The sequence below is a fragment of the Gadus morhua genome, chromosome 2, assembly GCF_902167405.1.
Source record: "Gadus morhua chromosome 2, gadMor3.0, whole genome shotgun sequence".
NCBI classification, from domain to species: Eukaryota; Metazoa; Chordata; class Actinopteri; order Gadiformes; family Gadidae; genus Gadus; species Gadus morhua.
Window position 1 is genome coordinate 13,058,018 of NC_044049.1, and position 120,000 is coordinate 13,178,017.

General features: G+C 42.9%; 4 protein-coding genes across 7 annotated transcripts; all 4 read left to right on the plus strand.

Annotated features, from left to right (window-relative positions):
- The first annotated feature begins 1,552 nt into the window (after positions 1–1,552).
- Positions 1,553–16,500, plus strand: itgb3a (integrin beta 3a). The gene is made up of 15 exons (XM_030377681.1): positions 1,553–1,898; positions 2,478–2,563; positions 2,884–3,088; positions 3,647–3,899; positions 6,290–6,452; positions 6,589–6,750; positions 7,971–8,066; positions 8,156–8,245; positions 9,509–9,643; positions 9,758–10,187; positions 13,175–13,397; positions 13,584–13,687; positions 13,945–14,067; positions 15,002–15,168; positions 15,408–16,500. Exons 1-15 carry the CDS (start codon positions 1,832–1,834, stop codon positions 15,471–15,473), a joined length of 2,370 nt encoding a protein of 789 aa, XP_030233541.1. The 5' UTR covers positions 1,553–1,831; the 3' UTR covers positions 15,474–16,500.
- Positions 16,501–16,965: 465 nt separating this feature from the next.
- On the plus strand, positions 16,966–19,904 carry mettl2a (methyltransferase 2A, methylcytidine). The gene is made up of 9 exons (XM_030377733.1): positions 16,966–17,149; positions 17,304–17,392; positions 17,898–18,166; positions 18,453–18,502; positions 18,625–18,685; positions 18,768–18,907; positions 19,010–19,116; positions 19,217–19,282; positions 19,395–19,904. The coding sequence occupies exons 1-9, from the start codon at positions 16,998–17,000 to the stop codon at positions 19,556–19,558; spliced, it is 1,098 nt and encodes a 365-aa protein (XP_030233593.1). The 5' UTR covers positions 16,966–16,997; the 3' UTR covers positions 19,559–19,904.
- Positions 19,905–20,142: 238 nt separating this feature from the next.
- Positions 20,143–35,438, plus strand: tlk2 (tousled-like kinase 2). Of its 4 annotated transcripts, XM_030377720.1 has the most exons (21): positions 20,272–20,882; positions 21,947–22,029; positions 23,397–23,468; positions 23,897–23,966; positions 24,074–24,117; positions 24,281–24,379; positions 24,825–24,926; positions 25,517–25,609; positions 26,479–26,589; positions 27,303–27,439; positions 27,648–27,800; positions 27,927–27,993; positions 28,096–28,193; positions 28,429–28,510; positions 28,982–29,073; positions 29,232–29,321; positions 29,488–29,657; positions 29,898–30,036; positions 33,488–33,599; positions 33,705–33,812; positions 34,069–35,438. In XM_030377720.1, the coding sequence occupies exons 2-21, from the start codon at positions 21,949–21,951 to the stop codon at positions 34,240–34,242; spliced, it is 2,094 nt and encodes a 697-aa protein (XP_030233580.1). In that variant the 5' UTR covers positions 20,272–20,882; positions 21,947–21,948; the 3' UTR covers positions 34,243–35,438. The 4 variants fall into 4 exon arrangements, with proteins under 4 accessions (XP_030233562.1, XP_030233580.1, XP_030233552.1 ...); XM_030377702.1 differs by lacking the exon at positions 20,272–20,882 and adding an exon at positions 20,143–20,265 and having other exon boundaries at positions 27,648–27,993; XM_030377692.1 differs by having other exon boundaries at positions 27,648–27,993.
- Positions 35,439–36,693: 1,255 nt separating this feature from the next.
- On the plus strand, positions 36,694–86,614 carry mrc2 (mannose receptor, C-type 2). Its single transcript, XM_030339050.1, has 29 exons — positions 36,694–37,432; positions 42,547–42,975; positions 44,889–45,062; positions 48,603–48,767; positions 49,280–49,393; positions 49,639–49,782; positions 50,077–50,268; positions 50,793–50,947; positions 51,420–51,524; positions 67,960–68,075; positions 68,638–68,786; positions 69,450–69,688; positions 71,068–71,210; positions 71,761–71,857; positions 72,368–72,497; positions 72,688–72,720; positions 72,948–73,114; positions 74,308–74,473; positions 74,885–75,027; positions 75,874–75,988; positions 76,520–76,686; positions 77,037–77,145; positions 77,390–77,628; positions 78,520–78,685; positions 78,925–79,074; positions 82,623–82,736; positions 83,153–83,329; positions 83,483–83,506; positions 84,144–86,614. The coding sequence occupies exons 1-29, from the start codon at positions 37,309–37,311 to the stop codon at positions 84,362–84,364; spliced, it is 4,467 nt and encodes a 1,488-aa protein (XP_030194910.1). The 5' UTR covers positions 36,694–37,308; the 3' UTR covers positions 84,365–86,614.
- The last annotated feature ends 33,386 nt before the right edge of the window (positions 86,615–120,000 follow it).

A 120,000-nucleotide genomic window follows, 5' to 3' on the forward strand; every position in this document is an offset into this window, starting at 1 on the left:
CTACAGTATAACCAGATATAACCACAGTAAACCCAAATATTACAACCAGGTCACCCTAGTATAACCAGATAGCCACCGTATATAACCAGAGTTAAACCAGATAGTACGGTATAACCAGATAACAACAATATAACAAGATATTATAACCAGAATATAACCAGTATGACAAGATAGTATAATCAGAATAACAACTCTATAACTAGAGAGTAAATCCAGAGTTTTACCAGATCACCACTGTGTAACCAGATAGTATAACTAGATAACCATTTTTAACCGGTATGATACCTCTGCATTGAGACACATAATGGGCGGAGGGCACTAGATGGATTTGAGTGATTGAAACACCTGTTTTCTTAAATCAGGCCACCTAGTCATGAAGAACACGCTGACAACCCATGCAACACCACCTTCCAGCAGACCATTCTGACTACATCAACTTTGTTTGATCGCAATAATTTATGCTTGCTCTCTCTCTCTCTGCTGTCTTTCAGTCTTGCTCACTCTGTGTCTCGGATTTTACGTGTGTGTGTATGTGTGTCTGGAGGGTGTCTGCATGTGTGTGTATGTCTGTTTGTGAGGATGAATTGCTGATAAGCCAACCAATTCATCAATAAACCATCATAAGCAGAGCTCATCAGAGAGATAGAGAGAGAGAGAGAGAGAGGGTCATGGATGAATACGTCTCAGGAACCTAAACACCTTCCCATCCAAACCCTTTTCTACTGCCCACTTCTTCCTCTTCTTCCTTCATCCACACTTTTAATTGTCTGGCTGTTTGACTGGCTCCGCCACTGGTTCCTTCGCCAGCCACTTCATGCACGTGAATGCCATTTTGCTCTCAGAGAGCTCGTGAACCCGAGAAAAAGGCTACAGGCGAAGTCGATGGAAGTAATTATTGCCAACGCCGTCGATGAATCTAGTCTCTCCTTTAACCTCTCCCCCAAGGGCCACGTCAATGAGCAACTGGAGTCTGACGGCACAACGAATTATTCGACTATTTTACAGTGAGATGCCACTGTGTCTGTTTCTGTCACTTTCTCTACTTCCACCACTTGTGTCAGACAGTAGCTTAGCAACCAACGAGAGAGAAGGAGCTAAGGGTAAGGGGGAGAGGGTGAAAGTATTCAATAAATGGACAAGTGCTCCGAGAGATCAGAGGAATTGTCTAATTTACCCCCCCCCCCCTCAACATAACCACTCTATTACAGCTAGACCAGAAGTTGTCATAAGAGTGCTGCATCTTATTCCTGATACTTCTTCCTATGAATATGAATGAATGATTTAAATGTATTTAAAAACAGAAACAATTTATTTTGAAGAGATGTATTTAACATAAGAAATGGCAGCATTGATTTACCCTCTACAACATTAAGGTTGCCTAAGACAGGACAGACTTGTGTGTTTTATAAGAAAAATGCCTCTCTAAAACTTGAAGTTGCACATACATTTTTCTTCCACTAGGGGCCATTGTACGGCAGGTATTCCTAACTCTTCATTTGGAGATGCCTGGAGCAGCACAAATTTATCGTAAGGAACGAAACATTGCAATCTTTTTTCTAAAAATTGATTCATGGACTGGACATAAAAAAGAATACACATGTCGGTTATTTAATTCATGAAACCATCTCGATAATTTTAAAGTTCGAGCCGGCCTATTCATGCAAGCAGAACTAAACTCGGCCCATTTAGTCACTCGTCAACACGTTCGGACGAGCAGAACCGTTTAATGTTATGAGGAAAGACTTTTGAGCAGTGGTGCAATCGAAGGGCTATAGGTTACAGCCAACCGTCAAGCTTGCAACTGAAGTCTTAGGTTAGCGACTTTCCAACCATGGGAACTTCATTACACCGTTTAATAATTGTATTCCTACTCATTATGGCCGTATTGTTTGTTAATGGTAAGTTTTTATTTTATTACATTTATTTTAAATAATATACGACGATATATTCAAACGATCCTGTTTGCATATAGGACACGATTAGTCGTTTTCTATACAACATTCTTACATGCTATACTTTTGTTCAAGGATCTTATCTTATTATCATACAAATAATAACCTGATTTTGTTTAAGTTAATCGTTTACGAGGAAGTTAGGAGGACACTGCCATATAAGGCGATGAAAAAATACGGGATACAATTGTATTCCCCGCGGGACACGCCTGTAATATGAATAAAAACAGAATGGCACTGGAATGCCGTAACTGCTGTTTCTGTTTCTGTTTTAACATAGTTGTAATCTTCCAATTAAACCTAAATAGAAAATTTTTATTTGTATATGCATATTGACATTTATTTTTTATTTTAACATTATCTTTTGTAACGGATGTTACTACTAATTTAAAATATTTGTAGAATGTCGCATCGGATGTTGTAGGGATCAAACTCTCTCAGACTTTCAGGACTGTTGGTGTCATGAATGTCAACAATTTGTATTGTCAAATGGCTTACCGTGACATATTCTGTGTTCTCCTATAGGATCCAACATCTGTACAACGCGAGGAGTCAGTACTTGTCGACAATGTTTGGCTATAAGCCCTAAATGTGCTTGGTGTTTTCAGGAGGTGAGAATACTGTGCTACACACACACACACACACACACACACACACACACACACACACACACACACACACACACACACACACACACACACACACACACATACATACACACATCATCATGGCAGACAGACCTGGACACACACAAATACACACAGTCACTCGACATCCACACACACACCAACAGAGACCAGCGCACATGACATGTGTGCACACTGCACACATACAAGTGCACGCATACACTCTGAATAAGTGCACCCTGATTGAAGAAATCAACCCACAACGCAGCCCTAAAAGCTTATTCTTAGTGGTATTCTTTGGCCAGGGGTTCGGGAGAGGAGGCTCCAGCTTGACCCGCTGTGACCTGAGGGACCTCCTCCTGGCGTCGGGCTGTGATGAGGCGTCCATGGAGTTCCCGTCCAGCTCCCTGACCGTTGTAAAGGACAAGCCCCTCAGCGACAAGGCCTCAGGAGTGGCCGACGATGTCACGCAGATAAAGCCTCAACGAATCCACATGAAGCTGAGACCAGGCGAGGACATGTTTAATGATTCCATATGGTGGTGGTGTTGATAGTGGCGGTGGTGATGGGGATGAGGATAATGTGATGATGGTGGTGGTGGTGGTGATGATGGTGATGATGTGATGGTGGTGGTGGTGATGATGGTGATGTGATCATGTGTTGGTGGTGATGATGTTGATGGGGTTGTGGTGGGGTTGATGATGGTGATGAGGTTATGGTGATGGGATGTTGGTTGTGGTGATGAAGAGACTTTAGATACACTGTATCGACCTAATAATGTTTTAGAATATGCTTTTACTGTTTTTATTACTGTTGCATTTGAACCCACAACCTTTTGCCTTGACCTCTAAAACTATAGTACCAACCTCAAATTGTATATGTTCTTGTAACTTTGTAATTAATATCCAATTCGCTATTAGACCATGATCCAAATAAATACATACATTCTATTTTCTTATCGCTAAGTAACTAATGCCCTTTCTTCTTCTTCCTGCTCTTCCCTTTCCTCTTCATCCTCTCCTCCTCCTCCTCTTCCTCTTCCTCTTCTTCGGCGTTATGACCGGCCAGACGACACCCAGCGCTTCACCGTGTTAGTGAAGCAGGTGGAGGACTATCCCGTGGACCTCTACTACCTCATGGACCTGTCTTACTCCATGATAGACGATTTGGCTACTCTTCGCTCCCTTGGCAACGATCTCGCCACTGCTATTGGCGAAAAGACCAGCAACCTGCGGATGGGCTTTGGGGCCTTCGTGGACAAGCCCATGTCTCCGTACATGTACATCGCCCCGGAGGAGGCTCTAAAGAACCCTTGCTATGGGTAGGTGGAGTTTAGTGCTTAGTAGACTTTACTTTAATTAGGTGAGAGCTGCATGCAGCGTTCAACCATTGTTGAGCGCTTTTCTTCTTTCTTCTTGCTTCTTTATTATTCTCTACAAACTTTGGAACCTATCTCCTTCATACATTTTTCACGTATGGACTCGATTCGGTAACACTTTGTAATAATTTGCCATAAATAGCAAACTAGTCATTACCTAACGCTTTTTTAATATTTGTTAATTGTAACTAAAATATCTATTTGGCACAAGGTAATCGTTTTTTTTCACTGACTACTACTACTACTTCTGCTTCAGCTGCTACTACTACTACTTCTACTTCAGCTACTAATTCTACTTCAGCTACTACTACTACTACTTCAGCTACGACTACTACTACTTCAGATGCTACTACTACTACCTCAGCTACTACTACCAGTCCATTACTACTACTACAGCTAGTACCACTACTACTACTCAGTAGCGTACCGTGGGGTTTAAGACAGGGCCTTCAGTAACGAACTCCACCAACGGCCAACCCCCAAACACTCAGACATGCACACAAATTTCATATTAGGTGCCATTACAGCCAACAGAGCCACAATATGCGCTACTGCATAACATCCACAACAAGACAGTTGATCTTCAGCAACAACAACAGCGCACAAGCACACCACTTTGCATTACCGCAGAGCTAGAGTAATGCAGCATCACCATCAGATCTTTCCATGTGTCACTACGCAACCCATGGCCTGATGTTTTAAAGCTGCCTTGGTGAGGCTGTTAAGACTGCTAAATCCGGCGCTATTCCATGTCCCCTCACTGATGTTGAACAGCAAACACGGCAAGTAGAATAGGTTGTTCTGAACGGTGCTAGCCGTTCGCCAGTTATAGCGGCTGTAGTTGCACTCTGTAAAGTGCCGCACAAAACCATTACCGGCCTGGGTCAGCCCATCAGGGTTCGGTGTAGGTCTTCCTCTTGAAATTAAATCTGTCTTCTTCCCAAACGATCGCCTTGAAAAAGGCAAACGAAGGAGTTCAGAAACAGGATCGCTAGGTGCTGTGAAGGCGGTGGCCATAGTAGTTCACTATCAACTCTGTACCGCCAACGATTCAAAATACGCTGATCACCGGTGGCCAGCACCGGCATATTGCTGGGCCCTGGGGTCGTTCTGTTACTACACATCAACATTTGATTGGCTGATTACACACGTCAGTCAAATTTATTATCCAATGGGAGGTGGCAGCTTCAGCGAAAGGGCAGCAATACTTTTAGTGCTGGCCCCGCCGGTCCATGTAACTGTGATGCGTTATTCAGCTGAGCTCAGCCTTACAAAAAAAAACGTTTTTCCTTCTGGAATTATGTTGTAAGTACTGAAAAAAATATGGAATTAAGATACGTTCAGACACAAATAAATGTAATTTTGAAAAAATAAAAAATATATATATTATTTAGATTTGGACAGGTCCAGCAGAGAAGGCCCTGCTGCCCCTGACGGCCCACCACTGCTACTACTATCTTCAAGCTTTGACAGTATTACAGTTTAGCTTCCAGCTTTTGTAACAATGTACTTCAGCACTTTGCTTCTTCAGGTAATGTAATTCAGCGTCAGTCAGTTTTCGACTACAGCTTCCAGGTGCACTGTGCACGGCAGTACATTTGACCTTTCAGATTTTTCAGCAGTGCAGGGCAATACATTTTACCTTTCAGATTCTTCAGTTCAATTAATTTTACATTTCTGTAAAATTAAGAAGGACAATACAAATAAAATATAATTTAATTTAATTTAATTATTGGTTAAGAACATGCCAAAAACATGATTATGGGGGTTGTCATCAGGGTGAGATGGAGGGCTTCAAAGCCGGATCAAATCTAAATCGCGATGTAATAGAACGCGGTATGCAAATCGCAAAGGCTGATATATATTTTTTGTAATTTGTAACCGTTACTGACTGGAAATCAGTACGATTCATTTATTTATTTATTTTACAATTCAATAGTTAAATAAAGAAGTTTATAATCTAAATGACTCTCAACACATTGGCCTGGCCTAAAGGAAAGAGCAGTTTGTATGTTGACTGCCTCCAATGTTGTGTTGGTCATACTAAAGAATGATTTATTTATATTTTGGTGAATAATACAAAACATAAGGAACATAATTATAAAAATCGCACATTAAATCGCAATCGCAATATTGGTCGAAATAATCGCAATTAGATTATTTCCTCAAATCGTTCAGCCCTAGTGTGTGTGTGTGTGTGTGTGTGTGTGTGTAATAGTCGGGGGGAAATTAAATGGTTACGAATAACAAACCTAACTGTGTGTTCACTAACTCCTCTCCTCCGTTCCCCACATGCCATCGCTCCCCTTCATCGACCTGATTGGTGTGGCCAGGATAAAAAGGAATTGCCTGGCTCAGTTTGGATACAAGAACGTGCTGTCTCTGACGGAGCAGGTGGCTCGGTTCACAGAGGAGGTGGGCAAGCAGCAGGTCTCCAGGAACAGAGACTCCCCTGAGGGGGGCTTCGACGCCATCATGCAGGCAGCCGTCTGCAAGGTATCAAAAAACATACAGTCACGTGCACGCATGCATACACTCACACACACGCGTGTATGTATACACACACCCACACACACATATGACATCCTCATCTCATACCCCCGGGCATCACCCTGCGGTTCATCTTGTGTAGGAGAAAATTGGCTGGCGGCCCGATGCCTCCCACCTCTTGGTGTTCACTACGGACGCCGAGACGCACATCGCTCTGGACGGACGTCTCGCCGGCGTGGTCTCGCCCAACGACGGCCTCTGTCACCTGGACAAGAGTGACGTGTACGACATGTCCACACTGCTGGTAGGGAGGAATAACTGGCCAGGGAGCAGCATAAACTTTAGTGCAGACATTCGAGCGATAAAAGAGTGCTCTAAAATGGAATAAAAGCAGGATAGTACCTACATACATGCTTCGTTTAAACGTCAAATTTATGTCATCCAAGTTATACATTGTCTTTGTTTTCGATTAGTGATCCGGAAAATAGAATGAAGCTGCTGCTACTAAATGTGTTCCCTTTCAAACATTTGCAGGCTGTATCTATTAAAAAAGTCCAGGGTGAGTCAGTTAGATAGCCGTTACTTGGAAATGCCTGCTTCCTTTGTCTCCCCTCCTCCCCGCCTTCCACCAAAAGATAAGGAGCTGTCATATCCGTTTTATTTGAATGGAGAAGGAAACTTTTATGGTTAAGGACATTTTCATCTCAGCCGCCGTTATTATTAGGAACATACACAGAAAATAAGCAACCATCAAAATTTACACAAACAACAAGACTAAACAACAGACATGTCTTCTTAAGCTTCTTACTTACTTACCTCTACTTGCTTGCTGTTATACTCAAGCTGCCACCTGGTTAACTAATCAACAGAAACACACCACCACCAGCGCTACCAGCCAATTAATCCTCACACAAGTACAAAAACAAACACAAAGACCTAGGAAATAAAGAAAAGAAGAGAGAGGCGGGATTGCCTAGTGACCGTTCACCCTAGAACAGCACAATGTGTTTCAAATTAAAAGATAACAGTGAGTGAACCAATAGCCACAGCCTATAGTTTGTATATAACATTTTATGCATTTGAGTCCCTCCAAGTTAGTAGGAAGGGTTCAGAAACAATAGTGTGACCCAAATTTGTGTAGCTTGACTGTGTGGGTGGCATGAGTGGGAGAGGTTTTGGTAGTGTTGATACTAGAATTACTGTAAACAAAGAGAGAGGTACAGGCTGGCAAGGATTTAAATTTGTAGTAGATTATACGGTTATATTATGTGACCTTTTGATAATATTGAATCACTCTCGATCAGTTTTAACGACAGATTTCCTCAGATTCTTTTAAGGTACGAGCTAGTTGCAATGTTACGAATTACATGTTACACATCTTAAGTTGCATTGACACACATTGGAATTTAAATATTTGAGTTGCCAGGAAGTCCAATTTTGGATGTTATTCTTGAGAAATGCATCACTCTTTCCATTTTTGTTTTTAGGAGAAACATTGAGTTTGCTGTTTCCTTTGTGTTTAAGGATTATCCCTCTTTGGCTCTTATGACGGATAAAATGTCAGAAAACAACATCAACCTTGTCTTTGCTGTCACCAATAATGTGCTTCCACTCTACAAGGTGATACCTCTAAACCATTGGTTCTGTAATATCCATTCATTCTAACTTTATTAAACCATTACTTACCAAATCCATCCACCCCCCCTCAGAACTACAGTCAGCTCATTCCAGGCACGACAGTGGGAATCCTGGCTGGTGACTCTAGGAACATTGTTCAACTCATTCTCGAAGCTTATGCGGTGAGATATATCAGTTTACTATTTCATTTATTGTAGAGTAGTACTATCAAAACCTTTTCTACGTTTCTATCATCAATAACATACTGTTCGTCCTCTGGGCAATGTGGTTATATTGTGAAACCTAAGGTCCTTTCTTCTAAAGTGGACTCTAAGGGCGCACTCACATTAGGCAAGTTTGCCTGTTCCGTGCGGCAGGAAGATTCAGCACGATTCCCCCCCTCCCCACTCCCCCCGCTGGCCCGTGGTCACACTGCTCCCAAAGGCCATGGCCTGGGCACGATTGCTCCTTCATACATACGTCATAACGTCGTTATACGATAAATACGTCATCACCAAGCGTGGTGTCCAGCTGCGACTGAATGCTGTCGTCTGCCCAAATTTCAAGTAAACACTCGACTTCACTATCGCACCAACGTAAACCCTCTCGTGAACCGCTTGCCCCCATTGTTTAAAATGATTGTTGTGGGGAAGAAGGGCATGGACCTATAAAGAAAGAAGGGGCGCGCAGGGACTACGTCATCCAGCTCACGTTGCGTATCCGCGCGTGTGTGCGTGTCATCTCATTAGCATCTGTACTTTGGCCACGGCACACCTCTCCCAAGTGTGCCGTGGCCAAGGGGCTGTTCCGTGCCAAACGTTCTAGACTTTAGTATGCAAATGAGCTCGGGCACGGGGCCGCGGCCCTAGTGTGAGTGGCCCCTAAGGTTTCTCGAACCCTTGATCGGAACTAATGTTGTTGCATCTAAAAAATGTGTTACATTAATTATATACTTCCTGTTGAGGATTGTGTGAATTATTAGGCAGTTATATATAGGCCCAATCCCATTTCTACCCCTTACCCCTTCCCCTTACCCCTACCTCTTGTTTGGAAAGGGTAAGGGGTAAGGGGAAGGAGTAAGGGGTAGAAATGGGATTGGGCCTCGCCTCTTGCTGTTTTCCCCCTCCCTGGCCCGAGCCCCGTCTCTGAACCCCACTGTTAGTTGAAGACACCTTTGCCCTGCCCTCACAAACCCTCCCTGCCTCCACGAATCCTCCCCCTGACCCCCAGTTTTAGTTGAGTAGTATTCACCTTCAGCCTATCTTGCGTGAGCCCAAGAATAAAGCATCATCCAAGTATTGACTCCGCAGCCTTTTGGAAGCTTCGGGACTTGGAATCTTGCACTTGAATTTGGAACGAACTTCTACATTCCATCTAAGTGGAACCTCATGTTCTTCCATCTAAGGGGAACCTAACTTCTGTGTGTCCATCTGCTTGTGGAGCAGAATATCCGCTCCAAGGTAGAACTGGAGTTGCTGGACGTTCCGGAGGAGCTGGCTCTGTCCTTCGACGCAACCTGCCTCAACGGGGAGGTCATTCCCGGCTTCAAGTCCTGCAGCGGCCTCAAGATTGGTGACACGGTAACTTTTTGGCTAACTTTTATTTATTTTTGTGACCCACCAGCAGCACCACCACCAGTACCACCATGACACCCAATCAACAGACACACTCCCCCTCTCTCCCCACCCTCACAGGTGTCCTTCAGTGTGGAGGCCCGTCTGCGGGGCTGCCCCAAGGAAAAGAGCCGCACGTTCACCATCAAACCCAGGGGCTTCAAGGACGCCCTGGAGATCAACGTGGACTTTGCCTGCGGATGCGCCTGCGAGGCCCAGGCCGAGCTGGACAGCCCCCTGTGCAACCAGGGCAACGGTACGCACGAGTGCGGCGTGTGCCAGTGCCACCCGGGGCGGCTGGGCCCGAACTGCGAGTGTTCTGAGGGAGACTACAGCCCGACTGATGATGAAAAATGCAGCCCCGATCCCAAGGCCCTGACCTGCAGCGGTCGAGGGGAATGCTTGTGTGGACAGTGCGCCTGTCGCAGAAATGACTATGGGCATGTCTGGGGCCAGTACTGCGAATGTGACGACTTCAGCTGCACACACTTCAAAGGGAAACAGTGCTCTGGTGAGTAGATGGGTTTTTGAATGGTGGCTTTCATGGTTGGAATTCACTTGGTTTTTCATCTTCCCAATGGTACTATAAAATAATAATGTATCTTTATTTATGTAGCACAAATTATCTGTAAAAGGAAGTTCAGAGGGCTAAACAAAAGTGCATTAAACACAAAGTAAATCTAATAAGAAGATATGACAAATTAGTTGTTCAATTGTGATAAAGAAACTAAATTAAAGTAAAAGAGTGAAATCTTAGATATTAAATTCCAACCAGTATTTGTCATTGATAAAAACTTAATTAAAAAGGTGAGCAATTTAAGTGAAGTCACTTCAGTCGTTTTTGTTTGATCGTTCATAGGTAAGGTGTTCGTAGGAAATAATTACTCGTGGAATGCTCTAAAACCCCATGATATTGTAGGACTAACAAGAGCCAGGAGATAACCTGAAATATAACTACAATTGTATTCCTCATTCTTGTAGGCCTGAGCAAACCCTAGTGGAATGCGCGCATGTAAACACATACAATCCGGTTTACTCAATTCCCTTGGACTTTGTGAAAACAAAAAAAGGCGACCCCAGAGTTCCTCAACAGATGTCCTCTTATGGTATCCCAGCTTAGAAGAGAAAATGCGTATTAATCAGGTTGTCACCTGGGTGTAAATTCAGAAAACACAAAGGTTTGTTCAAGACTGATGTATGCGGTTTCTCTGTGCTCATTAAGGCGGCTGATCTATTTTCAAATTTCTTAACTAATACCTAAACGTATTTACCAACGCCTAGACTTGACCATCTCTAAACCAATACCTACATTTAACCACCCCTAACGCTGAACTTAACCGTTTCAAACAGTTTTCCTAAAATTGGAAATCCCTGATTTTAAACCTTCAATTTAATCGTTTGGATTAGCTAACTGTAAACCGAACATAAAAATGGCATTTAAATGATCGCAACCAAGGACAAAAGGTATTTTGTCAGAGATAGGGCTCGACACTAGTCTACAAGAGCCTTGTAGGAGACGACCTGTTTGCACATCTCCATAAAACCAGGTGTGTCCGTTCAGTCACTCCCGTATTATAGGCCGTTACCTTATAATCTGGTGCCTGATATGAGTCAATGCAGTACGCTAGACATGTTGCTCAAACACGGGTGTGTTTGTGTGTGTGTAAGAGGGAGGAGTAATGAGACTTCTCATTCTTACCACGTTAATGGATGCCATGCATCAGTCAGCCAGGATAGGCTGCTCTGAATTTACAGTGAACACAGCTGGTCACCAAAATCTCCATTTTTATTATCCATTGAGGACCTTCTGATAGAAGTTGTTTTTATCCTAAAAAGCTGATGTTTCGGTTTACACACACAAACACACACACACACACACACACACACACACACACACACACACACACACACACGTACACGCACACGCACACGCACACGCACACGCACACACGCACACACACGCACACACGCACACACAGTCACAGTAACAGTGACTGCATAAAATGATCTCCTGTGGGTGTTTATTTCATGCTGTCCGTTGTATGGAGCAGAGCATTGAAGGGCTGGTTACTGCAAGTATCCCCTCAGGGGCCGCATACGTGCTACCCCAGAGAATAGGAGAGTTAGCATTCCTCTGGACTGCTGCCTATTCCTCCTCTCCCGCTCTCTCTCTGTCTCTCTCTCTCTCTTTCTATCTGTCTCACACTGTTTCCTCCATCCCTCCTGACCAGCTCCAACCCCCTACCACATGATACACTTCCCTGTCTGGCTTTTTCTTTTTGCTCAATTGTTCCCTCAGTCGCTCTCTTTCTGAGTTCCTTACACCAACCTCTGGCTTGTCTTCTCCAAAGCACAGATATGGGGTCGGCTTAGCTCAGGAGGTAGAGCAGTTGTCTTGTAACCGAAAGGTTAGTTCGATCCCCAGCTCCTCCTATCTGAGTGTTGATGTGTCCCTGAGCAAGACACTTAACCCTAACTGCTCCTGACGAGCTGGCTGTCGCCTTGCATGGTTGACTCTGCCGTCGGTGTGTCAATGTGTGTATTAACTGATGTAAGTTGCTTTGGATAAAAGCGTCTGCTAAATGCCCTAAATGATATGTGATTAATAGCCAGGATTAATAGCCAAAAGAACATGCCAGACAAGAACAAGACGGCCATTCTGCATGTCACATTCTTACTTAGAAAACAGCAAACACAAGTGCAGCAATGGAAGCAGAAGAACGATAAGGATGTGGTTGAACGTGTCAAGTAGTTAATCATTGATTAAAGCCTGCATGACTACAAAAATAGTAGTCATGACCTGTAGCTCTCAGAACCACTTCCTCTCAAAGTTTATGAAAAAGCGACGGGTGACTTTGTGTAGTACAAGGGACATTTTCCCTGGAGACCTCTGGGGACCTTTGGAACCAGAATGATACTTGAAAGCCACTCTGATAAGCTAGTGACTGGTTTTGACTGACTAGTTCCTGCCTGTCATTATCAAAGCTTGTTCTCTAACCCTGTAAGCGTTTTTTTCTCCTTCAGTTTTACACAGTGTGTCAAGATGCCACCTGGACATGTTATTAGTTCAGTTGCTTGCTGTCAGCACACTGCTTTTTTGCAAGTAGAGAAAAACTGCTGTCAACTGTCAAGGCAAAAGTCTTGTTGTTGTTGTTGTTGCCGTCGTGAACGTAGGTGACCACTGGTTGTCTGGAGACACCAGACAAGCATGACAACATGCTTGGGTCGACTATCATGACCTAATCATGGTTTGTTATGAAGCAAGTCGTACAAATACCTGTCCAGTCATGCAACAAACAAAAGACTAATGCTAAAGTGGCTTAAGTCAGACACGTTGGCCAACTCCCAGACGCAGTCTCACAATCAACCACGGATGTGGTCCGTCTCACATGTCTAAAATGCATCTCATCTTTTAACTACGAACCAGGTCCCTAACAGTATAATTTATAAATTATATTAATTGGAGTTGAACTGAACGGAGAATTCCTCTCTTAACAGGTCACGGGAAATGCGACTGCGGCATCTGCATATGCTATGCGGACTGGAAAGGAAGCAACTGTAACTGCTCTGAACGTGTGGACACCTGCATGTCCACCACCGGCATGCGGTGCAGTGGGCGCGGCCACTGCTTGTGCGGCAAGTGCGAGTGCACGCAGGTCGGGGCCTACGGAACCACCTGTGAGAAATGCCCCACGTGCCCTGACGCGTGCACCATCAAAAAGTAACGTCTTTAGATTACATTAATAGTTATTTTTTCTATTGAGTATGTTTTTAGCATTTGAATCATGTAGAATCAGAATGGTATTAAACCTAACTGATCAGGTTCTCCTTGCTACTTGGATATCGGTTGGGATTTACCATGGTAAGATGTTTGATTTGGACCTGTGTGTTATCATTGCGGTAACAGGGATTGTGTGGAATGCAAGCACTTCTTGCGAGGTCCCCTAAGCGAAGACAGCGAGACCTGCGCAAGAATCTGCAAGGATGAGATCGAGCCGGTGGATAAAATAAGTCAGCAATTGTGTTTGTGAAAGTCGTACATGACATGATGTTTTGGATGCATGCAAAATTGTTGTTAAAGCTGTAATGTAAAAAAGTAATAGAATACTAAGCCTAGCTTGTGATTCCTATATGAATAGCCTTCACTTTAAGTTGTTCATTATTTATTTGTTTCATTTGGGAGGTTGGGTTCACGACACAATACAATGACTTATTATGCTGTGATTACCTTGTTTCATTCACTGTCCATAATCTCTTGTTTGTTACAGTAAATAATTTGAATGCGGTAAACTGTTCGTACAAGGATGAAAAGATGAAAGGATGCGTGGAGTATTTTCAATATTTTGAAGATGCAAGTGGGAAATCCATCTTGTATGTGATGAAAGAGCCAGGTAAGGCAAGGCATGTGTGTGTGTGTGTGTGTGTGTGTGTGTGTGTGTGTGTGTGTGTGTGTGTGTGTGTGTGTGTGTGTGTGTGTGTGTGTGTGTGTGTGTGTGTGTGTGTGTGTGTGTGTGTGTGTGTGTGTGAGTGAGCTTCTATAATAACAATTATATGAATAATAATCATTGCTGGTACACCTGGACAGAACCTGGTAGACAGAAGAAGCTGATAATTAGTATGAAAAACATGGTTGTGTAAAGAGATTAGTGCAATATGATTCCATTATGGAATATTATTATGTAATAAACCTTTTTGGGGCATATGCTTACTTTATTACTATTTTTATCCTCCCTTTAAATATGTTATTTGATAAGTCAGACGTTTCACTGTTTTCAAACGTTGTCACAGTAAATGCTAACATAGGCCTACTTCCTTGCATCTTTGACAGCGTTGTCATGGATACAGAGGGAAAAATGGCAACGGTAGAGGAGGTTGTCATAATGCAATTTGTAAGAAAGAGTTAAAAAGCTGTGGAAGTTTGTGAGGCCTTTAAATACACAAACACTAATATACAAAACTTTTCACTAATATTGCCAATGCGAGAAATGATGACGGACGTCATTTTTTAAGTGTCTTCTTCGTGTCCTATGGTCGTGTCTTGTTTGTACTACACGGCCCAAATATTTTCGATGTTACTGCTGCGGTAGTGCTCCGTTTCGTCCGTAAACGTGAGCTTTCAGAATACGTCCAAAGAATACGGAAGATATGAACACAAAGTACAGAAAAAAGCCCTGCCCGTACCCGTATACATATCGAACGTTGAGCATCAATTTGTCTTTAATTAATGCCTCCTATCACAGATGTTGTCATTGTCCTCTTCATCCATCCTTCCTTCATTTTTTTTTACCCTTACCCCATCGTCTGTCTCCTCCCCCTTGCGTTCAGAATGTCCGCAGGGTACTGCCATCTGGGTCGTCCTGTTGGCAGTGGCCGTGGCAGTTTTGTTTTTAGGCCTAGCCGCCCTCCTCATCTGGAAGCTGTGGGTCACCATCGTTGACCGGAGAGAGTTTGCCAAGTTCAACGACGAAAGGGCAAAGGCCAAGTGGGATACTGTGAGTTCAAATGTTGCCTACTCTATGACACCATGGGATGTCCCATATGGGATCATTTATGGGACATTATTTATTCCTCTAAAAAAATATTGTCTAGGTGTTAGTATAGTATCACTCACCCCTTTTAAAAACACAATATGCTGCGATCTGATGTTAATGATAAAATAATGAATTTTGAAAATCCTAATTTGAGGAAATATCACAAATAACGTTTTTCACTTCTGTGTCCCTTTCTCCAGGCTAACAATCCCTTGTACAAAGGAGCCACCTCCACGTTTACAAACGTGACATACAGAGGGAAATGAGCACAGCGAAGATGTTGAAAAGAGAATAAAAATCTCAGGGGTATTTCTCTGGTCTGCCCAGCATGTGTTGTACTACCATGAGAATGTACAGGGAGGGAGCACCTTTGTTACACTGTTACGTGGCCACCTACTGTCGAATTTAATTGAGGGACTGTTTTCAATATGTTGTCATTGTGCAAAGAAGAATGACATTTATTTAACCGCTCCAAATGCGGTTGTGTTATTCACCCACTAGCTATAGTGAGCAAATAATGTCTGTCCTGTATAGGATGTAGTCTAAAGCTGAGCATGGGATCATACATTAAATATGGACAATAAAACAAAACCAGATGCACAATCATGCAATCATTTGAGTTGTATTGTTTTGTAGGCCTAGCACCAACTGCTCAGAATGTTACCTTTTAATATATGCTGTAAAAACTGTCCTGTATTGTAAATGTGTTTCTATCTTTGTTAAATAGTTTATCAAATTATGCACCTCAGAAAATGAAAAACATCTGTTGAGCTTGAAATTCTAGATTTTCTCCTGACTACCTTTTAAAATAAATAATAGTAATCAAAATAACAATGATGATGATGATAATAATAATAATAATAATAATAATAATAAACGTTATTTGCTTAACTATAACTTCAGCTAAATATAATAATAAACATTGGCCTGTCTCCTGCAAACCACTTTTAGCTGCTTCTATAAGCAAAATGTGTAAACCAACAAATCAACACTCTCACAATGCTTTGCAATTTTTACATTTATTTCAGATTTTGTGACGAATGTAAGCAAATCGATAATATTATGCTTGATATGTAAACTGTTTTCTATTTGTATCTAGTTGTGTGAAAATGTTTAATTGTTACAAATCAAGTTTGATATATTTGTTTTGTATTTTTGCTGTACACTGAAGACCGGATGAAAATGTATATGAATCTAAAATAGTGCTATTAATATTACATCAGTGATCACCATAGGCTACTGCAATACAATCCAATAAAAGTTAATAAACCTGCATCATGATATGCAAAGCATCTTGACTGCAATCCTCTGTTTTGTTCGTAAAGATAATATAGTGAAATGTAAATGTAATTAGAATTGATTGATCGATTTAATTGTTTTCCTCAGTTTACATGCGTTCTATTCAGTTATTGGATATCGAAACAAACCTCACAACAAATAGATTCTGTAACATTATTAAAATACAAATAATGTGGAAAAAATATATATTTAGCAAAACAAAACTGTTACGCTTGTGAGCAGATGAACATAATAATTGTAATATGCCGCCCTCTTTTGTATGACGAGTGAATTACGTCAACTTCAGATTTGATTTTAAACCTAAAATTATCAATATATTTATACCTTCAATGATGCATACGGGAAATTATATGATTTTGTATAATTATTTAGACCGATTTTTTTCATAGCAATGCACTCAATTCATTGTGTATAAGTCCAAAAATTGGATGTGAACTTCTAGGCTACCGTGAGAGTCTACGCTGCGCGTCTTTCCGGCGCGCCAATCCAACATGGCAGCGCCCCATGCTATTGATGTAATGGACAGAGAAGGCATGGAAGCCGGGGAAATTCTCACCGATTCTTCGAATGGGGATGCAAAACGACCTCAGTTTGGCACACGTTTCTTGACAGATCCTCGACAAGTCTTCCAGCACAACGCGTGGTATGTAAAACATTCCCTGAGGCAATGGCAATTTGAATGGTCATCAACGTTTGAGCCATTTACGGTAGCCAACTCATAATAATATTACCAATTATAATTGCCCAAGTGATGGGTATGTAGATACTGCATCTGAGTGCATGTTACATCTTTAAAGGGACAATGTGGAGTGGACAGTGGAACAAGAGGCTGCTGCCAAGAAGAAGGTCCTAGAGAACAGCGAGCCGCTCCCTACAGAAAAGCAAGGTTGACTTTTGCATGTCCCATGATGTTTGTACATTAGAGTAATACAGGAGCCTCCAAAAATATCACCTCCTTGTTTAAATTTGGCAATATATCATAACTTGGAAAGATATACTGTTCTGGAAAAACAACAACTTTGTAACTGTAAGGGCTATACAAATACAATTGAATTGATAAATCGTAGAACGTCATAAAAATATCTGTTAACGCATGTTATTACTCTGGCCAGCTCGGTCTGCCTGGTTTGTCAACATAATACAGTTGTGTTTGACCCGCTCACTATATAAGGAGGTTGGAAAGTAGGGTTTTACACAAGTAATCTGACAGTTGATTTTGATCTCAATGTATCACAAATATTTCAGAGATTCCATATTTTTCCCTCTCCCCTTTTACCCCCCATGTCAATAAATGTTTTTACTAGTGTTATAACTTATTGTATTGGCTTGAGAAAAAGCTATGGTCTTATTTTTAAATCACTTTTTTTTTTTCAATCGTTATCTTTTTGCAGATGAATTTGATTGCCGGGCAAACGAGTACTGGAATGACTTTTACACAATCCACGAGAATCGCTTTTTTAAAGACCGACATTGGCTCTTCACTGAGTTCCCTGAGCTGGCCCCTAAGAGTTACCCCGGCCATGAATCGCTGTCTGAGTCAGCCAACGCTGAAGACATTCAGCAAGGGGTTCCCAAGCAGGAACACAACAATGAAGGCAGCGCTCTCCCTAACATGGATGCTGAATTCCCCGGCTCCTCTGCCTCGTACCGAATATTAGAGGTAGTGATAATATCTTTGAAAAGTACTTAATTCTTAAGCACTTTAGAATTATTACTTGATCCATCTGCCATGCTCAAAATACTTTGATTATTCCATTCATGTACTGTTATCATTCGTGTGTGTGTGTGTGTGTGTGTGTGTGTGTGTGTGTGTGTGTGTGTGTGTGTGTGTGTGTGTGTGTGTGTGTGTGTGTGTGTGTGTGTGTGTGTGTGTGTGTGTGTGTGTGTGATGTCAATATTAAATTGAGATGCCAAATCGTAATGTGAATGTGATGTTTATCTAACAGGTGGGCTGTGGTGTGGGCAACACAGTGTTTCCTATCTTGAAAACCAATAAGTGAGTACAAACAAGAAAATATTTTTGCATTTATAATGCATAACTTACTACTTTTCTCTCAAATTTTTATATCGACTTAAAACATGTGCTATATGTTCTGTACATGATTTATTGTTTTGCAGTGACCCAGAACTCTTTGTTTACTGTTGTGATTTTTCGAGTACTGCGGTAGAGCTAGTCAAGGTAAGAGACATATGGTGATAGAAACCCTTCATACATCTCTGGTCTAAATAACTGAAACAATTCTGACAATCTTGTTCCCAAGGCTAATCCAGATTACGACCCTGACCGCTGTTTTGCATTTGTTCACGACTTGAGCAACGTGGAAGCAGATTTCCCTGTACCTGACGAAAGCCTTAATGTGTTAGTGCTTATATTTGTGCTGTCGGCTTTGCACCCAAACAAGTAAGGAATCCCTTTATTTCCCCCTCTCCATTTCCTTTTCGCTGTCTGATATTAAATCCTGTGCCCCCCCCACCCCCACCATGCACCCTTGTCCCACGTCAGGATGCAGGCCTCTATCAGCAGATTGGCTCGCCTGCTCAAACCCGGAGGGGTGATGCTGCTCCGGGACTACGGCCGCTACGACATGGCACAGCTGCGCTTCAAAAAAGGTTTGCATGGCGAGTTTCGCAAACATCTGTTTTGTCATTCTTGGCTGAAGATTGTTGACTAATGACATAGTGACGAATCTCTGTTCTTGGTTTGTTGTAGGAAGATGTCTATCTGAAAACTTCTATGTAAGGGGTGACGGGACGCGAGTCTATTTCTTTACACAAGGTGATGTTAAGCAGACCTGATTTGAGAGTGTTTATGTCAACATGGTACGGCTGGGTTTATATTATCTTTAAGCGTCTTTTATTATTGCTAAACATGATATTTCTCCCCCCAGATGAGCTCAATGAGATGTTCACATTAGCAGGCCTCGAGAAGGTGCAGAACCTGGTGGACAGGAGGCTGCAGGTGAACCGAGGAAAACAATTGACCATGTACAGGGTGTGGATCCAGTGCAAATACCGCAAGGCTCACAGCCAGCTCCAGGACACGCAGGGTTGAGCCAGAAACAAGAAGGAGACCGTGTTCCCCGAAGAAAAACCGAGAACCAAAGAAATGTCGACAAACAAGCAGATATACACTTGGCAAAAAGGTGTTAGGATTTTTGTAATGAGCATTTGGTTAAACATGAAAAGAAAGAAAACCTCTAAGGTAGCTAGGGTAAGGAGTCTGTCACCAGCGTCATGACTGTGCCTCTTTAAAGTTGCATCTTGTACTTAAAAGTGTTGGTGGTTCGTTGGGACCCTGGAGCCGGGGAATAGTTGATCTGAATATTGTATTAAAAAATGTTCATCAATCTAAAGGTTATTTGTAATGATTAGTATTTGAAATAAAATATTCCCTTTTACAACTCGAGTCTTTATGAGCCTTTAATTGTGGCTAAACTTTAACTTATAACCTCAACAAAAAACAAATAAATGTTAGCCTCATTACTACTTTATCTTCTCATTGATCCAAAAATAACAGAATAGATCAATTATGTGCATTGTTTGGTGTACAAATAGATTGAGCAGCAATTTGATGTAGAAAAATATTTAGCCTCAAACTACTTTTTTCCTCGAATGTATAGAAAAAAGTAAATTGTATGGTCATGCTCATGTCGGCTCTTTTCAAGTGATACATTTGAGGAAAGGTGGGCGCTGTTTGGTTTTCAGGAATGGGCATTACCCTAAACAAGAGATTTGGGGGACAGGCGTGGACAGAATGAGGTGAGGAGGAAATACTTGAATAATCTCACGAGAAATTAGGAGATAGTGATTATTGTTTACATTTCAAAAACATGAGAACCAAACCGAATCGATTCGATTTCATATTAAATGATAACATTGGAACCGCCATAACATTTTTTGCATAGGATGAGGAACGCGCCAGGTATCGAACTTTATTTTGATCGACATTAAATTCGGGACTGAAATCATCTCGCACAAGAGAAAGTGCCTCGCTTGAAGAATTAATTTACAGCAGATAAAAAAAAAAACACGCCGGGGCCAGAGGGTGGCCATTCTTTTGTACAAGATACCCGCTATATGGATGTTGTGGTTCTCGAAGAAAGGAATGTGATTGTGTGGGGATCCCCGCGTACGGAGTACTGAAAGGCGGGTTTGGGATACCCCCAGGTTTTCGAGGCCTCAAAGGGAAACCTCCGCTGTCTGCCGTGAAGCCCTGCTGCTTACCCGCGTCTTGATTTTGTAGAGTCAGTACGCGAGGGACGTGGTGGTGTATGAGGCCTGGCTTGGGAGTGTCTGCCTAGCACTGGGGAGAGACAACGGGGATATTTTTGGGCAGTAATTGGCTCTTCGGAGGACTACAGGCAATATTTATAAGAGTAAGTGTCTTACTGTGCTATTGGTTCCAAAGCAAATGTTGTAAACTGTCTGTGTCCCGAGTTTAAACATCGTGGCACAACACGTATTGAATGACAACACTGTATCTAGAATGTGTTTCTTTTTGACAGTCCAATGTTAGCATTTTAGCCAATTCATGCTAGGTAGCTGTGCAATTTTGCGAAAATGTACACGGCGATTAAAACTATATGTATTGTTCTACACTTCTGGACTATATATATTGCTATTAACAACCACTAAGACTGTTTTTCTTGGTTGATAACATGTCATTATCAATCAGTTAGCTTCCAATCTGTTAGCTTCATAAATGGCATGCTAGCTTTTAGCAAACGTTGCACGTTAGCTAATCTCAGTAGCTATGTCTAATCAATGTACGATATTTTTCTCGTGGTAGATATTCTACATCCCTTATTGCTGGTCATTGTAACTGGCCCAATTTACAATACGCAGAGGCTATCTGTGTTAGGGCAGAAATCAAAACTAATCTCAGAATACAAAGCAACGACATGCATATTATTGTATACCTACTCAAGATTTGTGTGTAATTCAACTCAACATGTCATTGATATAAGGCGTTTATTAAGCTTGACTTTGTGTAATAGTTCCACCATAATGGTCCTCTTACTGTGACTCGAATTGAATAACATGAGTTGTGTTGTGTTATCACATTATACTGTTGTTGCAAGGTATGTTCACATCTTGTTTGGAAACTACAATCTTACTGACAGCACTATACCGATATTGTGATATTATTGATATTGTGTCTTGAATGTTCTGTTCTGTTGTACAATTCTGTTTGGCAAGGTTTTTAAATAATCAATAATAGGGTATCATAAATAAATGCAAATGACACTGGGGGAAATATTTCGCCATGGTATCAGTGTCATAGTTGAGTCAGAGCTGAGTGTACCCTATTCATATAGATGGAACCAGCCATGACTTAACACAGCCAGTACTTTAAAAGTAGTAATCAGTCACGGCAATGTAAATATGACAGCCCTGTCCCTTCTCCATAACCTATAACCTCAATACTTTGTCATTGCAGCCATGATGGAAGAACTGCATAGCCTGGACCCCCGGCGGCAGGAGCTGCTGGAGGCGCGATTTACTGGCGTTGGTGTAGCTAAGGTTTGTGCACAAAGTGTGGGATAGAGTAAGGTAGCCGACTCCTTTTTGTCACTTGTTCTTTGTGTCTACTTTTCTCTCTCTCTTTGTCTCAGTGAATTCACTGTTTGGCATCAGACAAGTTTGGCCCTGGATCCCCCCCCCCCCCCCCCCCCCCTGTCTTTCTGTCTCTCTGGAGAAGGTTCAGCCATGTCTGGTTTCTTTGGCTTGTGTATGGAGTCCCTCTGTTGATCGCAATACGGCTGTATATGTGACTGACTGTAACTGCCAAAAAAGGCCAGAGACGGGACAGGAGCAGTGGGAGGAGGTGGATCGGTGGAGACAGCGGGGGGATGGGTGTGACAGAGATTGGTTGACCAGGTGTGAGTGGAGCCAGCGTTTTAAGGCAGATGAGGCTGCCTCCTGTATGAAAGTGATCTTGGAACAGGGAGAGGAAGTGGGGCATCGGTGCCAGGGGTGGGCACCATGCCAGCCATAGGCAGAACCGATCCGGGAACATGGCATGGCTGCTGCTGCAGAGAAAATGGCGGCTCCCCTCTAAGACATCAGTGGCACAGGCTTCCACTTTGATGGGGCTGTGCTGTCGGTGTTGAGGGATGCAGAGAGTGATGCGTTAGCATAGGGCTTATACAAAGGGAGGGCGGGAGAGAGAGATGTCGGTTATCTAAAAACCCCTGATACTGTTGGAAAAAGGGAGAAGGTTTATTTTTCCTTGACCTTGAATAACACTATCACATGGTGACTTTCCATTGTCAGTAAGTAAGCATAGCAGTAGAATGTGTGTAGGGGTAGAAGTTTGATATCCTGTGAGGCTTAAGAGCCAGCATGACTACGGTTGTAGCATACAATACAATGTAACCATTTTTTTAAAATTTGTTCCAAAGTCCCATTTCCCGTTAACCAAAGCAATGAAAAGGTTCAGAATTGTGTTTGCTGCATATAGCGTGGCATCTGTTTTCCTTCCTTATCGGGAGGGTGAAGAAGCGAACTGTAACAGGGAGGTGTGAAGAGCACACGGCTGGAGGAGGTATCGTAAGGTGACATGCGTATGAAGAAGCACACGGCTGTGCAACCATTTTAGGAAGGTTCAGCGAGGGAGCACTGGTGTGCTATGCTCTGAATGAATAAGTGTCTCTCTCTGATTGGGCAGTGCCTGCTGAATTCTGATGGGATGACTGACAGGCATCACCTTGGGAACCGGCATAAGGACTGATAGGCCTACATGCAGTGGCAAAATAATAGTGCTCTGCGCTGCTTCTTCCTCTTGTTTTATTTTTCCTCTTTATCTCAGATATTCCCTACAATATATTCACTACAAAGTGACACAATATTCTTATACAACCCCTTAACCTCCATGTTTTTCTAAACAGGGTTCTGGACAAAATGAGTCATCGAATCAGAGTCTGTGCAGTGTGGGCTCTCTCAGTGATAGAGAGCTGGAGGTGAGTGTCCCACAGCCACATGCGTCACATGGGTGGTATTTTGATTAATCAATCAATCGTGGAAACTTGAATTGTGTAGCCCACTTTTTGTTGGATTACGGTTTCAAGATGTTTTATAGCATTACCTCTCAACACATAACCTTAGCTCTAATCAGGGGCAAGGAATAGAAAATCTGTCTAAACCATTTGGGTAAAGGAAAATATTTTTGGGAGATACAACACGTACAAGGGATCCTTGATTAATAAGATCGTATTGGGTTGACGGTCCCGATTTTTTTTAATTTATTCATTGTGATAATAATGGCAAAAATAAAGTAGGAATGTTGCGGAATATAATGCAAAATGATGTTGGAATAATGGAAAGGATATTTCTGTATTATGTAATTGTATGCATTGATTTGTCTTGCTTTGTAACGCTATTTCAACAGACTCCAGAAAAGAAAGTGAACGATCAGAGGTCAAGAAAACGGAAAGCAGACCCTTTCGACGGCACACCAGGTGAGATCGACTGTTCTCTGTGCGTGGTTCTCTCTGCCCCATCGTGTTCTCGGCAAGATACAGCGTACAAACCCCCAATCCTTAACTGATTGTTGTCTCTGTTCCAGGCAAAGCAGGCGCAAGGGGACACAAGATTAGTGACTACTTTGAGGTGAGTTTGCTGCAAATTGTCCCCATTTTTCTATGTTTCCTATGTACTCTCTTCAAAAGCCCAGGACGCCGCATAACTTTCAGTCCTCATGTTTTCACGAAAATTTCGTTTTGGCTTCTGATCTCTTCGGCCTTGCTCACTGCACGTCCTCTCTTCCTGTAAGTTTGCGGGAGGCAGTGGCCCTGGTACCAGTCCTGCCAGGGGGGTTCCCCCAGTGGCTCGCTCTTCCCCCCAGCATTCCCACTCCAACCCCCCTGTCACGGTGAGCCTGCTTGCTTTTACCTCTCTGCTTCTGGCCTTCTTAACCTTGCTGCAGCTTCTCATGACACCATGCACTCATGCAGTCTTGAAGGAAAATACTGGTCTGGGTGATAAAACCATTTTAGCCAGTACGACGTCACCGCATACCAATTCTGCAAGACATGATTTAGTGTACACAGCTTGGCCACAGAAAGTACATTTTATTTAGTACTTCATGCATAGAGCGTGTATCAATCGGTTTGGAAGCGTTCATTTATTGAACAATATTGAACGTTTCAGAATAATAAGAATGGTATAACTGATTTAGAGTAATCAATTGTAGTAATTTGACCTAAAGTGAATGTTATCTTGTCATTTTTGGATGTTGTTTTTTTAGTTTACTGACTTGCTACTCAACCAATACCACCTTTTAACAAACCATTTTTATGTGCTTGTGTATCTCTTAGGTGCAGCAAGGAAGTCCCTCATCTATGGGTTCAGCTAACACTGAGCAATTAACGTGTTCTCTGAAATCTGTCACTCTGCAGTTGTTTCACAAAGCCACACAGGTACCTCGAATCTCGCCCGAAAATATCATGCGATATAATACACATATGATAGATTAATATCCAAATGAGGATAATGATTTCATATGAATTCATAGGCCAATATAGTAATACGTATTGCATGTGTCAATTTTATGTGGTTTTTTTATGTGCAGATGTCTTGGAAGCTAATTAACAGTGTAGATGTTACAACTATTTTTGAATAAACAAATCATTGAGAACACAAATCCCCATATGTATGAAAATTGCCAACCCTTCTCTTCCAGGACTAAAAAATAACAACAGTGAATTATGTATCACTCTATCAAGGACAATTGTCCAGACCCATTTGAACTATGATTGAACAATAACAATATCACGACCAGTAGTTTTCAATTTGTCGCCTTCAGTGCTTTTCTGTAGCTTACAAACAAGTTTACATCAATAGTTACTGTGAAGTTGCCAAACTACATCTTAAATGAAAATAAGCAACTGTTGTATCTATATTGTTTTTTTTGTGGGGTATAAATTCAGCAGCATTATGTATTACCTTGCAAAAGTATTTTTGGTTTGTTTCATAACTTCTGTCTGTTCTGTTTTTCTCTGTCTTGTAGTCCGACCTTACGATAGAGAAGCTAACTGCAATGGAGAACAACAAGAACTCTGACCTTGAGAAGAAAGAGGGAAGAATTGATGATCTGTTGCGGGTACTAGTGTTTTCCTACAGTCTCTTAGATGTGCTTTGCCTTATGGGTGAGACTTAAGCTGTGTTCACACCAAAAGCGAAGCGATTTTTCAATTTGAGTTACTCGAAAGAACGTGTGAACCACAAGCATTTACTCGCGTCAAGAACAAGGGCCAACGTTTCTTTCCGCCAGTTCTGGCCGAGATAGCCACTGTACTTGTTGTTGGAAATAAGAGACGTCAGATAACCCAACGCCGAGAGTCTCAATGCAGACGGGCCTTCATGACACAGCTTCAGTACAATTTCACACCAAATTTCATTTTCTTTCTGGAGGCGACACATAAATTAGGTATTTCACGAAATTTTGTTCTTCACGTGAGTATAAGCTCCAAAAAATTGCCAACTTTATCTTATTGACCCACCCCAAAAATCTGCTTTGCTTTTAGGGTGAATACACTTCAAGTGGAGCTGCTAAGCGTGTATCCTGAAGTTTCCTTCTTGACAGTCTATATCATCTTCTTCAAATGCCTCCGGTTGTCACCGATGGGGTTGTCATCGCATGATGTTGTCGTATGGAGATGATAACAAATGTCCTCTCTAACTATATCAACATTCAATGGCGATTGGAATCCCCATTGATTTTCACCAATACCAATAATGACTGGAAACTTTATCATATTTGGAATTAAACCCTCTTACACTGCCGATGTTGATGCCCCGTTCAGCTTCACAAGGCCTTCAAATATCGTGTTCCTTAATCACAGAGCTTGACGTGAAAGTATACAAATTGTACACTCACCAGTAACCAGTGAGTGTACATTTGTTTACTCTGTACATGAACAGAGTACGTTTGATTCTGACCTTCCTGTAATTCCGCGTGTGTTGCGGCAGGCGAACTGTGACCTACGGCGGCAGATAGACGAGCAGCAGCGCATGCTGGAGCGATACAAGGAGCGTCTCAACAAGTGTGTGACTATGTCCAAGAAGCTGCTGATTGAGAAGGTATGTACCACCACCATTCATGCAATTCCCAATTGTGGGACTTTATTTATCAATTGTGTTCAATTGAGAACCCAGACTTGATAGTGTTTCTAAGAAAAATTTAACTGATATTGCCAAACTGACAAACTTGCCAGTCGTGCCCTTAAGGGCAACAAACAGCCTGACCAATTCGCAAATGTCTATTAGTCAGGAGCCTCTCAGACTATTTTTTAAAAAGGCAGTTTTTCATAAGCGCAGTCAAAAATGCCTCTGGACTGGAACACGTGACTAATCCACGTTAGCCATCTTGGTTGTTAATGATGCTTAACAATATACGATGCTTAATACGATGTCATCGTATTAAACCCTCCCCGTATTAGATAAAGAGTTGTGATTGGCCTGACCCCGGCCAGACCTGCTTTAAATCGGTCTGAACAGGAGGGGGGCCTGACTTCTATGCGAGAGCAATCAAACATGAGTTTGCAGATTTGTATGGTTCCAAGGCTAGGCTTCATGATGGGGAGGAGAAACATGCCATTTATTGGTTGAGGGTGCATCGTTTTTTTATATTTCTTATTTAAGCAGCATCTTCAGATGATGGCACATATGCGCAGTTGCATTTGGACAGCCTGGCCCAGAGTGTTGAATATGGGAATAAGAGGATGTCGGATAACATGACTATGTGATGTCTGTGTATTGATTTCTTTTTCTCCTTATTTTTTACATTGTTTCAGTCAAAGCAAGAGAAAATGGCCTGCCGAGACAAGAGCATGCAGGACCGGCTTCGGCTGGGCCACTTCACCACCGTCCGGCACGGGGCCTCCTTCACAGAACAGTGGACGGACGGATACGCCTTCCAGAACCTCATCAAGTGAAAACCTCATTAGCCTCTCTTCGGTCTCCTTCACCCCTTCAACTCTCATCTATTTATCTCCCATCTGCTTCGTCTCTCTGTCCCCCTCTCTTCCTCAATCTTATCCTCACCGACATATCAGCCTGCTCTTGTTGTTCTAGGAATTTAATTGCGGCTATTTCTGACTTGTTTCTCTCTCCCCTTGCCGGACCTTGTGCGTTCACAGGCAGCAGGAGAGGATCAACTCTCAGCGAGAGGACATCGAGAGGCAGCGGAAGCTCCTGGCCAAGCGCAAGCCGCCCTCCATGGCCCAGACTCCACCCCTGAGCCTGGAGCCCAACAAACGCAAGAGCAAGGCCAACGGGGCAGAGAGCGAAGCGTACGGCGCCCTTCTCGCTTCTACTGTGTGTGTGTCTGTGTCTGTGTCTGTGTCTGTGTTTGTGTGTGTTTGTGTGTGTCTGTGTCATCAATGCCAAAAAACACACTGTGTTTTATATCCTCACAGGTTATCACAGGCAGAGTACCACGAACAGGAGGAGATCTTTAAACTGAGATTAGGGCATCTTAAAAAGGTAGGTGTTTTTTGCCTGTTCATTGTTCAAACGTCACGATGATGTCCGAATGTCCTTCTGGACGTGGGGACCTTTGTGTGACACCTGGCCTTCCCCTTGCAGGAGGAGGCTGAGATCCAGGCAGAGCTGGAGAGGCTGGAACGTGTCCGGAACCTGCACATTAGGGAGCTAAAGAGAATCCACAACGAAGACAACTCACAGTGTGTTGCTTTCATTGTCTGCAGTTCACCACCTTGTTTAGACTTAATCTATGTTAATTAGCCGTCTCTTACCGATGTCTATATGATCAGGTGTATATCAAACTTAAACTGTACTAGATCACTCTAATATAAATATAATATCAATCAACACTGGTATGACTGGCACTACACTAGATGGCTGCAGTGATTAGAATGCTATAGTAGGTGGTTATTTTTTCTTACGTTTCCCTTCAAGATTCAAAGATCATCCGACCCTCAACGACCGCTATCTGCTGCTCCACCTTCTCGGGCGAGGTGGCTTCAGTGAAGTTTATAAGGTGCTGTTGCCCTCTCAAAGATACCTTCATTCAGGATAACATGACGTCTGGATGGACATCTCCACTGACATGTTTGTGTAATTGGGCTTTTGATTGGGGGGGGGGAAAGCTGTACTTCTGGATGATTTCCTTTTTGATATAATATAAACGCCTACTGATATGTCAAGAGTTGTATTGTTATTATGTTATATGTTGTATATGTTATTCATAACTTTCCCTTATCACAAGAGATGAGCAACATTGGATGTTTTGTGTGCTAGATTAACAATGAACTTCCCAGCATGGTTAACATTCTGCCTGAGATTCCTACTATTGTGCAATCATGTGAAGATTTCAACTTGTCCAATGTGACCCTTTCTGATAGTTGATGCGTTTCAAAAAAAAGTAGTATCTATGGTCCAGCGGCTCTGGGTTATAAAAAATTCCAAACAAGCTAAGAAACCTTCTAATAATTAAGCATTTGTGTTGCAGGCATTTGACCTGACAGAACAGCGGTACGTCGCGGTCAAAATCCACCAGCTGAACAAGAACTGGAGGGATGAGAAGAAGGAGAACTATCACAAGTGTGTGATTTGTTTTCTATTAATGAGGGGCCATTCTCTGTCAAAAGTTACATTAACACACTGTCGAAGTTACATCAACACAGAAAGTTGTGCTATTCACTCCGTGTTTTAAGATAATCTGGGCAAAAATATATCCTGTATTTTCCTCTCTGTTCCAGACATGCGTGCCGGGAGTATAGAATTCACAAAGAGCTTGATCACCCGCGGATAGTCCGCCTCTACGACTACTTTTCACTTGACACCGACTCGTAAGTCCTTCTCGTCTCTCGCGCTTGCAAAACATCTTCGGCCAGCTCTATCACGCGTTCCTCAACCAATTACATTGGAACGTGGAATGAATATTTCTGAGGCGGTTCCAAACCACCCATGCCTCATCTAACCCTGCATTGTTTTTGTTTCCGCCGTCTGTCCCAGGTTCTGCACGGTTCTGGAGTATTGTGAGGGGAACGACCTTGACTTCTATCTGAAGCAGCACAAGCTCATGTCGGAGAAGGAGGGGCGCTCCATCATAATGCAGATTGTCAACGCCCTCAAGTATCTTAACGAGATCCGACCGCCCATCATCCACTATGACCTCAAACCAGGTCTGCCCCCGACCCAACCCCAACAGCCATACCCAAGCAAAGTCTATCTCCGTTATTGTACATTAACCAGGATTGCAAATGAGACTTTATGACTGTTAAACCAAATCAAATGTTGGTCAAGTAGAATAGGTATGGCATTGTATTTTTGTACAAGGTAGATCCATTGGCCCGGTGCTCAACTGTTGGACATGGTAAGAAAGGAACACAAAATAGCCGTTTGTTGTTGTGATTGTGGTCCAGGTAACATCCTTCTGGTGAACGGAACGGCCTGTGGAGAGATCAAAATCACAGACTTCGGCCTGTCCAAGATCATGGATGATGACAGTTACAACTCTGTTGACGGCATGGAGCTGACGTCCCAAGGAGCAGGCACATACTGGTAAAAGATCCAAATATGTTTATCAAGTTAATTGATTACATTATTTCACATCGCTGATGCACACTTTTTGTTAATTTGCAATATCCCCGAAGTATCATAAGCTTAAAATTTCCGCTGTTTAAGTTGATAAAACAACAATAACGTTATAGATTAAAGTAACTCTCCATTTTTGGTGTTATAAGCACTCAAATTTGGAGTTGTAAGCAGTCGCATTACCACCCCCACCCCCTGATTTACATGATTTTCCAAGTACAAGACACCCCGTCATGGTTTATTACTTGTACTTTGGAAGCTTCATGTTTAGTCATCTAGCAGACACTTTCAGCCAAAGACCCTTAGTATGGGGTCATAACAGTCTCTTTAATAATGAATGCACAGAGAAGGATTCACAAATGTATTTTGTGATTATATAAATGACCCTCCTCTCACAAATGCATTTCAATGCATACACAAATGGATATCGGTATGTAAAATAAATCCATTAAACAAAAATACATTTAACAAACACATTTCTGATTCACATGCAAATCTGTCTTGTTTTGATTAAATGTATTATAAATTCATATTATTTTTTTGCAATTTTCATAGAAAATGTATTTGGCTGTGGTTACATTTATACAAACTGTTCAACTTGAATTTACAAGACGCTTTTCATTTGTGAACTTTGTGTGTGAGAACTGTCAGTATTTATATGTGGATTTTTGAGACTCTCCTGACGTGGCTGGCTTCACAAATGCATTTTTTCAACAAGGAACTCTTAGCCAATCAGTCCCGCCTCCGAGCCTGCCGGTTCCCTCAGTCAAATGTCTATGGGAAATAACATGGGGGTTTTTGAATGATCGTACATAACAAACTCTTAAGGTGGCGAAGAAGTAAAAGCTGCGTCACGGTTTGAACTAAACACTTTTTTCCTTCTAGTTTCTGCCGGGGTTTCGGATTGTCTGTGCCATTAAAGTAATATATGATTATTAATAGTAATTTAACGGCAACGACATCCAAAAAGGTCCAAGTCACTGCAGTCATGTGATAGGCTGAAAACGAGGGAGGCATCTGATTGGCTACAGAGAGTTCCTTGTTGAAAAAAATGCATTTGTGAATCCAGCCACGTCAGGAGAGTCTCAAAAATCCACATATATATACAGACCAGTTCACAAACAAATGCAAATAAATTCACAAATGAAAAGCGTCTTGTAAATTCAAGTTTAACAGTTTGTATATAAATGTAACTGCATCCAAAATACATTTTGTATGAAAATTGTAAATATCTTTTTAATTCCTATATTTATGGATTTATATTACATTTATTTAACACAATACACATTTGTGTGTGCATTGAAATGTATTTGTGAGAAGAGTCATTTATATATAAATCACAAAATACATTTGTGAATCCTTCTCCTTCCCACTAGGGGACTTTTAAAGTTGAGGCCGATTTCAGCAAGTACACATTACAGGATGGGTCTGGACGAGCAGTCTTTGCTTGCTGTCGGGTCGGTGGTTCACACTAGGAGACTCAACATGCAGCGGCACACGCATGAAGACTCCACTGTCCAATTATCTGCTCATTTTCTGAAACTTGCTAAATCTCGCGGGAACACATCCATTCATATTAGTTGTGTTTGACTTCCCTAAACCTTATCTGGCAGCACCGATTTCTAAATCGTGAATATAAACATTGCGGGGGAAAACCCAGAGACATGTACAGTCCATTTTCATGCCGTCTCCATGACTTCGTCCTGAGTTCCATAATGTTCGCCATGTTTGTTTCTACTGATGAAATTTATTGCGAGATAGCAATTGTGATTTGCAAGTGTTTGGGTTTTGAGAATCAAAACTCGGTTGTTTGGGAATTGATTCGGTCAATGTTCTGGGTGGTCTTTGCAAACTTGTTTCCTTCAAACACTAAACTATCAAAAGTTGAATGTTTCTTCATTTTTGTTTAGGTATGTGTGGTCCTTCAGGTATTCAAAAAATGGCCTAGTCTGTGCCATACAATGGGAATGAGTTCCACGAGTGAGATTTGTGTAACAGAGACCCCTCTGCAAGAGCTGGGCGATTAATGGAATTTTTATCGCGATTTTGATTTTAGCGTCAAATGATCACAAAACTTTTGAATGGCTGGATACATATCTGTACATTATTTTACATTTAAACATTTTTCTTGTTGACTGTTATGTGTATTTTTTTAAGGCTACATTTCAAAGTTCTGTTACATGCCTGTTTTTCAGCAGGTTAGACAAAAGGACCGGTTGCTCTGGTAAATAGCTAGGCAGCCATTTAAGCCATTTCTAAAGTAAGAAAACTTGTCAACTGATTATCAGCATTTTAATCTAAGATATCCAAGCAATCCGTTACAAGTAATGGGGAGTTTGTTTCTTCCCAATTGCTACTGCCACCGTAAAAGCAGTTTTCTGTCATAGTCCCTGTAACAATACGCAAGTCAGACCTGATGATGTCAAACCAGTGTGAAAAAATCGTTGCCCTCCCGACTCTACAGGGGGTTGGCAAAATCAGATTTCTCAAGGCCGCCCACACCTCCGTACCATGACGGCACACTATGACGATCATCCTTTATTTTCTACTTCATCATAATATGAAACTCTAAGCAATAATTTTGCTCTGGATAATTTAAGGCTTCAACTAATTGGAACCAATTTCTATTGCTTTACAGTTTTTTGTCTTCTTCTTCCTTTCAATGCAATATCAACTTTGATAATGACGTTAATAGGGGTGTAACGATTTACCGATGCGAATCGGTATCCGATTGGATCAATACTATGCGACTACATTGATAAGTGGGCCCCTGAATTAATGAAAAATGACCAAGAATCAGTCGATGCACCGATTTAAACGTTGCAAATCGGTTGAGCAAAGCTTTAGCCTGATATCAAGACGGCATTTTCATCTCATTTCATTCCGTTTCCAGGAAGGAAACGAATGTGAGGAAGTGGACAGATCAGTTTGGTTATGTTTGCGGGAGCGTCTCCACATCTTGCTGAAAAAATAGCATTAAACAATACAACATGTCTGAAAATGGTGAAACGATTGACAAAAGGGGAATATTGACAAAAGCCTCACTATTTTTAAATTGCAGCAATCAAGTCTATAAATATAATAGACATGTAGTTTTAAATTGATACATTTGTCTTCCATTTCCCCCCCATGCCATAAAGAAACAAATATATAACCCTAAGATTCCATGGTCCCTATACCATATATCTATTTGAAAGTAGGAAATGTCTCTTTTATAGAAGACTTATTTTAATGAATAGAAGATGAATATTAACTGTATCAGATTGAATCATATCTCATCGAAACACATCGAATCGTTCCGTATTAACATGTATCGTCCTTGAATCGTATCGTAGCGCATGTATCTACATGCGTATCAGATCGTCCTATACAGGAGAGATGCACACCCCTAGACGTTATTAATATTTTGCTTTTTCAGGTACCTGCCCCCAGAGTGCTTTGTGGTTGGCAAGGAGCCTCCTAAAATATCCAGCAAGGTGGATGTGTGGTCAGTGGGAGTCATATTCTACCAGTGCTTGTATGGTCGCAAGGTGAGACAAAGCATTAAGATCCCGAGATCCACGTGTGAGCTTATCCTACCCTCTTCACCCCTCGTCTGGGAGCCATATTTGATGCGAGTGTGTTTCTTCCCGCAGCCTTTCGGTCACAACCAGTCCCAGCAGGACATCCTGCAGGAAAACACAATACTGAAGGCAACCGAGGTGCAGTTCCCCCCAAAGCCAGTAGTCACACCTGAAGCAAAGGTAAAGAAATACCTACCTCAGATGGGCCACAGAACTCGCCACAACCCAGCTAATGTTTGTTACCAATGTGTAGAAGGGATATCACCCGATACAGTGTCCGTCAATCAGTGCACAGAATTGTTGTCCATCTTATGTTTTTAAGCTGTGCTCCCTGCGGTTAACTTCTCAACTGCTCCCTCTATATTAAAAGTATTCTCCTATTCACATGTACATCCGACCATCATTGACATTCTGCACTTGTATCCTCCCTGCCCAGGCCTTTATAAAGCGCTGCCTGGTCTATCGCAAAGAGGACCGCATCGACGTGCACCAGCTGGCCAGTGACCCCTTTCTCATGCCCCATATCCGCAAGTCGGTGGCCTCCTCGGGAGGCTCGGGCACCGCCATGGCGTCCACCTCCAGCTCCTCTAACAGCAGTGCTTCAAACTGAGCCCCCGTCTCCATGACGTACTGACCTGAGCCGTGGTGGCGGTGGGGCCGAGAGAGAGAGAGAGAGAGAGAGGGAGGTGGAAGTATCAGCCTCGTCATCCCCTCCTCAGCGGTGTCCCACTTTGCCATGTTGCGATGAAGAGAAACGACCCCGTTACTGGCAAAGGGGAGGGTCACGTGATGCGGGGGTCACGGAGAGGGGGATTGTGCTAGGGGTTGGCCTCTCCAACCCGCAACGCCTCTATCCCATGTGTCCGACCAACCCATCCCCCCTACACCCTCTCTCCCACCCAACAGATCAGGGTGGAGCTGGTCTGGGGGTCAAAGCCCTAGACTACCCGGCAGAGCAGGGGGGGGGACCGGGCGTGATAGCACGTTGGGTGAGAAGTTAGGGGTTCTGCTTTTGAGATTTTATATTGTTATGCTAATTATTTCCGGAGGAGCAAGAGAGCGAAAGAAAATACTTTTTAGAAATGCTTCAGCTTGAAAGAAGTTGACAAAGCCCTCCAATCTACATGTAAAGAGACAAACAGGCAAACCTAATACACACGCGTATGCATGAACTGCTCTGGACCCAGGTCCATTTGAGCCCCCCATTTATTTATTTTTTTCAGTTTCCCAAAAAATGATTTGCTTCCTACACCCCTGAACCCAACCGGGAGTGCCAGTCTATATGCCTGTAAGTGTACCGAACCTAAAGCCTGGTCCTTGTTTTAATTCCAGAACCAGACTGCTTGTTAAGTGGGCCGGCAAAGAAGCTCCACTTCTCCACCCATCCACCCCTTTCGCCCACACACCCCGCTCTCAAGTGTCCTCTCAAAACTCCTGTGACCAAAGTTTGCAACTTCCAGTTGGTGGCAGTGTTCCACTGGATCTTGAATGGTTTAAGAGTTCATGTTGCTTGATGTGAAGTGGAAGATGTTGAATCATCCTTTTTTTTTCGTTTCTTTTTTATTTTAAATCTTCGATTTTACCAGTTTCATGGACCCCATTTTTTTTTTTCAAGTTGCCTTCAATGAGAGCTGTTTTAATTGGTCTCTGTTCCATAAACACACTTATTTATTTAGTTATGTTTTAATTTTTCGCCATTGAAATGCAAGGGACTGGTTTACCTTATAATAGTACTGTTTGGCGGGGGACAGATTGGGCCTTAGCAAAGAATTGCATCAACCATTAAATACTATTGGTTAAAATTTGTATTTTGTGGTCTTTGCTTTTATTTCTTTGCTTTTAATGCTGATTATGGCAACAAATTCTGAGCTAGCCAAAAATAAAAAAGGACGTGTTGCATAAGTTTTATTAAATCTCCAAATGGTAATGATTACTTCAGAGCACACGGACAAATTGCAGCTCGAACCGGGAACTTTTCCATCTGCGTTTAACTGTTACGTTTATTTATTTACATCATGTAGCCTATATAATATTCATCGAATATATTTCTTGTGTTTGATTTCACGTTTTACCTTTTCGTTAGTTTATTACATTTTCAAACCCACCTTCTGGAGAAACAATTCAGGTTTATTATTGCCTGGTGTGTCTTATCGGCTAAAGTGGCGATTATAGGAAAAAGAATAACGTAAGAATTAGATAAGGCCAGTGGCGCAACTGCCTTCTTTCTGGGGGGGTACTTTCTGCACCAGGACAGATATCCGGTGTTTTTTTAGAGGCAGCCTTTCGAAGATGCTCTGCCAGTGTAACATCATGCCGTGCTATGAGATCAAGGATACCCAGAAAACGTCCATTTATAGGATGTCCTAACTGTGCATTTTGTCCCCCTCAGTGGCAGGTTTCTTTCTGCAAGGAAGAGTATGCAGTCGATCACTCTAGTCAACAGGCTCTCTGCAATTCGCTATTTTACCTAGGCATAAGCGGGATGCCAATTCTTTCCACATCAGATAAGCATTTATGTGGTAACCACTTGTTTCATGGTGCTTCGTCAGCAACTCTAGCTTCACGAAAAAGCTTACAAGCAGAACAATAGACTGTTAGAACTGTTGGAGTACAGTAACCAATAGGGGTGGGAAAAATAATCGATCCTTTGATGCATCGCAATACTGTGTAGAACGATTCAGTCTCGATTCAGATACGATAATAATCTTTATTTATTTTTTTGTATTATTAATTTATTAACTTTTGGATTATAAACGGAGTATTAAAGTATCAACTTTATAACTCCGTTTTTACTGGTTATATTGACATAAAACAAAGACTTGCATAGAGATTGAAGTAAAACAAAATAACCACAAACAAGTTCCTATCTTTTTCTTCCTGTGGGGAGGAGGGGGGGAGGGAGGCGAAGGAGCGGGGGGGCGCCTTATCAGTGACATCCCTCTGTTATTGATCATCGCGATATTCCATCGCTTTGGCGCCCCCTCTGGTGCGGCGCCCCTATGCGCCGCATATAGTGCATACCCACTTTTTGCGCCACTGCATAAGGCTTTATTTTAATAGTAACTGTTGAGCTGTATACCTGGGTCAACTTTGGAAGGCGGATAGAACTTTCTTCGCAGCAGAAGATTGAAGTAAAAGGAAAAGGCACGTTCGTGGATTTTGATGACGCAGCGGCCGCTCCATCCATTCGGCATGAGAGCTAGGCGGAGAGAGGATCCTGAATTGCAGCGTTATCCTGGTCTACTGCAAGGCAATTTCCGGTATTTTAATTTATGTTAGCGTTGTACATTATATTGTACGGCAGTTAACATTCCCCAGAAAAATAAGAATAAGGTCAAGAACGAAGTTAATTTCTTCCCGAACAATTTGAAAAAAAGTAATATCCGCAAAAATATAACGAAGATGTCCTTCCTTCTCGATCTCGCCTCTCAGCAGTTAACCCATGCAACTGAAAGTCCCGCCCTCTCTCGCCAATAACAGTAATTTGGAGCATCCCGTTCCAGGCGTTCCATCGGGAGAAGAAAACGCTTGTGAACGAGGTTACCAGGAATTCTACTCATCAGGATCACTGAGCCCTATAAGTAGTCTCAGGCCACTAGTGGTCTGCTCACTGCTCTGCATTCTCGCCGCAATAATCCGTACAGAACATTAAACAAGTTCAAACCGAGTTTTGAGCATGCAACATCACGACCGTCCCCGGAATGAGGTTTCACGCACGACATGGAACAAATACCAACTTTTCTACAAATGCACTTTATATTTATTGATATTTTGTCTGGAGCTCGAGAGGAGCGTGTCAGGTAAGAAAAATAAAGTTACACTTCTTGCTTTATTTACCTACAAATTGTAATTCATGGAACTTAATGCTAGCCGTTTTCTGTGTATTACAAAGGCATGTTTTCTTTCTTTAAATCACGGCAAACTATCGAACTATCCAAAAAGGGGAACTATTGTTACCCCTTTTTGGATGCTCGGTAACTTATGCCACGAACGAAAGTGCAAATTCTAAGTAGAACCAGATGTGAATAAAGGAGGGGGAGGGTCAGGGTCATTTTTATTCATTTATTTAGTGTTTATCTACTTTTATATCAAGTCTGCGGAGTCATATTAAAGTTTATATTTTTGTTTATTTGAGTCGTTTTGACGGATGTTTATAACCTACTCCACATTTTGAAGTGCCGTAGACCGACGCCGTATTTGGCCCCCCACGGGCAGATGTGACCTTTGCATCCTGTTATAGACTGCAATTAGCTTCAGTGTTCCAGACCGTCCATGTCAGCTAAAGCTCACAATAAATATTTGCCCAATTATATACCTGCCTGCAAGTTGTAGCCTGGTGGTTACTTTCTACAAAGATATTCTTAAACTAAACAATTGTGTGTTGGCATAATTTGATCAATGATAATAGATAGACCATATCGTTTTTCATCAGGCTCAGTTTTATTCGGTATCCTTACCTAAATACGTTTTGTTTGGCAAGAATACAATTAAGTAATATTAAAATAGTGGTTGGCTTGTAAATTCCCCTTAGACCTTGTGCAGTACTGCCTGCTGTTGTTGATGTGCACAATAATGTTCTGCCACTCAGTGGAGGGATTATCTGGCCCATCTGTGCTTTGGCAATTATCTCCTAATGAAATAAATTATTGGTGAGATGTGATTTAAGATAGTGAGGCAAGGTGGGGATTTTTTTACGCTGGTATTGGTATTCTTGAAAATGTCGTCCAATGAAACATTGCAAGTCCTATAACGTTTGCGATTAAAAATGTATTTGCATTGTGATGACATCAAAGTAAATCTTTAACTTTCTGATATTAAGCCAAACCCATTCTGCCTTTCACTGGCCTTCCTACCCGATGTAAAACAGCTAGGATAGGATTGTCCTTTCCATTGTTTATTCCGATATGGACCACCAGTCGATATTGATGTGCAGTTCTAGGTCACACTGTCCGCGTTTCAATTGAATCTAAGTAGGCCTATAGCATGCCAAATATCCAACAAAAGTTTCCCCAAGGTAATCTATCAAATGCTATGTCAATTCTGACCAGTTTTAGAAACGTAACAAATCAGCTACAAACCACACACTTTTTGTTATCTCAGAGAGGCTTGACTGGTCTTACTCAGAAGAGTAACAAAGTAAGCCGACTGCAAGGTCCTAGCTGTTTGCTAGTTGCTATTTTTTAAAACCAACTCGTCAAATTACGTCTGTCCAAATAACGAAAGTAGGACAACGTTTTGGGACATACCTTCTAAGTATTTCAGTCAATATGAAGATAAAGAGAGTGAGAGAAATAGAAAGTTGATATGTAGGTATAAAGATAAATGGAAGGATGGATTGATAAGTAAATAGGACTTTTAACAGAATGTGATTGGTCTAATTCTGCAGAGGGGATGAGGGCTTCGGGGAAACTCAGCCCCCTCTTGGCTGCCCACGCTGGTGGTTCTTGGCTGCCGGCGTTAGCCTGAAAAACAGACTTTCGTGCACAAAAAAGAAAAGAAATTCCAGAAAAGAAAGAATAACAAAAAGTGTGACAGGACAAGAAGAAGCAGGAGGGGGCAGAAACAGTTGAGCTCACAGCAAGGGGAGGTTAAGTTTCATACGGTAGACACCAAGGTTTAAAATCTGGATTCTGGAATTCGTACTTTGATGCTCCCGAGAGGCTTTTCCAGCCAGATCAAGGCCAAGCTGTTCCTTTCCTCTCAGGAGTTTCAAGCCACACTCTCCTTGCCTCTTTTTTATTCACCTGGCGGCCATCTTGGTTATATACACAAGCTTGGGGATGGAACTGAAATTAGAATTTAGCATTCAGTTTCCTCACCCTGCTAGCGTTTGGCAAGATTGAACCAAGATGGCCGCTAGGTGAATAACCCTTTCTCTCTTGTTCGACTTTAAAAACAACAAAGTGACAGTAAAAGCTTTATAAAAAAAAACACAGGGTGCAGGAGACTATGGGACTCCGTAATTATGTCTGATTACACCATGGAAGGCTCTGTGTGATGCCTTCCAGCCATTGTCTTCTGCTGCTTCAATTTTAGACCCGAGAAGGCCGGCATGGGTTGTTAGGGACGCACACACACATACTCACCACAGCTGTGGCATGTGTGGCAGTGAAGAGACTAGAGCGGGATTACTGGACATGTAATCACGCAGTAGGAGTTCTATTGCGCTCATTGTTTAAAACTGAAGGAAGCGCCAAATGTCACCAGTTTGAAATGTTAAAGTCGATCAAAGGAGCGTGGACTTCAAGGGCGGAAGGGGGGTTAGGGTGGGGGGACTGTAGTTTGTAGTTCCCACGCCTGTGTGTGGGATTAAAGTGTTCCTATTCATTTTTAAAGTGCTATGCTGTCTGCCAGCTCCAGGGCTTTTGCAGTCGCCCGGGGAGTCATGCATGCAAAGTGTTACCTTTCCAATCTAGTGATGGATTCAATGATTCTTTTCCTTGATTCAGTTTGCGTCGGTCAGTTCGCCAAGAAGAATCGTTCAGAATCGTTTGCTGGAGTTTCCGGTAGCGGTGACTCGAATCAAGGAATGCACGGTCAATCAGACTCAGCTCCAGACTTGATTTAGCAATGATGACTCAGACTTCATTTAGCAATGATGGTGGGGGTCCCGGGTGGAGAACGAACCATGAAAGAGTGAGACAGATTGACGAGATATGCAAATATTTGATTAATCTGGCATGACACACAAAGTGCAAAGACAGCATGCATTTACCATTTCACTGATATTGAATCGTATTATCGTACGCTCGTTCACTAAGCCTCTTCCCTCTTCACCACTCACAGTCAGTGAACGAACAGTGAGTCAGCGACTAGTGGGTCTGGGAGGAGTTGAGTCTGAGAACCAACGAGACGACCGAGAGAGAAGAATCCGTTCGGTTCGTTCTTGTTAAAGATTTGTTAATTCGAACTGATTTGGTCGCAAACGACCCATCACTATTCCATTCTCCGATATCTGACCGCCAGATAGAGACACCAGTACAGGCCTGTGTACATTTTTCCCAGATCGCCTGGCCGGATCTATAGTCCTGTTTTAAGTACTAGTACAAGAACAACACGAGGGAGAGAAAACCACATATTTGAACGGAAGGGTGATGGTTTACTTTTCCCCAAATTCCACTGACTTTGGTGAGGGTCAGAGGTCCCTCTTTGTTATTATTCTGTCAATATTTTCCTTTCATTAATTGTTGTTATTTTTGTTAGCAGCAGCTCATGTTAAAAACAAAATGTTACAGTATATATATAAGATAAGAAATAAAGACAGAAAGAAAAGGAAATAAGAAAAGTGGCACATGAAGTTTCTGGTCTGGGGCCTCATTACAGAAAAAATCCTAACTTCTCATCCTAATTTAAGTTAGGGACTCAAAGATAGGAAAAATCCTAACTTCCTATTACAGAAGCAGCCCCTAGCCTGTTGGCCGTTTACTATCTTATCTCCGCCCTCTATCTTATCTTAACTTAGGTAATCCTAACTGCTCTGTAAATCAGATTTTCGATCTGCAATCGTCAGTTTCTGCACTCAGAATGTGCATGTGATTGATAGAACGAGTTGCTTTTAACATTAACAGAGACTGTTGATAAAGGATCTTTGTTAATAACGGCAAGATAGTTGCACTGGTACGACGTCATGGCGGGTATTGATACAGGGAACAAGAAGAGGAGTTATAAAGTAGTAAAGTAATTCTTCCACCAAATTCAAAATGTAATGTCTTTGCAGGCGATAAAATGAAATTAAAATATGATCAGGAAAATGTAAGAAATCATACGCGGCCTCGGTAGCCTTTCAGACATCACGTTTGTGTTGTGTTGATCCTCATCTTCATTGTCAAGCAGACCTACTAGCAGTGCTGCTGCCATTTTTTTCAGTTAGGCCTAAAAAAAAAATTGTTTGGTTCCGGTTTCCGACCGACCCTGTCAATTTATGTGTGACCCAAAGATTTATTTTTATTTTTATGCAAACTAAAATTACGTTTTGGTACAGCACCTCTTCATTCTGCAAGGATGAGCGAATTTTCTCGTTTTTAAATGAAAACAACCTACCTATCATTCGCTGCCGCTGGAAAAAATACAATAAAAAAATAAAATAAATTCCCTACCTACCCATGACCTCAACTGACAACCAACAGGAACCAAACTTTTTTTTTTTTAGGCCTTATTGACAGTTATTTTTAATTTAGGACAGGGTGTATGGCCACCTAACTTAGGGATCCTAACTTAAGAAATTCCTAACTTAGGATAGTTCTGTAATGGATAAATTCCTATCTTAAGATAAGATAGGATTTCTTCCTAAGTTATGTTAGGAAACCTCCTTCTTTAATACCAAAACCCCTAAATGCCTTCCTATCTCAAGATAGGATAGGATTTCAGAGTTAGGAAGTTTCTGTAATGAGGCCCTGGTCTGGTTCCACAGGTCTTCAGCTCACAGTTGATAACTAACCCTACCTTTCTGATGCAGCACTACTTCTCGCCACCTGTTAAAACGTAAGACACTTTTTACATTTAAAAGATGCTTCTGTTTCCTCCTTAACCGCTAACCACTGCCATCTCCACATTTAACCCTGCTCAACTGTAACCCACACACTGAAGGGTACATTGGGGGAAGACATTAAAGGTCACACTAGAATAGAATAGGCAAGTTAATAAGTCTAGAGTCTGGACTCTGTGCACAGGGGAATTATTCTGTGGTGATTGCCATCCTCAACACAATCAAACTTGTTTCACCGTTTACTTTAAATTAAAGTACAGTCACATAAATTCAGAGTGAGAGAGATTATCAAAACTGATCAACCCGGCTCTCTTCTCAGTCGAGGATCTGTTCATATGAATATTAATTTTGACCCCTGACCCCCCTCCACATTAGCCATCTATAACTGTGTCCTATGTTTTGCTGTTTCCTCCCCTTTCCACTGGGCAGAGAGTGTGGACTCTGATGTGTTTGCCTTCTACCACACGGGGGCCAAGGCCTGCTTAGGAGTGAGGGACCACTCCCTCTTCATGTCGCCATCCTGCGACGATGACACCCATCGCTGGAAGTGGGTGACCCGCCGTCGCCTCTTCAACCTTGGCTCCTCACTGTGCCTGGGCCTGACCACCGGCAATACCAGCGCGGAGGATGGGGTGAACCCCACACTGGGCGTGTACACCTGCAGCCGCGAGCCCCACATGGTGCGCTGGACCTGGCATTGCAGTCATGTGCTTGACCACCTCAACAGTAACCTGTCGATGAAGGTTTTATTGGCTGCGGGTAAAGATTCTGCTCTCACAACCACCGATGTCCCGGAGGTGGGGATGAAATGGCAGCTCCATGGGGAGGAACAGGACCTTTGCACTAAATCGTACCACGGTGAGTTAGCTAACGCATGTTTTTTCCCCATGTTAGGTTATTTGGGTCCTGTAGCATTGTTTGGTACCACGCAGTGTCACAATTTTTGTTGCAATGTGTACGATTGAGCCTCTCCCAATAGTAGGCTGGAGCCCCTCAGAATTCCAATTCTAGTTCTGTCCAGTCAAATTAGCTGTGCAACGGTATGACGCAAACTAGTGCATCTGCTGTATGTGTGGGTTTGGTTTTTCAGAGTTTCGATAGAAAGATTCCTCCTGTCAACAAAATATGTTTTTACACTGCCAAATATGCCCGTCTTATGCACGCCTTTTTTCCCGGCATGGTCTGTGCGTTTACACTACCCGAGGTCAATTGCCGGCTTGAGCTAGCACCCCAATAAACACATAAACCCTAAACACATTGGCGGTTTCAATCTGATGTAAATACAATTACCGGTAGACGGCTCCGCGGGTCCAGGGGCGGGACTTTGGAAGAAGTGTTGCTGCGGTGAGAGGTGTGACAACAATAGGTCCAGGTTATTTTTAGCTATGAGCTAGTTGAACAACGCGGATCATCTGGGATATCTGCTTCAGTGTTGTTAGGTTGGGTGGGCTAGAAGAGGCTAGAAGCTTCTGTCATGAGATGATGCCACAGCTGGATTTGATGTATAAAACCATTGTCTCTGGAGGCATCTTCGAGGACAGCCAGCTGGCTTCCAGCTGCAGATACCAAACATTATATTTCAGAGTTGCTAAATTAACCTAAACATTTAAAGTATTCTTAGCCATCAACATATTTGTTTAGCATTTTCATCCCCAGATGAGTTCTTCTCGCCAATAGCAGTTTACAACAAAGCTTTGTTTTCAAAGTCAATATAATTTATAAAAACACCAATTCAGGGAGGTTGCTGGAGAAATCTAAACTGCGAGGATCGTTCGCTTGTTCCTGAACCCGGGCCTGACTGCAATTAAAAACATGTCAACTGCAACTTTTCGAAACACAAAGATTTCCAACATTCTCAACAAATCCTCAATGCTTTCTTTGCGAATTGGAGGAATATGTCAGAATTTAGCCAGCCATTGGCCTTTCAAAGTAGCTGGTGTATGCCCAGCCAGTGGTGGGGGAGTACAGGGAGGATTGAAAGATGGGGAGGGGCTTTTTATGAGGACTTCAGCCACTTGTTTTACGCGTCTGCTGCCCTACTTTCTGTACTGCCCTCGGGAGGAGGGTCCACCTCTGTATATTTTGATAATGTTGGGTATCGCTCTAGAAAACTCTCTCTCTCTCTGTCTCTCCCTCTCTGTCTCTCTCTTGCTCTGTCTATCTCTGTCTTTATCTGTCTACACACCCGTCTCTCCTTCTAGCTCTGTCTGTCTCTGTCTGTCTCTTTCCCCCTTTGATGCTGTTCCTCTTTCTGCTCCCATCTCTCTCCCTCCCTCTCGCTCTCGCTCTCTCTCTCCCTCTCACTCTCTCTCTCTCGCTCTCTCTTTACTACCCTTTTCTTCACACCCAAGTGGAATGCAGAGAGAAAATTGGCAACCTCTGGGCATTTAGCTCTGCTCACTGAGCCATTGGGAGTTAGTTCACCTCATCTGTGTGTGTGCATGTGGCCTCATGAAATGACCGCAATAGCAACCTTATCTCAGTCTGTAAATTTGTTTTCCTTACTGTTTTACGGGAAAATTATTTACTTTCCTTTAAGGGTTGTTTGAGGCAAATCTACTTTACTTTGTCGCTCATTGTACCTTCTGCTGATCAGAAGAGTCTGCAATTGATGTGGTTGGATTGTTTTTATGCAAAATGTTTTTTTGATTACACAAGGCAGGGAATAAACACATGTGGTCGTACAGTTCAGGAATGTTACGTTTCTGCTGCTAAATGCTGTGATTTGATGTCTTTATGCTGTTTTATTCCTAATTTTGTGTACTTTTCAGAGATGTTCACAATCCAGGGGAACACCCAAGGCCGTCCTTGCTACTTTCCCTTCCTGTACAATGGAGAGTGGTTCCACAGTTGTACTGCCGTTGGTCGGGAGGACGGACATCTTTGGTGCGCCACCACCTACGACTACGGCAAGGACGAACGCTGGGGCTTTTGTCCTGTCAAGTGTGAGTCAACGTTTCCCACCACCTGGTTTTCTACCTCTCTCTTAGCTCCAATCCCAAAAACCTCCCCTCCCTTTTTCTTTTTTTTTTCTTTTGAATGTTCCTACCTACCCAGTGCTCAAGACTGAAGCCCTTTTCACACATGCAGTCCAGGTGTGGAAATGAACACCCGCCACACGCCATTTGCGGGTGGATTTGTATGGTGGCGGGTGAATTGTGTCACTTCACCCGCTACTGTGTCGGGTAATACCAGAGAATGTCTAATATGAGGAGAATAGGCACTCGCTGGTTAGTTCCATTTTTCTGGACTGGTTGCAGTAATAATCTCTGTCCACGCGGGGTGCTCGCAGGCGAGTCCAGAATGAATGGGAGCCTATGGGGTTTTACCCTCAGAATCCACTTGTCTCACAATTTAATTTTTTGTCAAGTAATTTGAAAGTTGCGTTCAAAAGGTGGGGCTTAGATAATAAACTCAGCTGAATATTGCATTTTTTAAGGTTACGTATCTGTTCTAAAAAGGCGTTAAAAAAAACGAAATGTCAGAGGTACTGCTTTACGGCAGTTTCTGAATCACTTCCGCGTCATTCCCTTTTCTCGTGGCATCCGCAACGATAACACCAGCTGTTGGAGGTAAGGCTTTTTTTTGCTTAATACACGAGCAAGAGAGTTTTAGTGAGCTAATGTAAAAAAAAGAAATGCGCAATTTTTTTACATATGTATGTTATTTACAGAGAGTGTTTTTTTTTAATCCTCACTAGTGCCAATGATAAAGCTTTTTTTTTAGTAACGACAACGCTGTTGATTTCTATCTAGTGCTAGCTGCTATCAGCTGGCTGTCGGCTGAATATCTATCTTTCTCCTGAAATAGAAACCTGGATTTGAATCATAATTGTAAGAATGCATAAACTTAGTTTACATCATTAACCAATCTCCTAGAGAGCACAGTGTTCGGTTGTACTCCTCATGCCTCTTCCTTTCTTGATCTCTACAGTTGGACCTTGATGCTGTGATAACGGACAAGCCTTCTTCCTCTGTCCTTTTTCCCTGCCTCTGTTCAGAATGTTCAGTGTTCTTAAATCATTTCAACATGCAATAAACTTGCCTGTTGCTATGTTGGTATAATGTTTGTATAATTACTGTTTCAATGTGACCTAGACCATATTTCTCATTTAACAAACATGTGTAGCTTATAATGTGTTGCAGGGCAGAGAAATTAAATTCAATGGTTGAAAACAAACCCATCTGTAAAGATCAGTGAATGCATAGAAATAAATGACAAGTGGTGTAGATGCCTCTGTGCAAGGTCATTAGACCATGACCTAGTAAGTCCTACAAAAAAAAACTACAGTAATAGCAGATGTTGAAGTTGTTAAATCGTTAACAAACAATTTGTATGGAACAATCGGTTAAGGTAAGTTAAGTGCTTGAGTCTCGACACTTTAGAGAATGTCTAGCGCGCAACTTGAATAAGCCATGTGCGATTTTACCCGGGCTCCAGGGCAACTTTCCCTACCAGGTGCAGCCTCAGGTATAGCCTAGGACCATTCAGACAGGAGCAAGCAATTATTATTGCTTCTGTCCTTGGGAAACGGAAAAAAGGACAATCCGTTTCCACTGTTGGAGCAGTTTATCATTGCACATTTACAAGCCTTATTTATTTTTAAACTATCTTTATTTTCGAAAAATAGACAATGACAGATGAAATGATATTGAGCGAGACATTGACCGTACCATGTATATAACACATTGCACACAAGAAATGGAAGAAATTCCATTTATACCCATGTACTATCACCATACATAACTATATAAAAAATAAAAGTGCCTGCAGGAAAATATAAATACAGTACGCAAAAATTAGCTTTGACGGAAAGTCCTCTGATTGTGCTTTAGCTTCAGATGCCATCAAGAGGAGTCTGGGGTCGTAATCAGTCGCAAGTCTGTCCCTGACCAATCAGCATTCATTAGCAGAATGCTAGCGTGTACGGCCAACAACAGCCCAAAATGTAAGAAATCGAAAGGACATAAGTACTCATTCATTTGACTTTTGAGCTATAATCTATATTGAAATTGCGGAATCTACAATAGAGATATATTTAGCCGTCTAGCCCCATAGACTCCCATTCATCTGGACTCGCCCGCGATCACCCCCAGTGGATGTCTAATGGAACTACAACCAAGATCGGTACAATGGGGCGTATAGGAAGTACCTAGGCTCTTCGTAGACGGGCTCTGGTAATACCAGAGCAGATACCTGTGTATTGTTTATCATATGCGGTAAGAGTGTAACGTTTTAAACTCAGTTCCTTGGTAGAACCCACTTACAGTAAAAATCACTTCTGATGGTAAAAAAGATGCGTATGAAAAACACTTTTCTTATCTATTGTTACTATTATATTGTTTAAAATGTACGCATATATTAAAAATATATATAGCGTATAAAAAGTGGCTGGTAAAAAAGATGAGTGGCTGGTAGATTTTTTAATCTATCTGCCACAGTGGCTGGTGGGCAAAAAAGTTAATTTCCATCCCTGGTGCAGTCTTACCATGCAAAGTTCCAGAAGATTTCCTGCATGGGGTCATGTGCGAATTGGACCAGGAATCCATATTTTGGGAAATCTGCACAGGCAATTTGCTTGCCAAGGACCAAATAATATTTCCAGAACACAGCCTGTACAGCTGTGTTTTGAATGAAAGCAGCACTTAAAGGGTTATGTCCGTCCGACCTGAGGCGCTCACGTAGAGCGAGCAAAGCAATTATAAGACCCCGCTGAGGATGTGCTTCAAATGGTGACTGTTTATCTGGACTCACAAATGCTTTCAGGTGATCCGATAACAATCGAACCTGGACAGGTTCCAAAATAAGCTTGATACTCTCAGTCTGCATGTTTAATTGCATTAATGGCATGGCAAGTGTTGCATGTATGTATATATATATACTAGAGCTGTCAAGCGATTAAAATATTTAATCGTGATTAATCGCATTAATGTCATAGTTAACTCACGATTAATCACAAATTCTTTTTCTATGCTAAATATCCCTTGATTTTTTTGTCCCATAATTCTTCTCATTTTAATTCTCTTATCAACATGGTGAAGTGCATCGGCTTGCCTTGTGCAAATGATTTTTTATTGATAACATTGGCATATACTGATCAAAACAGGACGATACAAAAAAAGAGCCTATAGTGCAATTAAACGACTGCTTTGAACAAATGTCATTTGAACATAGCAGTCAGGCTACTGCTTCTTTGTTTTGAGCCAAAGAAAAAAAAAAAAAAGTATTTATTTTGTAAATAAAATAATTGCGTTAATCGCGCGATAATTTTTTCAACGACGTTAAAATTGGTTTGCGTTAACGCCGTTAATAACGCGTTTAACTGACAGCTCTAATATATACACATACATGAGCCCTTCAACCCTATATCATTTTTATTTTTATGGTTCCCTTCTAACCACCCAAACACATACTTTACTCATATTTCCTCAAAATATAGCTCATGATCTAACCAACATTTTTGATTTTTCTTTTACCAATGTCAGCCAACAACTGCGAGACTTTCTGGGATACAGACCCGTTGACCGACAGCTGCTACCAGTTCAACTTCCAGTCTACGTTGTCTTGGTACGAGGCGCGCGTCAGCTGCCAACAGCAGGGGTCAGACCTGCTGAGCATCACCAAGCTGCATGAGCAGACCTACATCAATGGTAAATGTCAGTGATGTATGATAGGATATTATGTGATATGCACGTTTAAAGGTCAGCTAAAGCCCCTGATCCCACTGGTAAAATAAGGGGTGAAACATGCAGTATCATGTGTTTAACCATTAAACCCTTATTTGGGCATGTTGATCTGAATTAAGCACATGGAGGACAGGCTTGTACGGTTGAACTGCCTGTCCTTCCTAGATGCTAGTATTTCTGTCACATTGTGTGGCTTGTACACTACATTTCACAAATGCAAAACATTATCCGAATACTCCTAATGAAGTATATAAAGAGGTCATTTTGCAGGAAAACAAACAGGCCAAGGCAATGACATTTTCTGGAATGTCTCGAATCATTTCCTGGAATTAATTTAAAAAGAAATCTGTACGACCTTAACCAAGGTTTTTCTAAAGGAATAATATTTCAAAACTTGTCGGTTAACATAAAATAAATCATAATAAAGTCCCTGACATGTACTTATCTCCAAAGATGTTTCATTTTGCCGTTGATAGGTTTACTGACTGGCTACAGCGCCGCTCTGTGGATGGGCCTGAACGACCTCGACACCAACGGAGGCTGGCAGTGGGCTGACTCTTCCCCCCTCAAGTATCTCAACTGGGAGTCTGGTGAGCCAGGCAACACCGCCTGTTTAGCTGTGCAGCTGAAACATAGATAGGTACCGCAACCACAAAGTTCAAAGTTTATCTGTCCACAATGGTTGTAGTCATTATAGGCTTGAAATCCAGGCATTCGCATTTCTGCAACGTTATAAATAACAGTGTCTGTACAATATCCGATAAAACAAGAACAAGGAAAAGTATCAATCAAATTTGAATATAAATGTAAGAGCTACTATGTAATGCTCTCCCAGATCAACCAAACCATGAGGAGGAGGAGAACTGCGCTGCGATCAGAACTGAGTCCTCGGGGCGCTGGCAGAACCGGGACTGTTCCAATGCCCTGCCCTACGTCTGTAAGAAGAAACCCAATGCCACCCTGGATCCTTTCACCACCGGTGAGGAGCAACCATGGAGCAACCAACATCTAACATTCACCTTGTTGTCTTTACTACTATATCTACTATCTCTGTATTAGGTATGTGCAATACATTGACAAAAGGAAGCTACATAGCATATTTCTTTAACGGTACTGAATAACCTCTTCTTTCTTATTCCTATAGCTCCAATCAATTGTTTTTTGAATGTTAAAGATACTGCTAGTGTTGGTCCAAGGGAGTTTTTAACTGTTGAATTGACTTCCAGATTCTAGGGTATTTATATGTTTTTTAATCTCCGCCCCGTCTTTACAGATTCATGGGCCGACGATGAGAAGTATGAGTGTGACGTGGGCTGGCAGGCATTCCAGGCGGGCTGCTACAAGCTAGTCGCAGAAAAGACCAACTGGGACATGGCGCAGAGGACCTGCCAGAAGAAAGAGGCTAACCTGGTCAGCGTTCACACTCTGCCAGAGCTGGAGTTCATCACAAACAACATGAAGAAAGGTCATTCACCATCAGAGTTATATTCACCATTACGGCTGGAAGGAACCCTTTATTAAAGAGGCCGATCATGAAACTAAAATGCTTTTCAAATCACAGCTTCAGTCAAACTATATTTAAGGAAAAGTAGTTGACCACCCGCATTATTAATTGCCATTAAAGCTTGATTCACCACTTAACAAAAGATACTGATCATTAAACAAGAATGCCTTCAAATACTTTTAGTCGTTAGGATTTCAGATGAGTTGCTACTTCAGTTGAACTGTTATTTTTTTGTGATTAACCCATTTGTGCGTTCAGACTCGTTATCACATTTGGGAAGCAAAAGCTTTGTATATTGGGCTTATTAGCGTAAATTCAGACTGACAGACCTCCATGTGTTGGCATACGGTACAGTGGTGTGCATTCCATAACTTCACTGTGTCTCGTGTGGGCGATAGATGGAAAAGGCAACATTACCATAATATTTCCATTTGTGTCTCTAACCACAATCAAACCTCTGCACACCGACGTCCGTCTCCTTCCAGACATAGAGGAGCTCTGGATCGGACTGCACGACACCGACATGCAGATGGACTTCCAGTGGACGGACCACACGCCCGTCATCTTCACCTACTGGCACCCGTTTGAGCCCAACAACTTCCGCAACACCCAGGAAGACTGTGTCACCATCTGGGGGCCGGTGAGCACACCCCTGAACCCCCCCAGTCCGGACCCTGATCGTCTGACTTCATGTAGGGCAGTGGCGCAGCCAGGAATTTATTGAACAGGGATTTGCTTATTTATACATATTTTTGGCTTAGATTTAGCTGTTTTTTTAGTTCCTGTAAGCATTTGTGCAACGTCAGTTTTCAAGGCTTTCATTTAACGGCATTTGTTGCAAATGCAAAACATCAAAATCGTTGTTGAACACAATAATGAAGGTACATTTTGATTTCAATTGATACAGAAAAATCTGCAAAACGAGATACTAATATCAGACTATGTATGATTCATAAGACTATAAGATATTTCTGGGGCTTTGTCACTGGTCTTACGTTATTGAGCTGTCAAAAAATAATAATAATAATCCCAATCTGGGAGTGGTGGTTGTGTTTGTTTCTATTAAGCAGCTGTGCTTTTGCGCCTGTGTTTGCTCATGTGGACGTGTGCAGGAAGGCCGCTGGAACGACAGCCCCTGTAACCTGACCCTGCCCTCCATCTGCAAGAAACCTGGGACCAAGAGCGAAGGGAAGACTCAGCAGAAAATCTGCAAAAAAGTAAGCAACGTTTTTACCTGCTCAAATATTAGTCCTGCTTGTGCAGGTGGTTTTCCTTCTGGCACTAAGTGGGCAGAGCTAGCCAATAGGCAATAGTGGGCCACTCAACCTCCAGACCCCCCCGACCATCAGCTTTCAAACTCACCCCATGACAGGCCTTGCTGTAGTCTTCTTGTTGTTTTGTGTATTGTTGTTTAAAAAAATGATAATGCACTCAGTTGTATTCGCGTAAATCTGCCCCATATGACATCACTAGTGGGCGTGTCCACCAAGATCTATGCTGGATAGATCAGTCTACCTGCCTACCCAGTGGACTGAAGTAAACCTTGCTCATCTATGCAGCACAGATCTAGGTGGACACGCCCCCAAGTGATGTCATATGGGGCTGATATTCGAAACGGCTTGTAAGGCTAATCACACTCACACCTGGTGGTATAATATGTACCCTTTAAGTTTGTACAAACAAAAAGGGATTTACACATACAATCTATTATAATAATAGTAAAACTATTATTTGTAGTAAATTGGATAGACTGGAGAATTCTGAGTTTAAAGTCAGAATACTTACAATAAAGTCACTTTAAAGAACCCATTGGGGACCACCGAGTTAGAGCAACCAATCACATTTAGGAATACAATGGCCATGGCTGGCTCCGCCCACACCGCCCCAAAGGAAAACCACCCACGGAGAAGATATTTTTTTCGATCAAGCAGGAAACACACCTGACACTTGGGAAAACACCCCCAGTGACACTTAACTGACACTTTGTGTGCTACTTCACTTTAAGTGCATGCTCAATGACTGATTTTCTCCTAGCAGGCTTTATTATTGCTCTTTAGAGTCGATAAATACTGCACTGAAGTGCAGTAAAAGTGGTACAATTTGGGTTCACAAATGTTCGTTTTGCATGAGCGCAAAATCATTTATGAGTTTGCAGTGATATGCTGCCATACTTATCATTAATATGATTATATATCATATTAATACGTATATACACCAAAGGAGCATTTCACCAGTGGAAACATCAATCTGTATTGGAAGTGGGTCATATATGTAGTTAAATAGTACCATACATTTCTAATTTTGTGCCTCCTTGATCAAAAAAAGGCAGACAGTCACTTTTTGGCGCTTTTGCATTGAATACAACATCTCCCATAATGCACAGTTCCGCAGGCCTCTCCCACTGACCCAGAACGCCTATCAGTGAGGCCGAACGTACGACTCGACAACAAAAATGGCTGCGCTCGTAAAGAGATTTATTTTCTTTGTATTTGTACCACATTGGTCATTTTAATATAGATTTTAAATGTGTGTGTTTGTTTGTGTGTTCGGTCTGGCTTTTATGCTCATCGTCACACCATAGAGGTAAACTGGAATGGGATTTTGCGTGCGTACGAGCGTGTGTGTGTTTGTTTGGTCTAGCTTTATGCCATGGAAAATCCTAATATCTTACTATTATAATAGCAGGCCTTTTGGACAAGTAACTCCTCCACACTTGGTCAAGTGTGCATGTGCCAAGCAGCCCGCAGCTCACACACACACACACACACACACACACAGAACGCACACACACACCACCGAGCGACGTCAAAAGGCAATTGTACTATCCTCTTCCGCAGAACATCTTTTGCTCAAACTGCCTTTTCAATAAAAGGGTGAAAGTTATGGAATTCACTGCCAGACCACTGGAAATGTATCCCTATATTTTTTCACATTCAAAAGAAACACAAAATTGTGGCTAATTCAGCAAAAATCTTGCTCTCATATTTAGTTTTTACACACTGTGCTCTATCTGTATTTCTTATTTTCTCTCCCATTTCTCTCACTTTAATTTTCGTTGTCCTATTTTTGTTGTCTGTTAATCTCATCTCATCTCATCTTCGTCCGCTTATCCGGGGTCGGGTCGCGGGGGGAGCAGCTCAAGCAGGGGGCCCCAGACTTCCCTTTCCCGTGCCACATTGACCAGCTCTGATGGGGGGATCCCGAGGCGTTCCCAGGCCAGTGTTGAGATATAATCTCTCCACCTAGTCCTGGGTCTTCCCCGAGGTCTCCTCCCCACTGGACGTGCCTGAAACACCTCCCAAGGAAGGCGCCCAGTGGGCATCCTTACCAGATGCCCGAACCACCTCAGCTGACTCCTTTCTAAGTAAAGGAGCAGCGGCTCTAATCCGAGTTCCTCACGGATGGCTGAGCTTCTCACCCTATCCCTAAGGGAGACGCCAGCCACCCTTCTGAGAAAACTCATCTCGGCCGCTTGTACCCGCGATCTCGTCCTTTCGGTCATCACCCAACCCTCAAGACCATAGGTGAGGATAGGAACGAAGATCGACCGGTAGATCGAGAGCTTTGCCTTGCGGCTCACATCTCTTTTCGTAACAACGGTGCAGTAAGGCGAACGCAATACCGCCCCCGCTGCTCCGATTCTCCGGCCAGCACCCACTGAGAACCAGCACCCACTGAGAACGAAACTGACTGGCTGCCGAGGACGCGAACACAGCTCTCACTTTGGGGGTACAGAGATTGGATGGCCCTGAGGAGAGACCCCCTTACCCCATACTCCTGCAGCACCTCCCACAGTTTCTCCCGGGGGACCCGGACATACGCCTTCTCCAGATCCACAAAACACATGTAGACCGGATGGGCATACTCCCAGGCCCCCTCCAGGATCCTTGCGAGAGTGAAGAGCTGGTCCGTAGTTCCACGTCCGGGGCGAAAACCGCATTGTTCCTCTTCAATCTGAGGTTCGACGATCGGCCGAACCCTCCTTTCCAGCACCTTGGAGTAGACTTCACCAGGGAGGCTGAGAAGTGTGATACCCCGGTAATTGGCACACACTCTCTGGTCCCCCTTTTTGAACAGGGGAACTACCACCCCGGTTTGCCACTCCTTTGGCACTGTACCACAGTGCCAAAGCGATGTTGAATAGGCGTGTCACCCATGACAGCCCCTCAACACCCAGAGCCTTTAGCATTTCTGGCTGGATCTCATCAATCCCTGGGGCTTTGCCACTGCGGAGATGTTTGACTACCTCAGTGACCTCCACCAGGGAAATTGACGACAAAGCACCATCAACCTCGAGCTCTGCCTCCAACATAGAGGGCGTGTTATTCGGATTCAGGAGTTCCTCAAAGTGTTCCTTCCAACGTATGTTTTGGACACTCGGGTTAAGAGAGGGGCGGAACTGTCAACCGACCACCATCTGTTGGTGAGTTGGATCAGGGAATGGGGGAAATTTCCGGATAGACCTGGTAAGCCCAAACGAGTAGTGCGGGTGAATTGGGAACGTCTGGAGGAGGCCCCCGTCCTAGGTATCTTCAACTCACACCTCCGGCTGAGTTTTTCTGGCATTCCTGTGGAGGTTGGGGGCATTGAGCCGGAGTGGGCGGTGTTCAAAGCCTCCATTGCTGAAGCCGCGGTGGCTAGCTGTGGTCAGGGAAGCCGTCCGATTGAAGAAGGAGGCCTTCCGGGATATGATATCCTGGAGGACTCCTGACTCGGTTGCAGGGTACCGACAGGCTCGAAGGGCTGCAGCTGCTGCCGTGTCGGAGGCTAAGCAGCAGGTGTGGGAGAAGTTCGGAGAGGCCATGGAGAAGGACTTTTGGTCGGCACCAAAGTGTTTCTGGAAGACTGTGTTAATCATTATTATTATTTTTAACCAAAAGCCCCACTAGGGCCAAGTGTCGTGAATTAGCTTATTCTACAAACACTGATGCATACATCAGATGTTCACCATTATCTATGTTTTTGTATCTGTCCCTATTCAAATAAAACCTAAATAATGCACAGCACGCACACAGCGCATACACACACGCACACGCGTGGGTGTATAAAAACAACTTAAAGGACAGTGTTTTCCGTCCTTTAGTTAACAAAGTATATGAGTTCCAGTAAACATGTTTTGAAGCTGTTTGCTGGAAATAGCTTTCAGTAAAAAGAAACGTGACTACCGCTATTCCTCTCTGTTTGAGTCCCTTCAGAATGTGCTGTTTCTGGTGTCTGTAGCTTTATTGCAAATGAGCTGCTGCCAATTGCATAGAAATGAGCTGTCAGACTGAACCAAAGCACGGAGGACAAGTGATTGTTGTTGTTTGTGGACTCCGGAGCTCTATAGGTATAGTATATAATAGGGAAGAACTGTTCCTACTCACAGGTCCAGACGCGCAGCGCTGATGAACCCATGACCACCTTTGTGTTGTGCAACGGCTGTGGAAACAGGTGGAAGTTCTGCTGAAGAACGGTTTTTCCGGAAGAGACCAGAGCCCTGTTTCAGGTAGCTGGTTTTGAGGCAACCCCGAGTTTGTTCGCTCTGAGTTAACGGAAACTCTGGGTTTTCCGTTTCAGGTAGCAGGTTCAGCGCAACCGAGAGTTAGTTGCTGCGGCAACATACGCCGTGGGTCTAACCTGCTCGGGAGGTGGTTAGACCTACTCAGAGGCGCCGCATCCCATTAGGCATACCAGGCAACTGCCTGGGGCTCCGCAATTGTTTGGGGTCCCCTAGAGCCAAAACAATCGCTCCATACACCCCCCCCCCGTCAACAATCCTCTGCCTAGGGCCCCCACACTACCTAGAATCGCCCCTGGACCTACTCTGAGTTTGTTGTCTATAAGGCTGAAGGCAGCTCTCCGACAGAAGGAAGTGTTAGAAATGGCATGTCCTTTTCTACGAGAGCCTGTGGACGTAGAGGCTGCGATCCTCAGAAGGAATCTCCGTGAGGAACGATTATTAAAGGTTGTATAGGTGATTTGCTTTTTTGGCCATTTTTGCAAAATTACTTGAAATCCTTATCATAACCCGCTTACAGCCACTGAGTTAGAAGTACTGACATGAAAATTAAACAAGTCAATCATCTGTGGAACGGGCAGGGCTCGAAAAACTCCAGCCAATCATTTCCATTGCCACCGAGTTGCATTGGACAGTAAGTACGTCAATCAAACGGTCGTACTGCACTCCCCCTCCCCCGCGCCCCGCGCGCGACCCCTTCGTGCAGTACTCGTGACCCAGAGCTCGTGACCCAGAGCAAGCTCCTGTTTGTTGCAGTAGGGCCGAGCTCTTCGAGTGGCCAACGACGTGCGTCGCGACCTAGGTCGCATTGGTCGCGACGTAGGTCGCATTGGTCGCTGTGTTGGTCGCTCGTCTGGCTGCCGTTTTCTCGTCTGGCTCGGTCGCTCAAAGTCTATGGGCGGTCCTTAATCAGTTAATTTGCATGTTATTAACGTTTTTTTTTGCGACAGTTGAAGTACCAGAAGGCAGGGGCGTTGCTAGACCTAGAGTTTTACTGGGGCACAGGCCCCCAACAGCCAACATTTTTTTTTTTACGTGTGCACTATATGAAATAGATGGATACAGAAGGTTATGTACGAGCTTCAAAATCATTGTCACTGTCATACTGTAGGCTATATTAAAGCACTGGTAAAGGTAAAGACGCAAAGATGGATTCATGAGTACCGTACAGTTATATTTATTTAAACACATACACATCTCAAAGATTTACAAATAAGGTAACTGACAAATAAACAAAAAGTCTCTTTATGACCTTCACCTCTTTATCAGGAGAAGTCTACACATCTATATTTATTTAGAAGCTGTGTGGAAACAGCATAATTTTGCCAGAACGACATGTACTAAAAAGGCAAGAAACAAGGTTTAAAACTAATAGAATTTCTGACTTAAGGTGAGGTGGCTCATTGCCACCAATCAACCTGGAAAATGTTATAGAACCATCAAAGCTCTTAAATTAAACTAAATAAGGCCATACACTACTGCATAGAGCCTTTTTAAATGATAATTTTTTCACTATTAAGCTGTATCGCCGCGCCTTCATGGTGGCAAAGCGGTCAATAACGTGGCTTTGACTCACTTTGCATAGTTGCTCCTTTTCAATGGACAAAAGAGAAAGTTGGTGAAGCCTTCCTTGCCCCATGGTGGACCTAAGCCAGGTGTGGAGCCTTCTCGACACACTGAAAGATCGCTCACAACTACAACTGTTTACAGGAATTGTGAGTGCAATGATCTGAATTATCTGTGTCAGTGTTGGGAACATTGTTGGATCCAGTATGTTAAAAACATCCTGTATATCCATCATTTCCTTTTTTGTGTTAAGGAAGATTTTGTCCACTAAAACTTCAAGTTTTGAATACAGACAATTTTTCATTCATTATTCATTTTCCGCGTGTGTGCGTGCACGCATGGTGTGTGTGTGTGTGTGTGTGTGTGTGTGTGTGTGTGTGTGTGTGTGTGTGTGTGTGTGTGTGTGTGTGTGTGTGTGTGTGTGTGTGTGTGTGTGTGTGTGTGTGTGTGTGTGTGCTATAAAACTACAGGCTACAGACGCTCAGTATTGAAAAACTGGTGCTAATTATATGGGCAACATTCTTTAACGGCAATCAAGTTGTCATTGTTTGTGTCAAACAAGTTGTGAATTTGTTGTAACGTTAAAAAAGGAGATGACTTACTCTGGGCTGTTTCCAGCTCCCGTGGTTTCCAACGAAACATGATCAACAAAAAAACAAGGAATTGAAAGCTACTTACAATATGCCTAGGTTACATTAATTTCCCCTGATGGCAGCAATGTTCCACTTTCAGCTGGAATTCACGGTACATCAAAACCACACGTCTTCTTTAGATTTCAGTTCCCTTTATTTATTCACACAGTTCAGCAGCGGCATTTATTCAGAATCAGAGCCCAAATTAAAGCTGCATTTAGGGCGACTATCACTACCCAGCAGAAAAATAGATGCACTATAAATGGTTTTGTATAGCAGTCACGAACATGAGCATAGTTGTGGAAATGCTGGTGTTAGAAAACAAAGTTGACGGGAATTAAAGTGCTGCACATCGACTGTACAAATGTAGATTTTTCATCACAAGAATTTTAATTCAGAAATCGAATAGGCTAATTAACTCTGAATTGTGAGATAAAATTCAGCATTCTGATAATAAAGTCAGAATACTTGGATAAAATCCGAATTCTGATAATTAAATCCAGCATTAAAGGTTCATTTAAGAAGGTTCTCCCCAGTCATTTGTCGCCTGGTCGCAGTGTCGAGTTTTTTTTTTAAAGTAGTTCACTAGTCGTAGCGTGCAAATAAATTGCAGTGTCAGAATTCTGAGAATTTTGTCAGCATTCAGATTTCTCAGAATTCTCTTACGCTGCAAATTAAAGCGCTACTACTAGCAAACTAGTGTCAGCGTGACTGGAGAGAACTTCCTTAAATTAACCTTTAATGCTAGATTTGCATCAACGCTATTGTGTGAATTAGTATGGTTCTCTTTCATGGAAGCCGGAAGTGGGAGATTCCTTATTTTTTTTACCATTATTGTTTTATTAACAAATTTCTCCTACAGGGGATTGATAAAGTTCTATCTAGACTATTGAACAGAAAGAAACACTTGGTCATACTTGACACACTTTACCACTGAAACATTCAGAAGAGTCACGTGGACGAATCCGTAAATAACTGTTTTTTTTCATTGGTTGTTGCGTTAAATCTTACCCAGATACAGTAGGGGTATTTTCTGATTGGCTTTTATGTAGCCCCTTTCGTTTTTTGATTGGCTGGTAAGAGGCAGGCTCGACTGAAGACTCCAGAGGCAGCAGGAAATGCACTTGATGAATCCTGCCGATTCCATAGCGAGAGCGGCGCTTCTGCAGATGAATTTAATAATGATCAATGGAATTTTACTGGGGCACTGGAGACTTTTACTGGGGCACGTGCCCCAGTAAAAAGGGGCTGACGACGCCTCTGCCAGAAGGCCATGCTCTCTGGCGAAAGCTACCTACAGCTCTTTATTGCTAATATTGTTTTAATATTTTTATATTGAAGTACAGTTTAAAATGATGAAATCGTTGGTCTATCAGTATCAATAAAATACATAAGTTGTAATTTGGGGCGTATCCAAATAATTTATTTAATTGTATTTTATATCTTATATAGCCTATATATTTGTTTTGCTAAATGTCATTGAGCCTAATAAGGTATATTATGCACAAAGTTCTTCGTTATAGAGCGATAGGCTATACTTTAATATAAGAGGAATAGTTTGAAACCAATGCTACAGTGGCGCAAGCTGTGGTACAAGTGGTAGTGAGGCTAAGTTATTGATCCTGAAGGTCGGTGTTCTATTCTCTCCACGGACTGATTCATTTTTGCTCTTTTAGTCAAACTTATTGACGCAATTTTTGTATGATTTAGTACGATGGTATGGTATGATAATTATATGACGGGCTGCGACGCTGGCTGGTATCGGCTGGCTAGCTGCGACGACAGGCCAGTCGCGCTGGCTGCCACTGTCCGCGCTGGCTGCCACTGTCCGCGCTGGCTGCCACTTGCCGGCCGCGCTGGCTGCCACTTGCCGGCCGCGCTGGCTGCCACTGGCTCTGGCAGGCTGACCGACTAGGTCGCGACCATAAAAGCGTCGCGACCCTTTTGGCGTCAAATAGGTCGCAACCAACCAGAGGTATGGCTGAATGAGCGACCTGTGGCAGCCAGCCATAGCCAGCGTCAATAAGTTTGACTAAAAGAGCAAAATTCAATCTGATTGTGAATAAATTCGAACGCACGAACCCTTGATGACCAACCTAGCATCGCTACCACTTACACCACTGTGGCTAACAAGTGAAACATCGTTACACTTATAATCAATGACACCACTGTGGCTTTTATGATAGACACCGTTACACTTTTTATAGAACTATATTACACTATAATTTGCTTCATGGGATATTTTATTAGTCTTTGACATTTAAAAAAGAAAAGGCTATAGGCTACAATAAAATCAATACAAATTCATACGCATCACTGTATTACAAAGTTAATTTAAAATTAATTATAGATGGATAGACCAAAAGGCCTATTTATTTTTATATTATAAAAAGGCATATTGGTCTATCAATATCTAAGCTATATATTATTGCATGTACGTTTTTATTACACTGACGCACGTTATCTATATTTATTCTGTTCAATGAGATGTTAACTGATAACATAGGCTTTTTGTTGTGGTATCAGCCATGGTGACAATGGCTGGCTGCCACAGGTCGCTCATTCAGCCATACCTCTGGTTGGTTGCGACCTATTTGCCGCCAAAAGGGTCGCGACGCTTTTATGGTCGCGACCTAGTCGGTCAGCCTGCCAGAGCCAGTGGCAGCCAGCGCGGCCGGCCAGTGGCAGCCAGCGCGGCCAGTGGCAGCCAGCGCGGCCAGTGGCAGCCAGCGCGGCCAGTGGCAGCCAGCGCGGACAGTGGCAGCCAGCGCGGCTGGCCTGTCGTCGCAGCTAGCCAGCCGATACCAGCCAGGCGTTGCTGCCCGTCATTACGTCGTATGATTATCATACCATCGTACTAAATCATACAAAAATGTTCAAATGAAAGAGACCGATTACGATTACGAGTTTGAGTAAAATGGTAAATATATACCTGATCGTGATGAGTATCGAACAGCCAATGTGATGATTACCTACCTAGGGCCACTACCACTTGTACCACTTTGCCATTGACATTTTGTCGTTGTACTTTTATTAAACTATATAACTCTATAACGAAGAACTTTGTACCTATACTTTATCAGGCTTAATGATATTTAACAAAACAAATAGGCTATGTATAATTTCGAAAATACATTATTTCAATATGCCCCAAATTACAACTAATAGATCACTCTATAACAAAGTGCTTTGTGCATAATATACCTTATTAGGCTTAATGACATTTAACAAAACAAATATATAGGCTATATATAAGATATACAATTCATTATTTGACTGATAGACTGATAGCCCAACGATTTTATCATTTTAAACTGTACTTCAATATAGAAATATTAAAACAATATTAGCAATAAAGAGCTGTAGGTAGCTTTCGCCCTTTCTGGTACTTCAACTGTCGCAAAAAAAACCGTTAATCACATGCAAATTAACTGATTAAGGACCGCCCATAGACTTTGAGCGACCGAGCCAGCCAGCGACCAAAACGGCAGCCAGACGAGAAAACGGCAGCCAGACGTGCGACCAACACAGCGACCAAAGCGACCTACGTCGTGACCAATGCGACCTACGTCGCGACCAATGCGACCTAGGTCGCGACGCACGTCGTTGGCCACTCAGAGAGCTCGGCCCTGCTCGTTTGTTGTTATCCTGCGGTAGCTACTGGAACTAGTTAATCCACATTTGGACCTAGCAGTAGAAGACAATTTCCATGGCAGACAAGACGCCACCATCCCCACCACCACCACCACCACCAGCAAAGAGAAGGAAAACTCTTTTTCAGAGAGTAATTGATAATAAAAACGCTGAAAGAGAAAAACTGAAATCAAGAATAATCCTAGGCGCTGCTTTCGAACGTTGGCGGCAACTGAAGGACGAGAAGGGTCTAAAAACCGATGCTTGTGTGGCGGTTGACCTAGTTTCAAAGTTTATACCGTTTAAACTCGGTAATACCGGTGTGGAGACGAGTGTATTACTCGGTGTGAAAATGTCCACACCGCGGCAACCCTAGTGAAAACCAGGACTTCCAATACAATTATATGAAACAAACATACATTTTCTAAAAATAGTAATGATTTATGTGACCGTTTAATGTTTATAACATCTGGTCCAACCATTGCAGCGAGAACGTATTCTCAGCAGGGGGTGCAGGAAAAAAAAAAAACTCAGCCTGCACTAGACTCGCAACTCGTTACATTGATAAAAAAAGATGTATAGCAGCGCAGCTCAATTACACCAGTGCATGCGCGGACAGTTGAAAATCGATCGTTCACATCCAGCTGCTCACAGAACAAGTTTAGCGCACCACCGCTACCCTCACACTTTTTCATATAACCTTTTTTCAGCACTAGGTCATATGAGCATTAAATAAATGCTGCGTCTCAAAATGCCTTGGACAGCAGCGAGGATGACTCGCTTTGCCACGGGCCGAAACAGTTCGGAGCGACCACAGCCAGAGCGAACACAGCGGGGCAGAGGAGTGTCAGGAATAGTCTTTGGTGTACACATCAGTACGGCCTATTTGCACTACTGTTTAGTGGCAATGCAGTGTTTTATTCGATGCCTTTTTATTTTCGTATATTATTTCAATGAATACAATTTATTTATTCATAAAAAACGGATCTGGTCTTCAAATCTTTTTTCCAAATATAGGTCGTCTTACAATGGGGTTTGTGTTTATATTCGGACCAATACGGTACAGCGGGCGCTCACATGACGTTAAGCATTTCCTGGTGCATAATGTGACGCTTCAGAACCTAAAATCCCGTTTCTCCCCGTTGACACGACAACACATAACCGGCGTTTTCAGAAATCTCCACTTTGGCCGGAGTTTTTAGAAATGATCGTTTTCTGTGATAAGACAGGGCCTCGGACAGGGGGTGTTGCAGCACCCCCAGCACTCCTACTTCCCGCTGTACTGGGTGCAACTTACAGCTGAATGTAGTGCCATGTTGTTAAACGAAAACCTACGCTAGCCTGGCTCGCTCTCGCGCATCTCTGTTCGCGCTCGTGCATGATTGCGCGTCCAGGTACTTGGAATGGGTGGAGTCAGAGTCAGCGTTGAAGGAGAGGGGGTAGGACCATTTGAGTTGTGTATTTTCAAAATCTGCTGGCGTTTCGCAAATCACCTACCCAACCTTTAAGACCCCGGTTGGATATACTTTATTCTCCTGATAATTTTCTTCACGAGCGCTATCGTTTTTCAGCGCAATCTATCATTTATTTAGACCACCTTCTCAGCCCCCATGTTAACGGTCAAACGCACCGGGGGCATGCTTTAAGTTTTTTTTTTTTTTTTTTATCGCAATTGACGCATGTGCAGAATGATCCGCCCCGTGCATCCCACCCGCTCTGTACTACAGTCACTTCAACGTTGTGGCTTTCCCATGATCAGAGTAGCTGACTAACCACGGACCTATAACTGCTGCAAGTCAAGAAACTCATTTTAAGAATGCAAGGCAGAAAAGACCCTGGTACTGCTTTTAACCAGATGCTGTTCTTACATGCACATGCTCATCATAATCGTCTGCATTGTTCACTGAAGTAAAACCCTTTGAGTAAACTGTTCAACAAAATAACTTGTCCCACCACAGCCCGTGTTCTAATAAAGACAATCTACTTATTATGAGGATTTTTTTATTTCCTGAAAGCACAAAAAAAAAAGGCATTTATATTGGGTATGTTTTTAGAGCAGGGAACAGTAGCCTATCCCAGTTTGCACCTCACCCACCTATAACTTATGTTCCAAAATTTGGATCTCCAAAGCATCCTTTTGCATCTTTTGAATTGTTACAATTGCATGGAGGTTGGTGAGGGCATCTGGTTCAAGTAGGGCGATGACGCCATCAGTAACTGGAAGAAGATGATTAGACAGTGCAATTATTACTTGAGCCAGAATATTGCCCCATCTAATTTGCAACGCGCTGGGTTGCGTGTACATATTTAATTATTTTGAATAACCAACCTCTTATACTGTAAAGGCACTTCTATCCTGGGGGGTGGGGGGGATCAGAGGAGCTCCCCCCAGGGATGCCCTCAGCCACAGGACGCATACTCTGTTGGCTGAGGGCCATCTCCTCAGCCTCTGTGAGGGCTGCATGGTGGTGGACCCCCTCCAGTCTGCTGGGCCTCTGCATTTTTTCGATTTGCTAACATGGAGGAAAATGTTACCCTAATATTCAGTAAAGCGCTATTTTGAAGACACATATATATTTATAATGCATTTTGCCTAGGTGTAGCCTTCTAATATATCTAAATCCTATTAAATATTGGCAGTGTTGGGGTGGCTGGGAAATGTAGGCTACTACTTACATTTACTGCTTAAATATAGTATACAAATATATAATACATGTTGAACATAGCTGTTAAATTAGGTAGAGCAGGCAAAACAGCACAATTGATTTGATTTCAATTAAACATTAGTTTACCTGTTTAAACTATATTTTTGTACTTCATTTGCTGCCAAGTCCTCGTGGGGCAACTCGGGGTTGCGTAAATTGACAAACACACACACACACACACACACACACACACACACACACACACACACACACACAATTTACATATTGAATAAGTGGAAGATATTAAACTTTCCTCTTATTTTATTTTATTTTACTAATTTATTTGACTCACGCATTGACTTGTTCAGCTATTTCCTGCCAAGCTCTCTCTCGCGCTCTCGCTGCCGCGGCGGTATTGCTTTTTTTTGTTAAAATGGGTAACTGCTCGGCATACACGTTCATTAGAATTTCCAATTCTGTGGGGGAAAAGTAAGTGGATCTACGCTTTTGGTCCATGTTTGATCATGTTATCAGAGATCCATTGATGATGGCTCTTCATAGTCAACAGGCACGCCCTCAACCCAGAGTGAACATACTCAGAGTTGATTAACCCAACGCTGATCACCTGTTCTGAAACCGAAAACCCAGAGTTGCTTTTCAACCCTGAACTCTGAGTCAACCAACTCAGAGCGCAGGATTAAACTCAGAGTATGTTAAACCATCTACCTGAAACAGGCCTCTGGATTGTACATTTAGTTATAATAATAATAATAATAATAATATAATATATAGGTATCTATATGATATAACATCTAATATCACAGCAAAAAGCTATGTGCAGCTCGGATGATATTATGAATCATAAAGACTGCGTCTGACGTCTCTGGTACTTCCACCGGAACTAAAGAATCGTAGTGGGGGTTATCTCGGCCATGGTTGAGAAGAATTGGGGGAAAGGAACTTTGGCTTTGACTCTCTGAAGTCCAGATTGTACGGCGACATGAACATGACATGACATGAAGCTCCCCCGCCAGAGCTCCGCCGGACTCCCTGTCACATGGCAAACTGACAAATTAGTCATCTTTTTTGTATGGAATCTCCCTGCTTCTGAAATCCCCGAACATATCCACCCAGTGCTCGTCCGCTGGTCCACACAATCGGATCTATGCTCTGATTAGAGTGGGGTGGGGAAGTGGTGGCAAATGTGCCCCTTTCCTACGTAGGAGGGGGCGCTGAAACTGACTCCCTAGTTCTGTAACTGTAGGCGGGGTACTCAGAATTGCAAATCTCACTCAAAAAATCATGTACAGACATATTTCAAAGTTTGTATGCGTGTGGGAGCACCAGAGACCCAAAACAACTTCAGGTAGTCATAATATGTCACTTCAGGTAGCCAATGTACAATCTGCAATCTTGCCCTCGCAACCCGCTCCTCCCTCTCCCCCTCCTCCACACAAGCCCGTGCTTGATTTGACTATAGTTAGGTAGGTTGCTGCCTTAACTGTTGTTACACTTTTTTTTATTTTATATTTATTTCACTAAGGTGCTTCTGTAAATGAACACAATTTTCAGTTTCAGAAGAAGCTGTTTGTTATTATTATTTTCAACTAACCAATAGTAGTTGCCATGTCGCTTGCCAGTCGCGTGTATGCATGTCATTGAGTAGCCCACTAAATTACAAAAAAAGCCTGTTGCCTTTTGTTTGTTAAATGGTCAAAAAATATTTAAAGGGGACATATTATGAAAACAGCACTTTTCCTGGGATTTGGGGTGTTTTTGTGGGTAGATGTTGCTCCCACACGCATACAAACTTTGAAATAAGTCTGTACATGTTTTTTGAGTGAGATACGCATTTCTGGAAGCAGCCCGCCTCCAGCTACCAAACGAGCGAGTCAGTTTCGGCGCCCCCTCCTACGTAGGAAGGGGGCACATTTGAATATTACCTCCCACTTCCCCACTCCCCTCCAATCAGAGCATCGCTAAGATTTTGTGGACCAGCGGACGAGCAGCTCCGGCGGGGGGAACTCGCCGCTAGCCCTGCAGCTAAGCTCCGGGAGTCCCTTTCTCTGGCGCCGAGCTCACCCCGCCGGAGCTGCCGCCGAAGGGAAGTCGGGAGGAGGAGACATGGAGTAGAAAGGGATTGTACTCCCGGTAGTTGAGCTGCCGGACTGCCGCCGAGCTACCCCAGCCGGGCTGCTCGTCCGCCGGAGCTGCAAGTCCGCTAGCACCTACCTAGCTTCGGCGCCAGTTCAGCTCCCGGAGTACACCGCCCGAGCTGCCGGACAGCGGCCGGGCGGCTTCGACGGCGGCCGGCAGCTCCGGCGCGGGGAGCTCATTAAGGAGGCAGTCCGGCAGCTCAGCTCCCGGAGTACAATCCTTTTCTCCTCCATGTCGCGGTTCATGGACTTCAGAAAGTCAAGGCCAAAGTTCCTTCCCCCAAATTCTTCTCAATGGCCGAAATATCCCCCACTACAAGTCTTTACTTGTGGAAGTACCAGAGACGTCAGACACAGTCTTTATTATTCATAATATCATCCGAGGCGCACATAGCTTTTGGCCGTGATATTAGATAGATTATATAAATACCCGTATATAATATTATTATTATGTTATATTATATAATATAGATATAGAGCTCCAGGAGTCAGCAAACTGCAACAATCCCTACTCCTCCATACTGTGGTTAAGTCTGACAGCTCATTGGTCAATGGGCAGCAGATCATTTGCATCAATGCTACAGACACCAGATACAGCGCATTCTGAAGGGACTGAAACAGAGGGGTATAGCGGTAGACAATATTTTTTTTCCTAAAAGCTATTTCCAGCAAACAGCTTAAAAAACATGTTTTCTGGAACTCAAATACTATGTTTACTTGTTGGGAAAACACCATAATATGTCACCTTTAAATGTTGGCATTGCTTTTCATGTTGTTATCCTGGAGTCATTTGTGAACGCTTAAAGATAGGTAATTCTAGGTAACTCTAGTAATTATAATACAACCATGACTTTAAATAAATAATTTGCAGGTAACTAGTGCTCTGAATGGGACCTAAAGGAGGAATAGTTTTGATTGAGTAACGTTTAGGTCAGATCTGAGCGCTGGGCACAGCAGCTGGACAGACAGACAGACCACAAACAGCACACTCTTAGTTGACTTTTTCGCTCCACCTCTTCATGCTCCTTGTCCATACACGTCGACAGATAGAAGAAACAGACAGACGACTTTACATAAAATATATAACGAACATGAAAATATTCTGCCCATATAAGTGTGTTACACATTATAAAATATATATATATATTTGTATTTTCAATTTATCTTATATTGCGTTCCCAAGATTGCGTTCAGCTCTTCTTTTACACCAAACACATAATGAAATCTCTCTCTTTTATACATATATCCCACCATGTTCTCTCTCTCTCTCTCTCTCTCTCTCTCTCTCTCTCTCTCTCTCTCTCTCTCTCTCTCTCTCTCTCTCTCTCTCTCTCTCTCTCTCTCTCTCTCTCTCTCTCTCTCTCTCTCTCTCTCTCTCTCTCTCTCTCTCTCTCTCTCTCTCTCTCTCTCTCTCTCTCTCTCTCTCTCTCTCTCTCTCTCTCTCTCTCTCTCTCTCTCTCTCTCTCTCTCTCTCTCTCTCTCTCTCTCTCTCTCTCTCTCTCTCTCTCTCTCTGCACTAGGGGTGGAAGTGGCACAGCCCAGCCTGTTACTGGGTGGGCGAGGATTATCTCTCCTTCCAAGAAGCCAAGAAAGCCTGTGAGGACAGCGGGGCTGCGTTAGTCACCATCACCAACAGGTGGGCTCCATAGACACAAACCTCCCCCGGGTAGTGAACCAACACACACATCTAAGCCTCATGAGTAGTCTAACTTGAGAGTATCATCTGATGTGGCCCAGCACTCGTAAATTGTAAAATAATATATATATTTTATCGTTTCAAGTTAACACTGTGTAGTCTTGCTAGTTTTGAAATAAACATTTTGAAATACCTTCTGAAAGCTGCATATACATGATTTTATCTACGGTAGAATATCTCGAAGCAGTAAAGAAGGCATCACTCTGCCTCAATGCTTTTGGTTTCCGGTCCAGTTTCTGTGACGTATGTTACAGCATAGTAGGACTGCTTGGTCCCAGACTACCTAATGGGTAATGGCTTCCCAAATTAAACCAACTGTGGTTCGAGGACTAATGTTGACAACCTACCTATTGAGTAAGGTGCCTGCTCCTTAATGACCTGTTTCAAAACTCCCTGCGAGCTAGATAAAAAGCATCTACTAAATGAAGGCAAAAGCGCACAATAAGAGTAAGAATATGTCCGTCCCAATTTTTGTGTTTGTTATGCTTTGTAATGGTACTAGGTTTGAACAGGCCTTCGCCAACAGTCTGGTGTTCGGTCGTTCTGGAGACTTTTTCTGGATCGGGCTCCACAGCCAGGGCCATCCTGCGGTCTTCCACTGGCTCGGGGGAGACAAAGTGTCCTACACCAACTGGAACAGAGACCAGCCAGGTAAGGCTGCAAGATGATGAAAAGAAATATAAGTGTGATTATGTTGCCCGATATGTGGTTGTGATTATTTTTTTGACTTGATTTTATTAATATTCTGTCACGCTTACTGGATATAAAAAAAAGTATTGCAATGAAACCTCAGTCTGAACAATCATATTTGAATCCATGCGAATCCTGTCATACAATATCATTAAAACTTTACATGATTGTCAAGCCTATTTGTAGGCTACTCTCATACTGTGAAAGCTGTGTGTCATCAGAAACTTTTAGATGCATTGAAGCATTGCCGTAACTCAAATCATTACATGTCTTGAGCAGTGGCATCACTCGGACCGATTACGGATCCGAAAGACAATGAGGCTCACTCAGCAGTCCAATGACATTGTAGTATTGCTATTGCATTATTAAAATTAACGCATTGGTTTTAGGAATGGATCGCTTTATAAATTAAAATAAAACATTACAAATATAGAGTAGAGAGTAGCCCATTTAAATACAAATTAAATCAAAAGTGTTCTGGGAAATCAAATGGACTAATTCCTTTTATGATGTTGTTATGATGTTATGATGATACATGATTTAATGCTTTGTCGGGGCCTAATGATGTGTCAGTCGACGACGGTGCTTCATATCTACCTTATTCTTTACACGTGCGTCCCGCAGTGAGCGGCGGCTGTGTTTCCATGGCGATGGGCCACGCCACAGGCCTATGGGAGGTGAGCGACTGTGCGGCGTCTCGCGCAAAGTTCCTCTGCCGCCAGAACCAAGACGCCTCCATGGGTCCCGAGCCCCCTGTGCCGGCCCGGCCCCCCTCCCCCGCGCCCCCCGCCCCCACGCCCAGCCTCACCGGCGCCTGCCCCAGCGGCTGGAAGAGCAACAGCAACCTGCGCCACTGCTACAAGGTGACACTCCTCGCTGTTATCTCACTGACACAGGAGGAGCGGTTGGGGCGTGGGGGTGTAGGCCAAACCCCTGCTGAAATATAGAAGGAACAATGTTATTTATTGTTGTGTTTGTTAGTATTATCATTAGGGTTCCTATGAAAAACGTAGGAACCCTATTGTATTTGTTATAATGGTGGAAAAGCTAAAAGCATTCACAGCTATGAAATTCTACATATTTATTGGTGTGAATGCTGAGCATTCACAGCTATAAAATGCTATTTCATAGCATTACATTATTCCCAACTTTATTCCATTCCCAACTCCTTCAACATTCTTCAACGTAGAAACATCATTCAAACATCAAAACGTTCAGCTCCGTTAGGACCATTATTCTTTTATTTTCTGTATTTATATCGTTCATACTTTCAGAGATATTCAAGGTTGTTCGTTCACCCAAAATTTCCCCATTCACTCCCAGAGAAAAATTCAGAAAAATTCAGCATTGGGCTACGTTTTGACATGACTTCAACTCATTCATACTTCATCCTACAGACCTCATTCTACCTTCAAAATGTTCAGCAGATTTCTTAGAGTCATTGTACTATTCAACTTTAAAATCACATTCAGTGTTTTCGGGAGGCATGTCAAATTCATTATTTCAGGATTTATTATGGGAGTGGATGGGACGGAATGCTGTGGTCACAGTGAAGAATTGGTGAAAAGATAAACCAAAACACTGTTCAGCTCCCTCCCACTCCCACAAAGCATCTCTGCATCAGCATTCAAACCGCAATACCTTCAGGAATTGCATTTCTGGTTAACTAAGTATCTAGCTAACTCGTAAAATGAGTAAGGCCTGGAAGTTCAACATTTAAACAGGATGTCATTATCACTCGGAAAGTGCACATGCACCATTCGTCATGATGAACAACTTTCATTTCGCAACCCATATGGTCAGACCTTTTAGAATTAATGCAACGACTACAACTTGACCAAACACCCACACATAAACTGCTTAGGTGCCAAAGGTGGTGATGTATTATATCTGGGAAAAAAAAAAGACAACATTTGTTTGAAGTTGCCTTTGTATCGACCAAATGTATTGATTGCTGTTGTTGTTTATGTTGAAGCAGAGTAAACCAGTGTGTAGTGGTCTGTGCTTACCAGAGGCCAAAGTGAGACTGTATATTCTTTGTTCTGTGTAGTATGCCTACTCATATTTGATCTTCAAACTGTTGATCTAGGAGCTGTTAAATGGTCGGCCTATTTGGAAAGTAGAGAAATATTTAACCAAATCATAGCATTTCTAATGGGGGAAATATATTTTTCTATCCTAATAAAATGATGTAACATTGTATATTGCACATCGCTCCACAAACCCAAAACACTGTGTCCAGGTGTTCCCCCGGTCCCAGCTGGAGGAGAAGCTGAGCTGGCTACAGGCCCACTTGTTCTGCCAGAAACACGGGGCCAACCTGCTCAGCCTCAGCAGCCAGGAAGAAGATCACTACATCCTGAAGCTCCTCCATGACGACTATGGGTGCGACTACTTGTGATCAGTATTTTGCTGTTCATTTTGTTAATGATACTGCCGTACATTCAATGTTTATGTAAACCAAACTGGGGAAGGCCACATTAATTTAGTTTTTGCGTAAAAACAAGTGGTAGGATGTATCAATAATGTATTTTCCCCAAAGGAATAATGGCGCCCAATGATGTATTTGCTCTTATTTCTCGTGTAAGGCTGTATTACTTAGCAATGACACATGCCTGCACTAGTGTTTAACTTACTTAGTATTTTTTTCCAATTACATCGCTCTATTGGCAACTTTAATTCATAGCACATTGATTGACAGCTTGCTTTGGTTTCTGAAGGCCCTCACTTAACACAGCTGTAGCAAAGCTCTACCCTAGCCACCACAACGAAAACCAGAAAAAAACCATCTGAAATACGTTGGACATGGCCTTCAAGGATATAAAGAACAATGGCTTTCGAGAAAGTCCAGCAGGAAGAGACAATGTGAATCCGCTACTGATTCATTGATAACAAGAGGCCATGGCATATTAACGGATATGGGTGTGCTCAACAGGGATTCTGAGGATCACGAGCAGCTCTGGTTCTGGATGGGTCTGAACCGCAGGAACCCGATAGACAACGGCAGCTGGAAGTGGAGTGACGGACTGGCTGTGAGTTCCGATGGCATTTCATTCTAACTACCCCTGACATGAAGAGTCTATGCATTTACCTTCAGGGCTAAAAGATAAGAGTGAAGCAAAATAGACCCGTACACAGAAAAGGAGCACAGACGGATTAAATAAGAATAATAGATGATACATGCCCGACACAAGTCCCAACAGAGAGAGAGAAATCCTTGATATTAACAAGACATGTGAGTGACTTACATGCAAAGTGTCTTCTACAGAGGATGAAAATATTCAGAAAAGAACATTGATAATTTACATAATATTAAATGGCCCAACTCTCAACAGGTATAAAATAAAACATATTACATTCATACACAAATTAGTAACATATTGAATAAGAGGTGCAAATACTAGATGAAATGTCGACACACAAGTACTGAAGTTACTTTTTGCCTGGTACAAAAAGCCGGCGCAAAGATGGCTGCTAGTGTAATTACATGCACCAGCCGACATAAGGAAACAACATAACTTGAATGTCTTTGTTCCTCGCAGTATACCTACCAGAACTTTGGCCGCTACTACTACAACATCCGGCAGTGTGCCGCGACAGACCTGGGCAGCAAGACTTGGGTGCCCATGCACTGTGAAAATGAGCTGCACTGGATCTGCAAGATCCCCAGAGGTAACCTAGCAAGCTACCATGCTTATTCTGATATTGATTCTAATGCAATGCTAATACTCACTCTAATGGTATGGTACCCATGTCAACAATAGCAATGTGTTTTTTTTGTGTTTTTCCCAGTTCCTACATCGTGTATTTCATGAATACATGCCTATTCATTTTTATTTGTTTAATCAAATGTTGTTTTCAGGTACTGTTGCTAAGGATCCAGAAGATGATATAGGTCAGTACCCTTTTCAACTCACAAGTTAAGTTGACCAATAACATATTATTAAGCAATTTTATCTGAACCGACTTACAGGCCTCTCCCCCATTGATACCTACAGGTTAGGCTGCAGTCATCAGAAATCAATCTCTGTAACTTGTACCCGGGAGTCGAACACCTTAGGCATAACACTCTCCTAATGCCCCTGCCCGGTAACTGTGTTCATGTTTCACGGTCCATGCCAGGCGCCAGTGCTCCAGAGTGGATGGGCTTCCAGGAGGCAGAGTACAAGTTTTTTGACCACCGCGCCACCTGGCCCCAGGCCCAGAGGATCTGCTCCTGGTTCCAGGCCTCGTTGGCCTCTGTGCACTCGGAAAAAGAGGGCGTCTTCCTGTCAACTGTTTTAAACAAGGTAGCATTCGGCCAACACCAAAGTTTGGAATCAAATTGGTCCATGGGCGTGTCACATGTGCTCATCTTTCTTTTGACAGAAATTAGATCGCCGTTATATTCCCTCAGTTTGCTTTCTTTACTCGTGGCGATCCAGTACTCGTTTCCCCTTTCTTTGTGAAATACTTGACTGTCACATCAGCAGTCACTCTGCCCGGTGAGCTGTGGTTAGAGACCAATCCTAGTGCAAGGTCCGACTGAACCATTTTAAGCATTTCCTGAGGGGTGGGAGGGGCGACAGAGAGCCTCCACACAAATTATACAAAAAAATTGACTCTCTGGACCGATTTAATGAGCCAATTTTTATCAAAACATTTAAGACCATTATAACTTTGCAATAAAGGAAGTCGTAGAAATCAAAACTTTTCATTCTAGGCTTTCGGTTGTACTTCCGCATTTGGGCCAAAAACGACCAAAAGTTTTGCTGACAAATATGTACTCTGCAGTGTAGCAACAGTTTACCCCGGCTAGCCATTATGTCATCATAGATTTCAGACTGCCATGCTTAGCCAGCCGAAACAGAAGAAAATAAAGACAACATAATAAAAAAAAATATATATATATATTAGAGCTGTCAGTTAAACGCGTTATTAACGGCGTTAACGCAAACCAAATTTAACGGCGTTAAAAATTTAATCGCGCGATTGACGCAATTACTTTATAAAAAATAAAAAATAAACTTTTTTTTTTTTTTTTCTTTGGCTCAAAACAAAGAAGCAGTAGCCTGACTGCTATGTTCAAATGACATTTGTTCAAAGCAGTCGTTTAATTGCACTATAGGCTCTTTTTTTGTATCGTCCTGTTTTGATCAGTGTATATGCCAATGTTGTTATCAATAAAAAATCATTTGCACAAGGCAAGCCGATGCACTTCACCATGTTGATAAGAGAATTAAAATGAGAAGAATTATGGGACAAAAAAATCAAGGGATATTTAGCATAGAAAAAGAATTTGTGATTAATCGCGATTAATTAGAGTTAACTATGACATTAATGCGATTAATCACGATTAAATATTTTAATCGCTTGACAGCTCTAATATATATATATATATATATATACATTTTGAAATTAAATTCATTGAAAAGTGTTCCTTGGTTCTCCCTCGACAGGAGGCTAGGCATAGAATGCTAAATGTTTTTGTTTCAACCCTCAGACAAAGGTAGAGAGCAACAACTGGTGGTTGGGACTCCACTCGTATGAAAACGACGGCCGCCTGCACTGGTCAGACCACTCTGTCCTCAACTACGTTTCCTGGGCGCCAGGCAGGCCGCAGCCACTCAGCCGAGACCACAAGTGTGTGCACATGTCGCTCGACAAAGGTACGGAGACACGTTACTTCCTGTGCCCTCCGTCCTTTTGACTGTTCATCAAACCTATATGGAGGCGAGCAGTAGCAATCAGTGGTCAGGTAGGAGGAAAGTGACAGGACGGAAATGAGACAGCTGAGCTGATTCAGGGTCATTAATGTCCATCCAAAAATCGCTCTTCATAGTGCTTCCTCTGCAGATTTAGTAAGCAAATGCGCATGGAATCCCTGTTGGAACTCTGACACGGTGGCCATTTTGTCTGGCACTTCGTCTGGCCACTGTTTACCACCATTTCGGTGGCCATTTTGACAGTCAGGCTGGATCTTTTATATAATTTGTATAAATAGACTGTAACTGTCATGAACAACACCATAAATGACATTATCTTATTATATAACTGATTCACTGTGTTTTTTCCTACAGCCGGGTGGTTGGATCAGAAGTGCCACTCAGATCTGCCGTACGTCTGTAAGAGGGTTAACGTTACTGGAACCCTCCCGCCGACCCCGGCGTCACCTCTCCCCCCTTCAGGATGTCCAGAGGGCTGGTCCTCATACCAACACAAGGTGGGCCCAAAGCACAACGGCTGCCTCAACAGAAGATAGATGTAAACACTTTATGAGAGAACACAAGAGAGAGATAAGATTTTATTTCAGTTGTAAGAAACCTTGGCTACGCCTCAGCGGAATCGAAACCCCCTTCGTACATTATTTTCCAATAACAGGACACATCGGAATGGTTTATCCCATACAACTGTTATTTACTATAGATCACACAGACAGCAATATATTAATTGTTCCAAAGTTTACCCAGGGGTATTGTTTTCCCCTGGCTTAGCGGAGATGCTAAGCCATGCAGTACAGTACAAATAAGATCATAATGAGGTAATAGCTATGTTAACAAGTTGGACTCAGGCTTTAACTGTTATACTAATTCAGTTATTATACCGTTATACTGATTCAGTTCTTATACTGTAATAGTGATTCAGTTCTTTTACTAATATACTGTTCTGCTGATTCATTTCTTATACTGCTATACTGTCATACTGATTCAGTTCTTATACTGATGGCAAAGTGTTATGTTGGGTGGAAAATCCAAGTGCTTTAAATCCTGTCTGGGATCTAAAGCAGTTATACTAATAGTACATCTTATAGTTGTGGCATCCATTAGTCGCAGATCACAGTAAAATCAGATTTCAAAAGAGTTGACTTGTCATTCAGAATAATTATCTACCGATAAAAGAATTCATACATCCTTGACAAACGCAAAATAAGCATAGTATATCAGTCTTTCTCAAAATATTTCACTGACTTATCTTCTAACTGTGACCATTCCCCCTCAAAAATCATGTTGAATATCTCCTTCTATAACTCACAGTGTCTTTCATATATGACCTCATGTTGTCTCCTCAGTGTTTCAAAGTGTTTGGCCAGGAGAAGTCATCCAAGGCTACCTGGTCTGCAGCAAAGCTCCTCTGTGAGACAAATTCTGCCATGTTGGCTGTCCTGCCAAACCATTTGGAACAAGGTAATTAGATACTCACGGCTGTAAGCAAAGCAATATCTTTCTCCGTCCAAGTTGTTTTCTGATGGTTATGTTTTCTGAAGGTATTTCTTCTCAGAATATACAAATGTTATACAAAAATACTGTTTTGTTATGTTTCGGTGAAATGGAACTATAAAAATGCAGTTTTTTCAAACTTCTCTGCCTGAGTTTCAAAGATCTAATTTCAGAACGTCTCCCTTATTGTCCCGCTGTCTCCGGGACATAATACTAGACTATCTCTCTCACTTGTGCCAACCAGTGGCGAGAATGCTGATTGACTGTCAAACTTGGTAAACACGCGCACTACAGAATCCCTAAATATTTCTACAGGAAAGTGTCCTGATACAACCGTCGAAGTTTTAATGTTATATATATATATATATATATATATATATATATCTATATATATATATATACTTTAAAAGAAAAACATCTAAATCTGGTTTGCCCCGTCTCATCTGGTCTCGTATCTTTTGTGTGAACCTGAGCTCTAAAGGCTGTCTTCCTCCATAGCGTTTGTCACGACTCTGCTGTACAACGTCAGCGTGGATCTGTGGGTGGGACTGACGTCGGACTCAAAAGGCCACTTCAAGTGGGCCCAGCCAGGCATGCTCAGCTACACCAACTGGGGCCCCGGAGAGCCCCTGGACAACAGCGGGCCCCTCCATAACAAGACACCGGTACCACTAAAGCTAAAGCCTCTCTCACCTTCTCTCTCTCTCTTTCTCTCTTTCTATCGCTCTCTCGCTCTCTCTCTCTCTAACTCAACACTTAAATGTGATGTGTGTGTGTGTGAGGTAATGTGATGTGTTTGTATGCAATGTGAAATGTGCTGTGATGTGTGATAGAATGTGATATGGGATGTGAGATGTGTGTGTCTGATGTAATTTATTGTAGAGTGATGTTTGCTCGGATGTAGTGTATAGTGTGATGTAGAATGATGTGATATAATGTGATGTGTGACGGAGAGTGATGTGGGATGTGTACGATGTGGGATGTATGATGCATGTGAAATGTGTGTGTTTGGCAGGGGAACTGTGTTGTGATGATCCATGGGAACCCAGAAAAGAACACAGGCATGTGGGCTTCCAGGCCCTGTGAGATGAGGAAGCATGCCTTTCTCTGCCAGAGGAAACAAGGTGCCTCATTCAACACATCCACAACCACACAGGATATAATACATTGACTATTCAGTCTTCACTCTTGGATATGTCTTATTACTGAGCCGATCGAGGCTATGCATCTCTGTGGACGTTTGTGGTTTAATGGCCATAACCTTTCACCTAGGAGTCACCCCCTAAAACCCCTAAATGCTAGACGACGCAACACAAACACATCTCTGTTCCTCTCTCTCTCTACCGGGATCGCCGCCGTCTTCCTCAGACCCCGACCTCCCCCAAGCCCCCGCCCTCATCCCCCCTTCCTTCTCGGGGCCCTTGAAGCTGGGCCGGTCTACCTACCGGGTGGTCCAGAAGCGCCTGGACTGGATGGGGGCTCTGCACGTGTGCGGATCTCTGAACGGGACCCTAGCCAGTGTGCGGGACCCCTACCAGCAGGCCTACCTCACCCTGCTAATGAGCAGCCTGCACCGGTCCGCCTGGATCGCCCTCTACAACAACGGGGTAAGGGAGGCATCTCTCAGGGCGGCCAGTGGCCGTTTGTGGTGGTCCCTAGTAGCAATGAAGGCCCTGTGAGTCGGTTTTGGTCAAAAAAAAAGCCCTGCCGTCCCTGTTTCACAAGGTTCTTGTGTGGTGGAGGAGGTGGGCGGGGAGGAACGACAGGATTTTGGCTCTTACTCATGAATATTCATGACATGCGAATGCCTCGCCTCTGATTGGCTAACAGCACTGTCCGTCGCCGTAATGAAACCAATTAAGAGAGAGAGAAGGAGAGATGGAGAAGGAGAGAGGTACACAGAGAGAGGGAGAAGGAGAGAGAGACACAGAGAGATCTCTTGGCCAAGAAAGAAGAGTTGAGGAAGTAATGGTCGGGCACTCCCGTGACCCCCGGCCGCCACGACTCCTGTAGTGCCCGGGCCGCGGTGCCCTGCGGCCCGGGCAGGGAACGACAGGCATTTTCACGTTCAGCATGCATATGCAACTCCGGGTGACCTATCGTATTTCAAAAGGAATACGATTAAACGGTTTGTCAGGGAGTGACACATACAAATCAGATTTAAGATTAATAATTTAAAGTCCGGGAGGCAAGATGGCTGCCTATTGCAGGTGGCAGTGAACATAAACTCTACCAAACCTTTTCTTGGTGGGAAGACAGGCTAAAACATCCGGTTCGGAAACAACCGTTTTTGAAAAAGTGTCATAAATGTTTAAAATCATCCCTGTGTAGAAAAATACACTTCGTAAACCCACTTCTTAAAGAGGAGGGCGTATATATTTAAATATACATACCTAATGATTGGTTCTGAGTACCTTTGAGCTGGTTCCCTCATTATTGTTTTCAGGGTTGGAAGAAGCTTTTGTAATATGTTTAATAGTTTGTTTATTTCCAATCAGGGACAGAGAGTCTTCACCTGGCTAGGTGAGGAGGACGTGGTGTATTCCAACTGGCAAGTAGGGGAGCCCAAACAGATGGCCGGATGTGGTCACATGACCAGCACCGGCCAGTGGGTGATGAGTCCTTGTGATGATAAACTCGAGGCAGCTATTTGTGAGATTAGTGGTAAGGATAGTGTGTGTGTGTTTGTGTGTGTGTGTGTGTGTGTGCGTGTGTCCATTGTTCCATTGTGAATAACTGTTTCCATTGCCACACATGCACAGTGCCTTTTTGCTGTCTCTGAATATCTATCTTTTGATATTGATATTTTACTGTCAATGCAATGAGAATAAAGTGTAGTCTAATCTGACAGAGTGAATACATTACATGCTAAACCTTGTTATGCTTGTTCCTTCTCATACCAGAGGAGCCAACGGTGCACCAGTGGGCGTACCCGGGCCAGTGCCCGACCTCACTGTCTCATGGGGCTTGGGTCCCCTTCAGGAACCACTGCTACGCCTTCAACCTGCAGAGGCTCCGGCTGCAGAAGGACGCTCTGTCCTCTTGTAAGAAAGGTAAGCCCACTACATTTGGAGGAAAGGTTATACGCCTTTGAATACAATCTGGATCTGGATATCAACATATATTTCAAGTTGGTTGTTGTTGCCTCTATCTTAATCAATGATAAGATAGAAAAAATATGAAATTGCAGTCTTGCTCAGGGTTTGCAACTAAAGGGCTATGTACCAGTTTTGCTCCAGGTTCACAACATGAGATTCGAAGATTCTGATTTAACATATTCGGTAAACCTGGTAATCCAGCTTCTTGCTTCTGAACAACTATGACTGTTTTTAAGAACATGCGGGAAACAGCAGCTTTTGGCGCTGGGTGGAAACACAAAGCTGCATGCATGGTTATGGCAAGTTATTCCAACCAGATATTTTCCACCCAGCAGCTACATTGCTTTGTAATCTCCTCCCTGCTGCCAATGTTGAGTTTAGGGTTGATAATGACTGCGTGAGAAGAACCATGACAGCCCATTGGGAGCATGAATATTACTGTTGGACTCACACTGTGACTCGTTTGATCCAGCTTAACCCTGGTTGTGGAACCATGCATCGATTGTATGTATTGAGCTTGCTTTGAAATGCACTGCACTCTTTGATTGCTATGTAAAAAACAATCAATGTTTTATGTTTAAAGATCCCATGCCATTCTATTTTATGCTGCTTTAATATAGGTATTAGTGGGCCACAAACACAGTATTCAAAGACGTCCCCGAAATTCAGCCGTGGTGCAGAGTAACAGTCACTCCGAAACAGTCGCACATTGAGCTTCCCCCAAACGCGCTGTTTCGGTGGGCGTGTCAAGGCAGGTCAAGGAGGGGGGTGAGGGTCTGGCCCTGAGCAGCTTGTAGCCACTACCATGCGCTCTGTATACGGTGGGCGTGTCAAGGCAGGTCAAGGAGAGGGGTGGGGGTGTGGCCCTGAGCAGCTTGTAGCCACTGACAGTACCATGCGCTCTGTTTACGGTGGATGTATCGCAATGGCTCTTAGAAACCCATATTATACATAGATATCTATATCATATAATATATAATATATATTATCACGGCCAAAAGCTGTGTGAGCCTCCAGACGGTTATTATGAATCTCAAACGACCGCGTCTACTTCAGATTGATGTGGAAGTGGAAGAACCAGAGACGTCGGAGAACCCGACGAAGTCCTTTGTGATTCATTATATCGTCTGGATGCGCACACAGCTTTTGGCCGTGATAATATGTATTATTTGATATAGATATCTACGATGGCTCATTGCATTCACTCAATAATAAAAATTTCACCAGGTTATCTCATAATTATGAGATAATTGTCTCATAATTATGAGATAATTATCTCGTAATTATGAGATACTATCTCATAATTATGAGATAATTATCTCATAATTATGAGATAACTGGTGTTCTGACCATCAGTAGTGTTGCCAGATTGGGCGGTTTCCCACCCAATTGAGCTGCTTAGGATGGCCGTCTGCGGGTAAAAATGGGTAAAAAGGGTATTTGGGTGGGTTTTTCTGCAGATTTCTGGCCATAGAAAGCAATAGAATTTAGTTAAAATTGGGCGGGATTGGGTGCTTCCAGGTGGATTTTGAGCATTTTTGGGCTGGATATCATCAGTCTCACCTGGCAACCGTGCAGTTGCACTAGTCCCAGGCTTGCTGAGGGTTGCTTTCGTGATATAGATGTACGTGCGTATGTCACGCAGCTAAAATGTTGCTTGACCATTTTGTGTCAAAAATTGTCCTACGTACGCAGCTACGCGCCTGTGGCTGCGCTGGATTTAGGAGTCCCAGGAAGGAAACCCAAACGCCGCCGTGTTTGGGTGCATGATAGAGCTTGGATCGGGTTAGATTAAATAATCTCGGATATAAATAACAATAATCGGGTTAAATAACTTCACATGGTGTGTCTGGTGTGTTTCCAGCATTCGTAGTGTTGATCAGCAGAGAAATAGTCCGCCAAGACGTTGAGGTTGCTTAGCAACCAGAGACTCTGTCCATGCAAGTGAACGGAGCGTTCACTCTTCGTCATAACTATCAAACCAAACATCCTTCACATTCACCGAGCGAACATTATGAAAGTAAAATGCACATTTCTCGCTAAAAATGTTTCCATAAACGCATTTAATGGCGTAACTATGTTACTATTTCCAACCAGAATAAAGAAACATGTCGGCCGTATGGTTCTGTGCAAGCGTCACTACTCTCTACTATCTCATAATTACGAGATAGTATTCCATAATTACGAGATAATTATCTCATAATTACGAGATAGTATCTCATAATTACGAGATACTATCTCATAATTATGAGATAATTATCTCATAATTATGAGATAACCTGGTGAAATTTTTATTATTGAGTGAATGCAATGAGCCATCGTAGATATCTATGTATTATATGATATTATTTAGATATAGAGCAGAGCTCCAGGACTGTAACGCAAGTGTTGTACACTTCCTTGTTATTTGGATAACCGTTCTGCTGTTGTTGGTGTGATGGCGCATAACACGTAGGACTCTCGTCTCTGGTATTTCTACAACGAGACTCGTAGTGGTTGAGAATTAATCTCAGCCATGGTTGAGAATTAATTGGGGGAAAGGAACTTTGGCTTTGACTCCCTGAAGTAGGCTACATGAACCACGACATGGAGGAGAAAGGAATTGTTGGCCGCGAATGTATCCCGCTTGAGCCCTGCTTCCCGCCGCCTCGGCAGCGGTCAGCGCTAATCACCGCATCCTGAAGCCGAGGCGGTGGTTCATCGGCAGCGAGGCTCCGGGGGGAGACGACCGCGGTCAACAATCCCTTTCTCCTCCATGTTGTGGTTCATGACTTCAGTGAGTCAAAGCCAAAGTTCTTTTCCCCCAATTAATTCTCAGCCATGGCTGAGATAACCCCCACTACGGGACTAGTTGTAGAAATACCATAGATGAGAGTCCGACGTGTTATGCGCCATCACACCAACAGCAGAACGGTTATCCAAATAACAAGGAAGTGTACAACACTTGCGTTACAGTCCTGGAGCTCTATATCTAAATAATATCATATAATACATAGATATCTATATCAAATAATACATATTATCACGGCCAAAAGCTGTGTGCACGTCCAGAAGGACGTCGGGTTCTCCGACTTCTCTGGTTCTTCCACTTCCACATCAATCTGTAGTAGACAGAACCCTGCGCTGCCTGCTGCCTGCTGCCGGCGCGAGGCACCACCGCCCGGCTGCCCGCTGCCGGGCGGTGGTGCTTCGCGGCGGTGGTGCCTCGCGGCAACCTGCGGCAGGCAGCATGTCGCAGTTCATGTAGTTCGATGTCGTTCTGCCATTGCATTCAAAATTCTGTAACTAGCCTGTTACTACGAACTGTTACACAGCTCACAAACTTATTCAGACCTATGTTATTTAACAAACAATAGGAAAAATGTGATTTTAATGGCATGGGCTCTTTAAATTATTTTATTTGTTTCACCCGTGATTTCTCTGCATGCATTTGTCTATGCGTGTATGTGTGCATTATGTGTCTGATTAAATCTCTGCCTCTGTTTTTTCTTTCAAACTTCCAGTGGGAGCTGATCTGCTCTCAGTGCTGGATGAGATGGAAAACGGGTTTGTGTGGGAACATATTCAGCAGTATTCCGAACAAGCTAATGGAGCTTGGTTGGGCATCACTCTCAAAGGTATAGCCATGTACATATGTATACATATGGACAATACCAACTGCTATTCATCTGTAAGAAGGAGATATTTCCATAGAATGTGCTTTCGCTGTTGGTGTTTTTATGGAAAACATCCAAGCCTATGTTTGGATCCTTAAATCCCTACAGAGAATGATAAGATAAACTACTGAAGTGAGAGTGATGAGTAAAATGCTCCAGTTTTGCGAGTTCTTTATGTTCAAACATTTCCATATTGTACATTTTCACTTGTACAATAGGTACAACACATCACTTTTACCGACTCGGATCTTGCATGCTTTTGTTACATTCTTGATGTGTTTCGTGTATGGTTTGTGTGTGATTTTTCAATGCACATTTTGTTGTCTTTGGATACACGTTTCTCAATGTTTTTTCTCCATGGGTCCCCACCTCTTCAGGCAGTGCCCTGGTGTGGGACGAGACCACAGACATGTCCTACACCAACTGGGAGGCCCACGACGTGCTAAGCATGCTGTCGGCAAACAGCTGCTTCTGGATTGAGAGCAACACAGGCATTTGGAAGCCCGGCTCCTGCAGAAACCGCACACAAGGAGTCATCTGCAAACGGCCACGCAGTGAGCACACACACACACACACACACACACACACACACACACACACACACACACACACACACACACACACACACACACACCTTGAATTAGTTCAGTTGTTATAATATCATGGACTCTGTTGAGCTGGATCCTGTGTTTTTGTTTACCCCTCAGGTATTGAGCCTTCAGCGGCAACTTGTAAGTATGACTATACTCCGCAATCTCTACTTCGGTCTGATGTGTTGAGTTGAGTTTAATGTTAAGGTACCAATAGCATTCATTCAACTATTAAAGTATCCGGTAACACTTTATTTGAAGGTATCTACATAAGAGATACATGTCAATTTAATAACTATGACATGACACCGTCATGAACTTGTCATTAATGGTATAAACATGTCATAAACGCTTAGGACTTCTGTCATTAAGTGTCATTCATTTTTTGTTGTGACAAGTTGACCTTGTCTGGGTTGTCTTGATTATGACAAGTTGACATTAATGAAATTGACATTACTAGAAATTGTCTTGGTCATGACCAGTTGACGTTAGATTTGTTTGGGATGAGTTTATAATGTCAACTGGCTGTTCACATTTATTAAGATCTGCATGAGGCAAAAGAAAAGTGTCACTGAGCATCTAGTACAACATACACGGGTCAGCATATCCCTCCTCAGCTAGGTTAGCCTAGCCCGCTCATATATAGAAATATATATTTAACTTTAACTTATTATAGTAAAGTAGGAGTCACAGCATTCATTTGAGGTTAGCATACATACTGCGATAGTCCATCCATTGTCAGTTCACCACTCGTACCTTCCTCCTCAACCCCGAACAGCCGAAGTGGACCACTTGCCCACCCTGATCGTCATCATGGCGGCGGGCCTGGTCCTGGTGCTGTTGATCGTGGGGGTCATCTACTTGTACCGGCGGCGCGTCCTCGGCTCCGGGGGCTCCTACGACGGGGCCCGCTACAGCCGCACCAGCTCCAGCCCCGCCGAGGAGGCGGAGAAGAACATTCTGGTGTCGGACATGGAGCTGAACGAGCAGCCAGAGTGAAACCCTGTCCCGGACCCGCAACGCCCTGCTCTGCTGCGCTGCTTGGAGAACAGCCCTCGCTCTGTGACACTGATTCCTGATAGAGATTATGTTGTTTAGGATTAAGCTGCTTGTTCTTTCTATTATACAGTACATAAGAAAGAGAGAGAGAGAGAGAGAGAGAGAGAGAGAGAGAGAGAGAGAGAGAGAGAGAGAGAGAGAGAGAGAGAGAGAGAGAGAGAGAGAGAGAGAGAGAGAGAGAGAGAGAGAGAGAGAGAGAGAGAGAGAGAGAGAGGGGTTTTATGATGTTGGAAAGCTGCGTAGAGCGCAGCAGATGTCAATATGATTTAAAAAAAGATAAGCCCTCAAAGCTATTCTTCCTGCGTGTAGAAGTGTGGTTTCTGTCATTATTGAGTTATATTTGCTTTTCTGTTAGTTTTTCAAAAGCAGTTTTAAAAACACACAAAAAAATGTGGGACTGCCAAACATTTGGCAAAGTTTGACAATCAGATATACTGTAAGGTATGAATAGGAAAACCATGTCCGTCTCACGTTTTCTCGAATAACGTTTGTAAAGTAATCTGTGAACAAGACCAAAGAAGGAACAAGGGACCAAGAATCAAACAAAAACATTCTCTTATGCCATTATCCAGACAATCTCTCCTGCAGCCGAATCATTTCCATCTTTGTCCCGACAGAATTTACCTGAAGTTCAGGTGTGCTAGTATTATTATTTGAGCTTTTATGCTGATTTCGTTGTTGTTCTTTTTTTCAGTTTAAGTTGAATTTCTTAGTATCTACAGCACCAACTGTATATACCGATGATGACGTTGCATGCATTGCTTTTGCCAAAGTATGTCACTCGCATATCCTGATTCTTACGTCTGCATGTCAGCCACAGCTTGGTGTGAAGCAGAAGAGACACCAGTCCAAATGTGAATGTGTAGAGGGGAAAAACGAACTGTTTACATTGGGGACGTCCAAGATAGCCGAATGCAGTGGCCAAACGAAGGTGTGTGTGTGTGTGTGTATGTGTGTGTGTCTGTGTTTTTGGGTCTTTGGGATTATTTTATGCACATAAATAAATAGGACTTTGATTACAGTTGCTGTTCTTAAGTGGACTACTGGCATAGTAGTACATAAATGGACCTTCAAACGTCAAATTGTCGGACTGACTTTTGCTTATAAGGCTTGGTTTGTATCTTTTGGCACTTTTTGACGGTTCACCTCGACTTTACTGGAATAACGGCATTTGCTGCCACTTTCTTGGTTTGGTTTGTCATATGTAGTCCCAGCAAGTTATTGTTCTGGCTTTAACAACACAGTTCTGTTTATTCAATAATGAAAAGAAAAAAAAGTATAGATCAATAAACCTTCCTTGTCATATTGTTTGCCTGGCTGCGCCGTAACCTTGCATTACCCTTAAAAAACGCATCTGCTATTGTAAATGAGTCTTATTTGGACATTTTCCCACTCGCATTTTGTTTACCTTTTACAAAAAAAATATTTTGTTGCTTCTAGGCGATATAGGGACCAGATGTCATCATGAAAAGGTAATTAGTGCATTTTCCCTCCCTCTCCAAACATTCCTTTGTGCTTGTCTTCAGCCTGTGTCATTTGTGTAATTTTGTGTACGACTGTACACCCGAATGCGTCGGGTCTGAGCTTCGTCTTGGTCTCACTAAACTGCTGTGGAAATACCAGAACCTTTTTATATCCTGTAAGTTGGACGAAGATGGGGGAGAGTAGGAGTAGCCTACATCTGTGTGTGTGTGTGGGGGGGGGGGGGGGGGTGGTGAGTGAGTGTGTGCTTTTGTACGTGCGTCTGTGTCTTCGCGCGCGCAAGCCCTCTCCAGCTGCGGAATGTTGAGTCGGCAAGAAGAGCTCAGTTGAATGTCTGGAACCAATCAGAGAAGAGGAGGGCTCAGGGCCACGAGGGGTTAAGAAGAAATGTAGAGGAGGGAGAGACGACAACTACAGGCCAAAAGGAGAAGAGAGCGAGAGAGGTGTAGTGACATTAGCAGCGGGGGATGGAGAAGGGACACGTCCTACACTCCGGCTGTCCCCTGCTGGTGGTTTGAGGAACAACCACACGTGAATCAGAAGAAAACGGTGATGTTACGCCACGTCCTTGGGATTGTTCTGCATTGAATGGAGACTGGGGTTTGTGTCGTCCCTGTGAAGTTTACCCAGAGCAACCTTTTTGACTTTGTTTTGTACGTCTTTAATTTTTTATTTTATTTTCACAAATAAAGTTTATGTTGACAATCAGGCATATACGATTCACGGGTTTATTTAGGGTTTAAAAAAGAAAACTATGCTGTAAACTATAGCCAAGGATAAATAACATTTGTTTACATATGGCTGTTTGTCGAGAGGGCCTAAACACAATTCTTTGTGGGGGAAATTACTAAATTGAACTAAATAGCCATCGTTTGATTGATTATGATTATTGGAAAAATAAATTGCAAAAAGAACAGTAGCATACTGAATGTAATAGCGTCCCCAGACCAACGTGCAATCTACGATGGAGCTTGTGCCGTGTTCCAATACCCGTACTTCCATGAGTATACTTAGAGGAAGTACACTATCTGCACTATCCGTACTCACTTGAGTACGGTCATTTTTCAGATGTGAGTGCTGTTCCAAATCGAGTACTCCGTGGTGCACTTACCGGAAATTACGATCACGACTGCCGCCGCGGCTCCTCCCCCGTAATAAACATCCCGCTTTGAACGGTGAACTCTTTACGCCTAGCAGCTATAAAAAGCTATAAAAACTACAAAATGACTAATAATGCTGAAAATGCGCCGACTTTGGCTCAGCCTGGCTCCGCCTCTTCCGCTACGTAGCTAAGATGGCTGCCGTTGAGTACGGGGAGTGTGCTTCGATCCTTCGATCCACACTTCACGATTAGCCCGTTTTGAGTACGGCATCCGGGTCCTTGAAGTATTCTTCTTTTCTCCGGATCTGAATTGGAACGTACTGCGTACTCAAATTTTGGCTAGTAAGTACGGACAGTACGGGTATTGGAACACGGCACTGGTCTGGCAATAGCCAGGCTAATTGTTGCCAATAGCCTACTTGGTTGGGTAGCCTAATATATAAAGAAAGAATCTGCAATCTCCTTTCACTGAACGGAATGATCCGCTTTAATTCAGTGCTCTCAACAGAGTGTCACGGCCGCTGGCCAAGGTGCAGAAAATGGACCGCAAAGCAGACACGATATACTTTAACAAAAAATATAGTTTTATTTTAATCAGGGGTCGTAGGCGACAGGCTCCAATGAGCACGGAAAACTAAGGAGCTTGGCTAGGCACAGGGGCACTAAGGTCCAAGGGGAACAGAAAACTAGCAGTTGCAAGTAAAAAAAACGGGAGAGAAAAAAGCAAGTTTCGGGCAACGGCCAGGGAGGGGGCAAGGGCAAGGGGAGGTCCTGGGCTGAGCGCGGGCTTGGCGTGGAGCAGTGTGGCTCGGCTGTAGCTTGGCGGGGCTGTAGCAGGCGTGATGTGGATCCATGAACAAGGATAAACCTGCCGTGGCCGCCTGCAGTTTAAATAATCTGTCCTGTGGCAGATTGTAATCAGCCACTGATTGATAATCAGCCATAGGTGCGCTTGTGGCACAGCATGCCAAAAACCATGGGCGTGTGAGGCCATGGAGTGGGCGTGGCTTGGACACAGTGAAGGCAGGTAGCAGGAGGGAAAACCCGGCTCAGGACCGTGAAGAGCCGGCCCGGACTGTGACAGTACCCCTCCCTCTACGAACACCTCAAGGTGTTCCGATGGCCTCTAGATTCTGTCGCTGGAAGTTCCTGATCAGAGTTGGGTCCATAATGCAACGGGATGGCACCTGTGGTGGGAATTCCGGAACCACGTCAATTACAATTGTCTGAACTGACGAAACTGGGTAGAATAAAGAGTCATCCGAACTTATAACAATTATGCTCATATATTTGGGTAATAACGGTACAATAACATACAACAAACAATAAAACATAACAAACAATGATCCAATGGATGGGAAATCAGCCCGCGCCCCTCCAAGAGCTGCGCAAGCTGAAGTCTGACGCATTGTCTAATGCGAGGACTTCTTATACCGTGTCACAGGTCTCAGAAATGCTGAGATCAGCTCTGCTCCACACATGATGTGTGATGGAAAAATAGATAATTTTGTTTCCCCTTCATCATTTTAGCTTTGTCTCCTATTCCTTGCATTGTCTAATCACTCTAACTGTTCCTAACATTATCCAACGTTAACCTTTGTGCCTGGGGTATACCGGTCACGATGAAGCAGAGATCCCCTTATGCATTATTTTCCTTGATGAGAATACAGGAAACTCTGTCCTTAGGTAAACATTATCCTATTGATCATTGACAATTGTAATGTGGGGTCTCATAGTGGTGACTTCTCAGTTGGACACTGTGAACCTTGACCACCCCAAGGGTGTCAGCGAAAAGGCATAACCAACAAATGGCATTACAGAAACAGAATGGGAAAATATAATTCTCCCATTACACACCCAACTCCTCTCCTCCGGCCCGTAACCTTTCCAGTCGACCAGATACTGCAGCCCTCTGCTCCTCTTGTGGACTTTGAATAGCCTCCTGACCGTGAACGTCTCGCCTCCATCCACGAGGGGTAGGGGGGGGGGGGGTGGTTAGGGGGGCGGGTGAAAAGAGGACTAGAGAACACTGGCCTCAACTGCAAACATTGAAGGATGAGTGAATCCGTTGCATGGACATGGGTACCTTCAGTCTTACAGTGGAAGGCTGTAGTAACCAATAATGTAATAACAGCCAATAACGTAATAACTGCCACGTAATTATTTAAATGTAATAAAGCTAATGACGTAATAAATAGTCAATAATGCAATAAAGTTGTTGAGCCAATAACGTAAAAACTTTTTCCCGATAATGTTATAACGTTTGACGTAACTGGCTGGTAATACGTTTTTGGCCTTTGAAAATGTAATAACTGAGCCAATAATGTAATAACTGAGGTATCACTTTATTTTATTTTCAATTTCTGGAGAGAAACTGTCACGCCTTAATATTGCATCTTGCAACACATGCTTAAACATCTGGTCAATTTGTATTTATATGTAGGGTTCCGTTATAGGACTCGGTGGATCTAACTCCGTGACTATGCAGACGTTTCAACGGAGTCTTGAGCCTTTCGAAGTTCTGCGTTTCAGTTTTCAGTATGGCATTGCAATTCACCGCTGGAACGCTAGCCCTGCGGGAATGAGACCATAGCTGACCAATGACAGCCCCGCGGTCTCCATCGTTCTGAGGGGCTACGGAGAGCACTTTACGCAGTGTCATAAACTAAGCTTTACTTTTAATCTGGGTTTCTTGAATGGGCCGAAACAGCTTTGGGGCCAGCCTGATCTACCGAGGGACATTCGATTGCTTGGACAACTGCTGCATGAAGGGTAAGTATTGGTGAATACTCTTGGATAAGGTGTATACTCTTTCCGCCACTTTCTTTAGTCGCTATCTACAAACATTAACATAGAAGGACAAAAGACATATCTTATGATAGAGAGGGACAGACAGGCAGACAGAGAGAAGATAGAGAGAGAATCAGACACACAGACGTTGGATGCAGCGTGGCTCTTCAGGACTCTTGTGGTGCATCGACACTCAAGTCCAAAACGTTCTACAGAGGCTTTTGTAATGTCTACAGTTATTACATTTTAGGAGCTCTCATTTCCTAGACTAGTTTGCAGTTAAACACAACATAAGATCAAAATAAAACGAGCCATTGCTAATTATTAATTACAACAATACTAATTATATAAATTTTGATTCTTTATTATCATTACTATTGGGGCCCCCAGCATGTTGTTGATCTTTAAAAGAACCCCTAGATAAACTCATTGAAGACCCCTGCTCTATAAGCTGACTATGGTGAATCTGATCGGGAAACTTTGGAATTGTTACGAACAATTATAAATGTGTATAGTATATCATAGAATAACATATGAAAATACATTGAACAACTTGCTCAACTTGTGTGTGTGTGTGTGTGTGTGTGTGTGTGTGTGTGTGTGTGTGTGTGTGTGTGTTCAGCAAAAAATAAAATAAAGTGACTAAACTTAGATGTCAAGTAGGGGGCCACAAAATATCGTCCGGCGGGCCGCAATTGGCCCGCGGGCCGCGAGTTTGAGACCCCTACTCTCAAAAATCGTGCTATTGCGTCATTTAAAAAAGGAAGTGTTAGACATCGATATGGATCTCTCCGGTCTCAGGGGAAAATAAGGGAATGATGCTCGACCATTGAAAAATATGAGTGGGTTTCTAACGATACAAAGCTTAATGGAAATGAGTGAAGTTTCCTTTAAGAGGTCAGGGAAGCTGTTGCCTTTGGGGAAGGGGAGTTTTTAGGGTAATTTTGGAGTGGAATTTTGGAGTTCTTCCGCATATCTGTTGCATCATGGAGATTGAGATCAGCACTGTCACTTTAAGGAGTTTGGGGGAGACGTGGCTGTATCAGAAGACAGCATTGTACTGCTGCAGAGGAACTCAGCAGAAAAGGGCCTTTTCACCACATATAAATGCTTATCTTAAAAAAATGATCTGTTCAAATGTACACATTTATAATTTCACTGTTTAGAACCAGGCAGCCATTTTATTTTGCACTTCTTTTCAAGTGTAGTTCGGCCATGTATTAACACGCCATCTTGTGTCGGTGTAGAGTAGCGAATCACTCATCAAATTAGCTGAGCTGAGTTAAAGTAGTTGATTTACGTAGTAATACATTGCCCAACCAAGCTTGGAAAAAAGTGCACAAATAAACGGCACTCTCAGACAAACTAAAGCAGAGAAGAAAACTTACATTTAGAGAACAATTGAATGGATTTTTATTTGTTAGGTAAGCATGTAGTGAAAAGGCCCTTTTCTGCTGGTCCTATCTGCAACAGCATAATCCTGACTTCTGATACAGTGACGTCTTCCCCTTACTACTCCTTATGACTTTGCTGATCTTCATCTCCATAAGCTAACAGATTCAATAAATAGAAGCACCTCATACAACCCCACTTCATTTTATCTTGGATTCCCCACAAGAGAGATTTTTTTATTATTGTTTTATGGAAGTTTTTTTGCTCCACTGTTGTAATAGTTTTGTTATTCTATGTTTTTACAATTGCACAAAATGTTGATGTTCAAGTATATTTTTCACTGTTCTGACGGTTTTAAAAGTAAAAAAATATTTTTAAAAAGAGCCGTCTTAATGTGTTTTTATGCTTCACCATTATAACAATGTATTGACAGTGTGTCGTTTTTTAATTCACTTTTTATCAACCTTTACAACATATAGTACTCATTACTGTTAAGAAGTGTATATTAAAGGTCTTATTAAAGGTCCCATGGCATGCTACTTTATGGATGCTTTAATATAGATATTAGTAGGCCCCAAACACAGCATTTGAAGATGTTCCCGAAATTCAGCCGTGGTGCAGAATTACAGCCACTACGATTCAGTCGCACATTGAGCTTTCCCCAAATGCGCCGTTTTGGTATCTGTAGCTTTAATGCAAATGAGGAGGAGAGAGGCAGGTCAAGGAGGAGGGTGGGGGTGTGGCCCTGAGCAGCTTGCAGCCACGGGACCATGCGCTCTGTTTACAGTGGATGTATCGCAATGGCGAGGCGCACAGAGCCTTTAGCCGTGTTCTGTAAATATTCTAGAACACACGGGAGTCCTGGAGCTCTATATCTAAATAATATCATATCATACATAGATATCCATATCATATAATATACGTTATCACGGCCAAAAGCTGTGTGAGCCTCCGGACGATATTATGAATCTCAAACGACTGCGTTCTCCGTTCTCCGACGTCTCTGGTTCTTCCACGTCCACATCAATCTGAAGTAGACTGAACCACAACATGGAGGAGAAAGGGATTGTTGCCCACGATTGTTGACCCCGGTTGTCTCCCGCCGGAGCCTCGCTGCCGAGGGACCACCGCCTCGGCAGCGGTCAGCGCTTAGTCACCACCGCCCTCTGCAGCAGCGAGGCGGTGGTCTCTCGGCAGCGGGAAGCGAGGCTCAAGCGGGAGACATTCGCGGCCAACAATCCCTTTCTCCTCCATTTCGTGGTTCATGTACATCAGGGAGTCAAAGCCAAAGTTCCTTTCCCCAAATTCATTCTCAACCATGGCTGAGATAACCCCCCTACGAGTCTCGTTGTGGAAATAACCCGGGAGACGAGAGTCCGACGTGTTATGCGCCATAACACCAACAGCAGAACGGTAATCACACACACACACACATGTGGTGCTCGCATGGTCGTGTCTCATTGGCGGGCCAAATTAACCCTAATTAATGTTAATAAGCATATAATAAGGTCTTATTACCTATTAACAAAGTCTTAATACAAGGACCTTAATATAAAGCATTACCCTAAAGGGTAAGAACGTTGCTCACCACTCTGTTTTGCGATCCGCACACCGGACCCGATCCGTGGCTCAGCAGCGTGCTTTTCAATCACAATGCTCTAAACTACAGGCCCTCCCGTTCCACATTAACATTTATCTTCCCCCCCACGTTACCTACAGTACATTCTATAAAGTAATTCCGCAAGAATTACATACAAAAGGGTTACATATGTTACGTATTTTAAGCACATAAGCTGCCCCCACATAGCCACTACGGAGCAGGATCGAACACACAAGCTGCATTACCCTCACATAGCCACTAGGAAGCAGGATCGAACACATAAGCTGCAATCACTACTCCAGCCACAGATGGCAGCACCTTTAGACACATCCTCACCGGCCACGCCCACTTCACATAGGCCACGCCCACTGTACGATACAGCGCGGAATTCAGATCGAGAGGCCAGAATCAATAGGAGCCCGGGCGAGAGTCCAGTGCCGTGTTCCAATACCCGTACTATCCGTACTTACTAGCCAAAATTTGAGTACGTAGTACGTTACAATTCAGATCCGGCGAAAAGAAGTATACTTCAAAACGGGCTAATCGTGAAGTGTGGATCGAACGACACTCCCCGTACTCAACGGCAGCCATCTTAGCTACGTAGCGGAAGAGGCGGAGCCAGGCTGAGCGCTCAACTCGAAAAAATAATGGATACCGAAGGGACAGCGCCTGCAGCTCCTGCCCCATACAAATGTAAGTTTCGTCGTGTTACATATTCATCTTTATTACATTTTACAATCGCCTCTGAATATCTTTTTTTCAATGTATTATGCGCTTGTGGTTACAGTTGTTATCGTCCGATATAGCAAGCTTCAGCTTGTTATCCGTTAGGAGCAAGCTCGACATATAGCGAACAAGTTGTGATTTGCCTAGGTATTTATCTTATCGCGTTACGTTTTTGTAAATGTTTTGATAGTAATTGCATGTGGCACTTAAAATGAAAGTCAATACGTTATTGCACTTGAACAGTGGTAACGTTAGTGGTCTAGAAGACGTGTCACCGCGCCAGATGTGTTTTTGTGATCACGTTAGCACCAGCTATCCTGCGGTATGGAAACGTGAAACTTAAGTTTGGAGTTCCTTAGGTCACAAACCATTTTCTAATTGGCGTCGTTCTTGTTCTTCAATATAGGGACTGATGAGGACACGGTCACTTTCGTGCAGTGGCGTGTTGCCCACAATGACACCTTCTGTGGTGGGAGAACCACAAACGCGGCTGGATACAAGTAAGTGCAAACATACAGAGTTTAGCAATCGATAGCAATAGCAAAATATTTATCAATTGTAAATCGCTTGTTGTCTGCTCAATCTGTAGACCGTTGTGTTGTACGAATACAATTGTGAAATGTGCCCCTATTGCATGTTAAATAGAGTGTTCCGAGAAGAGAGAGGACCGATGGGGAGGCTGACCACTGCATTCCTAAAAAAAATATGGGAAAACCTTAAGCAGAAATACAAGGTTGGTCTGTTTTCACATCATGCTTTACGTCCTTGTCAGCTTTACAGATTCTCTGAGCAGTCATTTCTATTTAGCAGTTGAATTGGAAAATAGAAAAGTATGAATAACCATTTTTTTCTTCATGAACTTGATCATAACCAAAACTATTTTTAGTTCTGTGGGATGAGCACAGAATCTCCAATAAGTGAATCTAATATATTATTTAAGATATTTAATATATTTGTACAACATAGGGTTTCAGAGCTTGTCAAGCTGTGTGTTACGTTGTTGTTGTTCTTCTTACTAAATAGGATCTGAAGAACCCTCCGACTGGAGTAAGTACAGAGGGGGGGTCAGACCACTGCCACGTCCTGGAAATGGTTTGAGCTCATGCACGAGGCAATTGGGGACAGGCCGTCTGTGACGCCACCTGTCCTCATTGCCACGTGTGCCCAGGGCGCGGTGGTGTTCCCGGCCCCATCTACGAGTACACCAGGAGGTAGGCAGGTTGAGGCAGCAGAGGAGACTGCCTTGGGCAGTCTGACGCCCACAACCACCGGAACCTCCACAGCGTCCACCCCCAAAAGGCGGCGGGTGGACGTTGTGGAGGTGCTTAACGAGCTGAAGCAGCCAGGATGAGCAGGAGTGGAGGACGTTGCAGGCGTCCTCCCCGAAGAGAGGGAGAGAGAGGAGAGGAGTGAGGCAGAACAGGTCAGGCAGGCGGCCGAAAGAGAGCAGAGAGAAGAGAGGAGGTACAGGGAGCTGTGTGAGAGGCAGGAGAGGTGCCACCAGGAGGCAGTGGCGAAGGAGGAAAGGTGGAGAGAGGAGATGAGGAGGAGGGACCAGGAAGCTGCAGACAGGGATGAGAGGAGGGACCAGGAAGCTGCAGCCAGGGACGAGCGCTTCCTGTTAATTCTGGAGAGGCTGGCTTCCAAATGAACTTTTTCTTGAATAATTACTTTATGTTCTAAATTAATTTATTTTATGTGTTATTTAAAAATAGTTTTATTGTTCAGGTGTTCAAATCATTTATGTTATTTTCCTGTTGTTTTGAATGTTTTGATAATTAAATCGTTCATACACAGGTGTTGAAATTGGCAAAATTATTTAATTCAACGTAATCGTGGTCAGGTGCATAACACAGCGCTGCCATTCTGTATCTCTCCCCAGCTCCAGAGACGGTGCCTGGGGGTGCTGCCTCCCGTCCTGGATCCTCTTCCTCTGCTGCTCCAGCCTCGTTGTCCTCGCCGTCCTCAGGGTCCAGCACGTCGCCCTGGCTCAGGCAAATATTGTGTAGTATGGTGCAGCAGAGGATGACCTCCGGGACGAACAGGACGTCCACCTCCAGCACCTTCAGAAATATGGCCCTCCATATGGTCTTCAAGATCCCAAAGGCCCGCTCCACCACCACTCGGGCCTTTGTCAGCCGGCTGTTGTAGGCTGCCTGCAGCTGGCTCCTGAAGGGCTGACGGTAGGGGGTCAACAGGGTCATGGGGTAGGACAGGCAGGGGTACCCACCATCCCTGATGAGGCAGTACCCTGGTGGAGGGTACTGCTTCTCTAGGTACAGGGGGCTGTTCTTTAGTACCCTTGAGTCATGCACTGACCCGGTGTACCCCACACACACATCTATGAATTTTGCTGTGTGGTCAACCACAGCCTGAAGCTGAACCGAATAAAAAAGTTTACGGTTCAGGTAGCAGTCGGCATCCTGTGAAGGGGCAGCCGTCAATGCTCCCCACCACCCTGTTGAAGGCCGCCGACCCTGGCATGTGCGCAAATCCTGCGCCCACGGTCACCAACTCCTCTCTGTGGGATGGTGGACCTGTTGCGCGAACAGGGAGGCAATCTTCGCACTGGTGGTGTGGACGGCACGGTGGACGGATGTTCTGGGCATGTCAAAGGCCCGGGAGACGACACGGTACGATGTACCACTGGCCAACCAGAACAGGAAGACCAGGCAGGCGATCTCCGGATCCCAGCCGTGGTCTGCGTTGCTCCCCATGGCTTCCATAAGGGCGGTCAAAAGACCCCCTTGTCAAGCGGAAGTCAACCCGCAGGTCACTCTGGCCATCAAAATACAGCTTCAGAATTGGCACTGTATGATTGAGCTGACAATAGCGCCTGGGGTTGGGAGGCTGTAAGAGAAAGTGAACATTAATTCATTGATTATTATTTGTTTATTATTGAAGATTGTTATTGAATTCTCTATTATTTGTATTTAATAAAATCAGTAATTTTTAAGTTGATGTGTTGTCTTTTGCATTGAAGTCCAATTAGGTTACTATTGGAACTGTTGTGTATAGATACTGTTGTGTATAAATACTGCTAACATATTAGCAGTATTTACCAGTGGCGGCTCGCCTTTAGAGGGCGCTGGGGCGCCGCCCTCCCGCCGACCGGTCATCTTTTCCTTTTTAATTATATTTATATATATTTCTTTTAATAATCTTCTCATTTTGAGAATTTATCTATTTTAATTGCATTCGAATAATGCATTTACTTTAGAATATCTTTAGAATCCCCCATGATAAAATCTTCATTCACTGACATGTTCAACGTTCATTTTGATGAAGCAGATGTCTTCTGTGGGGCGCTTTTCGCTCAGCCCCACATGCCTGAATTATTAGCCAATGGTTCCCCCGTTGCTAGGCAGAAAAGTACATAATTTCGCCAATCAACGTCGTCGAATTGTATGGCTTTGGGGCGCTCAAGATATAGCCCCAAGCGCAGTGCATTGTCCACTGCGCGTAACCGCGCATTTGCCATTACCTCAGAGATCAGCAAGATGGCGACTTTGAGTACTGCTTCCACTGTTTCCCTGTGAGTTCAGCTAGCCCCAAATTCAGTTAAGTCTTTGCTTATGAATCCCTTCGAAAGAAGAACATTTGCAGAAAAATTGCAAGTAAAAGAACTCGGAGCAGAAAAACCAGAAGTGAACATAACCCAACAAGCAAGAGAAAAGGATAGAACCTACAAGAGAAGTTTTTCCAGAGTTTGGTTCAGGCTTGGCAAACTAGCTGTGGGTATGCCAATGCAATTTTTTGCTTTCCTTGTATACTTTTTAAAACAAGTGCGTGTGATAGTTCGTGGACACAGACCTGACGTAAGAGGAATGACACATTCTGTCAGAACGGATAAAAAAAACACAAGCGAGCAAGAGTGCATATGAACAACTGTGTGAAGCTAGCCATGCTAGAGGTAAGCAACTTCTATTTATTCCAATAGCCTGTATGTATTTCCCTTGAGATGGACACTGGTTGCAGACCCTCACAACCTCCCCCCACCCCGTACTGTATATAGTTCTCTGCAAACCTATGGTGGGACCAGGCCTTCATTGTGCATATTGTATATAGTCCTCTGCAAACCTATTCAGTGTAGATACTGTATATAGTTCTCTGCAAACATGGTGGCATCAGGCCTTCAGTGTGCATATTGTATATAGTCCTCTGTAAACCTATTCAGTGTACATACTGTATATAGTTCTCTGCAAACCTATGGTTGCTTCAGGCCTTCAGCGTTCATATTGTATATAGTCCTTTGCAAACCTATTCAGTGTACATACTGTAAATAGTCCTCTGCAAACCTATGGTGGCATCAGGCCTTCAGTGTGCATATTGTACTGTATGTAGTCCTCTGCAAATGTTGGTATCATGCCTTAAGTGTTTCTTCAACAACCACACACAAAAGTTTGCACATTTACACGAATGTTGTGGAATTCATATTTCATTGTATTTGTCTAAATGCATACTAATGCAGACTGTAGATATATTTATGAGTGACGTTTACCAACACAATGGCTTGGCCGTAACACACTCACCCATTATTATTATTATTATTATTATTATTAACAAAACAACCAAAAACAATAAATAAAATCTATTTTAACAAAAATTGCTCTTGAATAAAAATCAAACACAACCAAAAACAATAAATACAATTAAAACACTAAATAAAAAGGATGTAAACAAGATTGCACTTCAAAAAATAATAAATATTAGGCTCAGACATACAGGCAAAACTGTCAGTTAGGACCTTTGTGCAAACGAACAACAAAAAACATGACAGAAAGCAGATGCCTCAACAGGTCATAGGCAAATCTGTAGCTACTTTAGTCTTGCAGATTCCGAGCAAGAAATACCAACATGTTGACTTTGTGTGGCTTAAGGCAGGATCTCTCAGGAGTAGCAATGTTGCCGGCTGTGCCAAACATTCTCTCTGAGCTGGTGCTTGTTGCACAAATGCACATGTATTTTTGGGCCAACTTGGCCATCAAAGGAAATTTTCTTTGATTGTCATGCCACCACATTAAGGGATCACAAGCTGCATCAAGTGCATCTTCTTGGAGGAATTTGGTCAGCTCTGTATCAGCCTGCACTCTTTTTCGGTAATGAAGCCTGGGTCTGACTTGGGAGATAGCAGTAGGTTCACCCATGTTTCCTCCAGCAGCTTGGCTGCAGCTCTCACTACTGGCACCTTCTCTAATTTCTTCTGGCCCTTGTATGTCCAGTAGCTCTTGGACAAGTTGTTGTTTGACATCATCCAATGCCTCTGCCTCCTCCATGCTGCCACGATACCTTGGATCCAAGATGGTGGCCTTTCTCAGAAGGACTTGGATTGCAGGTGATTTGTACTTTTCAGTCAGGACCCTGCACATCCTTTCTTTAATGCTGGCTGTCAGTGTAGTGTCATCGGGGCCTGGAGAGAGAAGGTCGTCTTTAATCAGTTCCAGCACAGGTTTAACTGAGGACACTGTGACGTATTTTTCCCCTGAGAGGACGTCTGTTAAGTCAGCTAATGGTTTCATTGCTGCGTTGATGGACTCCAGCACAGAAACATCCTGCCAGGTTGGATTGAGGTGGCTATATTTTCTGTCTTGAACCAGGACACTTCTTATGGCTGGGAGTTGCTCGAGCACCCTCTCTACCATCTTCTGCTTAGTGCCCCATCGTGTGACAACATCCTGTGGGAAAGATAATATTGTTCTTGTTAATTAGTTAGTCTATATCAACGTTCTTAAACAAATAATACTTTTTACATTTCCATTATTTATCATTATTAATTTGTATGTTTTGTTATATTATTTTTATATGCCAGTGCATACGACTACAGTCTCAATTAGATTCTACAGGTTATTCTCCCTGGGCCCCGTTTCCCGAAAGCATCGTTAGCCTAAGTGGATCTTGAAGTGCGTCGTACGAGCATCGTACACTTTTCAGACCGTTTCCCGAAAGCATCGTTGGTAACGAACGCCGTGAAAACGCTCGTAGCTAACGAGTGCTCCAGGGTACTCGTAGGACGCTAAGAGCATCGTTAGCCTACTATAGAGTGAACTCATTATTGCATGAGGGTGTCTTCATTCATAAAAAATGAAAACATTCGGGAGTATGCAATAATACAAATTATTCTAAAGAGGTCAGAGACTCCGTGCACAGCCCCGCCTTCCCCAGTGAACCAAGAAACCCCGCGCCGTGACGAATGGGGGATTTGACCCCCTCGGTTTAACACAGGAAACTTGATATAAGAAGGTGAAATCGCCGGGCGTGCCAAGCTGCGACCGAACCGGCTCGGCAGTGTAGAAAGACCTATAGGGTTCGAGTTAGGTGGGAGCCAGTGGGAGCTGAGCTCCCATAGAGAGAGGTCTGGCTCCCATGAAAGCAGTAAACTCAAATATCTGTGGGGGTCTAGGAAAATACAGCAGCATATTATTGTAATTACCAATAAAGCTATTTTCCCTTCCACATGCAGAGTTATATTGACGTTAAGTGGGATAATAGAACGCCGGTCATTATCGGGAAAATAAGCCCAGACAGGGCGAACCCGTTTCAACACCATGTCAGTGGACAGGTACAATACGATTGTCGCATTCACCCAGTCAGTACATTCATCTCGTCATACACTGTACCATCAACTCAGTGCCATTGTATACATTAGATGCATTAAATTAAACTATCAATGAATTAAACATCACTTACCAGTATTAGACTGTGTTGGGGGAGATTAGCTTCACTCTGTGCCTTCCTCAGGTCTCTCCTCTTAAGCCAGCTCAGGTTGAATGCGTTGACCAAATTTTTACAGAGTCCTATTGCACGCGCTGTCCGATCTTTGTCGCTGTCCAGGCCATGGCACACAGCAAGGTGGAGGTTGTGGCCAAAGCAATTGAGCCAGGACCAGCCAAGATTCCTTATTGCAGCAACAATGTTAGCACCATTATCTGTAGTGATACAGACTAGTTTGTGCTCATCCAGTCCCCAGTCTGCTAAAGCAGACTTCAGGTTTTCTCCAAGGATGTCAGCAGTATGATTATCTGGGACATATCTGGTCTCTAAACACTTGGAGTGCAGGGTCCAGTCTGCAGTTATGAAGTGTATGGTCAAGCTGATATAGGGGGTCATGTTTGTACTTGACCACATATCTGTAGTGGCAGAGTAAAATTGGATGTCTTTCATCTCCTTTAGTATCTCGTCTTTTACACTGTTGTACAGTTGTGGAATTGCCGTTTGTGACACGTATGTTCTCCCAGGCAATTCGTACTGGCTGTCAAATGTTTGCAGCATTCGTCGAAATGCAGGCTTTTCCACGATACTAAAGGGCATCATCTCTCTAGCGATGAAGCAAACTACACAGTCAGTGAGCGCGCACCATTTTGCACTGTCCTGTTTGTACTTCGTTTGCCGACTAAACGCCGCAGTGATTGTGGACTGTCGGGAAGACGGAGGGTTCCCGCCTGTTAGTTTTTTCCCAAGCTGGGAAAACTGCATCGGGTGATTGTGTTTGAGGTGAAGACTCAGGTTGGTTGTATTGGCGCGTTTTGTTAATATGGTTTTCAAACAAATGCGACATGTCGGCTCGCTCAGGTTAGTTGGTTCGCCCCGGCCGTTGGGTTTGAAGCCGAAGTGCTCCCACACGGCAGCCGTCGCATTCGGCTTAGACACCAACGCCATATTTGTATTCCTCTAAATTCGCTTGCACTCCTTGTTCGATTGCACTCCATACATTATCCCGCTTATTACACGGCTACTTGCCAAAACGAAAAAATAACTACACATGGTGTGTCTTTTTACAATTTATTCGTTAGCAGCATTCGTACTGTACCCGTGTAATAAAGGCCTTTAATATTTATGTTTATGGCATAGATTTCTTCTCAGATTAGGCCAATAAAGTAATGATATAAAAAAAAAGATATATATATATGGAAATTATCACGGCCAGCAAAAAATTATTGCTCATTTTAATTTATCGCGAGATTAATTGATTTATTGCTTATCGCGACAAGCCTACTTGTGTGTAATTCAAAGTTATTGTTGATGTATCTGCACTCTTTGTTGCTGATTTCTACAAGGCAAAAAATTAACTTAAAACTTAGTTCCCTGGCCCCATTCGTCTTTGTAAGTAAATGTTCTTTTTTTTGCCTTTACTATTTTGTCAGACTGCACCAGAATGCTTCGTTTGTTTGTGAAAATCACAAAAAAATCTTGTGGGGGAGGATGCCCCCAGACCCCCCTTTTTGGTTTGGAATGCAAACGTTCAGCCCCCCCTCAAATAAATTCCACCAGCCGCCACTGGTATTTACTGTATACTGGGCATGACAATTATACTAGGCATGACAATCAAAGCCTCTTTGAAGTTATCTCTTATGTATTTCCACACAGTAACCTTGATATGTAAAACGTTTGCATTTTTAATTCAAGAATGAAGGCTCCACATGGTAAGAACCTTTAAGGAAGTAGAGACAGCATTGGTAGTACTAGTACACTAAACTTGTAGACTAAACTTGATCATTGATATCATAATATCATGACTACGACTTTAATAACTTCATCACAAAGGTAAACCCCCACTATAACTTAAAAGACAGGTCTAATGCTGCTGTTGTATGGGCTACGTTGGTAGACAAAAAGAAAAAGCAAACATGACGTTTAAATAACACCTACCCTAGCATTGTCTGTCTCCGTCAGGAGGAGGAGGTAACGTCGACGACGTCGGCGCATTCTCCACATTTGCTGCGTTAACGGACCCATATTGCAGGATTGCACAACTAAACAAAAGATGTTTAAATACAACGGGTACTTTATTTCACACTTCAAAGCGGGATGTTTTTGGCGGGTGACGAGCGGCGGCTGTCGCGATCGTCATTTCCGGTAACCCGTACTCAAGTGAGTACGGATAGTACAGATAGTGTACTTCCTTTAAGTATACTCATGGAAGTACGGGTATTGGAACACGGCACTGGGCCTTTGCCCGGGGCTCGAAGTAGTGGCCGATATTATTCCAATACGCGTTAGATACAATTCCCTCCCTTACGCTTCATAGTTACCAAACCAAAATAAGCCTACTTTAACAAATAAAGTGAGTTAAAAGCAACCAAGGATTAGATTACTTTCTTCAGAAAAAACGCAACACACATTAAACATTATAGTTACATGAAGTTACAGATGTACACATTAGTTATATGAAGTGAGGTCTTTGATTCAAATCCATTCAACGCCTTGCTTATTAACCTGATATTAAACCGCCATGATTTACCACATGTGTTTAAGAGATGAGCCATGTAAAAACAATATTAATTTAAAACGTGAAACATGCATTGTAATAGTTATCAATCCCACCTTATTTGTCTGTGGCATATACAGTCATAATCATGAAGCTGGTATAATGTCTGACTTTAATAGGAGTAGGGAGTAATTGAATAACTCCAACTTCTGAGTGGAGTCAGCCATCCCATATATTAGAATAAGCATTCTCAAACCATAAGGTGGGGGAACCACAGGAAGGCCCCCTCTCATCACAGCCCTACCTGTCCTCCACCCCTCACCGTGACGTGAGCCAGACGTCTCTTTAAGGGGCCACTTATACCTGAATGAGGCGCCGGGGGTTCATCTTATGGCAACTGGTAAATGGTGTGAATGAGGGACACATTCAAAGATGTCCCCCAGAATGCAGGCATTTGTTAACCAAGGAAGGCCAGGCAATATCAATACAGTGTTTAACATTTGGCTCCATTGTAATAATATTTACCTTATATTATTGTATATTTTATGCTTAAAGTTAACCTTACTTATTATCTAAGTGAACTGAGAAATAGACTGATGTCATTGACTACAGGGGAATATAGTTCTGAGTGGTAGCCGGTAAGCCCAGGGCCCTCTGAGGGGACAAAGGAACAGGGCCCGGAACAGGGGTCCCCCCCCCCATGTTGGCTGAGAAGCCAACGTTATTTTCCACCAAACTAGCAAGTTCGCTAGCTAGAGCCATGCATACTAGTGATTTTTTGGTTACAGTTGTTATAAATAAAACGTCAATGCTACATTGAAACGGCATAATGATAATGCATAATTTTTTTATGTTTATTAACGAATAAAGCACTTAAATCTTGGCTAGTATTTTTCTTGATTTTCTATTTTCTCCCAAGGTATTGTGGGACTTTTCTCTTAACCCTAATTTTTGAGCGTGTCTTACGAAAATTAGTTAGCCCTTCCCCTTAGCCCTACCCCTCAATAAAACGACTATTGGGACAGCCCTACCCCTACACGTGAACGTGCAACAGCGAGGTGTAGGGCCATTTGAGGTGCATTTGACAGGCCGGTGAAAAGCAGTAATGCAAAATAACTTTAAGGGAGTGAACTAATTCTTGAGTTTTGGCTTGCGCTCCACAGCAGGGCTATGACTTGATGTGGATTTAACCTTCAATCCATTCAATCCACAGGGTCTTTAGTAGATTATTCACTTTGGTGTGTGTGTTTGTGTGCCTGTGTGTGTGTGTGTGTGATTGTGTGAGTGGGTCTCTGTTTGTGTGTGTGTCTCTGTTTGTGTGTGTGTGTGTGTGTGTGTGTGTGTGTGTGTGTGTGTGTGTGTGTGTGTGTGTGTGTGTGTGTGTGTGTGTGTGTGTGTGTGTGTGTGTGTGTGTGTGTGTGTGTGGATGTAATTATTGTTCGTGTTCATGCAAGCCTGCTCGTGATTTATTTCTGTTTGGGCTCAAAAAACACGGTTAGTATTGTGTGTGTATCGGTGTGCGTCAGTGTGTTTCATGACTCAATACTTCTGACAGGCTGCCTCATAATGAGCTCCCTGGGGCTGAACGCAGGCTGCCTGCTAAACAACAAACTGGACTGGACTCGCTCATGCTCATCTCCTCTCTCTGTCCTCAGTAGCTGAGAGGACTGTCACTCAGCTCGAGCAGAGGTCGTGAGATGGGCGGGGGCCAATGGGCATAGGTCAGGAGTTGGAAAGGGCTGGAATGAGGGAGTTCAACGACTGTGGGGTGGACTGTTATAGCAGCAGTTGCTGTTTGGTCTGTTGAGAAACATGCCAAAGGCCAACAGTTTCATCACACCAGATATGTGATGAAGATGATGATGTGGAAAATGATGAAGAAGATGATGAAGATAGCAAAGATGACAATGACATGACGAGGATGAGGAAGATGACAATGATGATGATCATGAAGATGGTGATGTTTAAGATGCAGAAGATGATGATGATGCCAAATCGTGACAAGACGATGATCAAGATCATGATGGGGATGAAGATGACAAGGATGATTGATTTAAACTTCCATTCTTGCTACTACTGATGCCAGCACATTTCAAAAGCAAACTGGGAAATCTGACATTAATAAGCCATTTGGAGAAAACCAGCTTAGCCATGCTTCTAATTTAACCAGTTAATAATATCTGAAAAAGCAGAGAGGTTGTCATGGCAGCAAGAAATGATGACGATGAACCGATTTATACATAGGATTGATGCATAGGATTCAACTGGAAAATTACAGGTTTTATATAGTGGACCAGAATATGTACATGTTGACGTATAAACTAAGCTTAAAATATAGTACGTGCTCGTGTACTGAATGACACAATACTTCTATACTTTATTAGCAGTCAACAAGACCAGTCCAGGATATGACACATGCTTCAACAGAGTCCAGAATAGTGGCACTGTAGGAAGAACAGAGACCATTTTCAATTACACAAACAGCTTTAAACACACACACACACACACACACACACACACACACACACACACACACACACACACACACACACACACACACAGTCATAAATATACATGCACAAACAAACCATCACCTATATATATAGTAGCCAGCCACCCTCATGTCAACTGAAGCCCATTGTTCTGTTACTGTTTCCAAGGCATGCAACATGGAAGTTAACATCAATATCCCCGAAACACACACACACAGATGTAAAGTGGTAGAAATAAATAAATTATGTTTGAATTCTACATCATGATCTGTAAACCAGTATGTATTGAGTATTTATGTTGATTGAAATGCTCATTGCAAGCTTCATATTAATGTCTGGTGTACCCCTACTGTCCACAAGCACCCTCCCCCCTCCCCACATGGATATCGGGAATTGTTGCCACGCCCGAGTGGTGGTGGTGTCATTTATATGAAAGAGGGCTTTCAAATATACTACATTGATTAATTAGGAGGCCGAAGCCCTACAGGAACTGATGCAATGAGTAGGTGACTTCAGAGTCAAGGACAGTAAAAAGTAAGCTATAAACCTGGGGAATTATTTTAGATCAAAGAGGGTCTCAAAAGACCAATACGATTGTCATATTACTCACAAAGCCTCAGCAAATGCCCCATCTCGTTGCACCTCACATAGCGCTAGATTTTGAGCTCAAATTCTTCCCAGCACTACACCCGAGCAATCTAACATGCATATCTGAGAATCAGGCCTCTGTTTCATAATGACAAAAAGTTATGAGCGAAATGTGCTTCACTTTTTTTATTCTCGTAAGGGGCATAGTGCCGGTTCCTTTTCACCTTTTGACCCCAGACATGATTAACTTGTCCACAGGCCAGATGTGTCTGCACACCTTAAGGCACACAGTTCCATCTCCATCCAACAAAAAATGGGGAACTTGAAACTACCCGCTGCTTTATGCCAATTCACTCTACTGTTGGAGGTCACGCCCCTTTTCCCGCCCCTTCGAGATAAATTGAGATGAATAAATGCATACACACGTTTCTGTCGGGAACGAGACATGACATTTGGAGTTCTAGCGGATCAAAATGTGGTGTAAAGGGCAGTTTTGGAGATAGGAAGGTCCTAACACCCTGAAACGTGACAACCTTATTCTAGGACCTGACTAGGACCCCCACACCAAACCTTGGCCCTCTCGGGGTAGGGCTCCCCCCGCCAATCTACCCAAACACACAATAATGTGGTTGATAATTTTGATAATTCTAATAAATTACTCTTTCCATCTTTAGAAATTAAACAACTATTATTCTGGCTTTCTATTCCTTATTCCTATAAATATGCAGCTTGACATGATCATTGTACTCAACAACAGAAATAGTCAATACACACAGAGCATGAATAATAACTTCTCACATATGAGTGGGTAATTACCTGCGGCACTCGGGGAGGCGCTCTTCTGTCTGGTGCGACTTAGAATATCTATCTCCTAGCCAGCGCAAACTGGTTTGCAACAAAAATAACAACATTTACGGCAAGTCAGTTGCCCCACGTCGTTATGGCAACGAGTGAGCTGTGGTTTGGGGCAGAGCTGTTGCTTTGAGTAAAAGCCGGATTAATCATTCATCTATTAATTGGTAAATGAGTGATTTTCACTTTTAACATGGTATATCTTCATCTAGGTTTGTATAAATTACACTTTTCCCAGAACTCAAAAACTTGTTTGCAACGTGAACTGTGCTTATTTGTGTACATTAATGTTCCTCATCACAGCTTCCCGCTCCTATCACAGGAATCTAGAATCAATATGTTAGGATGTTGTTGAGAATATTGTGTTCATATAACATGTTCATGTATTAAATACTGATACAGAAAATGAACTAATGGCAATAGGTCGTAAACAAGTGCATATGGATTTATATAAATACGATAACTGGGGGGGGACATAACAACCACCATACCAACCTTGACAGTCACTTGACGTGGACGCAGGCCCATTGAAAAGAATAGGCCAAAGAAATGTAGGCATTTTACATTTTTTTAAAGTCGGAGAAACGCTCTCATTCAATGTGCATGGGTTTACACTTCGTTCTGTGTATCACGAAGAAAGTTGGACAATCGTGCTCTGCCACGATTCAATAGATCCATTTTCGTGAGCATGAGCACGTAATCTCGTGATACCGGGTTGGTCCCTGATGACAGTGTGCACAACAGCAACGCTAAAAATATAGCTGTGTGGAGGTACATTAAATGTATTGTTTTTGTTTGTAACAAATTAATTTTACATAAACAGATATACTGTAAGAGTGTTTTGTATGTTTTGTATGTGTTTTGTCTGTTCAAGTAAAAGACAGGTAGACAGGTGTTGCTTCCCGGAGAAGCACATACAGTTTTTTGACAGCTCGCAAGATCGCTTCACTCCAGTACCTGGTGCATTCGTTTGATACGTTGATTGATGAAATTTATGTTTGTACTGCCGTTGGAATAATTACCCCAAGAGAAATGGACGAAGTTGGACATTGTTATTGGCAAAACAGTGAGCTACAGTGAGCTTGTCAGCAATATAGTTAGCAATATGACTTTATGTTTATAACCCGAGTAGCAGCCCCTCAGTGGCTTCAAGTTTTAGGCTTAGCCACTTAAATTTAGAAAAAAAACTCTGTTTTGACAATTAAGTCAAAAGTATGCTCAAGGGATTCTGGGAGGGGTCTTTCCTAATTGTTTGGACTTTTCTGGGCCCTTCTGGTCTTTGTGGCGCAGACATTTAGTGGGGTTCATGGGTTGGGGTTGACCTATGTGGGGGTGTATTTGTGCCACTTGTGTTCATGTTGTGTTCATTGTACCATTTCCATAAGTGTTACGGTCGTTGAATGGTTGCGTGTGTTTCCGTGTATTACTGGCTGGTTGGAATAAAGGCAGTCCGTAGTCGCGCAGTGTATGGGGCACAGAACTGTAGTGAATTGCTGAACCTGGGCTCCTGTCTCGTTCTTCCCGTGCTGCTCGCCACAGTATGTTTGTTTGCACACTAGCGTAAATCCAATGCTTTGGTGGTTGATCATAAACAATTGATTCTTGTTTGCTTTGAACTGAACTATGGATGAGCGTGATGATTTCAACACGCCTCTTGAGGCAACTTAAAAAAACATTTGCGGACATGACGGTGATAAACAAAAATACATAAAAGACAAACGTGTTGTGAAATGAACTGTTAAAGCACAAAGTGAAAGGCTGGAAAGGTAATTAAGGCTACTAATTTAAGGCAAAAGTTACAAGAGCTTATGCAAAAGGATACTACTAAAGATGTTCAATTGCTTTGAATGATCTACTCAACTTGTGCGATGAAGAAAAAGGGTTTCCTCTTTCATTAATGGTTTTGCTACCTCATGATGCAGTCGAAAAGCATGACACATGGTTTAGAGCAAAAATTATTGCTATCAATGAACATATTTCTGTGGTCAAAATGTGGGTCAAAGGTTCTGAAAAGCATGCTTTTAACCGTGATGATGATGATAATGATGATGTTGTTTATCCAGAGGGCAGTGTCAAATGTTGCCATCAAACGCAGCAAAAAGAGTGCTTGCAGTGTGAAGTCAAACACTACCTCCTCTGCTTGAGTCAAGGTCGAGGCAGACGGAGCTGGGCTGCTTGCTCGTGTTTCAACTTTATCAAAAATGCACGCTTTACAGGAGCAACAGCAAGACCTCAAACGGCAACAGGAACAACTGGAATTGGAAGGCTAATGCTCATGTCTAATGCCATACCAGAAAATCATCTTGGGAATATTTGCACAATAATGCAAAGGCAAAATACAATCAAAAGCCCTTGTTCAACAACAATGCTTAACATTATTGCCAGCAAGAGAAATCCCTATATTTGATGGGGATCCTCTACAATACATCTAATTTGCAAGAGCCTTTGCAAAAGGTGTGGAGGACAAGTTCTGCAAAGGGGATTGTTTATACTATTTGGAGCCATTAACAAGAGGGCAGCCAAGGGAGCTGGTATGCAGTTGCCAACATATGGAACCGGACCAGGGTTTTGCTCATGCAAAAAACTTGCTGCAAGAACACTTCGGCAATGATCACAAGATCGCAGCAGCATACATTGATAAGGTTTTGGCTTGGCACTCAATAAAACCAGAGGATTTTAAGGCAGTTCAAGATTATGCTCTGTTCTTTCGTTCATGTTGCAACGTCATGGGCATACAGGGGCCGGTAGGTATCATTGTCTTCTTTCCATAGTGCCAGTCCAAGTAAAATTTATGAAAGGAGACGGATAATCAACACCTATGCATTCTTGGATCCTGGCAATACTGCCACGTTTTGTTCGGAGAACCTCATGCAAAGTCTCAATATAGCTGGAAGAAAAGCTCACTTCCTCCTGCAAACCATGGGACAACAAAAAGTTGTGCCGGCATTTGAGTGTTCAGACTTGGAAGTGTCTGGGTTGGAGAGCAACCTCTTCTATAATCTTCCAGATCTCTTCATCCAAAATAAGATTCCTGTAATTGCAGACTTCATTGTGATTGAAGGGGATTTGGCAAAATTGCCAAATCTTTCAAACATTAGAATCCCCAGCATAAGGCTAATGTGGACCTGTTGATTAGAAGCAACGCACCTGAGATGTCGGAGCCTCAGGAGGTCCTTAATAGCTGAGGGGACGACCCATATGCTTAAAGGACAGCATTGGATTGGGTGATGAATGGACCTTTGAGAGGTGACATCTCTTCACCATTGGTCAACAGGATTTCGGTGTCAAGATGGGAAGAAATGTTAAGTGAGCAGTAAAACCATGACTTCAATGAGAGTGCTACAGAAGATAAAGGCATATCAAGAGAATAAATCAATTTAATGGAAGTTGTGGGAAACACTTGAAGATGGTCACTACAGCCTGAAATTTCACTTCAGGGATGCCACCAAAACATTTCAAGGGCGACATGTCTGCTCCAAGGAAAACCCAGCGGATGATGCATCCAGAGGAGTGAGGTTTGGAGATTTCATGCAGGGCCAATTGGGGGATTGTCGATCAGAGTTTTTGTATGGAACAGAAGAGGAATAGACACCAAATGTTGTGGAGACTGCAGTAGGAGCAGATGACCTAAGGGTCAAAAAGGAAGTAACAGTGAAAGCTCTTATTGTGGACGGTTCGCCTGATGCCATTAATCGGCAAATAATTTACTTTTCAGATTGGAGGAAGCTAGGTAGCTGCGGCCTTGTTTCTAAAGATCAAAAAGAATTGGAGATGAGTCACAGGAGCCGTGAGCCAGATGCTCAAAGTCGAGCACCAAGAAGGCAGTCTTTTTCAAGTCTGGAGTCTGGCTCTGGGAGTCTGACTCTGGGAGTGGTTCAGAGGTCTGTCTTGTCAGGCTTTATTGAAATGATGGGCACGAGAATATCTCCCCTTGCTGCAGGAGAAGCAATAGTGGAATAAAAAATCTAAAATCCTGGAGATTTTGTCATCATAATGGATCCCTCTGCGCAACGTGGCTCCTGGCCACTTGGAAAAGTGTTGGAGGCGTTCCATGACAAAAATGGACTTGTGTGCTCAGTGTGTCTGCAGACAAAGACTGCACTCATTGCAAGGCCGGTGACTAAACTTTGCCTGGAACATGAGACTGCATGTTAGCAGCTCACTAAAAATGCATTAGCATTTGGGATATTTAGAAATAAAAAAGTAAAAAGGTGTCAAATTGGGTGTATAATTGTATCATGTTGATTATGTCTCTATACTTTTGTAAATATTGGAATTGTTTTGCCTGTAAGTCCTTACAATTAGGGGCCGGTGTGTAAGAGCCATTATCATGTATGTACGACGCAATTCGTCCACTAAGTGGCACACTTTCGTTACAATTAAAATCTATTCAGGTAGGAACCTTTCACCAGCTGGATAGGTGTTGCTGCCCGAAGGAGCACATACAGTTTTTTGACAGCTCGCAAGATCGCTTCCCTCTAGTGATGGGAATTTCGGCTCTTTTCCGGCAGCCGGATGATTTGGATCAGCTCACCAACAAGAGCTGGCTCTTTCGGCTCCCCAACGGCTCTTCATATTACCAGTTATACCTTTTATAATTCAGCCAAATTAAGCCTGTAGCACATCTCCGCCCCTCACTGCTTGCTCAATGGTATGATCCTTATCAATCCACACTTTATCGGTTGTATGCATGCCAGTGATTTTACATTTCTTTGACTTGATATACTATTGTTGGCTGCACATCAACAGCACCTGTGAACCAAAAAGGCTGTGCACAGGGACTTCGTTCTTTATATATATAAAAGAAGTGGCTTGCGGTCGGGAGCCGACGCCCATCGTTCACTAGAAAGAACGGGCTCTTTGAGCTAGCTCGTTCACGACCGACCCATCACTACTTCGCTCCACTACCTGGTGCATTTGTTTCATATGTTGATTGATAAATTTGATGGACCTGATGCACTGCCTTTGGAATAAATACCCCAAAAGAAAGGGGAAAAATTTGGACATTGTTATTGGCACATCAGGGAGCTACAGGGAGCGTGTCAGCTATATAATAAGCCACAGAACTTTATTGTTGTAAGCCGAGTAGCAGCCCCTCAGGGGCTTTAAGTTTTGGGCTTAGCCACTTGCATATACCATCGTGTTTAACACAGTATGAATAGCCATCAGTTAATTTAGCTGAATGTGTTTTAATAAATCTATATTGAAACACGTGATCCTACACTGCAACTGAACCCATTTATGTTGCTACAAAAAGGTTGTTGAATTAAGAGAGAAATAAACATAATAAAGTGACAGCTGGTTAATGCAAAATAAATAGTCTTCAGTGAAATGCATAATTGTTTTTTGTGTTGGTTAATTTTGAGCGCACACAATGAAACATCCATTGACAAACACAAAAATAAAGCAAAATAACCAACAATGACCCATCGTTGAACCAATTTGTGGACCCATATCATGGTACCAGTAGGCTACCAGTACCACATATATAATGTACCAATGCCAGATTATCTATGCATTATTTTATCTATATCTACATTTACCATTACATATTCTGCATGTTTGTTATGCCTGGAATGGCCTTCAAGCATTTTAAAGCAAGGGTAGGCCACCAAAAGAAACCAGCCAAAGTAAGTTACATTTTAATTATACAAACTAAAAAACATACATCCCTCCAAAGCCACAACTGAAAAATATGTGGTATTATACCTAAATAGCTTTTGCAATGAGTCTGCCTAGCCTTGTGGTCCAAAGTCATTCGCAATGAGTGCCCACAGGTAGCCGAGTAGGAAGGTAGATAGACGTATTACAGGCATGTGACAGACACAGTAACAAGATGTCAGCACATTTTTTCAAATAATTGCTGTCAGGATGTTTAGATAATGCCAACAGATATGACAACAAATGCAAAGAAAAATGTGCATACGCTGGCTTTAAAAGCAATCACAACAATATAAAACATAACAAAAATAAATGTAGTAACCTATTTGTTTTGCAAGTAAAACTGTCAAAACCCATTTGCTACTAATAACTAAAAATCATTCACTGCCAAACATAACTGTAAAAATAACAATTTCTACCAAATATTAGTATTAAAAACCTTTCACTGCCAAATAGAACGGTAACAAACATTCGCTGAAATCAGGGATGTCCCAATACCACTTTTTCAGCTTCTGATACCATATTTATGATATATATATGATATATAAAAAAAAGTTAAGACTTATCTTTTTAAAAAAGCCTTTTACTAATTTCCCTTTTACTGTTTAGGTATTATATGTTTTAACAAACCCTTTTATTTTTTTTCTCTCTCTTAAACTCTGTAGCACTTTGAGATATCTGAATGTAAAGTGCTCTACAAATTAAATATATTATTATAATTATTATTATGATACTGCAGCTTTGGCTATCTGCCGATAACTATATCAGTCCGATATTTTGTTTTACTCTTGAACAAATAAAATTAATAATGAAATATATGGAAGCACTTTGTTCATGATTGCCAATTAGCCACCCTAAAACATCTCCCTAAAGAAAAGTTGAATGGCTTAAATAAAGTGAAAAGATTTGAACGGTTCAAACTTCTAAACGGGGCAAACAAAGTAAACATGCACAACATTTAGAAAATGTTAAATGGTTGGAAACATAAAGTGAAGAGTTAAACAAATGCTAAAGTGATAAAGTTTGAATACATTTGAGATAAAATATAGAATAGCAGAGCTGTTAAAGCTGATACTTTTAAATGGTTAAATCAAATACGCGCGCACGGGAGGGTCATCACTTGTAGTGTCCAGGAAGTACTATTTGCATTATTCTTTCACATCTAGTTACACATCACAAAATGATGAGGCTTATATCGTTGGACTCCTTGGAGTCTCTTTCGTATTATTTATTGTTTGTGTAGATAGCATGACCTGAAAAAGATGGTTCACGTTAGCATTTAGCTTCTACTGGGAGTAAACTGCATATGGAGCAAGCACCTAGCCTCTTGCCATATAAACAGGGGTCCCCACAGACAAACGGCCGATATATAACAATGGATTGGAAATAATAACAATATTATTTCCAATCAATTGATCATTTCAATCGATTGGACATCCACAAGGCTTTAATCTGCTCTAGCCCAAGCTGTTGCGCTTGAACCAACCCAGTCTCACGGAAATAAGTGACATTGTCACGTCATTTATTTATTTATTCATTCGTCATCTGGTCATTTCAATTTTTTCGTGCCAAAAAGCACAAATTTCAAACTCATGTACCTAATGTCCCTAGGCCTACAGATAATTTATTGTTTATTTTTCTCATTTGTTTCAAGATTTTTCAACACAAACCCAGAAAATTTGTCTGTGATAACTAACAATATTCAGCTTTTGGCCACCCGTTTCTACTTTCACCTTTGATTCTGAGAAATTGTGACAATTCATAGATATAATTAATGCAGGTGCGCTGCTCTGTAGGCAAACTGCAACTGAAAAAATGGTAGCTGCTTCATCTCTTCTTTTTAAAATTGTAGGCCTATGTCTTAATGTACGTGGGAAACAGTTTCCTATAACAAGCTGTTACCATTACTTTTTCTTGACACTAACATTCGATAAGATAACATAAGATATGCTTTGATTATATACAGAAATTAGTTCTGGACTCTGTCCTGCATTTCTACAGAAGATAAAATCATAAATATGACATCAAGATCTCAAATACACCAAGCATTCATGTAACAGTTTACACATACTGTCAATGACGACATACTGCACAACTCCCTTAGATGACTTCTCTCTCAGGTTCGAACTCATGAGGGGACTATCTTCTCGTGTCACTCATCTCCTTTCCCGTGCCCTCATCTCCGCTCCTCTCCTGTTGTCTCCTCTCCTCTCCTCATCCCCTGGAGAGAGCGAGCTGTCATAGTGAGGGCTATGATCTCTCTAGCCGGCCCCCGTTCTCCTCGGCTCTCCGCCACCACTCTGTGGTGCATAGGGAAGTAGAAATACACAAGGTTCAGTGGAAAGGGAGGAAGGGGCGATTTGGAAGGTAAAAAAAAAAAAAATTGAAACATTTGAAAAACAAATGTGTTTTTTGTGGTCGCTCTGAATGGTATAATTTGCAGCTATCAAGAAGGAAACCGAGCCAACACACTAACATTTGCCTGCAACCAATGTACTCGACTGGTTGTAACTATAACTGGTATTAGCAATCCATCACCATTTCAAACACCAAATTACCATTGACGTGAATTGCTGCTCAGCAGGCTGGGGGCCAAAGCACTCTGCAGATAGTAGCTTATGGAGAACTTATAGTGCATTATACTGTCTGAAAGAGACAGAAAGACAGACACGTGACAAAGTAAAAGATAGACGGACATATACACAGACAGACATGGGTGCAGAAACCTTAGATGACAGACACAGTTAGACAGACAGGTCCAATTAACTTACATCCAAGACACACAGACTGACAGAGAGATACAAATACCCTATCACAGGCAAACAGAAAGACATCCAGACCGACTAGCAAATAGGCAGATAGAAAAAACAATCGAAGACAGACAGACGAAGCAGTATGCGTGTCTCCATCATGGGGCTGCTGTGATTGATACGAAGCCAGCAGATCAGTGATATGCTGTGTGGATTTCATGGAGAGGCCAAAACCTTATTCATAATCAACCGTGCGTGAACCATGCGAGCCAGCACCAACCAAAAAATGACATTATCACGGCCGATTGGCCGCGGCACTGGCCAGCTGTTCACGCATGGCGACCATAGATGAGAGACATATTGGTCCATCACTGCCTGTTTAGGATGAAGGGAAGAGTTCAGAGCCAATTTATTTTTCTGGCCTCTCACCTTCGGTAGCCTACTAAGAGGCAGAGATGTAAACAATCACTCTGTGTTTCTTATTGATGCGGAAAAATTATTCATTCACATTTTCTATCTTCCTTCTTTGATGAGCCGGGCCCATGACTTTGTGCCAGCGTTGTGTGGGAGCTTGTGTGTGTCTCTGTACTTTTATCCTGCCTTGCTTGCTGTTGTCATCGTCTCGCTGTTGTCTTATGACGCATACATGCTGCAGTTAAGTTTACATGCCTTTTAAGGGGTAAGTCAACCCCCAAATAAAAAAATGCATGGGGGGAATGTTATGTAAATTAGAAGAAGTCTGCAGCTAAAGCTGGGTTGGGTTGGGTTCTGCAGACTCAAACTCTCTGAAAATAAAAATCTTGGATTGTTGAGACTAGACACTACAGGGACCGTACATGCCCCTTTGCCAGTCAATGACATGTGCATACTGCTTGCAGTCCCTCAGACCTTAGCAACGGTCTTCTCAGCATGGCTTCTCTGCAAGTAATCGCTGTTTGATCATGTGGGGAACATTGGCACCGTTTTTTAGACGTTTTTTAGTTGTTTATTTTCAAGTCCTTGCCAAGGTCGGGCAAATCACTACCGTTTATCTATTATGGGGGGTTGATGCATTGATACATTTACATAAACATCCACAATGGCAACACGTTTCGTTGCTGTGATTAGTTGTAGGTCCAATTGCATCCAGAGGCAATTTGGTCTGTGGAAGTTATAAACATAGGCAGCTCTGTAGGGGTCCGCTTTGGGTCTCTGAGTCTCGACGTGGATCTTCGCAAACATGGGGTCCGCAGAAGTGTGGATTCAGTTTTACCCTTTGATAAATAAATAAATAAATATATATTTTGCTTTAGGATTTATTCAAGTCATTTTTCTTTTCCGTCGTCTTACATGTGGTGGATCTGGTCCGGACCAGTTGGCCGTGTGACAAGGCGCTTTAGGTGGCGAGCTGGCCAACGCTGGCGTGTTTCCACACTCAGGAGACAGCCGGCATGTGTTCACTCCCACCTGGCAGGGGAGGGAGATGGGCAAGAGAGATGAGGGGGGAAGTGTGAATGAGGGGCCTGTTGTGACATTGTATGGGAGACGGGTGGGCATATTGGAAAGCAGCAGGTGATTTGGCCAATCAGGAGGCTGCTTGCCTGGTTCATTGCCCACCCACCCTGAAACGAAAGCATCGAGTGAGAGACAGGGAGGGGCGCACGGGGGGTGGAATGTGATTGGCTGAGGATCAAGAAAAAAGCGAATCGCAGAGCGCTGCAAAGGCACCAGTCAGAACTGCACCTGGTTTTGGGTCACATGACCGGTGATGTCTCAGACGGACACTGTGTGTGTGTGTCTGTCTAATGTGTGTGGCTTGTCGCTTTGAAGTTTCCATCTTCTTCTTTTTTTGTGACTGCATGGGAAGTAAAGCCCCCGACACTTTTTCGTTATTCTGTACAAAATTGAGTCTGAAGAAATTAGAACTGTCAGGATGTTGTGTACATCGATCCACACTCAGAGGTTTGACCATTTTGACTACACCATCCGGGTCCTTTCAGTACACTTCATTTCGCCCCGATGTTAATTGGAAACTCCTAGGTACTCACACTAAGTATATTAGGTACGGGAAGCATGGATGTTAGAACACACACATGTTTACACAAACATGGCTGATGCATACAAATCCATCCCCCTCCCATACCTAGGAAAATCGGACCACGTCTCTTTGTTCCTACTACCAAAGTATGCACCACACATCATACGTGTGAAACCCAGAGAGAGGACAGTCAAGATCTGGCCAGAAGGGGCAAAGGCTAAACTACAGGGGTGTTTTAAAAACCATGACTGGAGTCAGCATTCCTCTGAGGCCACCCTTGACTCCCACGCACCTCCTCTGTTCTGGACCATATGAACTCCAACACAGACTGTGTCAGCACATTGAAAAGGATCACTACATTTCCCAATCAGAAGCCACGGATGGAAAGGGAGGTCCGAGTCCTGCCCAAGGCCCGCGACATCGCCTTCAGATCTGGGGATCCTCTGGCCTATAGCTCATTCAGGGCTAATCTGAAGAGGGGCATCACTGAGGACAAGCAAAGCCACCATCTGAGGATCGAGGAGCACCACTACTCTGACCCCGAGCTGACTGAGGTCTTAACTGACATTTCACTAGCCAAAAGGAGTTGCCCCTGAGTGCCTTAAATCCACCACTGATGCTGGTGCCTCAACACTACGCCGCAGTTAGCCTAAACTACTTCAACTACTGCAACGACGGGCCCGTATGCAGGATGTTCCCCCCCCGGGCCCCCCCCCTTTCCCCCCCCCCCGCCAGCCGCTCGCCCACGGCCTCCGCAACCGTGCTCACGCCGTTCACTGAGGTACGACACACACACGCACGTGAGAGGACGACACCAACGAAGGCATGACGACACGCGGCCGGCACCGGAACACACATCGTAAGTGGAACATTTCGAAGACCGACGGGCGGGCCCCTGATTGGCCCGGGCCCGTACGCGCCCGCATACCCTGCTTACCGATAGTTACGCCACTGGCTGACAGTATATCAAAGCAGGTTTTGGAGAATTTAATTTCCTCCAGAAGCAATCACAAGGGACTACTTTACGTTATGGAGGGGTATATTCAAAACTTTAAAATACAGAAGGTAACTGACAAGCTTAAATTGGAGGCGAAAATACAGATCAATGTGCAAAAGGGAAAAACCTCATCTGACATACATCGAGATTTAAACGACATTCAAGGCCAGCATTGTTCATGTACAGCAGGGTAAAATCATTTTTATTCTGCTTTTCAAATGTGGAAACATGTTATGAATGATATCAGCCTGGCTCTGTGCCAAATTATAATGTTGGATGACAGTATTAGCATAGCTCACCGCTGATGTTAATGCTAGCTAGCTAGTGTAAGATTGGGACAGAGAAAGCCTACGTTAACATCAGATGTGTTAATAATATAGCAGTTGGCTAATGAGCATTTTCATCTTCATTGGGATTAAAACAGGGAACCTGGTTACTTTGCCCACGTTGTTGGCTTAGTACATAACGTCCAGCTGTTGCAAACCGAAGAGACGTACTGCACTGGTCTTTCCAAGATGTGGCACCGACCAAGAGGCAGACAGATTCAAGGCGAGTCCATAACATCGATTGTTGTTGCAAAGCCGAAAACGAACAGAAAAAGAAGGCCATTCACTTGTTCCTATACTCCAAACAGGTAATTTAGCCTAAATGTATGACTATGTTGTGATGTTAGCGATGTCAGAGCCTTATCAAATAGACAACCTTTTTCCTGTGTTGTTTCTAGGAGAGAGAAAAGTGAGACCAGAGATAAAACCGTTTAAAAACAATATATGTCACCTTTTAAAAACAATGACAGGAACAAGAGTAAGTGATATGGTCAATTGCATATCTACAACGTCAACTGTACAGGGAAACAAGTACCCAATTGGATGTGGTTTAAGCTACCAGGTAGGTAAATAACAGAAAAGGTACTCAAGTATGATAGAGATTATCCAGATAGCTGGGAAGCCATTTGGTAAACAAGATAATTGTATTTATATCAGCAAGATGTTACAGACCGCACATGAGCAAATAATAATACATGCATACATTAGTCCATTAATTAAAGTATGTGGGCTGGAAATTGGACAACATGCTTCCAATAAACCATATTTGGTGTATGTTGCCCAGTCTGACATTGAGTACAGGGAACTGTACAGGGAAACAAGTACCCAATTGGAATTTTACATTTCATTATTTTGGCTATTGCCCTTTCCACATGTACTCTGTGAGCTGCTATTTTTTTTTTGCATATTTTCACTCGCTGAAAGTTTTTGTCGCCTGAGAAAGAGGTTCACGTCGATGCCAATTTTTTGCATTTCACTCTCAATAAGGAACCCTTTATCCACCCTTACACTATTTCCCACAGAAAAAGTTTAGATATGAACATAATAGCACCCCGTGGATCACATGCAATCAATACTTTCAAAGTATTGGTAGTGAACTACCGATACTTTGAAAGTATGAGTCGATCACTATCATCAACGTCGTCTTACCTTTGAACAAATGTAGACTTCCTTGTTGATCTTGTTAACGTTCAGTTGGTATTATGGCCTGCCACACAGTCTGATCAACATTACACAATGGCACTAGTTCATTGTTTATTTCATATTGCAGTAAAAAAAAAAACAGTGTGCATGTAACAAAAACATAAATAAAAGATAAGATCCCCCCCCCCCCCTCACCTTGCTATTAAATGTGCTTAATAAATACTTTTTATTATAATACATGATACAATTATGATACAATGATAGGGCGTTTAGTAAGGTCCACCACCGTTGCTTCTCTCCCCATAAAAACCTACAGTCAGTGTTTAATGACGTTGATTTACCTTTGAGCATTTCCTATAGGCTACTGTGTAAAATGCTGTTTAGAATTAACGCTTGTATGAAGAAAGAAATAACCAGCGAGTGACGCTCTCCTTGCTTGAGCGCGATCTAGCA

Bases quoted from the DNA above. Each gene is read 5' to 3' on its own strand.
- itgb3a (XM_030377681.1), top strand. From the start codon at position 1,832: ATGGGAACTTCATTACACCGTTTAATAATTGTATTCCTACTCATTATG. The intron at 6,453-6,588 runs GTATCAAAAAAC...CATCTTGTGTAG, and splicing joins TGCAGGCAGCCGTCTGCAAG to GAGAAAATTGGCTGGCGGCC. The intron at 15,169-15,407 runs GTGAGTTCAAAT...CCCTTTCTCCAG, and splicing joins CAAAGGCCAAGTGGGATACT to GCTAACAATCCCTTGTACAA.
- mettl2a (XM_030377733.1), top strand. From the start codon at position 16,998: ATGGCAGCGCCCCATGCTATTGATGTAATGGACAGAGAAGGCATGGAA. The intron at 18,908-19,009 runs GTAAGGAATCCC...GTCCCACGTCAG, and splicing joins TCGGCTTTGCACCCAAACAA to GATGCAGGCCTCTATCAGCA. The intron at 19,283-19,394 runs GTGATGTTAAGC...TTCTCCCCCCAG, and splicing joins AGTCTATTTCTTTACACAAG to ATGAGCTCAATGAGATGTTC.
- tlk2 (XM_030377702.1), top strand. From the start codon at position 21,949: ATGATGGAAGAACTGCATAGCCTGGACCCCCGGCGGCAGGAGCTGCTG. The intron at 23,967-24,073 runs GTGAGATCGACT...TCTCTGTTCCAG, and splicing joins CCCTTTCGACGGCACACCAG to GCAAAGCAGGCGCAAGGGGA. The intron at 33,813-34,068 runs GTAAAGAAATAC...CTCCCTGCCCAG, and splicing joins TAGTCACACCTGAAGCAAAG to GCCTTTATAAAGCGCTGCCT.
- mrc2 (XM_030339050.1), top strand. From the start codon at position 37,309: ATGCAACATCACGACCGTCCCCGGAATGAGGTTTCACGCACGACATGG. The intron at 71,858-72,367 runs GTGAGTTCCGAT...TGTTCCTCGCAG, and splicing joins AGTGGAGTGACGGACTGGCT to TATACCTACCAGAACTTTGG. The intron at 75,028-75,873 runs GTGGGCCCAAAG...TTGTCTCCTCAG, and splicing joins GGTCCTCATACCAACACAAG to TGTTTCAAAGTGTTTGGCCA.